Genomic DNA, 121258 nt, shown 5'->3' with positions numbered 1-121258 from the left:
TTAATTTTAAGATATAATATTTGATCCATTTGAAAATCTATTTTTAAGCATCTGGTTAAAAAGTAATGTAATTACATTGTGATAATCTAGAAACCATAGAAAGTTGGCCAATTCATCTTTCTTGGCATGCCACCTGATGTCTTTTGGCCTCAGTTTTCTTACCTGTAAAACAAGATGGGGTTAGATGTAGGAGAATAGCAATTTTCAAGTATTTGTATGCAAGGCAGAATTAAAAGTAATGTTCAAAAGCTGCAGAATTCTTTTTTAGTTATAAGTCGGATTGTAAACACACTATGGTATCCTTGCAATCTGAAATTCTGTGCTAATTAGGTAAACTCTGATCTTTTTGCTCTTGTGAAGTGGAGGAAAGATGATAAGGCTCTTGTATAGAAGTAATAACAGTGGAAATTAGAAAGCCAGATTCTTCTTGAAATCTTCCTATAAACCAGAGCTGACCAAAAGTAGAATTGGCTGCTTCGGGCTATTTTCAATGGAGGTTGATATTACATAATGTAAATGTTATACTCAACCATACTTAGGTATATATTGGAATAGATGCCTTCTGAAGGATGTCTGGAGTCATAGCTTAGTACTGATATGGCTAAAATTACAGTCACATAAATTAGACTTTAAGGATATCTTCTAACTTTGAGGCTCCATGATAATGGTAATAATTACATAGCTAATTATGTGCCAATATTAGTACTAGAATTTGGATTTCTTGAGTCTAGATCCAGATTTTCTTCCCCCTCTCTATTACATAATGTCTTTTATTAATAATAGAAGAAAATTTCCAAAATGACTATTTCCAGCATTTTTACTTTTACTCATTAATCAGATCATTAATAAGATTTTTGTGGAGAAAAAACTAAGATAATTTTTTTTTTTTTTTTTTTGGTGGACAAGTACCCTGTAAACTTTCTCAGGTTGGGAAAGTGAGGACAGATTTTGATCCACATCTTTGGAAGAAGTACACATCTCAATAAAGTCATAGATCTATAGTGCATAATTAGAACTTTTATTAAAAAAAAAACAACAAAAACTATTGTAAGAAAATTTAAAGAAACTGCCAATTTTAGATTATTATCCCTTTAAAATTTATCAACTTTTGTAAGAACTATTTTTTTTTCTAGTTCACTAGTCAAGAATAGTTATTTGTTTTATGTAAGGAGGGATTTGAGAAGATCACTTAAGTCATCTTACCCCAAAGTAAAGTAATAAAAATGCTACATCCTTGAAATTTTTAGCAAAGCCCTATTTTGACTGAATCAGTGGAGGTAACTATACAATTCTTAGTAGACTGACACATAACAGGAGTTAAATAAATGCTTTTTAAAAAAACTAATCACAAGGGTGAATAAGCCCTTAAATACCACTATTCAATTTAAAACTTTACATTAAGAGCAAAGTCTTTTGATAAAATGGAAAGCATAACTTTAGACAATGCTGAATTTGAAGAACAGTAACTAGTATGCCATTTAACAGCTTAGCAAAAATAAGTGGTTAAAATAGAAAGCTACCAAGTAACTGATTAGAATAAGCTTCCCCATGCACACATATGACTATGCAGATCAGCCAGGGTGTTTTCTCTCATCTCTTTACATGATCCACTGAAAAGATACTTTTCTTTTAGAGTGCTAACATTTGTCTGGCAACCTCCCACAAAATTAATTTAAATTTTCTTAACTTAAATGAGGCATTTGTTTTGTCATGTATTTCATATGTTTTACAAAGTTATTGTAAAAGGATGTGATGAGGATTGCAAATTTCATCTCAATAAAAATTTAATAAGTGCCTACCTTGTGCTAGGCTCTGAGCTGAATGCTGGGGCTACAAAAAGAGACAAAATTTGATCCCTGCCCTCGAGGAGCTTAAAACATGCAATCTCTATTGCTTCCCAACTAACTATGTGGTTTAGAGAAAAAAAAATCGGTTGCTTAGACCCAAATAATCTTAGCATTTAGATAAATACATTGCAGAAACATCTAGTTTGCTATATAGGTGTGTAATTGAATGCTTTTTATTTGGACGGCTATATTGCTTTCAGCCCAGGTTGCAAATGAAACGAACAGAAATTCTAGTTTGGAACCAGTACTTAATAAACATTGTGATAAGTATCAATTTGAAAAAGCTCAAACTACACCTGCACCTGGTCACAAACACAATTGTACTTGTTATTATTTAAAAACAAAACAAAAGCATCTATTTGCATAGAATTATGAAAAAATTATAGGATTATATATTAGAAATTACTAGTAGTATAGGATTGTAGAAATCCATCAAATGTTAAAAGTTCTATTTAATATCAAATGTCAAATGTTTAAAACTTCTAGGGATAAGCAAGTGGAGGAGTAAGGGAGAAGATAGGGAAGGAGTGAAAATTTGGTCCAAGTTGGGAGATCTCGAGGTGGGGGCCTGACCTGTATTGTGATAGTAAACTAAAATAGAGATTTGAAAGCTAGGCCTGGATGGGTTCTTCATCTTGAAAAAGGCAAGAGTGTATACATACATTAAAGGGCGGGTCGTGGAAGTCTAATAAGGCACTGGCTATTTGGAGATGAATCCCACCCTTCCTTGGATTGACTAATCCAAGTCGTTATACCTGTCCGAGGTACGAAACTTGCTCCATCCCAGCAATGCCTCCGCCCCGAAAGGAGCAGGACTACCAGGACTTCGTAGCTAAAATTCGACAGTCAGCGGAAGTCCACAACAACCTAAGACAGGCAACATAGCGAAGTCTCTTAGCAAAGATACATATAGAATGCTCTGATTGGCGTACCTGCGTCTTGCCACCCAATGGAAACTGGAAACGTGATAGCGTCATTGGTAGCGCCTTTGAACTAGCGTTGTCAGTTTCTAGAGGGAAAATTAAATAGCCAGCTGTAGGGAAGATAACACCCAGTACTGATCCCTTTATTTAACCCTGCGTTCGTGTAGGATCGCTGATGACAGGAACTGCGAGAATGGGGTTGAGGGCAGGAAAGATCTTATTGACAAGGTATTATAATCCTGGTTTATAGACCTTTTAATGAGCCTCGATTCCGTGGGGTCTCTCTCTTTGTTCCCTACGATTCCCTCCCCCAACCCGTTAGACTCTTTACTCCCAGTGCTTGGCTTTCTCCCCTAACTAGAAATAAACGAAACAGTCTCCTTGCGGGGCATAGGTGACTACTTACCAGTCATGATCTTTAAAGCAAGCATTTATTAAGCATCTACTTTGTGCAAGCCTAGGTTCTGGGAATAAGAATAATCCTTCAAAGGCTTTCCGTTCCTAGTCTAAAATCTATTCTTTTTTTTTTTTTCTTCTGGCAATGAATTATCTGAATTAAGCCGGACCCAGATCACGATCTCTAGAGAAGAGAACCTTTCTTTAAAATTAACAAAAAAAAAAAAAAAAAGCTTGCAAGCAGGGACAGAATTTGCCGGAGGTGGACCTTCTAGTTCTGATTTAAACTACTGCCTGGGCTTTCTCCAGGCCATCAAATTCAAGCTTTAAGAACATCCCCACAATTCTCCTGAGAGGACTCTAGAATTCTAAGTGCGTCCCCTGCCCTCCAGGACAAATTAGTGCCCAGCCCCTCCCTGAGGGATTAGCTTCCTTTTGGCACTCGGTCCACGTGCCACCCCCTAAAACCTTTCCCTTTCTAAAATCCTCGGTTCCCTCACACTTCCCAGACTCCCACCCTCTACCCTCCACTGCTCAGCCCTCCCCTCCAGCATTGGAAGTATAGCTCCGCCCAGTTCCAGACAGCCGCTTGCCAAAAGTCTAGGGCAAGAAGACTCCTCCCCAAGGCGTTCCAGTGTACACCCTTCCCCGCCCCATTCCGGCCCGCGCTGAAGCTAATCTGGGCCAAGAGAGACTCCTGCTCGCTCGGAACCACTGCTGCGCTGCTACCGTTAGGATCCCGAGTCCGTCGCGTGGTGCCGCTGCCGCAGCCTCTCAGTCTGAGTAAGTACTGAGCCTGTCCCCTTCCCTCCCCCAGCCTGAGGAAGAGAGAAACCAGAGGGGCATAGGCGAAGCCGCCCTCCCCTCCTAGACCCTCGCCAGATGGGGCTTCCTTCTTTCCCTTCCCTCGGTCGGCTTCCTTGCTCCACGCTGCTACTCCCTCGATTTCTTTTGGAAAGTCCCAGGCTGATGTGTTTTGCTAAAATTGTCCAAGCATTTGGTTCTGGATCTCACTTTTAGAACAGCAACGAAGTCAATCTACTCCGCGTTTGCCTTGAGCTCGAGTGTTTCTTTTAGCCCGACTCTTCTTTTCCTCCCCTCTGTCTGCCTGTATTTATTCTGTTTTCTACAAGAAACCGTTTCTGGTGTCACGCTCTCCCGCCAACCACATGTACATGACCAGGTAGTCCACTCCCACTCTTCACTGCTGATCAAACGAGGACCTAATTCTCTAGTGACTGCCAGCGAGAAGGCGTAGCTGCCGTTTTGGACTGGGGTTAGCACTAGTATGTGAAAGTAGGGTAGTCAACACCTGTTAATCGTGCATGTCCGGTCTCTTACACAGAAAAGATAAGGAGTTGGATTAGATTCGATTACAAGTCTGTGGATAAAAAGAAAAATGAATATCGAGTGAAACTTAGAATGAGCCTTCACGGAGAAGACCAAGCGTTAGACGGGCAGGAAAAAGTTGACAGGAGCCCTCCGAGTAGAATCGAAGCCTCTCTATTAAGACTGATTAACGACTCCTTTTTAATTGTAAAAGCCAGACATTTCTGCTTCTAAGTTAATCAGATGTGTTACCACAGCTGTACTGAATTGCTCTATATGCCTTCATATATGAGGCTTTAGCATCTCATTTGATTCTCAGTAGTTACTATGATGAAAATTGGATAGGCACTTTTATCTTTGGCTATATTACCTATCTCTTGTAATTATGTCACTTGAGTGTTGTTTTGATTCAATTTGTTGAGGTGATAGAATTTAAAAAGCTAAAAAAGCTCTCAATTTGTCTAGCCCTTCATTTTAAAGATAGGGAAACTGAAACTCAAAGAGGTGATAGACGGAATTCCAGGCTCTACTCACTCTACCTTGATACCTCACAAGTGAAAGGTCAATTATAAGGTCCCCTTGGACTTTAGCGTAGGAAAAAGGAATGAGTAAGCATATGATTTCATTGTCATAGAAAACTCCCACCCAGGCAAGTGGACATCTCAGCAGCTTGTTGTCTTAGTCATCTAGAGTAAGTGATAGGATCAAAGCACAATTATTCTGGTGCTATCTCCTATACCTATATTTTAAAATGCTCAAGTTCAAATTGTTGAATTTTTTTTCTCCAGGATTTTTACTTAACTACTTTCTTCAGGGAAATGTACTACTTGAGAGAAATGATTATCATACTTATTAAACACCTGCAAACATTTGTTACTGTACTCTAGAACGGAACTGTTGTAGATAATTGAATCAACAAAGTTCTCGCTAATGTTAAATGATCAGATTTTTCAGATAATGTTAAACTTACTCTTCAACCCACATACACACACTTTATTTTGCAATAATTTTTTTTTTTTTAGTTTTTAGTACATAACAAGGGAATGAGCCTGGGAACTGAGCACTACTTAACTGCCAGTTGTAACCACAAAGTTTGAGTATTATCTGTTTATATATATATAAAGAAATTTGGACAATCTAAGCCATTTGTGTTTGAGTTCACTGGTGATTAAAAAATCATTTGTCAATTATCTGATACAAGTAGGAATTCTCACTGAAAAGAGAAGCAAGTGTGCATGAACTGAGTTTTAAAGGCTATTTTTACTCATGGATTCTTCTATTCAGATCTATTTAAATTTAATTTGAAAAGGATATTTGTTCAAAATTTTTTCCCTGTCCTCAACTTCATTTAATCTTAGAATGTTCAATTACGTTTTGCTGTTCTCTGTTCACTGTTGCTGAATTGCAGAACTAGTACTCTCCCCCCCAAAAAAAAAAATACTTTTAACTATTGTCATCTCAAACACCTCAAATCATTTTCTTGTAGATCTGCTGCATAAATTATAGGTACCAATGATGACAGTGAAAAAGCTGGAATAGAAGCTATTGATGAAAACTTCATTGTATTTTAAAGTAGATAATGATTCTCTGTTGAATAAAATTTTAAGAATGTAAGTAGAAAACTTAGTATGGCCAACTATTTCTTGGAGATGGGGGATCCTTTAGATATATTAAATCTTATTGACTTGTAGGCTGCTTTTAAGTATGTTGGTAATATATAGAGTGCATCATCATAAAATACTTGATATTTTTGTCAATTGAAATGGCAGAAAACACTATGTGATTCTTGGCAAGGTGGAGTTAAGAAAAAAGCCGGATGTTCAGTGTACTTCAAAAGACCAAGAAGAGTTGAACATGGCTAAACAATGGCAACCACCATCTTCACACAGGACAAAATTTAAAATAGATTTTTAAAGCAAAGCACATGTCAATTTAGTGCAAATAGGAATTATTTCACTCTGTAATAATAATAGGTACTATTTGTAAGGTACTTCTAAGTTTGTAATTTATAAATATTGTCTCATTTGATCCTCATTAGAACCCCTGTGAGTTTGTTGCTATTATTATTCCAATTTTACTTGTGAGAAAACTGAGGTTGTTTAATGACTTGCCAAGAATCACATAGTGTCTGGTATTGTGTTTTGAATTCAAGTCTTCCTACCTCCAGGTCCAGGGCTCTATCCACTTCACCACTGATCCATGCTTATATCTCTAGCATTTGGCATATATTAAGTTCTTCATATTTGATTCATTTAAATTAGATTTTAAGAAGAATTATGGATAGTAGGTTATTGAATTACTAGAATGAATTATTGAATTTCCTTCTTTGAGGATTAAGTATGTGAGACTTCTATCTGATTTTGGCAGAGTGATGCAACAGATAAAATTTCAAACCTCTTCCTGTTTTAATCAGAATCAGTGAATTGATCTAAATCACTTTGGGTAGGTTTACTGGGTAAGAAACAAATTGGTTTGAGAGAGGGGAAAAAATATTTCTTTTAAAGAAAATTAAACTTATGTTTACTGCAGATAAGTAATAAATAGGAAAACTAAGAAACCTTGCTTCACTGGGCTATACCTTCTAGTGCTATCAAAAGGTGAAATTTTTGTTTTTAATTTTCACACTTGCACAATAATTACTGGATAATGTGCTAGTTAATGAAAAAAATGTTTCTTTTTTTCACCAAATTTCTCTGCTGTTTGGAGATTTATATTTCTCCAAAATGAAATCTTAGTGGTTAGAAGGAAAAAAACTTTTATACTAAAGCATATTCAAGTTGAAATGAATTTTGTCTTTTTTTTTTTTTTTTTTTTTTTTCTTTTTCTTCAGTGTGAGCTTTTGCCATAAACAAGAGAAAGTTAGTTTGTCCTTCATTATGGAAGAGAATTGTAACTTTAGGGAAGTGATGCCATGACTAGTGAATTGGATTAAATGAGGGAGGGTTGTACAAGGTTACCAGCCTTACTTTCTCCTCTAGAGCCATATGGGTCCTATGGTCAGATATAGATCAGAACAAGTGAAGATAGCCTTGGTTACATTTCGAGACCTTGGCCTTTTTAAGCTAAGTTATTTAACAGGTTTCTGAGCTACATGGATAAACTAATGATCAAAAAGCCCCCTGGGTTGAGAACCAAAGAAGCTCTTCCCAGGTTAGTGGTATGATAACCTGGGTCCCATCTGAAGAGGATAACATTTGTATTATATAATGCAGCATAAAGAAAGATCAGTAACCTCTGCCATATGTTCATTTAGCCTGGCTTTTATTTTTATTTAAATCAATAGAAGAAGCTCAATAAGGATGGAATAAGGTAGATAGAATGCAGTAGAGATGATTCCCAGCTGCAAAAGGATATGATTAAATAAGGAAAGCCTTATTTTCCAGATAATAATATATGAATTGTGCCAGCTTTTAATAAAAATAGCACTACATTTTGTAAGGGTCTTTTGTATATAGAATCATTAAAAAAAAAAAAAAAAAAGAACTATGGTATCCATTAAGTTATTCAACTAGGAAGGTTTTTAAAGAACCTGATATGATTATAGTTTAGATAGTTGTTTGCTCTTTTACCTTTGGGGAACATATGTTTTTAAAAGTTAAGGGATGAAAGGAGGTTATATGACATTATTGAATAGGCATCTTGGAAGAAAATGGAGAGTGACATAGTCTCTTTAGGATTGGATAAGAATATATGTTGTCCTGATTTTCAAAAAAAAAAAAAAAATGAAGAAGTATGGATTCTAAACTATTATCATGAACTAGATTTCAATTCTTGGAAAAATTCAAAGTTATATTATTAAAGGAATAGTTTATAAATATCTAAAATAAGGAAGCAATGATTACCAAGATCCAATTTTAGGCTTCACCCAAAATAAATAAAACCAAACTAATCTAATTTCCCTTTTTTAACAAAATTATTAGATTGATAGATTGGGGAAATACTGTAGGAATATTTTACTTTGAGTTGGTGTTTAAAAAACAATAGAGCTCTAATACTTTGCTTGTGAATAATATGGAAAGATACCTAGATCAAGGCTTCTTAAACTTTTTCCACTTGCAGCCCATTTTTGCTCAAGAAACATTTATACAACCCCAGGTATATAGGCATATAAAATAGGTATATAAAAATTAAACATTTACTGATAATCAATTATAATTTCATAACCTCCACATTCAGTTACATGACCTATAGTTTAAGAGGCTTCGATTTAGATTAGGGCTTAAAAATTTTTTTTTACCCAAGAAATTTTTGTGACCTACGTATATAGTTATATAAAATAAATATATAAATAAAGCATTTATTGATAATAAATCCTCATTTTGCCACACCCCACATTTAGACCGACAGTTTAAGAAGTTGGAGTTTAAATGACTAGCTAAGAGGAATTATTTCTGATTCAGTGACAATATAGGTGGCTAAAAAAACAAATCATTAATGGTTTGATATTATATTGAAGAGAGGCCTGTAGAGGAGCTACTCAGGGATCTGGCCCTAGCCATGTGTCAAGACATAAATGACTTAGGTGAAGGCATAGAAAGTAATCAGTGTCACAAGTATATAATAGAACTGTTGTTCAGTTTTCAGGCACATCTTGTGACCCTTTGGGAGTTTTCTTGGCAAAAATGCTGGAGTGTTTTGCTTTTTCCTTCTTCAGTTCATTTTAAAAATGAGGAAGCTGAGGTAAACAGTAAGTGACTTGCCCAGGGTCATAACAGCTAGTAAATATGTAGGAACAATTATAATTAAATTCCTATAGGATTATTCAAGACCATTTAGGAGACATTGCAATAATTGAGACATGAGTTGATGTGTATCTAAACTAATGAGATAACTTTGTGGGTAGAGTGAAATGGTCTTATGCAAGAGGTTATGAAGGTAAAAATAAGCTTTAACAACTAATTAGGCATGTCAGGTGATGAAGAGTGGGAAATTGGGGATAATGTTTATTACAAACCAGGGAAAATAGAAGGATGGTGGTACCTTCGAGAGAAATAGTAAAAAGAAAAGGATTTACTGAAAAGATAATAGGTTCTGTTTTGAGACATGGTCAGTTTAAAATGTCTTCAGGACATCAGCTTTGAATGTCTAAATAGACAATTAATTATTGATGTGAGACTGAACCTCAGTGAGAAACTGAGGGTGAATATAAAAATCTGAGCCTCATTTATATAGAGATAATAGTTTAAAAATTATGGGAAATGAAGAAATTTTGAGAATTTAGAGAAGTAAATCCAGTTTGGACATTGGTCAGTATTCACAGTTAGGAGGCAAAGGAAATGGAAGTTAACATCTTCTCATCCAGGTGAGTAAACAATGATGTCCTAAATATACATACATCTGGCCATTTTGTTTTATTTTTTAAAATGGCAATGAGTGACTGCCTTTCCTGGTAGAAATGAATGTAGTTCATACAAACAGGGAGTCTCCCAATTAAGTATGCATACCTGTGGAGCTTATCTCCTTTTTTATATAAAAGATTTTTTAAACAGGAAGGGAGAATATTCAGATTTAAGGAAGGTGCCTAATTTCATAGTTTAATATTAAGCCTGGTGTTGGTCTTAAGATATTTGCCTGAGCTTTCAGATATATCACCTCTGGTCTTACATGTTTTATTAGGACAGCATCACATTAGGAACTTTTCTGTTTAGTAGGGACTTGGCCTTTTTTACATCATGGAAACTATTTGGCAAACTGGTGCAGCCTATGGACTCCTTAGGGGAAAATATTCTTAAAAGCACAAAATAAAACTAAAGATTACAAAGGAAATTAATTACATATATAAAAGTTACCATTTTAAAAAAATGCATTCCCTTGGCTAAGAATTCCTACCTTGTAGGCTTAAAAAAAAATCTAGTTATGGTACTAGGCATGATGCTGAATGCTAGGATATAAAGGTAAAAATAACAACAAAAGTTGAGTGTAAATAAGCACAAGATCATATGGCAAGTAATAACAAGCCTAGATATGAACCCAACTTTTCCAAACTAAGTGTTCTAACATACTACCATTTGGACTTTTTTTGTGTGCTTTAACAATATATGTGTATTTGCATGTGTGTATATTTGCTGACTCTTAATTCACCAGGTAAATAGAGACCATGAGAAACATCTATTTTTAAAAACAATTTTTAAAGTGCTACTAATCTTGCCTTAGGCCTAAGTCTTCTATCTTTGTGACTAAAAAGTATTAAGTGGTCTGATTTGAGGCTTATCATTTCTTCCTCTCCACGTATCTGTGCTAGAGGGCAGAAACAAATCAGAACTTGTTTCCAGCTGAGTGTGGGGGGGGGGGGAATCTAGTCATTGAGGGGGATATACAGTGGTTCAGGAAGATAGTGATAGTGGGGCAAAAGAAAAGTAATGAGACTGTGAATCCTACATTTTCTGCACACAGGTGGCTTTTTTGTAACCTCCTTTTGAAGCTGCTCTTAATATTCCTTTTTTTTTTTTTTTTCTTTTTTTTTTTCTAATTTTACCTGATTGTACTGTTTGGAATAGTAAAAAAAAGAAATATATAATATAAATGTTGCTTCCTCCAGACTACATGGGAATGGCTTAGGTAGTGGATAAAAGAGCCCTCATTACTTCAGATATGACAATTTCTCCCACTGGCATTGGGAAATTGGACCTCGGGCCAAAGAAATCTTGGATAAATAAACCTGAAAACCATGTCAGTAATAAAGTAATAATATATTAGCAGTGGTTTTTTTTGTTTGTTTTTTTTTAGTGTAAATATGAGGCATTTCCTGTAAACAGAAACTCTTACATTTAGTAGGAATTCTGTAGTTGAATTCAGAATACTTTCTCATCAAGTATAGTGTTTTTGATACTTTGGAAACATGAAGTAATTTTTCAAGACACAATAATATTTAATAAAATTTATTTTTACTAAGAAAAGATATTCCTGCCTTAAAATTTGCAAAGCAAAACTTACCAAAAATTACGTTATCCTTCTATTACACTGTTTTACTACATATTTTAATATTGCTCTTTTGTACTGTAAATTCTTATTTCTTCATGATGCTACATTGTGTCATTGCCCTGGGGCTGAAGTAATATTCAAACTCCGTTTGGTAGGAACATCTGTTAACAACTCTGACATATAGACTAGTTTAGTTTTTCCCTAAAAGGCAATGAAAACTGTCTTGATGACTGCTTAGTTCTGGGGACTATGGATTGAACCATTCATGCTTCCTAATCACAATCACCTAAGTACAAAAGCCTATCTCAGAAGTCAAGGTCTTCTCAGATTTAGCACAAACTTCTGTCTAGGAATGCTATCACAAACAGGGTAGCTTTATCCAACTAAACCAATGCTTTATCTTTGCTGAATATCCTTTTCATGTTAATATTAAAAAAGCATTATTCAAATCCTGAGCCTGAGTCTGACTTCACTTAGAACATCCTAATTCTTCCAGTAACTATATATCTGGCCGTATCATTAAAGCTGTGGGCCTTGCTCATCCAAAAAAATAAAAGCTTTGAACTAGAATGATTCAAAAAAAAAAAATTTCAATTTCAAATTCTCTCTCTCCTTCATCCCTTACCCATTAAAAAGGCAAGAAATATAATACCCATCATACCTGTGAAGTCATGGAAAACATTTCCACATTAGCCATGTTGAGAGTAAAAGGCAAGAGAAAATTAAGAAAGGGAAAAAATTGCTTCACTCTGTACTCACAAAATACTACAAAATTCTGTACTACAAAATTCCATGACTTTTCATGATTTAATCTACATATTGGATACTCAAAGACTTGGATTTCTCTCCCCCCCCCCCGAAATATTCTTGACAATTCAAAATTAAAAACATTTAAACATGTGTCTTTGTACTAAGAAGGAAAAAAAAAAAAAAGATGACTTCAGTGGAGAGTTTCCAAGAGAAATGACAATTACAAGCCTACTTCACTATTAGAGTATGGGACTAAAACTACTGTTTTCTTCAGTGACACCATGTACACCAAGTATAACCTTGTAAGCACAAATTACATGATTTTCATGTCAGATAACCATAAATTTCACATGGAAAGGAATTTTGTCATCTTTCTACTTTATTTTTTCCTTGCTTGACTCAGGACCTTTCATATAGCAGGCAGGTACTTAGTATGTATTGTATGAATGAATATAAGATGTTAGCATTATTGACTTTAAACTCCATTATACAGTTACAATTCCCAATAGAATGCTGGATGGGTTGAGAATTCCTCTGTTTTATATAGCCTTCTGTTCAACTTTATTTTCCAGTATGCAAATTCAGTTTCATATTATTGAGTTCTTAATGTTTGGTACTCAGTATACCAGTATCCCAGATTGTATGTTAGATCCAACCTATAAACTGAGGTGTAAATTACACATACTTTACAGTCTAAGGTATTTTCTCCTTTCTTAATTTTAATTACTTAAGTAAGCTTCAGACACTTGGATTTTTGAGACTTTGCTGCCTTAGGCATGATCTTTGCTCTTAGACTACTTCTCATTTACCAGTAAATGACTAGTAATTAAATGTACATTTAATAATTGTCAAGAGAATCTCACTGGTTAATGAAGTAGGATGGGAAATAAAATCTTTCTGTTTAAAATGATTCTAGCTATTTGAAGCTACATTTAGGCAGAAGAGTATTTCTCTGCGTATCTTTGCTTAATTATTACAGTGACATTCTGATATTATCCATCTATCAGTATTACTGGAGACACATTAATCCTCTATTTGTGGTAGAGGCAAGTAAGAGTGCTGAGATTAGCATTAGGAAAATTTATATTCAAATCCCCATCCTGGCCTTTCCACATGATATATTTAATTGTGTGACTTTTGACAAGTTATTTAAAACATATTCCTCAAGCATCTTTATAAATCTACTGGGCAGCTCGATAGCACTGTGGATAGAACACCAGCCCTGAAGTCAGGAGGACCTGAGTTCAAATCTGGCCTCAGATATTTAATACTTCCTAGCTGTGTGACCCTGGGCAAGTCACTTAACCCTAATTACCTTGGGGATAAAGGGAGGGAATCTAATCTACTTAGCCATGAGAGGATCATTCCTATATAAAAATCTATCATTTAAAACAATACTATATAAATTTCAATCAAAGTTAAAGAGCAAGTAGCAGCTGAGTGTTTGTGGTCCCAGGGACAAAGAGAGGTTTTGGTTACATATTCTATCTAGTCCAGTCTATGGCCTGTAGTGGAAAAACCATGGCAAGAATCCCAAATCAAAAGAAGGCCTGCAATTTTGTTACTCTGGATTTTTCCAGCTTTCATCCATGATAGAATCTATTAGCATCCTACTGGAACTCCATTTGGGGCATCTTTACATACAGGTTAGCTGCTCAGTTCTATAATCAAACTAAGAACTTGCAGAGCTCAGACCAGAGGTACAGTGATCAAACTTTATCCTGATGTTTGACATTGATGTCTTTGAAGGTTTGCTACAAAACGATTAATTTGGAGCCTTACAAAGCTGCTTCCTTAATCGAGGCCTACTTAGGCTGAGTGAATGGGAAATTTTTCTTAACTGTTAAAGCTATCAGAAAATAAGGGGTTTCCCCTCATTAGAGGTTTTCACACACTAAAAAAAGATCTTTTGAGTTTTTCCCAATAGGGTGAAAGAGTTGTTTTTTAGGAAGGGGTTAAACTCGATGGTTTCTGTAGTATTTTAATTCTTACTGAAATTCTGTGGGTCAATGGTATGATCTTATCTCAAAATGTGGTTTCATCAGTTGCTGTGGCCACAAAAAATTAATAATAATAATAATAATAATAATAAATTACTTGTGGATCTTTCAATCTGAAAAATCTCTCTAAATTCAAGTTGATGATAGTCAGACAGCCACTATGCCTTTCCAATATGGGAGGACCTTCTAGAAGCTTATATTCTGCCAATATTACCTTTCAAAACCCAGGCACTCTACACTGTGTTCTGCATAGAACAGTATAATGTGTCCTATTAACAGGAAAAGCAGACCTCTATAGATCTCAGTCAAAGTAGAGAGAGTGAAAGGAGGTGAAACTCAGATTTATCATATGATAATTGTCAGGTGCACTAGTGATAATTTTTGTGGGAGGAGAAGTTAAATATAAGGTTTGTGGATTTCAACTATCAGTTATACAGCTTTGAAAGTATTAGTGTTTTGTAAGTCTATAGATAAACTGCTTAAAAACTAAGTATTGTTTTCATGTTTTTATGCTACTCATAATCCACAATTCTACAAGCATCTCCTTAGTTTCCAATTCTTGGGGCTGGGTAGATGGTGCAGTGGATAGAGCACAAGCCTTGAATTCAGGAGGCCTGGAGTTCAAATCTGTCTCAGACACTTAACACTTCCTAGCTGTGTGACCCTGGGCAAGCCACTTAACCCCAGCCCTCAAAAAAAAAAAAGTTTCCAATTCTTGGTCACCCTGTTCCCCCCACAAGCTGATAAGAATATCCTTTTTTTCTCTCTGATTGTTTTTGGGGAATAGGTTTAATAGTAGTATCACTGAGTAAGAGGGCATGCTCAGTACAATGAATTTAGGTGGCATATTTCTAAATTTCTTTCCAGAATGGCTTCAAATATCCACCAATAGGGGCAGCTAAGTGGCACAGTGGATAGAGCACCTGCCCTGAAGTCAGAACAACCTGAGTTCAAATCTAGTTTCAAGACACTTAATACTTCCTAGCTGTGTGACCCTGGGCAAGTCACTTGACCCCAACTGCCTCAGCAATATATATATATATATATATATATATATATATATATATATCCACCAATATATGATAAATATATATATCCACCAATATATGATAAACATAGTATATATACAGTTAGCCAAGTCATGATGAAAATATTAAATCATATGGGGCTAAATATAGACTCCATAGTATCTAAGTATTTCTTCTACTGATCTATGCAAGAAAAGTTTTTTATAAAATGACTTGATTGGCTTTTGTAATACCAATAGAACTGATATTGTGAAATTAAAAAATATTGTTTCCTAGTTAAGAATTTGGAGAAAGAATTTGTTGAAACAGAGGCCCTTTATAACTAAGAATACCAGAGAAGTGGGAAAGTGAATATTCTTATCAGTAGGTTTTAACATAAGTCCACCAGTAGCTATTTAATTCTCATAGTGAATTTAGTGTCATTCCTAAATTGAGACAAAAATATAGAGTCATAGATCATATCCCATGAGGTGATTTTAACATTTGGAGACAATTTAGACTAAATATCTGAATTTCTTTGAGGTCTCTGGGTATAACACCCCAGGAAACATGGAGACTTTAAAAACTAGACAGGACAGAATTATGTACAAAGGATTATACATTAGCTTTTGGAATCAATAATCTTAGGGTAAACAGATTAGATTTATAGTACTTTCATTCAGCTAAGTCTGTGATTTATTCTTTCTGCTGGATCAAGGAATGAAGAATACTGTTTCATTAACAGTTGTCTACTACCTATTACTAATATATTTTGCTGAATCTTTTATCATATTAAGTTCATAATGACTACATTTCTCTCTTGCCAGAAATGGCTATTTTAGTTTACATTTTCTTGTCATGGATACATTTTGACACAATAGGCCTTCTCAACAAACAAACAAACAAACAAACAACAACAACAAAAAATTGATCAAAGTACACATTCCCTGGAAATAAGGAAAACTTAATGAACTGATTGTGATTGATAATATGTATCACTTTTTACCTTTGCAGTGTAGTAATTTAACAAAATTAAAGTGTGTGTACTTTGTGTGTACTTTGGTATTATATCTATATTGTTGTATTTAGCCTGAATGTTTTTCTCTTTTAGTGTTGTATTTTTAATTACGTTGTTGCAATGATAGGCATTTTTCTTTTGGATTTTTTTTTTTATTCCAAATCACTTTCTACAAGTGCTCCAATGTTCCTCTTAATTCTTCATCTTAATTAAGGAAGAACTAATTTAAAATAAGCACTATGTGTTGTGTGCCATTTTATAAGTCCATAGAAATTAACTAAAATGATTACTCTCTAGGTGCCACAGTTTCTACTTTGACAGTATTTCTGTTGTTTATTTATTTATTTTGCAGGAGTAAGGTGAGCAGAGGGGAGAGAAAGTGACAGAGATATCTAGATTATTTCTGTAGCAAGGGTTAAAATAGAAATCTTTCCAAATGTTTGCCAATCAACAACAAAATATCATTTGCTTTGATCTAAGCCTATTTAAGCCACAAACTTTTGTTACCTGATAGCTACATAGAGTGCAAAAAACTCATAATTCTCATTGAAAATTAAAAATCAAATTCACACAAGAGGTAAATTTGTTTTTTGGGTTTTTTTGCTTTTTTTTTTTTTTGGTCTCCTACCTCATCAGAATGTTAGAGCTGATTGAAATCCCCAAAAATCCAATTTTTTGCAATAAAGAAAAAGAATCCAGCAAAGCTGTATCCTATCCAAAGTCTTACCTCTGCTTAACGGCAGAACTAGTATAAGTCATATTATTCCATTTCCAGTATATTTATTGATGTCTAAATGTTTAGGCTTGATAGTGTCAAGAAAATTAGAGCATCCTTTTAAAAAAAATTGGTTTTTATTTTTGCCTGATTTGACCTATAGTTATAAAAGTGAAATAACATAAAGATGATACCGTGATAAATAAACATTTTCAGAGTCATTTTCTTTTTTAGCTCTTTTTAGTGAAATGTATAACTTGAGTCAACAAATCAGTTCCAATTTAGCATAATTAAATAACTGAGAACTGAACTATGTTACCTATTTTGTTATCAGAAAATTAATTAAATAATTATTCCCTTTAAAATGTCTTGAATTTTCTAAAGGAATGATAGACTTCACTGTATATTGATGATTGGATAATCAGTTTTGGTTTATGAAAAGGACCATAAAATTGCATATTTGGAGATTTATATGTCTCTTTATTAGTGCTTTTAGACATTTTATATTGTTTTTGATACCTTGCATTTTTCTTTTGAGAATTGCCTACTTATATAAGACTTTTATAAGAAAAATTTGCTGCAAAGCAACTTTTTTTCAAATATAACTTCATTGATCTTACATATGCAAAAACCTTCCCTCTTCATTATGATGGTCCCTAGTGGAAATGTCTATTGTCTAGTTAAACTCAAGCATCTACTAATCATCTACTATGAGCCAAACACTGTAACGTGTTAGTTTAGATGATCTTTTTAAAGTTCTCTCAGCCCTAAAATTTTGTGATTCTATTTAAAAGATTTTTATATACAAGAAGAATCAAGATTGTTTTCCTTACTTGACTACTTAGGATAGGATTAGGTGAAATGTCATATTTTGAATAAGCATAAAGAAAAAAAAAACACTTCATAACAAAGTAATCAAAAGTGGAATTCAGTGCCATATCTCCTACTTCAAGAGATACTCTAGTAATTACTAAAGGACCACTTTTAAGGATTTTTTAACTAGATGACATCTGAAGTCACATTGTCTTTAAAATGACATATTTTTAAGAGTGTTTCCAATTTATAGACATCCCACAGGTGTGATCAGCCAAATAGCTTAATCCCACCTTGAATTGTCTTTGGAGTAATCAAGGAAAAACTTAGCACATTCCTTTAGAAATTGACAGACTTCAAGATCCTTGGAAAGTGTTTTAAAATCAGATGTAGAGGAGTTTATAATTTCTTATTGGTCAGGAATATCCATCTACATATCACTTTCTCTCCCTTCATCCAATCTTTTCTAGGAATCCCTTTATGTGTCCTACTTATGGGGAATTCCATTCCTAATTCTAGGTACAGATGTTTTGAAAGTGAAAGCTAGCTAACTCATGGACTTTTATGTTCCATAGATATTATTTCAAAAGAAAATGAGAAGTCCCTAGTGTTTTGGGTGCACTCCCCCTGGCAAACTTATGGGAGAGCATAGACAAGAGTTCACAAAGAATGAGCACAGAAGAATGTGTTGAAATCTGCATTGCTTCAGAGAGCACCTCAGTGAGATCACATTTAAATGTTTTTGTATGATACAGAAGAAGACATTTGGGTTTGAGTCAGAAGATCTTTGTTTGAATCTTAGTATGTGCTTTGTGACCTGAGGCAAATGATTTTATCTTTTTGGGACCTTCATTTTTCTCAGTTGTAAAATGAGATAATTAGTTTAGAACCATGGTGTCAAAGTCAAATAGAAATGAAGCCACTAAATTGTATATAAAAAGCCACATACTTAATTTAGAAAATCATATATTAATGTTATCTATGTTAAACATTTCCTACAGTATTTTAATTTGGTTCCTGTCCTGGGAATGTTGCCAGCCACAGTGCAGCCTTTCCCCCCCACCCCCCCTCTGTCTAGATTACCTTTGAAGACCAGTACAGCTTCCTTTTCTTTTGATTCCATAAACATAACCACTTCATAAATTGAGAACTATCTGTACATAAACATCCAATAAGTACCGTAGGAGTTTAGAGCATACAAAAATTACCTCTGGCTGAATTAACAAGAAGGCTTCTCAAAGGAAATCTCAATTTGACTCAAAATTAAATGTCTTCTTGGAATATCTGTATTTCAAATTGTGATATACATGTGTTGTATGTGTATATTAATATCTAATAATCTTTATTCTAATTTATGCATTTGTGTATTTGTGTAGTGATTTATTATATTCAGAATATTTTCATGTGATCTCTTTGACATTATCATTTTCGCATAATTACTATTTGATATTCATAATAATTCTCTGAGGCAGATAAAGAAGGGATTTTTATGTATATTGCATTTCACAGATGAGGGCATTGAGATTTAGAGACTTTCAGTGTTTTATCCAAAATCACTTAACTAGGAGCACATTCAAAACAGAATTAACATTAATACTTAACAGTATTAAATTTAAATAGCTCTGTAGATTTCTTTGATTTTTTTTTTTTTTTTTTTTTTTTTTTTTTTTTTTTAGGAAAGGCAGTAGTGGTATACTGGATTGGCTAGCATTAAAACCTTAAAGACCTGAGTCTGAGTCCTAACTCTGCCACAAAGTCTGTGTGACCACAGACAATTCATTTAATCTCTCAGTATCCTGGCTGTGCTCTAAGACTATAATTGGGAGAGAAGGTGTTGACTATTTATAGATATAGGGAGTTTTTTCACCAGAAATTTCCCTGTACCAATGAAATCATAGGTCTAGTTCCTATACCCAATTGGTTGTTTTTCCACAGCATTTTATTCTAAAGTTTCCTTTCTTATATGTATGGAACATATAATTTAATTTTCCCAAACAATGAATGAAATCTACCTCAGTATTTCTTTACCATAGTTAACATCCTACAATGATTTATTTCACAGGAAAAAATAGATGAAAAGTGAGATCCAAGATTATATAATCTTTTATCATGTGCTGTTAGGATTCTTATAAGGTGCTAAATCAGTTGTCTAATTTAACATGGTACTTAACAGTTCTCTAGTTCAGAATTCAGAACTTTCACACCTTTAAAAGAGCATATAAAAGGACAACTCCACTGGAAGCTCTAGGAGATTCAGAGTCAAGATTTGGTCCAACTTCCACCTTTGTGCTGGCTGGAGACATTCTGACAAAAGCTCTTGGGAACCAAGGAGAGAGGAAGGCCCCAGAAAACTAGTTGAGCCCCAAGTGAAGGAGATAAGATTTTGGAAGAGACAATAAAGGAGTTGGACTTTAACTCCTGGCTGCATTTGAGGTGATTATTGAAACTGGACTGAAGCCAAGGATGCCTCCAGAAGCTCCCCAAGAGACCTTCGCCTAGAGAACATTATAATTTAGAGAAGAGAATATTACAATGTGCCTGTTCTTTCTAATAGGTAAATAGAGAGACATTGTTACATAAAGTGTCCTCAAAGTCTTAAGAATATTTTAAAGGTGTTTGATAGCTTAAAACTGCACTAAGACTTTTGAGACCGCCAGTATAGCAAATAGACCACTTGTAAGACTTGATTGGACTTAGGCAAACTGGATTCAAATTCCTGATTTGATATTTTGTAGCTGTGTGGTTGATAATTGTTATTACTACATCTCTCAGATTTCCTACATATAAGATGAGGATTACAATATTTGTAATACCTACCGTATTTTGTACTACATAAATAAGAGTTGTCATAATTTCAACTAATTTAGACAGGGTTTAAAAATCTTACCTTTATTTAAGCAGTTACTTTTTCTACTTAAATTGTGCTTCCTCCTGAAGACTCAATAGAATATATGCATAAAAATTGTTTTAAAAAATACTGTGCACATGACAAAAGAGGATTAGCTGTCTGTTAATGATCAATCAGCTTTGCTGTTATCAATTTACCTGTGGGGATAAAAATCTTCCTACTTTTTCTTTGGCAGAATATGTCTGCTACATTAATGATATGCCTCTTTGACAACTCTTTAAAGACATACCTACCATATAGCAAAAGTAACTTTTTTTTAAAAAGTGAAAGAGATTTTATATAAACTAATTGATGTCTTAGGGTTTTTTTGGTAACATTTATTGTACAGTGAAAGATGTTACTTTATAGACTAAAAACCACCACTTCTAAAAGAAGAGTACCTGTATTTGCTCTTTTTGTTAGATCAAACAAGCAATGAAGAACCTGAACATTTTCATCTTGTATTTTCACAAAATACTTATTACTTATTTAGCCATCTTGTAATAATTAGACATGTTACTTCCAATAAGTCCCTCACCTGATAAAAAAAGGTGTGTAATTTCTTCTCCCATGATGTGGAGTAACAAGACTATTAATATACCTTATTTTAAATTAGTTACAGAATATTGCTACAAATGTCTCTAAGATACTGAAAATGAATTCTCTATCATCTGTGTCATCCCAGGTCTTTCACACCCCATTTGGTACATAATTATAGAATTTAAAACTGGAAAGGGACTTTACATCATTGGATCCATCTTCCTTTTTCTTTCTTTCCTTCCTTCCTTCCCTCTTTCCTTCCTTCCCTTCTTCCTTCCTTCTTTTTTCCCTCCTCCTTTCCTCCTTTTCTTTTTGACTGAGAAGAAAAACTGAGCCTCAAAGTAGTGAAATCTTTTTTCAAAGCCAAACAAATACAAATGTCAGAGCTGGGGATTGAATTTATCTTCTCTAATTCTAAATACAGTGCCCTTTTTCCTATAGCACAACAAAGTTAGCATTGTCTAGGTGCTTTATTTACTTTCCAGGTGTTTGTTTTATCTCTCCAAATGGAGTTGTTGGAGAACAGAAATGTTTCTTCTATTTGTATCCTCCTAAGGTACGTAGCATAGTAGGGAGCACATAAATTTGATTCTCAATAAATTTGATTGAGTGATTCAATAAAAGTAGCAAATCACATGCATGTTTTTGTCTGTGTTGCATAGTTTGCAGATGAATTTTTTAAGCTACTCCATTATATTTGAATTATGGAAATGAACAAAGCATTCCTGAAATTTGGAACAATGATTATATATTAGCAACAAATCCCAAAAGATTTTTTTTTTTCTGTTTTTAGCCATGAAGAGGAATACTTTTTAAAATTTAAATTAAATTTATTGAATAATGGCCAACTATAGTTTAAGGGCAGTATTAAACTTGCCTAATGAATAACACACTCCATTTACCACTATGAAACATTCATTAATTATGTCATGGTTCATGGGATGTCAGAGCTGGAAAAGGCCTTAAAGGTTGTGGAGGCCATCTTCAGTTTACAGTCTGATTGCCAATGACACTGTCTGACCATCATGTGCAACTAAATATACATAACACAGTGTTCCTCAACCTGACAGCAGGGAAATTAAGCATAGAATTCATGAAAATCTAATGTACTTTTGAAAACTTTTTCTGAAGTAGGACAGAGAAGGATACATTATTGCCATTTTGCAGACGTGGAAATAGAGTAAGGCATTAAAGGCCATGTAAGAGAGAGCTAGAAATAGATGATAATACTTGGTCCTATGTCATCCAGTACTGTTTCCCTTAAAAATTGGAATCATTTACTCAAGTTCAGTGCTTGTGTTGAATGGCATTCTTTCTCTATTTCAGCAGAGTCTTATTAGGCGTACTTCTCTTACTAAATATAAATCACAGATCCTTGACCCAAGTTTCTACTCTGCTGTTTGCAGGAAATGAAGATGAGATCTTGAATTGAATTATGCAGTATGATCCCAGAATTTTGCTATGTTTTAGTCATGTTTGATCTTCCAAAGTATGAATCCATCTTGACTTAGTTAGTGATACAATATTCTTAAAGGCTTCGCTTTCACAGTCCAAATTCTGGTAGATCTTACCCAGCTGAAAGAGTTTTTGGGCTATATCTGTTGTCCACAGATGACCTATAGCTAAATCTGGAAAGATTCACCACTAAACCTTTAATCAACAAGTAATTATTTTTTCAGACATAGCAATTCATTAAACAATGTAATAGGGAACAAAGAGGTTGCAATCAGCTTAAGTGGAGAGATCTTTCTTTAATGAAATCAATTAATGTATTAGAATAATTGTATTTCAATATAATTGGTTTCTCTTGTAATGCTTTGCATTTTATTTTATGCATTTAAAAAACTGGTCATTTATGCATTCTAGTATACTAATTTTGGATTAATGTGTTCAAAAGAACAGTCTCAGCAATATGAGATTTCTTGATTTATGAGTAGAGACTGAGTGTTGAAAACATGTGCATTTTAAATCATAATTTAAATTTATTTATTTTGGTTTTCTGCTGGAAATAAATTCCCCATAACCTTCTGCATTATTTCCTCTCCCAAAGAAAAGGACTTTTAGTATCCTGTTGTATCCTTGTGCCCAGCAAAATTCTAAGAATTCTGAGTAAGAAACCAGAGCCTGGATCTACCATGAATTTTTCAGGGAAATAGCTAGGCAGCCAGTATAAATACTGTCATTTGTTAGAGATAGGTTCTTTGTTTTCCATTACACAAAGCAGTGAGGTCATGTAGAATATATAACAAATCTACTGGCCATTAATGAGCATAACTTGTTCTGCTACTTACTGGCTGACTCAAATTTTATATGCTAAGAAAGCACCACTTAAGGACCCTTCCCCTTTGCCTAACCATACATTCCTACAATGTATTAAGTGTACATGGTGGCCTTGTTCCTTCATTTAAAATCTAATGTAGTCTAATGGAAAGGATTAGGAGATAGAGTCAGGAGACTTGGATTCTCTTCCATGCACAAAATCTGTGACCATGTATAAATCTTCTCTATATCTTCATGTGTGAGCTATGTGTAATCATATCCTCAGTACTAATTATAATGAAAGTATCTAGCATTTATAATATGCTTTGTGTTTACAAAGCACTTTTTTCATTAGACAGATAACATGGCATCATAGTAGCCTGTGTTAGAAAGAAGCTTGGATTGGGAGATGCACTATTAAGTAGCTGTGTGATATCAGGAAAGAAACTATTCTATTTTGAGCCTCAATTTCTTCATCTGTTAAATGAAGGGATTAGATAAGATGATCTCTAATGCTCCTAGCTGCTGTAATGTTCTGTAATTCTAATGGAAGGAGTACTAATCAAGACTTCAGAAGACATGGGTACAAATACCTGCTTTATCATTTAGTAGCTTTCTGACTTTGGACATGTTTTTGTTTGTTGTTTGTTTCATTTGATTTTAGAACATTTTATCTTAAATCCATGATTATTATTATTAAATCTCTGAACCTGCTTATTGCTCTAAAAATAAAGACCAGATGAAATATTGCGTACAATATAAGCTAGATGATGTTGGGACTTTTTATGTACTAGAAAAAAACAAACTATAAAATATAAGATCTCACATCAATGAATCTATCTGTACTTGTACCTATCCTAAAAGACCTCCTATATAATATTTTATTCATATTTTCCTAATGCCTTCTCTATTTTGTTTTGCTTTGGCAGAAGATATATAGATGACTAAGAGAAAGTTTTTCATGCTTTATTTATTAATCACAGAATTGGGCGCTATTCAGACATCAGAGCTAGTAGACCAATACTACTAGGATTAGAAAAGAAAACTAGTTGTTTGAACACAATGAAACATGAGTAAACTAAATGAACACTAATGAAGAGGAGCTGTTACAAGATTCAAAAGGAGAAAAGTGAAAGTAATGAGTGTCTATTCTGCTACATGCTATAGGTTTTGTTTTGTTTTTTTTAATGAGATAGCTATATTTTCAGAGCAATATACTAAGATGCTCTGTTTTAAGAAGTTCTTAGAAGCTAGATGATTCATTTGAGCTGACCCACATAGTTAAAGAAAAGTGTCACATTAGTGTTCTGGAACTTTGCAAAATGGTGGCTCATCATACTGTGTAAACTGTAAAGTCTTATTGTAATGTGAGTTACAGTTTAAACACCATAACTTGGGAAGGATCCAATTTATTTAAGCATGTTTTCCAAATACATTCAGTATTATTACTTTAAGTGCCCAAAATAGTTTTTCAATACCAACCATTCTTTGATGGTAATCTTTCTATAATATGCAGTGCAACTATCCTCTTAGATGAACCACACTGCCATTAAAAAAAGAGAGTTTATTATTTGTTTTCCTCACAAGAATAGCAGCAGTATTTTTATCTTAGGTGACAAAATTGCAGAGTTAGAACTAGCATCTGACCTGCCTGGGTGCCAGCTGTAAAATACTGCTGCTCTCATAATCAAGACACATAAAAGCTTCTCCCAAGTTCACCACTGACTTATGTAATCAACTAAGCACAATACTCAAGGCACTGACCTCAAGATTTTTATCAGAAAATTAGAATAATTATCCCTGTTCCCTTACTACCTGTTGACAATATTGTGAAACTATTGGCATTGTAATTAATTTCCTCAGATGAAAAGATGAAGAATTATGTTCATTAGAACTTTGTGTTCTTTTTAGATGGTAATTTATTTTAGATATGACTGGCAAATTTTCCCTAGTAATTGTAATTTCTAAAAGTAATAGGTAGTGCCATCTGGAGGAGGGGATGGGGGGAAGGAGAGGAAAAATTGGAACAAAAGGTTTTGCAATTGTCAATGCTAAAAAATTACCCATGCACCTTGTAAATAAAAAAGGTATAATAAAATTTTTTTAAAAATAAAAGTAATAGGTAAGGGATAAAAAAACTAAACATTTATTAAGCATTTACTATTTGTCAGATATATTATACATTTTACAAATGTTATCTCATTTGCTCCTCTTAAGTGATGTTGGTGAAATTCTTATCTTCATGTTTTTAGATGAGGAAACTGAGGGAGGCAAAGTTTACATGACTTGCTCAGTCAGGGCCATAGCTAATAAATATCTAGGGTTCCATGTGAACTCAACTCTTTATAACTCTAGGTACATTGCCTAGTTCCCTAGCTGCCTGTAGAGATTGTAGGTATTCATAGAAGGGAGTTTTTCTTTAATATGAGGAAACTTCTATTAAATACACATTGAGACCTCTGCAAATTATATTTAGGGCAGGGATATCTAGATCAAGAATCCCTAAGGTACTTCTGGGGAGAGATTTCATGGAGTCCATTAATTTAGATAGGAAAAAAAATTCCATTTTCATTTTCTTTAGCTTCTAGTTGAATTTACGAATTGCCTTCAATTCTAATTTTTTTTGGTTAAGAAAGAAAAGAAAAAGATAAGAAAAAAAAGAAAAGAAGAGAAAATCAATTCATATTCAAAGTAGGATCCACAGGTCTCACTAAACTGCCAAAGAGGTACCTGATGTAAAAAAGTTTACTTTTTTTTTTTTTTTTTTTTTTACACTTCACTGTGTGAAGCCCTGAGGAGTTAAGTGATTTAGCCAATGTTGCAATCATGTGAGTCAGAGGTTGGACCTTAACTCATGTCTTCCTAACTTCTAGGCTGGCTCTTATCTATTACATCATTCTGTCTCTGTCATCTTATAAGCAAATGATATTTAAGGAAAAATAGTACCATATCTAGATTTGCAGGGGGGACTTCAATGAAAAATCTTTGAAAATTTTTACTCCAAAGGTAGTATGGAAAGAAGCTTCTTCTCTGGTGCAATAAGCTTGGCAGGAAACAAGTTTCCTATTTGTATAGCCTGATTTACAAAGGAAAACACTTTATAGAAAATCTTGAACTTTTCTTGCATAAATAGTTGAGTTCTAGTTTTAAGGCCTTTTAATATCAAAACAATATTTTTCAATTCAATAAACATGTCCTAAGCACCTAGTATGCACCAGGCACTGTGCTAAGTGCTGGAGAAACAATTAATAAAAAGACAGTTCTTGTCCTCAGAGCTTACAACACAAAAGGCAGAGAATGGGACACTAGGGAGTACCCAATAAGAGAGCATATTCTTCTGTGAAATTGAAACCAGACAGCATCAGATGTAAAGTGGAAAAGATGAGAATCGAATTTCTATGGAAAAAAAGGCATTATGAGGAATTTTGTAGTCTACCCTCCAGCTTTCCTGGCAAAGGGGAAAGGGAGATAAGGGAAGTAGTCAAAGCAAGTCTTGACTAAGCAGCTTGGTGATGAGACTAGAAGTGATGAGCTTATTCTGGGAAGGGGCATCTTGTTTCTTGAAGTTGAAACCATGCAGAGCAGCAGATGCATTATCTCAATAAGCTAATTTTTAAAGGAAATATTTTCTACTTTGAAAGTCATTCTAGTTGTCTAGCTAAAATGGAATGTTCAAAGTTTTTGCTTTTGTAAGTTTTGTAGAATGCAATAGTTTCTATCCAGAAGTTCGTTTTGAAATTGATTAGACCTAGTCAAATTCTTTTTTTTTTCCCAATTTTACTAGAATTTTTATTATGAGAGGATCATTAAGTCATTTTCATTTAGAAAACTGTATTTGTCACTTTCTTCTAGAAAGCAAATGTTAAACTTGTCAATTTCGTTTCTGTTGATCTCAAAGCAGTCTTTTAAATGACTGTTTCTTTTACTCAATGGCCCAATATTTTTTGTTTAAATAATAGCTGTTTATTTTTCACAATACATGCATAGATAATTTTCGACCTTGTAAAACCTTGTGTTCCATATTTTTCTCCCTCCTGCCTACCTCCTTCCCTCACTGGACAGCAAGGAATCATGAGTTGGTCAAATTCCTAGTTGTTTTTGGTAACATTTGATGACTTTCCAATTCATTGTAAATGCACATATGACAATTTAAAACTTGTTGATGAGATTAGAATGAGAATCATTCCCAAGAAAGTACATCTTTGATTGACTTTTCTGGACATTTAAATGGTCTTAGAAATTAGCCAGAGATTTTAAAAAATAGAATGTGTTCTTTTATCACTAAAGTTCCCCTTAGGAGGTTTTCTGGAGTAGATGCCTCTATTTCCTTTCTTCTTAACTTTCCAATCTAGTTGCCCATGTCATCATTAAACTGAAATTGTCTTCAAAGTTATAAGTGATCTCTTAATTATAAAATCCAGTAGTCTTTTCTCAAGCCTTCTCCTTAATCTCTTCAGTGACTTTGACACAATCACCCTCTTCTTGATCTTCCCTTAGCTTTTTGTTTTCCTGGATGTGCTCTTTTCTAACTGCTCTTTCTCAGTATCCTCTGTTGCGCTTTCATCCAGGTCATGTCCACTAACTGTGGATGCCCTATTAGGGCTCTATCCTGGGTCCTCTTCTCATTTCTTAATAGTTGAATCTATGGGAGCTAATAAGATTGTTGCCTCTATGCTGATGATTCTCAAATCTACTTATTCGGCCTCGACCTTCAATCTCTCATCTCTATACATGTCCAAATCCATTATGTTTTTCCTCAAACATTCCCCTCTCTTACTTTTCCTTGTACTGTGGAGAATATTACCTTCCTGCCAGTCGCTTGATTGATAGCTTAGGTGTCGTCCTTGATTCCTCACCTCTCTAATCCACTGAGTGGAGGATGAACTGGAATAAGGAGAGACTTGAGGCAAGGAGACTAACCAAAAAAAGGGGATAGACCAGATGTGGAGTGGCCAGGATGATGTAGTCAGAGGGGAGAAGAGAGCACATATGAGAGATGAACATATTATAAAGGTAAAAATCAATAGGTTTTGGCAATGGATTATATATAAGAGGAGAAGGGGGAAAGAGAGAGAGAGAATGAGAGACAGAGAGAGAGAGAGAGCACACCTTGTTGTCATCATCATGGTGATCCTCCTAAAGTGCAAGTCTGACCTGACCATGTTAGTTCTTCCCCATCAAACACATATACACATTCTCAATGAACACCACTGGCTCCCTATCACCTCACTATTCATCTGGTGTTCAAAAGCCTTCCTCCAATTTCCAGTCTTTTTACACCTTGGACATTCCTGCCTTGCCCCTGTGTTCATCAACCCACTGTTGCTGGCTTCCTTGTTCTTCAATAAGACATTCCATTTTCGGACCCTCCATTTTGATTTGTGATCCCTCATGCATTAAATGCTCTCCTTTTTGTCTCTTGGCTTCTTGGAAAAACCTCACCTTCTATGGGAAGCCTTTCCTGATCCCCCTTAATTCTAGTATGCTTCCTTCTGTTAATTATTTCCAATTTAACCTGTATATATAGCTTCTTTTTTTTTTTTTTTCCATAGTGATTCACATGTTGTTTCCCAGATCATGAAAATTTCCTAAAATGAACATTGTAGAATACTCACAGCTGGTCTTTATATAACATTTTAAGGTTTATAAAAGAGTTTATAATTTTTTCACAACACCTCTGAGAGGTAGATGATATTTACAAATAAGGAAACCAAGACACAAAGAAGTGACTGACCACAGCGAGCACAGTCCTAAAAATCTGAGGCCAGTTTTGAGCTCATTTCTTCCTTATTCAAATGAATTAAATACCTTAGTCAGTGTACCACCTATCTGCCCATAGGTTAGAATACTAATACCAACTTCTCAGAACATTAAAAATTGTAAATGTCAGTAGTTATCACTTTCACAGCTAATAGAAAAATCTAGAAATTTTAATCCTTGAAAAACTGGTATTTAAGTTTCTCCAATATCCAGTATGCAATGTAAATACCCTTTCTCAGGGGTTAAGATTGACAAGTTTGTCCCTTCATATCTGTATGGACTTCTCTCTTGCATTTAAAATATGCAGTCCTATTTGTTTTCTTGTCTAGGTCACCTCCTCCCTGGCTTTTGCTACTTAGGAACTTTGTGTAGCATATTATCCACAATGTTGTGCCATACCTCATAGGCAACACATGTTGACTCTGGCTCTATGGCCTGTCTCTGTACCCATAAGGCACACTTACCTTGTTATTCCTTCCTACTGTAGGGGAAAGTGGTAGTGGGATTGTTCCTAATCATTTTAAAATTGTTCTTTTAAAGGGTGAAAATGATGTGTTAGTGTGAATGTAAACATTTCTAACAGCCTCATGTGTCACTGTCAATCAGTGGAGGAAGCAGTTACTTTTATACTCTGAATTTACTTTTTGTGTAACTACAGTAATCAAAAAGTTTTTTCTTAACTTCCTCCTACTTCTTAAACCTCAACTTCCTCCCTCTGTATTGCTGTATGCATAAAGTATAAGATGGTTTCTGGTCTGTCTTCTTACTCTATAAGACTAAATGGCAGATAATATCTTTTTCTGTCTCTCTGTCTCAGGGGCATGCTCTCTCAAAGCATAGACTATAGTGATATTTATTGTTGTGCAGTATCTGTGACCAAATGAAGTGCTCATTAAATAAGAGATGCTTCCAACTACTCAAGGTCCCCCACGACATAAGCCAATATGTTGACTAGTGGGACTGAATTGGATCCAAAAACTACAGCTACAAGTAGACCAACTGCTCCAAACTGTCCTTGAGGGTAAAAAGATGATGAGGTGGAAGGGAGCTTTTTAAGTCAGATCTTATTCAGTATCACTGTATCTGTTGAGAGGTGGACATAAATAATATAATCTGAAGAGTGTATAATGGTTTTTATTTAAAATGCTGTGTTCTTTTTTTTTTTTTTTTTAAGACAAAATTGAGGTGAATAGCAAAAGTCATTTGCTAAAAAAGCTTCATTATATGAGAGGAAATTCAATAGTAGAATAGAGGTAGAAGCTAACATGCTTAGAAAATGGGGATTTGTTTTTTAGTTTGTCATAATAGCAGCATATGTAAAAGAAATTCCATCTCTCTGACATCTTAAGTCCAAAAGGTTATAAGTATTCCTATCCATGATCTCATGTGCATTTTCATTTTTAAAAAAGAAAAAAAAAAGTAAAACATTTTTTCTTGGTTAAATTAACATTAGCAGCTGTATGAATGAAAAGCTTTAACTTAGTATAAGGGACTATCATTAGCATAAATAAGAGAAAAATAAAAATAAATTTGAATAATTTTCAACCTATTTGGCACGTATATTACATAGTACCATAGCATGGTAAAACAGAAAGACAGCATACTGTGATGAAAAGAAAGCATTTGTCAGGAGTGAAGAGACTAGGGTTCTACTAGATAAGTAAGTTATCAAAGGGTTTCATTGTGGGGAAAATCCTGGTATTTATGTTTTCTATATATTTGTCTAAGGCAAACTATATTTGAAACTGCATATAAATGTGGTCTCTAACATTCATGAAGATTTTAATTGTGTTAATCCAGATTTAAAAATTTTCATCTTTGTATCTTAACTTGAAAAGAGATCCTGGAAAATTCCCAGAAAGTTTCCTTATTTTGAGTTGTCTTTAAGAAGATTTAGTAAATCCACTTCAGACATTTTCTAGTTGTGTGATCCTGGGCAAGTCACTTAATCCTATTTGCCTAAGTTTCTTCATCTGCAAAAAATCTAGAGAAGAATCTTTGTCAAGAAAACCCCAAAATAAAGTCCTGAAGAGTTAGACATGATTTTTTAAACAAACAAAAAGATACTAGTTAAGTACCTGCATTTCTAGTCTGGTTCAAATAGGAACGCAGTCATAAGGAAATAAAAAATAAAAAAGAGATTTAGTTTCCTGATATGAACTTTAAGTAACATATATGTCCCATAATTTAAAATTAATTCATATTATATTCTTGGCCGAAACATTTAAATAGGAGCTATAGGATCTCAGAGTTGCAAGCTATCTGAGAAGACATCTAGTTAATTAATACAACTTATTTGATAAATAGTTGCACTTGATTTTACTGTTCTTAAAATAGTTAGTTGTGCTGGCACCTAAATAAGGAAAGACATCCATTCTTTGCCTGATGATTTTCAAGAAGGGGGTCCCTATTTTCTCCAAAGCAGCCCATTTTACCTTTCATCTGTTTAGAGGTTTTAAAAAAAAAAAATGTGGTTTAATTCTAAGTCAGTAATGATCGTTTGTGTCCCAGGACTGATGTACTAATAATATAAAGAAATCAGTGCATACATAGGGCATGTTCAGAACAAAGTGTTAGTGAAAGGCATTCTTCCCCCAGATGTTACACAGGCATTAAGTGTCTTAATACAGACTCCAGGAGATTCAGAATATCAAAGTGCCATTCTTAGATTGCCAAAGGAAAAAGTCTATCAAGCATGTAGGGAGAAAGGCCCCTGGTCATACCTCTGGTGTCCAGGAGGAGAACCACCTTGCCTTCTTTGAGTCATTGGGTTCTAATTCAGCCCTGTTCTCTAGATTTCCTTCCTTCCTTCCTTCCTTCTTTCCTTCTTCTTTCCCTCCTTTCTTTCCTTCTTCCTTCTCTCCTTTCTTTCCTCCCTCCCTCCAACCATGTACAACAGCTCATGCTTTTAAGAAGAAAATTGACTGACCTAGAAAAAATAACAACAAAATTCATATGGAAGAATAAAAGGTCGAGAATTGCAAGGGAACTAATGAAAAAAAAGTCAGAGGAAGGTGGTCTAAGTGTACCTGATCTAAAGCTATATTATATAGCAGCAGTCACCAAAACCATTTGGTATTGGCTAAGAAATAGAACGGTAGATCAGTGGAACAGATTAGATACAAAGGACAAAAAAGGGTACATCTATAGCAATCTAATCTTTGACAAACCCAAAGATACCAACATTAGGGACAAAAATTCATTATTTGGAAGAAACTGTTGGGAAAACTGGAAATTAGTATGGCAGAAATTAGATATGGACCCACACTTAACACCCTATACCAAGATAAGATCAAAATGGGTCCATGATTTAGGCATAAAGAATGAGATCATAAATAGATTAGAGGAACAGGGAATAGTCTACCTCTCAGACCTGTGGAGGAGGAAGGAATTTATGACCAGAGGAGAATTAGAGATCATTATTGATCACAAAATAGAAGATTTTGATTACATCAAACTAAAAAGTTTCTGTACAAACAATACTAATGCAAACAAGATTAGAAGGGAAGTAACAAATTGGGAAAATATTTTTAAAAGGAAAGGTTCTGACAAAGGTCTCATTTCCAAAATATATAGAGAACTGACCCTGATTTATAGGAAACCAAACCATTCTCCAATTGATAAATGGTCAAGGGATATGAACAGACAGTTCTCAGATGATGAAATTGAAACTATTTCCACTCATATGAAAGAGTGTTCCAAATCACTACTGATCAGAGAAATGCAAATTAAGACAACTCTGAGATACCACTACACACCTGTCAGATTAGCTAAGATGACAGGAACAAATAATGATGAATGTTGGAGGGGATGTGGGAAAACTGGGACACTGATACATTGCTGGTAGAGTTGTGAAAGAATCCAGCCATTCTGGAGAGCAATTTGGAACTATGCCCAAAAAGTTGTCAAACTGTGCATACCCTTTGACCCAGCATTGTTGTTATTGGGATTATATCCCAAAAAAATACTAAAGAGTGGAAAGGAACCTGTATGTGCCAAAATGTTTGTGGCAGCTCTTTTTGTTGTAGCTAGAAACTGGAAGTTGAATGGATGTCCTTCAATTGGAGAATAGTTGGGTAAATTGTGGTATATGAAGGTTATGGAATATTATTGCTCTGTAAGAAATGACCAGCAGGAGGAATACAGAGAGGCTTGGAGAGACTTAAATCAACTGTTGCTGAGTGAAATGAGCAGAACCAGAAGATCACTATACACTTCAACAACAATACTGTATGAGGATGTATTCTGATAGAAGTGGAAATCTTCAACATAAAGAAGATCCAACTCACTTCCAGTTGATCAATGATGGACAGAAATAACTATACCCAGAGAAGGAACACTGGGAAGCGAATGTAAATTGTTAGCACTACTGTCTATCTACCCAGATTACTTATACCTTCGGAAGCTAATAATTAATGTGCAACAAGAAAATGGTATTTATACACATATATTGTATCTAGGTTGTATGGTAACACATGTAAAATGTATGGGATTACCTGCCATCGGGGGGAGGGAGTGGAGGGAGAGAGGGGATAGTTTGGAAAAATGAATTAAAAAAAAAGAAGAAGAAGAAGAAAATTTCTTACATTTCTTACAGAGCAATACTATTCCATAACCTTCATATACCACAATTTACCCAACAGAAGAATAGAGGCCCGGATTTTGGCAGGAATCTGAAGCATTGTTATCAGCCATCGGCCACGGAGGCACTTGATGGAAAAAGTAAGTTCAGAATAACGTCATTGCCATGGGGAATTTTAAGCCCACCCAGGGAGGGACTTAGTTTCACTTATTTTATGAGTCCTGTGGATTTCTTCCCAACCCACACAGTTTTCAAATGAGATCAGCCTCTCTGAAAAGCCAGTCTAGTTGTCTTAGAGGAACTCATTGACTAGCTGGAACTCACTGATCTTTAATGTGAATCTGGTTGTTCCACCCTCTGAAGATTATAATAATGTTGTGTTGTTTCCCTTTTCCAGCTTTTGTTGTTGTTGTTACTAAGTTTTCCAGAACTGTGGTATTGTTCTGAGATTCAGCTTTAAGGTTCAGAAAAAGCCCCATTTGAAGGAACAGTTGATAATCTGAAGCATCTGGGAAATTTTTTGATTTAAAGAGAGTTTTTTGGCGATCACCCCGACAGTAATTCTTTTCTCATTTCCTTTGCATCTTTTTAAAGTTCCTCTAGGTTCCTCCATAGTTGGATTTGGAAAGTTAGTTTGCATGTGGAATGAATTGGAATTGGACAGTTAACATTGTCTTCCTTGTCTTTCAAAATTGCAGTATTTAGCATCAGCTGTTTCCCCAAAAAATCAAATTTAGGAAACATGAGAGATTTTTTTGTTTTATTTTTAATTAGTCTGTGTTGTTTGAGTAATCTTTAATAACTTGTAGAACTGAAATATTTAAGTGACACTGAAGGATTTACCTATTCCCATATGCTCCTTTTAAGATACCAAATAATACTGAAATTCTGAATTCAGCACTTTTTTGGATATGAAAATTGATTAAATGTATGTCTCTTTGATTCCACCACAAGAAGCAGATGCCAGCCACTGAGTTCTGTCAATAGAACTCGAATGAGTCAATTCTTATGGAACCTCTTCCCATCAGTGTTCTCAAGTAGTAAAGAGAATAGTGATTGGGTATCTGGATAATTACACATACTTAGTAATAATAAATATTTGTTGAATAAGTGAGTGGTTGCTTATTCCTGACTCCATCTAATATACTTCCAATTATCTAATGACAGTATTATACTGACCAGACCAGCTAATTAACATTGAATAGCCTAGTAAGACAGCCAAGTTAATAAAATTATTAAATTATTTAAATAATACAATTAAAAATTAAAGACTTCTAAATGTGTAGGATAAGCTAGGGATTCCAAGATAGAGAGGTGAAAAGAGAAGTATTTCAGGTATGAGGAACAACCTATGCAAAAACCCAGAGGCCAGAAGATGGGCAGTGTCACAAGTCTAGTCAGACTGACTAGAAGATAGTATGAATAATGTGAAATCAATCTGGAAAGACTGATTGTAGCCAGACTTTGAAGGGCTTTAAATGTCAAAGAGAACTACTGGTATTTTTTTTCCTAAAGGCAACAAGATCCATTTAAGCTTCTTGTGTTCATGGATAGACTTGGCATTTGAGGAGTATCCATTTAGCTTCTGTATAGAGAGTAAAAAGGAACCTGGATGCAAGGATTAAGATATTATTGCAATAGTCCAGACAAAAGATAATAGTCATATTCTGGCTAGGTTAAAATGGTCTTATGAACTTCAAAGATATATGCAAGAGGAATAATTTCATTTTTTGCAATTGTATCCTCAGTGTTTTGTGTTATTCCTGCTTAATAAACATTTGTTGATTAATTGATTGACCTGGACTCAGGAGTTATCAATAATATAAGAAGCTAGCTTTATATGTGTTGTTTTTTTTTTTAATTTATGGAAGAAAAAATCTTTCTATAATAGCATAACAAAAAAAAATGATTACACATGTAACTGCATATCTATAATGTATGATTTGCTTTTCCTTCCTGCTTTCCTTTAACAGCAAAGTTATCATGTAAATTTTTTTATTTCCATCCACAGATATGGCAACCATTAGACATAAATAAGTATATGTTCAAATGCACAAATATGTGTGTATATATACAAAATTATTCTATGCATATGTATAGAATACTATTTATATAATTATTTAGTATTAATTGCTTATTTATTATGATCACTTATGTAACATTTATCAGTTCTTTCTCTGGATGCAAATAGCATCTTTCTTAATGTGTCCTTTATAGTTAATTAGGATATTTATAATAGTCAAAATGACTTATTTCTTCAAAGTCATCCTTAAACAATTTTGCTGTATACAATGTTCTTTTGGTTCTGCTCATTTTGTTCTTCATTATTTCATGCACATCTTTCCATATTTTTCTAAGATCATTGAGTACACATGTCTTATAGCACAGTAATATTTCATCATGATCATGTACAACAACTTGTTCAACCATTTCCTAATTGCTGGCCATTCCTGCAACTCCCTGTTCTTTGCCACCACAAAGAGAGCTACTATACACATTTTAGAACAGAGATGTTCTTTTCCTTTTTTACCCACAGATCTTTGGAAATAAAACTAGTAGTGGTATTATTGAATCCAAGGAGAGTCTAATAATTCCTTGGGCATAATTCCAGATTGCTCCCTGAAATGATTTAATCAAGTCAATTCTTTATTACCAGTGTGACATCAGCAAATAAGTCATTCACTTCTTTTCACCTTACTTTACATATAAGGTGGACTAGGTAGTCTTGAAAGCTCCTTCACAGTCTTATTTTCTGAAAAAGAAAAGAAAATGAGGCAGGCTCAGAGAAAGGAGGGAATAAGTATTTATTAAGTGCCTACTGTGTGTCAGACAGGCACTGTGCTAAGCACTTCACAAATATTATCTCACTTAATTCTCAATGACCCTGCAAGGTAGGTGCTATTATCATCCCCATTTTATGGTTGAGTAAACTGAGGCCAAATTTGAGTCAGGAAGGAGTCAGCACCAGTACTCATCTACTTTGCCATATGGCTATCCCATATGGGGTTATGAATGCTAAAAGCTGCATTGTTGATCAAAGTATGGCAAAACTGTAGTGAGAAATGAATGATTCAAGAGAGGAGGGGAAAAGAGAACCTAAGGGGAAAAATGAAAAGGAAGCATTGGTTTCCATTTTTATTATTGTGAACAGTAGGGCAGGAAAAGGTATTGGGGTACAAAAAATTAGGGAAGTTGGGGTTTTTTTAAGACTTTCAAGTTTTATCTCTAAAATTGTGGAAATCAGGGGTTAAGCTACAACCAACCTCTTTGGGGAGATGGAAGGAGTTAGAATTCTTGTTGAAAGTCTGAGGTAAAGGGTACTACTTGCTGGGGCAAAGCAGAGGAAGCCTTGATTTTATAATGACCCCTAGCAATCTAGGCTAGATTAGAAATACCAGATAAAAGGACACCCACATTTAGCCATTATCATAAATGAAAGTCTGAGACTGCCTTTTTACCTAATGACACATGTGGGGATGGTAGGATATCAGATTGACCTGGTGTTTGGACTTAGTGCTGTATGTAACCCCAGGAGAGAACAACCCCAGTTGTTTTATTTACTCCCTTTCTCACTTCCCTTCCCCCTCACTGCCAGAAATTGAAAGCAGAGAAAATTATTAGGTTTTGGCCACTAAGCACTTTTTAGGGCTATCAGGTCAACACTGTTCTCTCATCCTTCTTTACTTTCTACCTTAAGGTAAAACAGATTCATTAGGTCTTTGGATACATATTCTTATTGTCCTCAAAGTTAGCCCATACTATGGCATCATGGTACAATTTGGTTTCCTCCATTTTCTTAGATAGACAAGTGACTTATTGTATTTAATATGGTCAATAAATATTTATTAAGATTTACCACGTCAGGCACTATGCTAAGTACTGGAGATAGAAAAAAAGGACCCCCCCCCAAAAATGATCCCTATCTTTGGAAAGCTTACATTCTGATGGCAGAGGCAATATGCAAATAATTATGTATATTCAAGACATGTATAATATAAATTGGAGGTAATCTCGCCAGTACTATGTGACTAAGGAGGGGGCAGCAATAAAAGGGAGGAAGACAACAACTAATTATGTCATTTGAACTTACAATTCTAGGAGATAGATGTTATTGATGCTCATTTTGTAGTCGAGGAAATTGAGATTTGTTTTTTTTCTTTTTAAATTAGATTTGTATTGGTAAACAAACTCTAATTCTCCTACTTCACCTAGAATTACATAGTAAGTGCTTGGACTTAGGTCTTGACTCCAGGCCCAACTCTTACTGATTACACCCTGCAAAAAGGTGTGATTTGAGCCAAGTCTTAAAGAAAGCCAAAGAATTTAAGAAGTAAAAACAAGAAGAGGGGACATTGTGAGGGTACAGCCATAAAGAGGCATTGTGAGATGTTTTGTAAGATGTTTGAGGAATAGCAATAAAGGGCAGTTGGGTGTTGCAATAGATAAGAGTGACAGCCTTGGAGTCAGAACTTGAATTCAAATTCAGCTTCAGACACTAGTCTGTGACTCTGGGCAAATCATTTAACTGTTTGCTTCAGATTCCTCCTCTATAAAATGAACTGGAAGAGGAAATGGCAAACTTCTCCAGTATATTTGCCAAGAGTGAGACATGATTGAAAAAAATCAACAACAATGAAGCTAGTATCATTGGATTGATTATACATTACGTATTACATGAAGAACAGTAAATATGAGAAAACCAGAAAAGGGAAAGAAGCCAGATTGTGATGGGTTTTAAGAGCATTTTGTATTTGATCGCTATGGTAATAGGGAGCCATTGGAGCTTACTGAATAGGATGTTAACATAGATCTATGTTTTGGAAAAAATATCACATAGCAGCTAAGTGGATGATTATTGGATAGGTAGAGTGAGTGTAAATGGGAAAATGACAATGAGGTTGTGAGCTTAGGTGACCAGGAATATGATGATGCCTTAGACAGTGGTAGGAAAATTGGGGAGAGCAAAGGTCTGAAAGGAGAGTTATTGAATCCTATTTTGACCATGATGAGTTTATGATGCCCATCAGGTGTCTTTTAAAATGTCCAAAAGGCAAGTGAAGATGCATGACTGAAGCTTAGGGAAAAGATTAGGAGCTATTGAGTAATACATGGCCAAAGAATACAAATAGACAATTTTCAGATAAGAAATTAAAACCATTTCTAGCCATATGGAAAAAATGCTCTAATCACTATTGATCAGAGAAATGCCAATTAAGACAGCTCTGAGGTACCACTACACAACTCTCAGATTGGCTAAGATGACAGGAAAAGATAATGATGAATGTGGGAAGGGATGTGAGAAAACTGGGACACTGATGCATTGTTGGTGGAGTTGTGAACTAATCCAACCATTCTGGAGAGCAAAATAGAACTATGCCCAAAGGGCTATCAAACTGTGCATATCCTTTGATCCAGCAGTGTTTCCACTGGGCCTGTATTACAAAGAGATCTTAAAGGAGGGAGGGAAAGGGACCCACATGTGCAAAAATATTTGTAGGAGCCATTTTATAGTAGCAAGGAATTAGAAATTGAGTGGATGACCATCAGATGGGGAATGGCAGAATAGATTATGGAATCTTTTAAACAATGAGGTAATTCAGGTCAATTCCAACAGACTTGTTGTGGAGAAGCCATCTGCACTCAAAAAGGACTGTGGGAACTGAATGTGTATCACCACATAATATTTTCAACTGTTGTTTGCTTGCTTTTTGTTTTCTCTTATTTTTTCTTTTTGATCTGATTTTTCTTGTGCAGCATGATAAATGTGGAAATATGTTTAGAAGATCTGCATATGCTTAACATATATTGGATTACTTACTCTCTAAGGGAGGGAATGGGGGAAAGGCGGGAGAAAAAATTTGGAACACATTTGGAAGGGTGAATGCTGAAAACTATGCATATATTTTAAAAGTAAAAAGCTAAATATACAGAGCTGGAAATCATTTGTCCGGAGATCATAATTAAACCCATGAGAGCTGAGGAAAACACTAATTGATACAGCAGTAAAGGGAGAAAAGAAGAGGACCTAGGGGGACATCCTTTGTTCTCTGTCTTTTCCAGATTTTGGCTCCTAAAACACATAGGCAAACAATTAAGCACTTGCTACATTGAGCTGCAAAAAAATAAAGTTGTGATAGTTTCTCACTGCTATTCTTTTAAAACTTCTCCCCAGAATTCCTTGAGAGCTTTTTTAGGAGTAAGAATTCATGGGGAAGCTAGTTGATATAGTGATAGAGCCCTGAAGTCAGGAGGACCTGAGTTCAAATTTGGCCTTAGACACTTAACACTTCCTTGGCTGTGTGACTCTGGGTAACCCCAATTGCCTCAGCAAAAAAAACCAAAACCAAAACAACAACAACAACAAAAAAGAATAAGAATTCATGTTTTAACTGTTCAGGAAGCAATGAGATAAGATGTTCAAGGGTTGTATGCTCCCGCTATACACAAAGAGAATTATGGTTGATGCCGCTCCCTTTCTATCTACTTTACACCACATTTCTAAGCTTTAATTTCATGTTAGTCATTTAAAAATATTTTATTTCATTTTTTTTTACTAAAAAAAATGTAATATGAATTTAATAGAATAGTATTGCTCTGTAAGAAATGATGAGAAACCTGGGAGAAACCTGAACTTATATAGAATAAAATTAACAAAACCAGAATATAATAGCTATTATATTTATTTTATTATTTATATATGTCATATACAGGTAAGTAATGGCTACAACATTGTAAAAATTTCAAAAACCTGTTAAATAATTGGGAACTATGATAAATGAACTATTAAGTCATTACTCCAGAAGACTGATGAATCATCTTTCTTCTGCCCTAGCTCCATTAGATAACTATTGTCTCTATCAATTCCACTGATTTAGTATCTTGTAAGAATCCTTTGTATCAAGTTCAGCGTTCAGGCCAATAACAAAAAATAAAAGTACAGAATGAGAAACATTTTCAAACACATCCAATGTGTAGATTTGTTTAGCTTGACTATATTTGCTTGTTGCAAAGGACAGGTTCTTGGGGGGAAGTATGAGGATAATGATTGATAATGATAGTAATAATGATATTGATACAGTAAAAGAAAAAGTAGAAAATAAAAATGTGAATCATCAGAAATTTCTAAATACATAAAGCTCTAGTTTACTGGTAGCTTGTGCAGGTAACAACCAGTCCACATTCATTATGTATTCAAGAGTCTCTTCAATTTTACAATTAAAGACTATATAATGCATGCCATGGCAGGTGACGAAACCAGGTTCCCAGAATAACAAGCAAAACAGCTTTTAGGCTTGTTGTTAGTGTATGCATACTTGCTAAGCTTGTAGTTGAGTCCAGTGCTACAATATGAGTTATTTGGGGAAAGAAAATGTGTAAACCTGAAAGAAATACAAATATTGGGGAACAAATCCCAGGAGGGTTGTTTGTATTCTTTCTTTGAACTTCTGTGATATTATTAAGACACCTCCTAATCTAGCTGTGGAAGTACCGCTCTGGTGTGGCTCTGGAGAAAATGCCGAGGTTAAGTAAGTTAAAAATAAAATCAAAGTCTGGCGAGATTTGGAGTAGTGTTGATGTAACTAAATAATATAGAGTTAATTTCGTGAAGAAAGAATCTGTGTTTATGGTTTGAAGTATAGTTTACTACATTTTCTCTTTGTTGCTGAGGAGGGTGGAGGTTTATGAAGCAGATGCAACTTAAGTTTTCACAAACATTTTCTTTTGTCAATGAAATATGAAATACTTTGAGAAATGGAACTTCAAGAAAAGACTGTTTCCTGTCCCCTATCTTTCTCAACATTGTCCATATATTTAATTATTCCAAGGCTTGTATACCACAGTGGTTTTATGATATATTTTAAGATAAGTAAAATTAAACTGCTTATTTCTTCTGCCATACAGAATTTTTATCAAATTATATTATTGCTTATAATTATGCTATATTAACCACAAGAGACTTTTACTCTTTTGTATCTAAAAGGTAGATTTAAGTTGTTTATTTCCTTTCTTTCACCATGTAGAATATTGTCAAAATGTGTTGCATATAGTCAGTTGTGTTACATTAGACATAAGAGATTTTACCTTTCTGTACTTGAGGTTTCTCTACTAGCTAACATTTCAGTTTAAGAAACATTAAATATTTGCTATGTATACATAGGACTGTGCACTGAAGATACAAAGATATATGATGGCACAGGCGTTGCTTTCAGTGAGCTTTCATACTAATGGAGGAACAGTTGTGTGTGTTACCCTCCCCACTATTTTTTTTTTTTTTTTTTTTTTTTTTTGCTGAGGAAGTGTTGAATGTCTGAGATCAGATTTGAACTCTGGTGCTCTATCTACTGACTAGCTGCTCCCACTATTCTTTTCATTACTGTCAACTCATAATTACAGATTAATTTTTAACTAAAATGACATCATAAAATCAGTACATCCCACACACACCATAAACTTGTGATGTACTTTTCCATTAATATACACAGAGAAAAGTAGGTACAAACTTAAGAGTACAATAGAATTGAGGTTTGCGTGTAGGAAATGCAAGTGGTCAAGGCTCATGACTGTGGTACTCTAGAGACTCTATTTCTCTTTGTAGAGTCCAAAGGCAGCTCTCCTGGGGGTACAGCATCTTTGACGGATAGGTTGCCTAATTGAGCTCCAAGGTTTGCTTCTTTCTGAAGTGTGACACTTGTCATTCCTTGAATTATACTATTAGTGCTAGAAAATAAACGCAATCTTACAGAGGAAATGTTAGGTAGTAATAACATTAATGTAATATTTATCCAGGGTTCACAGAATGTATGGCAAGCTAAGAGTCTAAGTCATTTTAACTCAATCCTAATCATACATAAAGCTCTTATTTTCCATTATGTAACTTGAAATATTATTTGTAAATCTTCCTAGAAAAGTGAAGGAATACTGTGACCATTCATGTAAGACCCTTTCATTTTTGTATTTCCTATAATGTATGTATTTATGTGTGTGATATGATTTTCTTCTAGTGTAGTAAGTAGTGAATAATGTATACCCTACTGTCTGTATTCCACTGTAGGTATTGGCATTCCTAGCAATGATGCAAATCACAACCTGTATGTAAACTTCCTACCCTATCTCCCCCCTACCCCCACCCCATGCAAATTGTCCCTGTTTTCTTTTCACTTAATCATAGTGTTTCCATAAACATGCTGCAAATCATATGCAACCCATAAGTGACTGGAATCATAGGATGGGAGGAATCTTAAAAAATGTTTAGCCCCTTCATTTCACAGATGAGGAATTTGATCCCCAAAAAGGTAAAATGATTTGCCTAAAGTTATGTAGCTAGTTAATGGCAGATTCATGACCGTAGAACCCAAATCTCTTGACCTAGTCCAGCTCTCTTATCATTCTAGCAATTAGCCACTGTAGATCAGCTAAGGACAACTCTCAATATTCTAAGTCAAGTCCCCAAGAGAAGAGAGGTGTCTGTGTAGTTCTGTGACTGCAGTGCTTCAAACCAACCATATGTGACAGTGTTATGAGTCCCTCAAGAGTAAATCTAATTAGTCCCCACAGCTGTTGTGAAAAAGGACTGACTTTGATGAAGTACAGAAATAATCTGCTCCAGCCAAAATCACTCTCCTCTGTGCATTGTAGATGGTAAACAGTAGGTCAATAATGATTTAGTTATTATACCTCAATATAGTGATGTGGAGAATGTTTAAATTGAAAGGTTTAGATCAGATATAATCATGCTTAGAATGCATGTAGTAAACACAAATACTCTCTTATTGTTTTATTCCTTTATTCATTCATATTTCTTCTGTGTCTAAAAGCTTTGAGGTCAAGTGATAATGATGTTGGTGGTTAGGATTCGGCACTTGGTTCCCAGTCAGGGAACCAAGATGATGAGGTTTAGAATTGGGGTACTTAAATGAAATTAGGTTTAATTGAGGTCTAGTGGCAGGTTTGGGGTACAGGGAGAGTCAAATGGAGCTCCCCTGCAATCTCTTTGGATTCGACGCAAGGATATCTAGTTAAATGAGGTCTAGTGATGGCGCAAAGTCCCCTGTAAAGGAATTTGCAGACCCAAAAACCTAGATTAATAAAAGTGGTTTATTTGGGGTTCCAGTGGGCAGGGATCCTTGGTGCCAGGCTTCCATGTTAGGAACCTCTGCAAAGAGAGAGCTACAGCTTGGTTCTTTTATAATGAGAGATTTAGATAAAGGAAACTGTGGGTGGTTTCCCAAGTTGGCTCAGATCTGGGTGGGATTTGACCTGTGCTTTTGACAGGATTTGGGAATCAAATTGATAATGCAAAAACTAGGAGGGGTTGGAAATAAGAAAGGAATAAATCAATCTGAAAGGATTAGTTTCTTAAAGGGAGCACAGCCCATATCATGCCCTGAAAGCATTAGTTTCTTAAAGGGAGCACAACCCACATCAATAACAGGTTCATCTATGGTAATCACTTTTTGTATTACTTGTCTTGTATACTTCTCACCAAATTGAACTGGACAAATATGATAGTGATATGCCAAATTCCCTGTATCTCAGTTTGGCTACAAAGTACAGAATTAAACATAGTTTTCTGATAAAGGTATGACACAATGTTCAAAACAGTATTAAATATGGGCAAAGAATGAGTTCATGCTTCCTGTATACCTTGTCTTCTGGCTTATGCATCCTAAGACTTATGTTTCTCTGCTCAACCCTTAACTACTACAGATCTTTAGACTGAGAATCAACCTAGATAAATTCAAAATTCATTCCCCAAAAGTTGGCCATGTGATACTTAAAAAAATTTTTTTGGTCATACCAACTCATACATACTGTTTGGTCATGTAGGCTAAGGAATGGTAAGAATGCAAGTGATGAAGACAAGTCTTTTAGAATAGAATAATGAAGGTTGGGGCAGCTAGTGGCACAGTGGATAGAGCACCAGCCCTGAAGTCAAAAGGACCTGAGTTCAAATCTGGCCTCAAACACTTAACACTTCCTATCTGTGTGACCCTGAGCAAGTCACTTAACCCCAATTGCCTCAGTGCCGCCCCCCCCCCCCATGTAGAATAATAAAAGTAAGTATTGGTGGTAGATGGGGTGTTGGACTTGATATTGGAAGGACCTGTTTTCAAATCCTACCTCAGACACTTAGTTGTGTGACTCATTTAAACCACTCTCAGTTTCAGTTTTCCTCATCTGTAAAATGGAAATAATAGTGATAACTATCCTCACAGGGTTTTTGTGAGGTTCAAGAGAACTTATTTTGCAAGCTTAAAAGTGTTATATAAATGATAGCCACAAACTCTGGCTTTCTTTCCAAATACAAACCTTTTGTATCATGGATCTCTTGGGCAATCTGGTGAAGCTTATGGGTCTTCTCAGAGTAATGTTTTTAAATGCTTAAAAAATATAAAAGATGACAAAAGTTGGGCAGTAGATTGAATGCTACATCTGGAATCAAGAAAACCTGTATTGAAATCTAGCCTCAGATAGTTATTAGTTGTGTGACTTTGGGCAAGTCACTTGATTTCAATTTGTGTTGGAGGCTGCTGGGAGGTTCAATGGATAGAGTGCTGGACCTAGAATCAAGAAGGCCTAAGTTCAAACTTGGCCTAAGAAACTTATTAGCTGTGAGACTCCAGCATCTTTGCCAAAAAAAAAAAACTCATGCATAGTATTGAATCAATAAACAACAACATTTATGGTGAAAGAGAGATAGAGATAGAAGGAAGATTTTTTTTTTTTTGCAGAGTTTTCTCTACATGTTTGCAAAAAAATTAATTGTTAGTTGTAACTATTTGTGGCAGGATAATGCAGATACAAATACAACAAGAAAACTCCCCGCCAAGGCTGAGTCAAAGTTAAGTTTGAGGCCCAGGCCAGATCATCACTAACACTTGTGTTAGTGTTGCAGGGAGAAGATTTGACATCTATTCCCTTGTCTGCTTGTTAAACCCTCTTATCAGGGTATTAGCATTCGGCAGCATCAGAGAGAGTTGATGAAAATCTCAACAAAACCCCACTTCTGAGATATAAATATGGGCAATCCGGTGATGGGGATAAAGAAAAATGGTGTAATTAGTTTCAAGACAAGGCTTTGCTAAGACGTTCTGAGTGGATGTAAAAATTTAAAGTTAAACCTAACCTTTTGTGATTTTCTTTTCTTTTTTCTTTTCTATTTTTTCCCCCAACCACTTGCTAACAAAGTTGCTATGGGGCTTAGTCTAAACAGTATGGTGTTTTTCTCCACAGGGGTATCAGCAGGTAACAAAAAAAGTACATGCTACCTTTTTATGGTGCTATGGTTGTGTTCTTGGGATATGATTTTCATGATAGTCTCAATGTATGAAGAAATAGAAGTCTTATTATATTCTCAGAATTTTAGAGCTAGAAGAAGCCTTACAGATAGCCTATTCTATCGCTTCACTTTTAATTTCTTTTTCTTCTGAATTCAATAAATACAAAAAAAGGAACATTTTGTTAATAATGATAACTAGCATTTATGTAGTGCTTTAAGGTTTGCAAAGTGTTTTACAAATATTATCTCATTTGATCCTTATACAATTTATGACACTGAAGACTGGTCAAGTGATTTGTCCACAGTCACAAAGATAATAGGTTTTTAAGATAGAATTTGAACTCAGATCTTCTGGTTCAAAATATAGTATTCTATTCACTATGTTTTGATGCTTCTCTATATGTTTTTGTTAGAAGATATGTGTTTGATTATTAACAATGATATTGATTGGGCATCTCAATGTCTCAATGGATAGAGTACTGTGCATAGAATTAGGAAGACAAGATCTTCCTGAGTTCCGATCATCAACTGTGTGACCTTGGGTAAGTCCTTTAACCCTGTTTACTCCAGTTTCCTCAACCACAAAATGAATTTGAGAAGGAAATGACAAAACACTCCTGTATCTTTGCCAAGACAACTCCGAATAAGGTCGTGAGTAGTCTGGCTGACTGAACAACAATCTGTCATTGATTAGCTAGGCAGCTCTGGGCAAGTCATTTATAATCTTTCTTCCATACCCTTCTTCCTTCCTTCATCCCGCCCCCCTCCTTCATGTATTAAATAGGAATATATTTACTTGTCCCATTTACTTTTTCAGGTGATTGTTTTTGAAATATGCTATATAAAGATAAATTTTCCATTTTAAAGAAGTAACTACCTACCTGTTTCACAATTCAGACCCTCCTTATAGCCAGATGTTAATTTGTAATAAGAAAACTAAAATGTCTAACAATAGGACAATTCCCTGAAATTAGAGAGAAATTCCAGCTGAGTAATGTACACAGTTTTTGAGTTGTGACTTTATTTGGCCACATTGATTTTGAGGGAAATAATTCATTTTGGACTATTTCAATTAGTATTAATCAATTTGATAGAATCAGATAAAGTTCTATATATAAGATGCCAGAATTGTGAGTTGCACATTCTAAGTTCATTTGCTTAACTATAGGAAGATAAACTACCCTTGTTTTATCTTTTGATGATGACCAAAGGTGACAACTACATGGAAAGTCCCCCAAAATATTTTTGTAGCTCTTGACCAACCTATTGTCCAAAAGGAGCAGAGGACCATCTTATGACTTCTTAGAGCCCTGACTGTGATGGATTGTACCATTTCTGTCTGACCAAGAGAATCCTGTCCATCTTATGTGGAGATATTCCTTGCTTCACCCAACTTGTGAAGTTGCTGACACATTATTTTGCTTATGCAATGGAAATATTTTGTATTTAGTACAGTTGTTATGGAATGACTGGCCATCTAGCGCTATTAAAAAAACAGGATCCTGGAAGGAGGAGGTATCTTAGATAATGAGGAAGATCTAACGTCCACTTTATTAGAGGGGAACATGACCTCTTGACTATTGCCTTAGACCTCTGCTTCCATATCTCTTGTTGTAGGTGGGATAATTTTAATCTCCACAATTTTGGACTGAGAAGAAATAAAAGTTTCTTCTCATTTAAGATTAGTTTGAAATTTATGAATGCTTTGTGTGAAAGCTAGCAGCCACAGGCATTGAAAGCTCTGCCTTGGAAGTTGCACATTGAAAAAAAAATGTATTTTTTCTTTCTTTCCCTAGACTGTTTTCTATGTTAGTTAAGATAAAGCTAAACCCAGAGGCTAGCTTCTGATTTTAAGAGTCATTCTATCATCCATCTTCCAGGTATCTACTATCTTGGTTATTCCTGCCCAGAGCAAAAAAAAAAACAAAAAAAAAAAAACAAAAAAAACCAAATAATTTATACTAAAATGCACTTACATTCTTTCTCTGCATCTATTTTGGGCTTAAGTTTCTTCTATATGTAAAAATGAGAGTGTTGGAATGAACCTTCAGCTTTAAATTGTTTTTTTCTTGATGAATTATGATCAAAAGAGGTTGAGAAATGAAATGCAGACTTTTACTTGAAATGTTGAATTGTTAATTTAGGGGACTACTTGCTATTCAATATTGTATTAGAAATTCTAGCCTCGGCAATAAGAGAAGAAAGTAATTTGTGACTAAAGAACTAGAAATCATTATTAATCATAAAATAGATAATTTTGATTATATTAAGTTAAAAAGTTTTTACAAAACAAATGCAGATTAGAAGGGAAGCAATAAACTGGGAAAACATTTTTACATCCGAAGGATCTGATAAAGGTCTCATTTCTAAAATATATAGAGAATTGACTCAAATTTATAATTGTCCTAGCCATTTTCCAATTGATAAATGGTCAAAGGATATGAACAGACAATTTTCAAATGAAGAAATTGAAACTATTTGTAGCCACATGAAAAGGTGCTCCAAATCATTATTGATCAGAAAAATGCAAATTAAGACAACTCTGAGATACCACTACACACCTGTTGGATTGGCTAAGATGAGAAGAAAGGATAATGACGAATGTTGGAAGGGATGTGGGAAAACTGGGACACTGATACATTGTTGGTGGAACTGTGAATGGATCCAACTATTCTGGAGAGCAATTTAGAACTATGCTCAAAAAGTTATCAAATTGTGCATACCCTTTGAGCCAGCAGTATTTCTACTGGGATTATATCCCAAAGAGATCTTAAAGAAGGGAAAGGGACTTGTATGTGCAAGAATGTTTGTAGCAGCCCTCTTTGTTGTGCCCATCAATTGGAGAATGGCTGAATAAATTATGGTATATGAATGCTATGGAATACGATTGTTTTGTAAGGAACGACCAGCAGGATGATTTCAGAGAAGCCTGGAGAGACTTACATGAACTGATATTAAGTGAAATGAGCAGAACCAGGAGATCATTATACACAGCAACAACAAGATCATACAATGATCACTTCTGATGGAGGTGGCTCTCTTCAATAACAGGATGATTGAAACCAGTTCCACTTGTGCAGTGATGAAGAGAGCCATCTATACCCAGAGAGAACCATGGGAACAGAGTGTTGGACACAACATAGCATTCTTACTCTTTATTTTTATTTGCTTTCATTTTGTTTTCTTTCTCAGTTTTTCTTTTTCTTCCTTCTTGATCTGATGTTTCTTATGCAAAAAGGTAATTTGTATTTCTTCATTTGAAAATTGTCTGTTCATCTCCTTTGGCCATTTATCAATTGGAAAATGGCTAGGAAAATTATAAATTTGAGTCAATTCTCTATATATTTTAGAAATGAGGCCTTTATCAGATCCTTCGGATGTAAAAATGTTTTCCCAATTTATTGCTTCCCTTCTAATCTGCATTCATTTTGTAAAAACTTTTAAACTTAATATAATCAAAATTATCTATTTTATGATTAATAATGATCTCTAGTTCTTCTTTAGCCACAAATTTCTTTCTTCTTTTATTGCCAAGGCTAGCATTTCTAATACAATATTGAATAGCAATGGTGATAGTGAGCAACCTTGTTTCACCCCTGATATAATTGGGAATGGTTGTAGTTTATCCCCATTACATATGATGCTTGCTGATGGTTTTAAATAGATGCTCCTGACTATTTTAAGGAAAAGTCCATTTATTCCTATACTCTCAAGTGTGTTTATTAGGAATGGATGTTGGATTTTATCAAATGCTTTTTCTGCACTATTGAGATGATCATATGGTTTTTGTTAATTTGGCTATTTGCATAGTCAATTATGCTAATAATTTTCCTAATGTTGAACCAGCCCTGCATTCCTGGTGTAAATCATTAGGGAGATTGGTCTATAATTTTCTTAATCTGTTTTTGTCCTACCTGCTATATATATATATATATATACATATATATATATATATATATATATGTATATATATATATATATCCAGGTTATATCCTTTCTCTCCACACAGTCACCATATTAATACTGCTTTAGGTATTAGTACTATGTCTGTGTCATAAAAGAAATTTGGTAAGAGTCCTTCATTCCCTATTTTTCCAAATAGTTTGCATAGTATTGGAGTTAGTTGTTCTTTAAATGTTTGGTAGAATTCACATGTAAATCCATCTGGTTTTGGGGGATTTTTCTTAGGGAGGTGATTAATAGCTTGTTCTATTTCTTTTTCTAAAATGAGCCTATTTAAGTAATTTATTTCTTCTTCTGTTAATCTGGGAAATCTATATTTTTGTAGGCATTCCTCCATTTCCCTTAGGTTGTCAAATTTATTAGCATAAAGTTGGGCAAAGTAACTCCTGATAATTGCTCTAGTTTCCTCTTCATTGGTGGATAGTTGTCCCTGTTCATTTTTGAGACCAATAATTTGATTTTCTTCTTTCCTCTTTCTAAGAAAATTAACCAAAGGTTTGTCTATTTTGTTGGTTTTTTCTCTTAAAACCAATTCTTAGCTTTATTTATTAATACAATAGTTTTTTTTTTTTTTTTTTTTTTTAGTTTCAATTTTATTGTTCTCTCCTTTTATTTTTAGAATTTCAAATTTGGTATTTGATTGGGGATTTTTAATTTGTTCTTTTCCTAGCTTTTTTCAGTTGCAAGCCCAATTTATTGATTTTCTCTTTCTCTATTTTATGCAAGTAAGCCTCTAGAAATATAATATTTTCCCTTATTAACACTTTGGCTGCATCCCACAAATTTTGGTATGATGTCTCATTATTATAAATCTGTTGAATGAAATTATTGTGTCTATGATCTGCTGTGTGAATGATTACCCATTTATTTTTTAATAGGAGATTATTTAGTTTCCAATTTCTTTTTGGTCTATTTTTTGCTGGCCCTGTATTGAATGTAATTTTTATTGCATTGTGATCTGAAAAAAACACATTTACTATTTATACCTTTCTACATTTGATTTTGAGGTCTTTATGCCCTAATATATGGTCAATTTTTGTATAGGTTCCATGAACTGCTGAGAAGAAAGTGTACTCCTTTCTGTCTCCATTCAATTTTTTCCAAAGGTCTATCATATCTAGTTTTTCTGATATTCTGTTTACCATTCTAACTTCTTTCTTATTTGTTTTGTGGTTTGATTTATCTAGTTCTGAGAGAGCAAGATTGAGATCTCCCACTATTATAGTTTTGCTATCTATTTCTTCTTCCAACTCTTTTAACTTCTCCTTTAGGAATTTAGATGCTACATCACTAGGTCCACATATGTTTAATATTGATATTGCTTCATTATCTTTGGTATCCTTTAGCAAGATAAAATTTCCTTATCTCTTTAAATTAGATCAATTTTTGCTTTTGCTTGATCTGAGATAAGGATGGCTACCCCTGCTTTTTTTAACTTCACCTGAAGCATAGTAGATTCTGCTCCAGCCTTTTAGCTTTACCCTATATGAAAATATAGTTGTTTTTTTTTTAACCTATATTTTTATATGTGTTTTAAATGTGTTTCTTACAAACAACATATTTTAGGATTCTGGCTTTTAATCCAGTCTGCTATCTAATTACATTTTATGGGAGAGTTCACCCCATTCACATTCACAGTTAAAACTACTAATTCTGTATTTCCTGCCATCTTATTAACCCCAAATTATACTTTTCTCTTTCCTTTTCCCCTTTCCCTTCTCCCCAGTATTTTACTTATGAGCACTACTTGCTTCAAGCAGTCCTTCCCCTTTAGAGACCCTCCCCCTTTCTTATACCTTTCTTTTACTATTTTTCTTTTCCTTTCTATTTAGCCTAGCCTTTCCCTTTTCCCCTTTTCTCTCCCACTTTTCTATAAGATGAGAGATGTTTCTTGGTGAAACCAAATATATCTAATATTCTTTCTTTGGGAAAAATCTGATGAGAGTAAGATTCACACAATATTAATTACCCTCCCTTCTTTCTGTCAATTATATGTTTTCTTTGCTTTTTCCTGAGATGTGATTTCTTTCATTTTACTTCCACTTTCCTTTTTTTTTTCCCTGTTACAATCCCCTTTCCATCTCTAGTTTCTTTTTTTATATCATAACAATAAAATCAGATTATACATGTACTTTCAGTGTATACCCATAACAGAAATACAGTTTTCAAGAGTTTTGTTTTGTTTTGTTTTGTTTTGTTTTTACCTTTTTATGCTTCTCTTAAGTTCTATATTTGGAGGTCAAATTTCTTGTTTAGCTTTGGTCTTTTCATCAAAAATAAATGGAATTCACCATTTTCATTGAATGTCCATCTTTTCCCCTGAAACAACATGCTCAGTTTAGCAGAGTAATTTATTCTTGGCTGCATTCTAAATTCCTTTGCCTTTTGGAATATTAGATTCCAGGCCCTTTGATCCTTTAAGGTGGATCCTGAGTAATCCTTATTGTGGCTCCTCAATATTTGAATTGTTTCTTTCTAGCTGCTTGTAATATTTTTTCCTTGGTTCGATAGTTCTCAAATTTAGCCACAGTATTCCTTGGGTTTTAATTTAGGGGTCTTATTCAGGAGGCATTAAGGTTTCCAATGTCCTCATCTTCATTCTCCTTGTTTTCCAGTTTGGAATCATTCCTGTACTCTTTGGTCTCTCTCTCATTCTCCTTATCTTCCTCTTCAGAGCCTTCAGTTTCTTGCTAACTCCAGAAAAGACTTTCCATAGTAAAAGAAGACTTCTCCACACTTATTAGCTATCTCTCCATACTTCTTACCCAAGAGACTAGCCACTTCCTTGAATGCATTAACAGCTTCTAAAATGTCTCCTATTACCAGATATTTCTGCCCCAAGCTCAGCAGCTTCTTAGACTTACTGTCCACATCCAGGCTATCAGCTCTGTCTGCAGATGTGGATGGAGGGTTTGGTGAATTCTTTAAATGGTCATTTTACCTTCTGTTTCTATGTCATATGGGCTGTTCTTATTATCATTAGATTTCCTAAAAATAGTATCTAGGCTCTTTTTTTTCATCATGTATTTCAGGGAGTCCAATAATCCTTAGATTTGTCTCTTCTAGATCTATTTTCCAGGTCAGTTTATTTCCCAATTAGGTATTTTACATTTTTTTCTATTTTTTCTTTTTTCTTTTTTTTTTTTTTTTTGGTTTTGCTTGACTGATTCCTGTAGTCTCATTGAGTCATTCATTTCCATTTGTTCAATTCTGAATTTCAGTGAGTTATTTTCTTCATTTACTTTTTTTACTTTTTTTTGTATTTGTCCATTTGAATTTTCAAATGAGTTGTTTTGTTCTATAGAATTTTTTTCCATTTCACAAATTCTTTTTTTTTTTTTAAAGGAGTTATTTTCTTTTTCCACTTCACAAATTCTGTTTTTAAGGAGTTATTTTCTTTTCTTTCACCAATTCTGTTTTTCTGAGAGTTGCTTTCTTTTTCCATTTTACCAAATTTATCTTTTAATGAGTTATATGCTTTTTCCATTTCATCAAGTCTATTTTGTAGTGAATTTTCTTTAGATAGTTTCTGTGTTGCCTTTTCCAAACCCTCTTGTAAAATTTTCATTTCCTTTCCCCATTTTTCTTCTAGATCTCTTAAGATCCTTTTTAAATTTCTTCTAGGAGAGTCTTGTGTGATGGGGACCAGGTTATATCAACCTTTGGGGCTTCATCTGGAGATAGTCTACTTTTAGTCTCCTCAGGGTTTGAAATCTTTGCTTCTCTTTCACCATAAAAGCTGTCAATTGTTAGAGTTCTCTTTTGTACTATTTTTTTTTTTAAGTTAAGTTAAGGTCTGCCTTTAGGGCAAGGTAGGTTTTCCAAGGAACAGCAGCTGCTGCACTGGGCAGTGCGGATTCACTCCCAGTACTGAGTGGATGTGGCCAGGTCCTGTGAGATTCTGGCTTTTGGGGTTCACTATTGATTTTGTTTGTGTTGGATGTTTTATAACTTCTCTGCTGATCTTCTGACTTGCAACCAGGGCACAGTGGCCAACCCTGCTGTAGATTCCTCCTTGTAAATTCTCTGCTGTGTAGAGGCTATGGAGTCTGCAATGCTGGTGGGGTCCACAATGCCCTGAGACTCTGCACAGTCTGTGCTGACGTTTGTGGTCAGCTGTTTGTGTTAGGTTGACTCCCTCCTGTTTCTGATTGAAACAGACTGTTTCTGGTCTATTTCATTCCATACATTCTCTGTGACACTGAGACTTCACTGCCCCAGCACTCTGCACTGTCTGTGCTGTTTGTACTCAGCTATTTGTGCTGGCTGCCTCTCTCCTGTTTCCAATTGAAAAAGATCTTTTCTGGTGATCTTCGAAATTATCTTCTGCTGATAATTTGTTGCACTCCCAATATTTGTGGGTTCTGCTGATACAGAGCTAATTCAGAGGCTGGATTTTGTAATTATTGTGAGGGCTGTTCTGCTATCTTGGATCCTCCCCCAGAAGTGCATTGTATAACCCTATTTTCATAAAAGTTTTCTTTCCACTTAGGCTGGAAGTTCTTTGAGGTCAGGGACTGCTTTCACTTTATATTTGGCACATAGTAGGCACTTCATAAATACGTATTGATTGATATGTTTAAATAAAAGATTCTATATTGATGTGATATGATGATTGTGTTTAATACTTTTAAGATTTGCAAAGCTCTTCACAAATGTTATTTAATTTTATTTCATAGCAATCCTGAGGCAGACAGGGGTTAAGTGACTTACCCAATGTGTCTAGTTGGTATTTAAGATCATGTTTAATCTTAGACCTTGTAGCCTTCAGCACTAGTGGTCTGTCCATTGCACCACTTAGCAGCCTTGTAAGCCATTTTCAGCCTTCTAAATACTCTGACATATTCCACTGAATAGTTTGGTTTACCTAAATTAATAGTTGTTTACTTTGAAATTAAGGTACAAACAAAAGAATATTTCATGAATATGCTAGTTGTTTTAACTGATCATCTAATATAAATACCTTTGTATTTATCATATAGGTCAAATCCCTACCTGCCCATTTGGAGTTAAGTTGAAAATGATGCTTGTATAATAAAAATTGCCTGAATGCACAATGGACTCTTAAAGCTAGTAGATAAATAAGTTTATGTTTCTTAAATTGAAATAATCTTGATTTCTTGGAGACTAAAACTGGAAAGAGGAAGAAAATAACTTACCTATTTGGTAATGAGAAACTGAGAAAATCTTTGCTTTCTGAAGGAAAGAGAATTAGTCTTTTTTCTCCATCTAAAAGTCCTTTAGATTGCACTATACAGGATTTGGGCCTGTTAAATATCATATTCTTGCTCTGCACTCTTTCATGTTGTCAAAGATTTCTTTGTTTATATAACAATTTTCATCATACTTGCAAATCAATAGAGGTAATTATCCACTTTTAGATCTAATTTGCCTAAGAAAATATGAATTTGTTTCCTTTTTTTGTGTAGCTTTTGTGTTTACATTAGTTGATTTACCTTCCCAATAAGTTTTCTCTCATGGCAGAGATATAAATAAGAAAGGGGGAAAGGGGAAACAGTTCAGCAAAGCCAGCTAACATTTTGTCCACAGCTGAGAATATGTGGAAATTCCACACACACTCATGGTCCCTTCCAGTTTGGGTTTTTATGAAAAAAGAAAGAAACTTTATTACTTCACTATTCTGTTCCACTGTTAATTCCAATTAGTTGCAATTTTAGTGACATTAAAAAAAAAAAAAAAAACACCTACAAAATGTATCCTGTCAAGATTATTAGGAGATAACCTGTTTTCCAGAGCTAAGATGCAGCAAGCAAGCAAAGCATATCCTTTCCCTGAGTTTTGTATTACAACAATCCTTTGAGGTCATGCTCTGGATGATGTCAACCCCAGCAAAATCTAGAATAAAAGCCCTACTGTGAAATAAACATATCACATTGTTTCTGTTATGTCTCATTGTCAGGACTATCACTCACTGCATAGCAAAAGTATGAAAATTGAGATCTGTCTAAACTAAAGTTAGGTCTCTCCAACTAGGGGAGGGGCCCTAACACATATGTTTTTGATTCAGGTTTTTTCCCTCACTTTGAAATTCAATTTCTGTTTGATTCTTTTTTTTATATAACATTATCCCTTGTAATCATTTTTCCAAATTATCTCCTCCCTCCGTCTACTCCCTCTCGTAGATGACAGGCAATCCCATACATTTTACATGTGTTACAGTATAACCTAGATATAATATATGTGTGTAAATCCAATTTTCTTGTTGCATGTTAAGTATTAGATTCCGAAGGTATAAATAACCTGGGTAGATAGACAGTAGTGCTAACAATTTACATTCATTTCCCAGTGTTCCTTCTCTGGGTGTAATAATTTCTGTTTGATTCTTGACTGTCCTGTCTCTAATCTTTTTTGTTCAGTTCTAGGCACCAACAGATCCTGGCTGGTTCCATCTGGTTGATAGTTTTTATTGTTTTTAATTATCTCTAATTATTTTTTAAAATATTATTTCTAATGCTAGATGCATTTGTACTACTACTTTGTACTAGTACAGAGAGTCTAAATCTTTCCCCCCTCCCCCCTGAGGCTGGGGTTAAGTGACTTGCCCAGGGTCACACAACTAGGAAGTGTTAAGTGTCTGAGACCAGATTTGAACTTGGGTCCTCCTGAATTCAAGGGTGGTGCTCTATCCACTGTGCCATCTAGCTGCCCCTGAAAGTCTAAATCTTAAATAAGATTTATAATTGTTTTAAATAAATGACTTTCAAGTAATAAGTTTCTTGAGGAAGAGTTATATACAATGAAAACTTTGTTAACCCTATAATAAATATAAGGCATCCTGTTGATGGAATTTGGCATCTTACATGAATCAGTCAGGTCCAGAAGTTGTTGTCTTTAAACTTTTCTTTCTGTTTATTGATTGTGACTATAGATCTGCCATGTTAATTAGGGATAAGAACATGATCCTAAAAAAAATTGTCTGAACACTTCTATAGTGTTTTCAACAAACCATCATCAATCAATGCTGAATCTATTGATCATTATTATTATATCTATTTTTATATAGTCAGTTATACTATAACATGAAATGTGGTCCTAAAAATCACTGACTGCCCTATACAAACCTGAAATAAAAAAAAAAAAAAAAACCCAACAGGACTTATGGGAGGAAATGACGTTATGGCACACTATTCAAAAATGTTATTAGTGACACATTAGAAAAAGCTATGAACCTATTAAAAATAGTAGCATGGTTTTATACATGTTAAATGGTTAAAAATGCATAGATTCTACAATAAGTACTGGCAGTATCTGTCACTATAGGCCTTAGCAGTCTGCAACTCCTGGAACTGGGAAGCATCCACTGCTTCTACTATTTTAGGAGATATATAATAAATATACCATTTTACTTTAATAAAAAGATCTGAAATTTGCTTGTAGAAGTTGGCAATGGAAGGGTTTCAGCTTATAGATTTTGGGGAAGCCATGCAGTTTACTGTGTTTTCACTGTTTCTTAAAGACGAATTGTGTATAAGAAATATATAATTCAGTTCTGCTCAAATTATTACTCAATACATCAATTGCTTTGGAACAAATTTCCAGACAAGTGTTATAGCAGAACTGACTGTGTTCTTATGGTCATTTGATCGTTTGAATTGTAAATGAATTCAGATGGTATTTTCTTTATTATAGTGGCACAGCAATAAGCACCGACACTCCAATCGCCTTTAAGCTTTATTATTTCTTTGAGGAGACACAGATAAAATATTTAAGCACTGTACATAAGCACTTTGGAGCAGTAAGATGTGCGAAGGATAGATGCCAGGCTTGGAAATAGAAAGGCTCCTCTTCCTGAATTCAAATTCAGCCTTGAATACTTACTAGCAGTGTAACTTGTGTTAAGTAACTCAACTCTGTTTGCCTTGGTTTTCTCATCTGTAAAATTAACCAGAGAAAGAAAAGGCAAACTACTCCAGTATCTTTGCCAAGAAAATCTCAAAAGGGGTCACAGATATAACTGAAAAATGACTGAACAAAAGCATATAAGCACTTTATGAAAAATGCTACAATATTAAACATAATATTGCACAGTGTATTTTCCAAGAAAGTCCTTGAAAATAAGCAAGCTTCTTTCTGGTTGATTGCTTATTTATCTATAGAGCTATTGGATAGGAAATAGATACAGTTTTCTGAGATAAACTGGTGTCTTAGAGTTCACATCTTTCTCTGTTGTGCTTCTGCGTAGATTTGCTTAAGTTCAAATGGTGTAGCACTGGATGTAAAAACAAACAAAACCAAAGCTGCTGTTGGTGTTTTACTGGCTGTAGTTTTCCACCATATGAAATAGTTATTTATTCAATCTGTATCATATGTTCTTAGAATGCTACTAGCAGGTACAGTACCTGTTTGGGGAGGGTTAGCTTTTCTCAACATGAACAAATATGGGTAGAATACACAATTTTAGATTATTTTGGGAAATGTTAAATATGTTCTATTCTCTCTGTTTTGGACAATATTAAAGGAAATGCTTTGTACTCATCTTGTAAAACAGAAGGTTTGCAGCTGGTGATATTATTTTCTCCTTGGCTCTTTTTCAGACTTTTTGTTTCCTTTTGGTAAATTTGATAGATTTATATATTTTTGAAGATTACTAGATACAGCACACTGTAGCTAAACTACCATGGGAAGGTAGGCTTTCTTTTTTTTCCTTTGAAGATGACAAAAGAACATAGTTTCACATCCACTTAAGTACTCATGTGGCTGTTTTGGAATGTACCATCTGAGGCAGAGTTAACATGAGCTCACTTCGACATACTGTCATAATCTGTTTTTTTGTTTTGTTTTAAACTACATTTTAGTCAGCAAGTAACTGCCTATCCACACAGCAGAGTTTGAGGGAAGACAACGAATGTAAAAGATCCAGCTATACCTCTAAGGAATTCCCAATTGAGGATATCAATATTCCCAATTATTGAGGATATCAAGTGAAGACACAAGTTTCCCATTAAGTAATCAAATCCCTTCAGGATGAAATGAAAGTTAGAAAGTTTGTAGGATAGAAAGAATTTGAATTGAGGTCTGAAGAATGATTAGACTGTATAAAAATGGAGGGAAGACTTAGCAGGCAGGTAAGATAGTAGAACATAATATATGTAGAGGTCAGTAAACTTCTTGATTGAAACAGGATGGGTTGAAGTATGGTAGAAAAGGAGGTTAGATAAAATGAGTGGGATCAAATTATGGAGGTCTCAGAAATCTGGACAAATTTGGATTTGATGCAATAGGAGCCATTGGAGCTTTCCGAACAGGGCAATGACATGATGCTAGTAGTATTTTACAAATCTTCTCTTGGCAGTAATGTACAAAAATGGATTAAAAATTAGAAGAGTATAAATCCAAGAAACTAACTTAGAATTTGCCACAATAATACAGTTATATAGTGATGAAAACCAGGAATAGTGGAGTGGAAAGGAAAAGCCAATTCAAAGAAAGAAATATCGTGAATTGGTAGAAAATTGGATTTGGGGAATAAAAGGAGAGGAGAGGTCAATGTTTTTCCTAAGAGGTCTAGTCACCCTAGCCTGACAGACTAAAAGAATAGTGTTACTAAGGGTAGAAGTATAGTAAAGAAATTCAGATTTGATGAGAATGGGAAGGATACCAACTTAGCATCCAGATTAATGTGATCAGTTGTCAACATGCTGAATCTGAAGTAATACCCAAGTGGACGTGTCCTGTCTGCATACAGAACAGGATGGAGACAAAGACTTTTATGTAAATATAACTCAATCTTGAACTGACTATGAACAACAGTGGCACATGAAAACTTGAACTGATGAGTGCCATAAAAAATACTTAAAACAAATTTGTTGAAATTTTTCTCCACATTGAGAAATTTAAGTAAAAGCTGAGCTTAAGAAAATTGATTGTTAACAAAAGTATGAACTATAGTATCAGTTTTCAGATAGATAGAATAAGCATCTAATCCATAATATTGAACAATAAGGAACATAGTCATTTTTTTGCTGCTTGCAATTTTATTAAGCATTTCCTTTTGTACTTTTATGAAGTATTCCTTAAGTGGTAGGAGTTGATATACTGACAACTTGTTATTTATAATATGGTTTATTTTAATGGAAAAGAATCTAATCTGGGCTTTTTGTATAATATAGCCTCTTTTTCCTGTCTGAAAGCCTCAGGTTCACATTTGGCTGAGTTCTGCCTTGGTTCACATTTTCACCACCCACTGAGTTTACCTCTTGAGCTCTGGCTTCTTTTTCATTTACCTGGCAAGTTTTCCCCTGCTTGATATGTCTGCCAGATAGAGCTTCCTTAGCCTCTATTCTTGAATAAAGACCAATTGAACTGCACTTTTCACTTATTTAGAGGTTCAACCCAACTCAAAAATTCTAGGTAATAACTTTTTATACCTCATTAAACACACATCCATGCACACACACACATCCACTCAGACTAGCATATGCCTGTCTTGGTTCCAAGTTAGACATTTCTTTTATTTACAGATTGTAAATGTTTCATTATTTATCTTTTTTATTTTCTGAAAAGTGAGCAATATGCTTATTATTTCTATATTCTATTCTATAATTCTATAATATTTATATGAAGTATATTATTTTCTCAAACTGGATAATCTTTATCCCTTTATTTTCTTTTTTTAAGAAGAAAAGAGGTTATTGTGGATTGGATCATAGTGCCCTTACTTGGAATCTTCACAATAATAGGTAACAGATGTGAGACCAAAATAGTGTCTTAAGTTAAATTCTGTATGTTTCAAGTACATGTAGCTTGCTAGTAAACATGAGCACTGGTTTCATTAAGTTGATGAAATTGGTCATGAGTGACATACATTTATTTCAAGAAAATTGTCTTTGCTGTAGGAAAAACCAAAGCAAGTCAGAATAAAATTAGTTCTACATTTATTTCCCTCAAATATATTCAAATACTGCTTGTTCCTTTGTATTGTCTGCTAGTAAGCAGTGGATCAACACTCGGAAGTGTGCTGATAAATGTTTGACCAATGGTTCTCTGAGGAAAAAAATTAACAACACACTTATTTGTTTTCTTTTAAATGTTATTCTGCTTTTCCAAATTATATGTAAAGACAATTTTTAATATTTAATATTTATTTTTATAAAATTTTGAATTCCAAATTTTGTCTGTCCCTTTCCCTCCCCATCCCAAGATATATATGTGCAGTCATGAAAAACATTTCCATATTAATCATGCTTACAACATACTTATATGTTGTAATATATATGTGTGTGTGTATATATATATGTATATACTTTGTATGTAATACATACTTTAAGCTTTATTAATATTTTCTTTATTACTTTATTGTCTAGATAGCACACCAGATAAATTAATCCTTGATTTGATACTGAAAATTAAAAATTGGCTTGCATGAACTGGTTTGAGCTGGCTCCAACACCTTCCTGCATATTGGATTAATTTGACATCATACAAATGTAGCACTGTTTCTTTTTCTTTTTTCCATCTTTTCTTTTTATTTCTAATGCTTTTGTCCTTTCATGCTTTTATTGGCTCATAATTAACCTGAGTCTGATTTTGAAATTTTTGAAAATTGTGTCACATTTCTCATATTTCATTTATTAGAATATAGAGAACAACAACAGTTAATAGAGAATTATAGTGGTATAGTGCCACTAAATAGATTCCAAATTTCACCAGTGGTACATGTAGAGAAATAAAGAATGAAGATAGAAAGTGTTAATAGAAAGTATTGATTCTCTCAGAGGAATGGTATAAGACCACCCAGCAACAACATTTCTTTTCTTGCTTATTTATAATTCTTCCTAATTTGCAAGTTGTTTTAAATTTAAAAGGATCAACATCTTTAGTTATCATTATCCCCATGAGAATGACACTCCAAAGATGAGAAAAACAACTGAAAATTAGATCAAGTGTACAAATAGGAGATACATGTTAGCAACTGAAAAACTATAAGATCATAGAATGATGGATTCTCAAGGTATCTGAAAGAAGGGATGATGCTAGAGGTATTTTTAAAAAAAACCTCCAACTTGAGATTACTAACCCAAAAAAAAGATGACCAAGAGAACATTAGTAATTCCTGACCTATGTGCCTAATTTTCCATCTATGTAAAAAAAAATTACAGGAATTATTAATATGTAGATTGGCATAATGGAAAAGTTAACCCAGATTTGTTGTGAGAGGATTGAGGATGGAATTCTAGTTCTGTTATTTACTACTTATGTGATGTTAGACAAAGCACCACTTATTTGTGACCAATTTTGTCATCTATAAAATGAGGAAGTTTGGCCTCTAAAATCCTTTCCAGTATAAAATATTTCAGATTGAACTGCACTCTTACTATTTGTAAAACTAAAGGAATACAGAATGCTATTATTCAGGGTCAGAAATCTAAGGCTCTGTAGATCCTTAATGATCTTCGAAATAAGGTCAAGAGGTGAAGTAACATGTCACAGATTCATTAAAATATGGCTGAGATGTTTAATTCATGTCTCATGCTTCCAAGTTCAGCTCTCTATCCATTCTACTAAGTTCTACTGATTGTTTGTTGAATATATTTTTTAAAAATGCTCCATAAAGCAACATATCTCCTTTAAAGCCCTCTTCTACCAAGGAGTTTTACCTTGTGGGATGACCTCATTAATATCATAAATCATAAAATGAAAACATTTGCATGGTAAAAGCATTTACAATTGGCATGATGGAAGTACAGCAAATAGTCAAAGTGGAAAAGGTATTCCTGGTTGTCTTTCAGATGCTTCTACTTACAAATGACATGTAAATTGCACCAAATTCTGTATTGTAGATCCTCCTGAAAGAGACCTATAACCACTTAAAAGAGTCACTCCATCAAAATTAAGTAAGTAAAGAATGCCTATTTTTTTGATCTAATATATATTTTGAAGGACAATCTGTAGAGCACATCTTTCTTAAGTCTATATTGGGCTAGTGAGTTTGGAAGAGAAATGCATATGAGGACCTGGGAAGGAATTGCCTTTGCGTAATTTTAAAGTTCCTCGAACATACCCAAACTTTGCCCTGGAAATAAGGCCACCTTTTTAATGTCAACATTATTCTGGGATTGTTCTACATTTGTGGAGTCTTAACTTCATATTTTCTGCAAATGTGTATAACCCAGAAGGAAATGGAAAAATCATTGGTAGATTTGAGTAGACAAAACAAATAAACAAACAAAAAACCAACCCATTACAAATGGGATGGAAAGTAGAGAGGGCTCCTGGCTAAGATGACAAAAGAAAAGGTAGTAGAAGCTAACCATAGTTGTTCATGCTTATAATCCCTGCTACCAGAGAGATAAAGGCTAGTGGGTCATTTGAGCTCAGGCATTCTGAGATGCAATAGGCTGAGCTGATTATATTTATTGAGCTGATTAGTAGATGGATTGAGTCTGTGAGTGGTCCACTGCACTTAAAAAAGAGACAAAAACAACAATAAATAGAAAGGTCTCTGGTCTTCCACACAGACCCCAGTAATTATCTAACAAAATCTCAGAAACGGGAATTATAAAGAAAATCCAAGTGAAACAGTTGTAAATTCTTCCTACTCTTCTAGAACTTTACAAAAAGATGTCCCAAAGTCATCAAAGGCCAACAGAAAGTATCACAAAGGAAGCTAGCATGAAGCTTAGGTAAATGAAGAAACTGAAAGAAGTGGGGAGAAGAGCCCTGCTAAGAAGTCTGCACAACTCTTCTCCCCACTCATTTAAAGGTCCTGAAAATAGAACTGATCTAAATGGGATGGGATAGAAAAATTCACGAGAGTGGTGTGACGAGTCAGCTTGAAGTCAAGTAATTGAGGACCTGATAATATATCAGACAGGAGGACTTATCCAGTCTGGCAGTTAACTACTATTTCTTAAGCATTTCCATGTGCTAGTCTGAAAAATTACTTTTACATAATTAGAAAAAAGAGGTATCAAGGAACCATTGACATGATCACATAAGAAAGAAGAAATTACTATAAAGAAGAGGAACACCTTGGAATATTATATTTTGAGTGATAGAATATAAGGACTTAGAACCAAGATACAACAAATATAAATGATTATTACCAGTAGCATTGAGTAAAATCCAACAATGGGAAAAATGGATTTTTAGTAGGATAAAGAACTTTCAAGCATTCCTGATTAAATGAATAGAAATTCTGAAATGCAAACATGGGAGTCAAGAAGAATCTAGAAAAGTATATACATTTGCTCAAGTAGAAAAGAGCTAAAAGATTATAAATTGCTTCCTTGTTCCTTTAAATTCCTACCAAAGATCACAGAAGAAATAAGACAAGCATAGATCTAGGTGTGGTTCTGTTGGTTTTAAGGGAGGAAAGAAATGAGAAAGGGGAGAATTTATTATTTCTCATAATCATAAATGGTATGCATATGAAGATTATATGAATAGTAAGGAAGGAATAGACATCTTGTGACCTAATTTTTATGTGCACTAGATAAAGAATTTTTCTCTCTATTTTGTGCTCTCACACACTCAGACACACACAAAGACAAATACAGAAACACATTGAGATATAACAGCAAAAGGGAAAGGGGAAAATGAGAATGTAAGAGAAAGCAGAATTGGGGAAGGAAAAGTTAACTTCAGCTTTGAAGTATTACCCATAAAAGGGGGATTAAAATATATTTAGAGTGTAAGAACCTAAGGTTGGATATGCTTGATGAAGCAAAGGACAAAAAAATTACAGATGACTTGGGCTTGACCAATTGTATGAAAGTATTTTTATTTTGATCTGGAAGCTCTGAATTTTGACTATGGCATTTTGAGTGTTTTCAGTTTAGAGTTTCATTGACTTTGCCTTTTGACTTTATGAATCTGGATAATTTTTATTTTATAATTAAAAAAAAATACGTGTGTGTGTGTGTGTGTGTGTGTGTGTGTGTGTGTGTGTGTGTGTGTGGTAGGAGGCTAGATTAAAAAATAGAATCCAACAATATTTTCTTACAAGAAACTTACTTGAAACAAAGATTCACACAGAGTTAAAAATCAACATTTGACTTAAATAAAAATTTATTACCCTATAAGCAAGTTTTTTTTTTAAAGAGGTATAGCATTCATATTCAGACAAGAAAATGGTTTAAAAAAATTAAACAAAAGATAAATGACAAGAAGGTACTTCATTATTTAAAGAGAAAGTATATATTTGAGCAAGTCTAGTTATTCTTCCCAACTTTATCTTCTTAAAATGCCATTAATTCTTGATTTTGTATATTTTTTAAAAACTCAGGTAATTTAAGTCCAAAGATAGTATTCCAGTATTATCAATGATGAAATTAAATTCCTGGAAAATTTGTTCTTTTTTTATATGTATTTATTTCCTTCACTTCCTTTCAGTTTCAACTGTAAACAATCTCAGAATAATCTGGTTTAGACAGTTGCACTCTGCTACAAAAGTTCATCTTTTTAACATGAGTAGTCCTCTAGTCATTCTATGTCAATGAATCATGGAATACCATAATCTGAGTTTAATCACAATTGCAGGTTACATAAAGAGCAATGGAAAGTGGGTGCCAGAATATTACCAAATGTAAGAAGTAGCCTAAAATATTTAAAGAGTATTGTAATCAGAGAAGGAGGTGAATCAGTGTGGTCATGAGTAAGATATCGACAACCAATGTTGCACTAGTATGTAGATATTTTTTAAAAGATGTTCACTATTATAATAATTCATCTTATTTAGGAAAGGACATAAAAGAGACTTGAATAAAATTTAAAGATGTGGATAGGTTAGCATCTATAGTTATGGCAAGAGTACCCACATCAATGAGATCATTGAACCATCAAAGTATCAATATGTAATAGATTTTGACGGGTACTTAAAGCATCCATTCAAGAATTTTTTTCAATAAGTTTGAGTAAAGTGAAAAAAAAATTGTAAACATCCCATTATTCTTATTTCTAATCTTATATTTTCAGATTTGGCCATATTTCTACAGAACAGAAAAAGAAACATTTGAGAAAGTGACTTCATTTATAATTTTTCACTCATTTGTAAGTCAAAAGTTAAATGTATATAAGTAATTTACAAATTTATTGCATGTTTTTATTTAAGTTTACTTAGAAAAAATTTAACTAGGAACTGAGAGGCAGCATGATTTAATGAATAGGATACTAGACTTGGAATAAAAAAGATATGGATTTAAATATTATTTTGGACTCTTACTATCTCTGAGATACTAGCTAGGCAAGCTATTCAATTTATCAGTTTCTGTTGACTAAGAAAACACTTTTGCACAGTTAGAGTGTGGAAAAAGGTACTAAGGAACCACTGACATGATTACGTAAAACAGAAGAAATTACCACAAAAAAAGAGAAAAATCTTGGAATATCATGTTACAAAATATAAAGACTTAGAACCAAGATAAAACAAAATATAAAGTTTTGTTACCTGTAAAATTGAGTAAAATTCAACAATGAAAAAATAGATTTTTAATAGGATAGAGATATACATCCATCTGTTAAATTTCTAATCATATAATCCATGAGTAGGTAGCACCATCTGAATAAAACCTTATTTTTAAGTTCATCTCATCCACATGAACATGAAAACTTAAAAGGTGGTAAACTCAGTATGATAGCAAAATTTGGATTTAAAAATATAACCAGCAACTTTGATAGTCACTGCTCTCAGGTGGAGGGCACCTGAATAGTTGGTAATCAGATATAATTCTTGGAGTTAAAAGGCAGAAGAATTTTTAAAATAATGTGTTTATTTTGATATTTATAATCTGACCTGACCCTTACAATGCTCCCTAACAAAAGCCAAAGAAAATTAAAATAAATATGTATCATAAATATGCATAATCTGGCAAAATTAATTTCCATATTGGCCATGTCCAGAATTATATTACTTTTAAGACTACTTTTAAGCTCACAGTCTCTGTGACAATAGGTGCATTTTCCCACTCTGGACTGGTAGTCTGTGATGGCATTCATCAGAATTCTTGTATAAATTAATCATTCTTCTGGTTTTCTCTTCATGATACATCAATTCTTAAAGTTTCCTCTGAAATTGTCTGTCTTGTCGATGAAATAGAAGTAAACTATTGTTGTTGTTTGTCCTTCTTATTGGAAGAAGACCATGAATCAGGGAGGTGTTGCCCTGTCATGAAAGTGAATTGATTTGAGTGAGGGAAGATTATGCAAGGTCACCTACCTCACTTTCCCTGAAGTTAAAGTGGATAGTTAATGTGACCAACTTGAATGATATTTGGATTATAAACTATCTTGATAATATCTTATACCTTTTAAAATCTTAAAATATATTTAATTCTATCTGGGTTTAGTCATCAAATATTTCTTAAGCACCTACTATGTGCAAGATACTATGTTTAGGAGAGAGAAATATTAGGCATAATTTTCAAGTAGCTTACAGTGAAGGAAAGGAGAAAAAAGTACACAAGAAGCAATCATATAAGCTTCTACATCCACTGGGTGGCACTGGCAAGCAATATGGACAGCTGCCCCGTATCACTTAGTGATCCTGGCTGATAATATCCAGGAACTTGGTAACCACTCCCTTTGCATGGATGGAACTTTTCTACCAACTACAGCCCCTCCCCTTCAAACTCTTTACTGAAGAATGGCTTTATTTCAAATAGAACACAGCAACCTGGTCACCCTACCGCATAAGCTCCTCCTACTATCAGCTTATTTCTAAGAAGGAGTCCTCTGTTTTAAGTTCTTTGGCAGATTTGTAACTTTATGACATTAACTCTGTTTCACTCCCCACAATGGTTATCAATGATGATTCTAAGCTTTCAGACAAATTCAATTAGACAAAATATCCCTTATTTCTGTATGAGAAGCTCTGATACAAGTAGTTATTAATCAATATAGGGTATGGTAAGAAGTACAGTGAGAAATAATGATGGAAAAATTGTTTGGGGAGAAATAATTCAGCATTTAAAATGCCATTCAAAGAATTTTATATTAGAGAAATTAAACTGTCTATAGTGTAGAATGTATTTATTGGAGAGGTTGAAGACAGCAGACAGGGAAGCCAATCAGTAGTCTAAGCAAGAGATAATGAAGTTTTAAACTAGAGTAGAAAGAATAGAAACAGATTCAAGAGATATATCAAGGGGAATCCTGTCCAAGGTAACCATTTCAATCAATCTAAGTATAAAATAGGTTTTCCCTTTATTTTTCTCAGATGGAGATGACTACCTGCATTTCTCTAAGCTGACAAAAGGACTTGAATTAAATTGTGAGGTTGACATAGGACTTTCCTCTATTCATTCAGTAATTGTTTCTTTTGAACAAACTGAGGGAGGTCTGATGGCCTCTCTTTGACCCTAAATCCAAGAGAGGTGCTTTAGAAGATGACACAGGTGGCATCTGTTTTGACTCCTTTCCTGTATCCTTGAAGTATACTATGTCTATTGAGACAATTAGGAGATGTTTTGTGATGATGGATTGTTTTCAGCAGAAGAGAATTGACATGAATTCTGTCTGAGACAGCATAAGTGTGATGGTATTTCAGCCATGGCATTTTACATAATCATTATACAGGTTTTGTGCAGTAGCCTTAATTATTGATCAGGACTAGATGTCTTTATAGAATAGTGCTTCTAGTAAGAAGGCTATGCCTAATAAAAATGATTAATGCCTTTGTGTGTTCTCTTTGGTGTGCTGTCTGGGGGAAGGGAAACTGGTGTTTGAATGATTCATTGGAAAAGGCCAGGAAAGGTCATTTTTGTCTGCTGCCTATAGTAAGTCCAAGGCATGTCTTGTCACGTCATCAATGTCTCTCATTTCAGTCTGGGGCAAAGGCTTACTGGATAAATCTGAGGTTATTGGATCTTTTGTAGGCTACTTGGTAGTTATTGGTTGAGGATGTTTACAAAAAAGAAATAGCTATTAAGGCATTATTAACATTTTCTAGACATTTCTTGACTAACACATCCACCTTTACTCTTCCTCTCCCCCCCTCCTTCATCACCTCCACTTTTCATCATTTTTTCCATTTGAATGAAATAAAAAGAAACTGAATATTACTCAACAGAAGGAAGCGGTTTCATATGTATTCCTTACTGTTATAACAGCCTGTGGTCTACTTATAGATGAGTTTAAAATAATAATGTTAATATCCTACTTGTTATTCAATCTCAGTAGCCCTCATTATTGAAATATATCATGTAACTACCATAGACTGAATATAAATTAAGGTAAACATTCAATCTAGAGTTTTCTTTAAAACTTTTGTTTGTTTTTAATAGTGCTTATTCTCTCCTTTCACAATTAATACTTAACAATCATGTAGCATTACCAGTGCTTCTAGCTTTCTAAATTTTCTGGCTGCTTGATTTTTCCAAATTTGATTTATATAGAGACCTTTCTGATAGTTATCAATAGACTTTCTATCTACTGATAATTTTTCATTATCTCCTCAAGACAGATGATAGGGGGAAATTATGATTTCCATTTCTCATCTGGGAAATTGAGGCTCTAACTCATTTAACCTTTCTGGGCATTATGTATAAAAGAGTAAATGACTACATTACTCTCAAACAGTTTGTCCATGGTTCCCTAGGAATTTTCATCCTGGGCTTGGGGATTCTTTTTTTCTTTTTTTTAAATTTAGAATTTTTTCCCACAGTATATATGCATGAGCAATGTTTTTTAAATAACATCCCTTGTATTCATTTTTCCTAATTATGCCCCCCCCCCCCGTCCACTCCCTCCCCTGGATGACAGGTAATCCCATACATTTTACATGTGTTACAATATAACCTAGACACAATATATGTGTGTAAATACCATTTTCTTGTTGTACATTAAGTATTAGATTCCGAAGGTATAAGTAACCTGGGTAGATAGACAGTAGTGCAAACAGTTTACATTCACTTCCCAGTGTTCCTTCTCTGGGTGTAGTTATTTCTGTCCATCATTGATCAACTGGAAGTGAGTTGGATCTTCTTTATGTTGAAGATATTTGGGGATTCTTCTTAATCCCAAATGTTCCTTTATTTCATGAATAGAAAAAGGGCTTATTATATTCCAGACACTAAACTTAGTGCTGAGGATACTAATACATTCAAGTAAGGCAATCCGCAGTCTTTTTTTTTTTTTTTTTTTAAATATAGCTTTTTATTTACCAGATAGATGCTGACAATTGCCAAGCCTTTGGTTACAATTTTTCCCTCCTTCCCCTCACCCCCCCCCCATGGCAGGTTGACCAATATATGTTACATATGTTAAAGTATAAATTAAATAAAATATATGTATACATGTCCAAGCAGTTATTTTGCTGTACAAAAAGAATCAGACTTTGAAATAGTGTACAATTAGCCTGTGAAGGAAATCTAAAATGCAGGTGGACAAAAAATAGGGGGATTGGCAATTCTATGTAGTGGTTCACAGTCATCTCCCAGAGTTCTTTTGCTGGGTGTAGCTGGTTCAGTTCATTACTGCTCTATTGGAACTGATTTGGTTCATCTCATTGTTGAAGATGGCCATGTCCATCAGAATTGATCATCATATAGTATTGTTGAAGTATATAAAATGATCTCCTGGTCCTGCTCATTTCATTCAGCATCAGTTCATGTAAGTCTCTCTAGGCCTTTCTGAAATCATCCTGCTAAGTCATTTCTTACAGAACAATAATATTCCATAATATTCATATACCTCAATTTATTCATCCATTCTCCAATTGATGGATATCCACTCAGTTTCCAGTTTCTGGCCACCACAAAGAGGGCTGCCACAAACACAGTCCACAGTCTAATTAGTTTACATTCTAATGAGGGAAAACAACACACAGAGAGCTCCTTGGGAAAAAAAATGGAGAGGTATGGTGGAATTTGTTGGAAATTGCACTCACAATAATAATTTTATAAGTTTGAGCCTCCAATCCATAAGTTCCTTATGGACCAACTAATATACTTATTATGAAAAAAAATTTCCTGCCAGTGTCATGGAGTATGCTGGAAAGATAAGAACTGGGATACCTAGGGATTAAACTCATGGGAGCATCGGTTTAAAATTAGAAGGGAATTTGAGTCCTTTGGTTTGAGCCCTTTTGTTGTTTTTTACAAATAAAAAAAGTTATATATCTAGAGAGGCCAAGTACTTACACAGGGTAATAAGCAGAAGAACCTGAATTTGAACCTGGGGCTCTTTCTCCAGGTCCAGTGGGTTTTTCTAATACATCATGCTACTGTGAGTTTTTCATCTCTTTATTCATCCTCTATTTAAATAAAAATAAATTAACTTCCTCATTAATATTTTTTAAATGATCCCATCATTTAGGAAAATCAACCTAAGGCATTACATGTTTTCCAGGTGTGCCAAAAATTTCTTAGTTTTTCACAAAATCAGTATGACTTAAAGATTAGCATTTGCAATATGTGATTTTGCCAGTGGACCTTAATAAATCTGTAACAAATGTGATGTGTAAAAAAAATGTACATTTTTCTTTCTCCTATACAAAGATAATTGATAAAGATGCTATTTTTAAAGTGTTTAAAGAGAAAAAAATGTTGCATATAACTATCCCTTATAACTAGGTTATGTATACCAAAAGAGCAGTATTAGGGAACCTTTTTTCTCCCAAGGACCATTTGGATATTTATAACATCATTCGTGTGCCATACAAAATTATCAGCTAATAGAACTGAAGCAGTGGGAAATTGTTGTACCTAACTTTCAGGTCATCATTGCCTATGGTTGCTTTAATAAATGATTTCATGGGTCAAACTTCCCCACACTTGTTATAAAAAGTAGCATTTTCATTATTGATTAAAGAAATGCATATTAAGACAACTCTGAATTACCATTACATACCTCTCAGATTGACTAAGATAACAGGAAAGGATATAATAAATGTGGGGATGTGGGAAAACTGGAACACTAATACATTGTTAGTGGAACTGTGAACTGATCCAACCATTCTGGAGAGCACTTTGGAACTATACCCTAAGGGCTATCAAACTGTATATACTTGGATCCAGCAGTGTCTCTACTGGGCCTCTATCTTAAAGAGATCTTAAAAGAGGGAAAGGGACCCACATGTGCAAAAATGTTTGTGGCAGCCCTCTTTGTAGTGTCAAGGAATTGGAAACTGAGTGGATGCCCATCAGCTGGGAAATGGCTGAACAAGTTATGATATATGAATATAATAGTATATTATTGCTCTATTAAAAAAATGACTAGCAGGATGATTTCAGAAAGGCCTGGAGAGACTTATGTGAACTGATGCTGAGTGAAATGAGTAGAACCAAGAGAACATTGTATATAGCAACAACAATATTATGCAATGATTAGTTCTGATGGATGTGTGGCTTTTTTTCAACAATGAGATGATTCAGGCCAATTCCAATAGACTTGTGATGGAGAGAACCATCTGCATCCAGAAAGTGTGAGTGACTGAATGTGGACCACAACGTAGTATTTTCACCTTTTTTTGTTGTTTGCTTGCTTCTTGTTTTCTCTATGATTTTTTTTTTCCTTTTTGATCTGATTTTTCTTGTACAGCGTGATAGTTGTGGAAATATGTATAGAAGAATTGAACATATTTAATATAAATTGAATTACTTGATATCTAAGGGAGAAAAAAATTTGGAACAAAAGGTTTTGCAAGGGTGAATGTTGAAAACTATGTGTGTGTGTGTGTGTGTGTGTGTGTGTGTTTTTTATTATAACTTTTTATTTCCCGTGCATGGGTAATAATTTTACAGCACTGGCAATTACCAAGCCTTTTGTTCCAATTTTTCCCCTCCTTTCCCCCACTCCCCTTTGAGCTAATCATTGAACTTTCAGAATTATCTAACCCCTACTTTGGGATCTACAGAGGCAGCTATGCAAATGCCATTGTGAAAATTACCCTTTCATCCCAATATATTCTTCCCCTTGACTCTTCTCTACTGTGTCTAATTTATCTCATAGAGCATGCAGGTCAACTCCTCACTCTTCCTTCACACATTCAATCAGTTGTCAAATATTAGCATTTTTCCTGCACAATAGCACTGACTGTTCTTCCCTTGTTTCTCCTCACAAAGCCATAACTGCAGTTCAGCCTCTCATCACCTCCCACCTGGAATGTGGCAATGACTTCCTAATTGGCCTCCTCCTTACCCCAAGTGTTTCCCCTCTCCAAAGCATCCTTCTCATAGTAGCCAAGCACTTTTCATAAAGTGCAGGTCTAAACATGTCACTCTTCTATTCAGTAAAGTCTAGACTTCCCCTGTTGACTTGAGGATCAAATATTATTTCATATTTTAATCTCATCCTTTTAAAAGTTTCTTTTCCCCCTGTAAGTTGTATAACGTACACACTTTATGTGAAGTTATGTGTATAAAATTTATAATTTAAAAATGTATTATGGATGCATGCTCAAAATTTTTTACTTATAGGAGTGTATAATAAAAAATTTAGGGAACACTGTAAAGGCAGGTAACTAATTTTGTTGAAAAATAAAACATTTTCTTTCACTGGTTCCTCATCACATGCTTTCTGAAACTTATTTTTATTTTTTTATTTTTATTTTTAAAGCTTTTTATTTTCAAAACAGATGCAAGAATAATTTTTCAACATTCACCTTGCATAAGCTTGTGCTGAAACTTATTTTTAATCAGATTAATTATGCCATAATCGTAAGCACTGATTTTACATATCTTTTTTCTGTTATTTCTTGATCCTTCTCTTTTTTTGTTACTTTTGTCTTCTCTTTTTCCTATCTTTTCCCCTTTCTCTTTCTCTCAGTCTATCTCTGACTGTCTGTCCCTCCCTCCTTTCCTCCCTTCTTCCCTCTTTCTCTCCCTCCCTCCCTCCTCCTCCTCCTCCTCCTTCTTCTTCCCCTCTCCCTCTCCCTTTTCTCTTTTTCCCTCCTCCCTCTCCCTCTCTTCTTTTCTCCCTTCCTCCTACCACTTTCTCCCTCTCTCCCTCCTCCTGCTCCTTCCTCTCTCTTTCTCTCTGTCTCTCTCTGTGTGTCTCTGTCTCTGTCTCTCTCTCCTTTCTAAAGTTCTGCCTCATATTTTGCCCCTTGTTTGCCCACAGAGCATGCTATAACAAGTAAAACTCCACCCTATGAAAGAACTGAAGACTTTGGGGGAAATCCAATGACTGAACTCTAACTTCTGATATGCAAGTCTCACAGCGCCTGTGTGCAAAGGTGCTACTTCCCCAGCAGTTGCTAGCTAGCATGCACTTTTGAAGGGGCGGAATCCTGTTCACATAGCTGAGATGTGATTCGTCAAATTTGCAGAACTTTCCCCTTAAAATCTCTACACGACTACCAGTCTTCCATCCCAGGGAGGTTTTTCTTTCCTTGGTTTCTTTCTTTCGTTCTTTCTTTTTATGTTAAGACATTGACTTGCAGCTTTTCAGAGTGCATGTCAGTTATAATCTAGTCTCCAGCAAGTTATCCTGACACCATGAACTCAGAAGCTGATGAATCAAAGGAAGGTATGGGTTTCTTTTCCTTTCCTTTTTCTTGTTAGGAGGGTGGGGATGAAGCGGAAAGTGTACGGGGATCAGTATTGGACAAGGTGATAGCAGGCTGAGTTTTTATATGAACTGAATATAGTTAATCTCTTTCCGAAATGCCCTTTTCCAGGCAGAATAGTAGGGAAGAGGATGGATTTTTTGTTTGTTTTTTAATTTGCAGCCATTTAGTGGAGCCTGAGACAGAGAGGAGGAGGGGAGGGGAGAGACCTGGCACAGACTTTAGAGGAAGGACTGCTCTTTAGATTTCTCTAGAAACCAAATAGCTCAAGTATTAACTCTAAGAACTAGAAACATGTTTGTGAAATGGCATCAACACAGTAAAGAACTGGTTCTCCCCTTTCTCTTCCCCCTCTCCCACCAGAAGAAAGCTCTAAGGATGGCAACTTATTAAGAAGAGATTTTGGAAGTAGGAAAGGTTGTGTCTCTTAAAGAGGAAACTATGAGAGAGAAGTGAAAGATCTTTATTTTAGGCATAAGCATTCATCTAACTTCCTCTCCCCAGTAGGTTATGTTTTTTGGGGTTGGGGCGGAGGAATGATGAAGAAAGAAATGTGAGGAGGATTTTCTATGTGTTTCACTGAGAGGATTGTGTTGATTTCCAACTTTACCAAAGCAGAGGGTTTCATGTGCTCCCAACCTGATTGAGTGACAGGACTGGAAATGCTCCAACAAAAACACAATTATATACCAGTGTTGGTTTGGGAGTTTATTTGTGTGTGGAGGGGTGTTTGTGTGCTTTATTTCCTGAAATTTTGTATACAAAAGGTTGCTTGTGAGTGGGGGGTAGAGAAAAAATCAGAGGGTAAAAAGTTAAATACTCTTCAAGCTTGTGGAACTTTTCTTTTAAAGCACTCCTAGGGAAACTGGCAAATTTCAAGCAAATCACAGTGGTGTTGGCAATCTACTTTGGCTGGGAAGGGACCAAATAGTCTCTATTTGGGTAGAGGTTAGCCAGAGAGAGAAAGCCTTTAAGAAACTTGATTTTCTTTTTCCCCTTTCTATTCCTCACTCCCTTCCCCCACTAAACGTTATGTGTTTTATAAAGTCATTACTGTGGACCTGAGTTTACCTTTTTATGCCAGTTGAGGGGAACAGGCAATAAAAAGAACGCTTGTTGGTCAGGAATACAGAGCTGGCTTTAAATCAAAATGTATGGCTATGAGCAAGGATTTGAAAATTTTTACTGAACCGAGTAGTGATGTGTGTGGGGGGAATGAATGTATAGTTGAGAGTACTAAAATCATTTAGGGGTGACTAGAATATGGATTGTATTTTCTTTTTTTCTCTTCACTGCTAATTGAAAAGTAAATAGAAATTCATTCAGGAGAAAAATATAGTAAGCTTGAGTGTGTGTGTCAATCTGTCAATCAACAAGCATTTATTATATATTTACAGTCTGTCAGGCCCTGTACTAGACATTGCAGATGCCAAAAAACAAACAAAACCTAAAATAATCTCTGCCCTCAAGAAGTTATACTCTTGGGGGGGGGGGAGGCATTAAAATATAGGTATCATTAAAAACACTTAGGGCTTACTTCTTTTTGCTTTTTTCAGAATGATGGAGGAGGAGGGGGACAAGTATTATGCATTCCTTTTAAAAACATTCGCTTTTCACCTAGCTAGAATAGATAGTGGTTTTCAAGTTGAAGCTTGAAAAAGTCCCCAAATAAACAGGAAGCTACTAATATTCTTGTTAAGTGGACCTCCTTAGCCCTGAAAAGTCTTTTTCATTTTGATCAGACCTTTAATAATTTACATTCCCCAAATTCTCCAGAAATAGCTTGGATACTTGTTATAAAAATTTCTGAAATTTAAAAAAAATAAATACTTGAAGGTTCCAGGGTTTTAGTTTGATGGAAGTTGAGAAAAGGGATATTTTTCAACGGTCTTATCAAATACTTTATCAACTATTCTGGCTCTTGCCTAGAAGCTTAAGTAATAGTGACTATGTATACATACATACATATATATACACTCACACACACATATGAGGGATGTTCTGGGTGCGAGAATTCACCTTAGCCCTTTCATAAGGGCAGAGTTTTCACTAAGTTACAAATTTGATTATCTGGGAATTTATATTCGATTATCACCAGTCACATCTCTGTGTGACTATGTCAACAACCTAGTTATCTAACTTCTCCACAAATGCAAATAACTTGGGCTTTCCCCTCCTTTACAGTTAGCTTTCCCCATTTAGTGTGAGATCATCACTGGCTAGCTGTACAGACTATTTTGCAGGAAAATGACTGGATGTCTTCTGCCTGATTTATTATAATAAGAGAGATTTAAAAGTTATTCTAAATTGTCAATGAGTGACTAGTGACTTATTTGGGGGTTGAATTTGAAGGAGGGTGGAAAAAGGCTTTATATTTTATATCAGGCCAACTTATTTGTATGCATGCATGCGTGGAAAGATCTCATGACTATTGGAAACAGCCACCTTACCTAAAAAATTCTTGCCATTGTAATACACCATTGCCCTTCCTTTCTTCCCTTACCCTTCTCTCTCATTTCAAAATTAGTAATAATAATAGCAAACACTATTGTTCCAAAAGGCTGAATGAATTTTAACACGTCTAGACTTAAAATAAACATGAAAAATGGGAGGTACAGTAAGAAGAAAGGGTGAAGGCAATTGAAAAGAACACATCAAGACTTTAGTTTCAGAGTATACCAAGAGTGCAGCTGTTGACTACATTCCTGCTGTACATTTGCTTCTTGTAGAATAAATGCCTTTCCTCATGAAATAATTGGGAGTAAGGGAAAAGTTAATAGCAGCAAAGGCCCTAAGGCTTTTGCTCTTGTTGAACACTTAAGGCTACAGGAAAATAGATTTAAGATAATTGGGAGTATCTTCCTCCTCCACTTGATGTTTTCTTCTGAATGAGACTTCTATTAGACAGGCCCATTATAAAGTTATGGGCTACATAAAGGAAAATAGATATTTACAAAGTAAGATGAGTCTGGGTCACTTAACTAATTACATACTATATAGGATTGGTCTTTTTTCAACTATCCTTTTTGAGTTATCAACAAGGATATTTTTTACACTGATTTATTTACACTATACTATGGTCCATCTATATGCTTGTTGCTATGGTAAGTATGTAGGTGACATGTGCATTTCCTTTAATACTTTCCTGTTATCTCCAGTATATCTTGTATATACTTTGTTGATATATATTTGTTTTCCATGTCTCCCCCATCAAATTATTATATGTTTCTTTGAGAGCAGGGACAGTCTTTTCTATTTCTTTATGTCCTCAGTGACCAGTACAAATCCTGATTCCTAATAGAAACTTTATAAATGCTTATTGATTGCCAACTGGTGCTTGTTCTAATTCTGAGTTCAAGATTTAGAATTAAAAATCTCTAAGACAGGGGTTCTTAATCTTTTCTTTATGTTACAAACCTCTTTGACAATCTAGTGAAGCCTACAGTCTCCTTCTAAGAGGAATTTTTTAAAAAAATGAAATTTATAGGATTATAAAAGAAATTCTTTTAAAAGAGAACAATTAAAAATTTTAAAACAAGTTCTCAAGTTAAGAACCTTTTTTTTCTGGACCAGCTTTTTCATTTTTACATAGGAAATGATGTATCTTCAGAGGGTAAAGTGGAAAAGGAACACTGAATTTTGAGCTAAATGACCTGAGTTCAAATCCCAACTGTACTATTTGCTATATATAAGATCTTGGTCTAGTCACCCAACTTCCCTGGGCTTCATTCAGTTCCTTCATTTGTAAAAGTATAGAATTAACTAAGTGACCTCTAATTTCCTTTCTAGCATTCTGTGAACCTATGAAGTGATTTATCCAAGATCATGCATACACAAAATATACACAAAGTAAGTTCAAACCTCAATTCTCAGGTTCCCACTGTAATTTGGTTTGCCCTATAAGCATATAACTAATTACAGTAGATAAGGGTTTCTTAAACTTTTTCTACTGATGATCCCTTTTCACCCAAAAATTTTTTATATGTCCCCAGGTACATATGTATACAAGACAAAGAATTATTGATAATAAATCACAATTTAAGTTAAAGGTTCTATATGGGATCATAACCATATAGTTAGGAAGCTGAGGTATAGATAATGACACATACATTCTAGTAAGGAAAAAGCACACTTTTCATTCTGAGGCTGGTTTAATTCTCCTTTCCTTGTCAGAAAATGTTTCATCAATTACGTAGAAAAGATACAAGAGCAGCAATTCAGAGAATGAATAATGACTGGATAAAGGAAGTGGGTTTGTCTGTATATCTGTTTAAAAATTGCATACATTTAGTTTAAACATAAATAGTTGCAAATGTGCCACCTAGCAAGAAGGACAACTTTAACTGGAGCAGAGACATTAGGTGGTAAGACACTATCTCTCACATTTTTCTCTTTGCTTTTTTTATCTTCTGTTTTCCCAATCACTAATTAATCAGCAGATATTTTTATTTGACTTCTATCAGGTGTTTAGAATTAAAAATATGATCCTCAGGTAACTGATCATCTAATTTTGGAGGTGACATTTAACATACATGAAACAATAGTAAGTGATGTAATAAAATTTTAATGAGTATTCACTTTAGTATAGGCTAAATAGGAATTCAAGAAAGAGAGGAGCTGGGGCTACATAGGAGTTGAAAGTTTCCTGGAGGAGATGCAACTTGGATTTGGATAAACCAAGGAGAGGGGGCAAAGCAATGGAGGCACAGTTCTAGTTCTATAAAGGCGTTTTCCGTTTTCCCAGGTGAGGCACTGGGCTTTTCATTGTAGCTGAGGCAACATTCTTAAGGCACTCTGATTTCCAATGGATCGTGTCACAGCTTATCAACTGAGAAATCAGAGACTTCCAAGACTAATTAGTTCTAAGGTACAGAGAAGAATCTGGCTCATATAGCCAAGAGTCAAAGATCAGTGATTAGAACAAGATTGCAATTTGAAAAATTTCTGGGATTCTCTCATCATACCACTCATTTTATAGTATTTAAGACGAGTCATCTAACAGTGGCACAGGCAAATTTTTTTGAGAGTAAATTATTTCAATCCCAAATGTGATAAGCTTGAAAACTAAAGCGAGATAGACTTTGAAAAGGCTGAAGCCTCCCTCCCACAGGAAGTATGAGGGACTAAAGTGATTGTAAGATAAATGATGGGCTTAGTTTTATATGGAAATAGAGCTTGAGTACATAGAGAGCTGAAGAAGCCCTTGGAAACTGATCTATAAGGACACAATTCAGTCAGATGCCTATAAATTGTAGGAACCAGGATACTTTGAAGCATCACCTCTCATATTTCAGTATGAGTTTTTTTATTCCACTATTCAAATTTCATAATACCTTAGTGTTTTCAATTTTGGATTATTCAGATGCTGATTATACAATTTATTGTTCTGTTAAATGTCATATCCTAATTTTGAGAGACAATCTGACATACTGGATAGAGTGATCTCCTTGTGTGACATTGGGTTTAACCTTAGTATATTCTGATAACACCCTGAGACTCACCTACTAAGTCAGACTAGCTAACATCTGCCCCAGAAGAGGAAGTACACGTACCTTTAGTATTCCCTATTGGGTCTCAAAATTGGGAGGCGGAGGAAGTTAGATTTGCATCCACCAATTCTCTATTGTAGTTTTTATTGGATCAAGGACCTTTCCATTGCCTTAAATCTAACCTCAAAACCTTCAGTTATTAGATAGTTACTTTGAAGCTTGTCTTCTTTCTCTCCCAGTCTTTCCCCATCCCTCAGATTTTATGTTTCATCATTTCAATTGTGTCTTATTCTTCATCACACTATTTGAGGTTTTTTGGCAAAAATAATGGAGTACTTTGGCATTTTCTTCTCCAGCACATTTGACAGATGAAGAAACTGAGGCAAAGAGGGTTAAATGATTTGCCCAGGGTCACACAGGTAGTAAAAATGTCTAAGACTGGAACCCCTTACATACCCAGCTAACTAAAGGATTACAGAGTCTGCTTTGGTCTGCCATGTTTCCCACAACCATCTCCCAATCCCCTGATAGAAGATTATTTTCAGATTAGCACTTTCTCCACCTCTATGAGAATTCAGTTATTAAGAGAAATATATAAAAAGTAGATCTCACAAAAAAGTTAAGGATCTTGTAATATATCGTATAGAAAATTAAAAGCAAACAATCCCTTGATGTTACTACTGCCCTGATAATAATTTAGCCATTTTCTTTTTCCATAATAAAGAGCATCATAACTCTGCTTAAGTGTTCACTAAACAAAACCTCTCTATTGATTATTTAAGCCACAATAACATTAGGGTCCTTCATGTGATTTAACAGTACTTTGTTCAGTGTGCATTACTAAGCATTTGTACCTTCTCTCCACCCCCCACTCTCTCCCTCCCCCAAAAAATCAAAAGAAGGAGGTGGAGTGTGAAGAAGCATGTCCTATATGAGATACTTGACACTTTTCTGTGGTTGAACTTTGGATCCTATATATACATATATATTAAGCTTGACATGCAGCAGATGCTTTTAAAAATAAAACTCTTTCAAGTCAAGCCATTATCTGATACCATTGACTAATGCTTTGTAGTCTAATATGTAAACAAGGAGTAAGCATAGAAAAATCCATTTAAAAATCTCTTGAGATGACTTCCTAGGTAGAGGAGGGAAAATATGTTCAGAAATGATAGTAGTATAAAAATAAAAATGGCAAGTTTTAATCCATTTAAACCCTTCATAGAATAATAAAGATCTTTCATAACTTGCCATTTCCTATGGCCTATTCAGTTCTCTCTTTATTGGTCCTTCTTTATCTGTATTGGAAATTGCATTAAATATATATACTAATAGCAATTTTTATTTAGCAAATTCATGATGCTGGCAAGTCAGAATAGCATGGATTGTTAAATCCTCTGCTCTCTAGGCTGGTAGAGGTCCTGATAAGACAGATGAAAGATAGACTACTGTAGGAAAAAATAAAGGGGGGATATACACACATGAACCCCCCCCCACACACACATATTCTCTTAAAGGCAAAAGAAAGATGCCAATTTTTAAATAGACAAATGGTGAAGAAAATTATTTAGGAAGTTGGATATGGAAAGGATCAGAGAAGAGAGGGAGGGACTAAGTAGAAAACTATAGGAGTAATCTAAGAAAAAGATGATGAATGACTAAATAAACTGGTAATAGCCACAGGAGTATAGATAAAGGCACAGATTTGGAATCAACAAGATCAAGGTATGAGGGGAGTAAAAATTCAAAGATGACTCGGATTATGGTAAATGTGAACACCCAAGTACCTTCGACGAGGAAATTTGGAGAATAGATGAGTCCAAGAGACATAATGATGCATTGTTTTAAACATATTGATTTTCAGCTATTGATTAATTGTGGGGGACTGAAGTCCCCCCCAAAAATAAATAAATAATTGAATCTCTGGGAGATCTTTAGTAGAGAGAGCACAAAGAAGACAGAGTCAATGGGACATACTTAATTAAGCTTAGGAAATGGTGGATGTTGATCCAGCAATGGAGATTGAGGAGGAGTCGCGTGCAAATATAGGAAGAAAAGCCAGTAATAAGCCAAGGAAGAGAGGATATCTAGGAAGGGGGTAGGAAGATGACCATCAAAAGCTGCAGAGAGATAAAATTGGATAAAGACTAAGAAAAAGTCATAGGACTTAGCAGCTGAGGTGTTGGTAACTTTCAAGAGAGCGATTTCAGTTAAGTAATAGTGTTGAAAGTCTCCTTACAAAGGGTTAAGAAATACTGACTTGGAGAAAGAAGAATTGAAGTTAGGCCTTGAACTGGACCAGGACAGGAAAAAATTATGTCAGAGTATTAGGTTGGTACAATGGAAAGAACACAGAATTCTCATTCACGAGAGCTGTGTTTGAATCCTAACTTAGCTTCTTGGTATCTGTGGAATTTGGGGTGAGTTATTTGACATCTCTGAACCTGGGCTGAGTGGGGAAGGAAGAATAGAGTGGGATGAACTTCATGATCTTTAAATGACCTAACAACTTGAGATCTGTGATCCCTGTGATCTTTTGTAACTTGGCAACTCTATATATCAATAAATTGCTTTATTTGACTCTCTTATTTCCATAGTAAAACACTTTACTTTTTCCTTGTTTTAGTAAAAGGGATAAAATCTAGAGAGGTGGGCAACTAGGTAACAGTATATAGAGCACCAGGTCTAGAGTCAGGAAGATCTGAGTTCAAATCCAGCTTTGTAATCTTGTTAGCTGTGTGATTTTGAGCAAGTCATTGAACATTATTTGCCTCAGTTTATTCATCTGCAAAATGAGTTGGAGAAGAAAATGACAAACCACTACAGTGTCTTTGCCAAGACAACATCAAAAGGGGTCAAAAAGATTGGACTGAAAATGACCAAGAACAGCATCCAGAGAGGAAAGGAGACTGACCAGTCATTATTCTTGAGGATTCAGAGTTAAGTTGGTGGCAGTGGAAAGAATAATTGAAGGAATTAAAAAAACTTCTGGGGAAGCAACTTATATATTCAATTGGGTAAATTGTTCTAGACTTTCTGGGATGTTTCTTGACAGAACATTGAAGAGGTGGTTATGTCAAAGGTTTTTAGGATGAGAGGTAGAATCCTGGGCATAGAAAAAACCATCAGGTCCTGTCAGAGTAGGGAGTCAAGTCATTAAAGAATTGATAGCCTAAGAGAATAGGAAGTGGTGGAGGGGTAACAGATTGAAATGATGGAAAGTTCATTGAGGAATGTGAGAGAGGTGTAAGTATCTGGTAAGAAAAGCATTATGTCAAAAGGGCGGAGCCTTTGCTTAATTTAAGTGAAATTTCTAGGGCTGATATTTTTTTTTTTTCCAACCATTCCCAATCTAGTAGCTTGAATGTGGAAATGAGGCATTATGGTAGGGAAAAAAATAAATAAATGGTCCTTGGGGCAGCTAGATGGAGCCCTGAAGTCAGGAGGACCTGAGTTCAAAAGAAAAGGAAAAGAAAAGAAAAGAAAAGAAAAAAAGCAAGGGGAAAAAAAAGAAAGTGATTTAAGCAAATTTAGCTCAGTTTTGAGAAGCATCTTCAAACAGGAAGATATCTAAGAAGTGAATTATCAAGTTTTTACTGCTTATAGAATATTATTTAAGCTACAGTGATTACAGTGATACAGGGCTATAATTTTGGAAGGAAAGACACTCTTCATGAGGGGAGTGGCTCAAGGGAAAAGGGAAAGTGAAATATGCCATCATAGGATTTTATAGACATTCCCAGGAGTTTTCCTCTCTGGAAAACTCATAAGTGACAGGGATACTTCCCAACTGTTAGACCATACATTTCTTTTCAGAAGGCAGTTATGCAATATCCTTAGAGCAGATAGCCATGCTTTTATGATGGACAAAAAAAAGGGGGGGGGGGCTTAGAGAAGTGTTAGTCTTTTTTTTTTTTTTTTTTTTCCCTGAGGCTGGGGTTAAGTGACTTGCCCAGGGTCACACAGCTAGGAAGTGTTAAGTGTCTGAGATCGCATTTGAACTCGGGTCCTCCTGAATTCAGGGCTGATGCTCTATTCACTGTGCCACTTAGCTGCCTCAAGAAGCATTAGTCTTAAAAAAAGGACCCAATTACTTCTTCTTAACATTAAAGTGTCACAAATTCATTAGTAAAGAGGAGAAAACATAGATGTACTTAGAAGTTAGCTCCAGTGGTCTGCAGAGAAAGACAAAAAAAGCTCATGTTTAATGGCATATTTTTAGTGAGCAAATAAATGATGTGGCTCTTATTTGTGCAATTATAATTTTTTCAATGTGTGAATTTCATTTCTATGTGCTATCTATATATTTAAATAGACTTTGCAGTGACAGGATTTTGTTTTTGAAAATAATTGTGAATGATGTTATTTTCTTTCTTGGGGAATGGAAAAGCAAAGAAGTTACTGAGCAATATGATTCACTTCTTGCAAACAATCCACACTCTAGGCCCAGGAAAGCCCTTGAACACCCATGACAAAAGTAGGACCTCTTGAAAATCAACAGAGATTATGAATTTATCAGGAGAATAGGATAGAGAAGAATAAGGAGAGAAAATCCTTAAAAGTGCTTTCCCAGTTTAACATGTCTATAGCCTGGCTACATTTTTTTAAATGGCTCCTGTTTTAAAAGTAATTATGCTGACCCCCATGTGATCAAAGCAGGAACTAGGAACACTTCCTAACAACCTCCTTCATGCTGCTGTTGTCATTAATACCTTATATGATATTTAAAAGCTTATAATAGCTTATATTCAGCCTCTTTTCTTTACCATTCTTCCTTTATCTTGGCTACTGTCATCAGCAAATATTCATCATGTGTCTACTTAGCTGCCTTTAAGGAATTTAGCTTAGTTGAAATGACAATATGTATTTATAAAACGGCAGTAAGTTCAATGTGTTAAGAAACAGAAAATGCTCTAGGAATTCAGAGAAGAACTATCACTAATCAGCAGATAACTAACTAAGGGCTTCCGACTTGCCAGGCACTGTGCTTGGCGCTGGAATACAAAGGTTCAAGGTTGCATGATATTCTATCCGAGAGAAAAACCCTGGATATATATAAATACATATGAAATAAGTAAATACAAAGTAATTTTAAGGGGATGGGGAGGTCCTAGAACCTGGAAGAGGAAAACCTTCACACAGGAGGCAATAATCCTTTCAAAAGCAAGGAAATGGAGATGGCGTACTGTGAGCAGCAGCAAGTAAGCTAGTTTGGTGAGCCATTGGCTACATAAAGGGGAGTAATAAGCCTGCAGGGGTCAGTTAAAATGACATGGAGGAGAGCCCTGGATGGTGGCCAGAGCTCATATTGGATTCTAGAAACAATATGGAATAGATATTAGGCGAAAGGTAGACCTTAGAAAGCTCCAGTATGTTTAGATTCAGTCTAATGTTTACAAATATGTATAGTCAATAATTAAAAAAAAAAATTCTACCTAGTTTTACTTCCACTTCCTCTTCCTCCCCAAATGGCAAGGGGGGGGGGGGGGCAGAAATCTTTCTGATTCCTTCACCTCTTAGGAGGTAGTCCTCTGGAAACGTTGGTCATTTTGCTGTTAAAAGTTTGACCCAACAATATCAGTTGATGTACTATTCATACCCCTCAATTTATGAGTACTTCCTTAGATTTCCACTCTTTGTCCCCTAAACGAACTGTAGATATTTTTGCACGTTCTTAGAGTTTGTTTTGCTTAGGACTCATCCTTCCCTTAATCTAATCTTCTTCTAGTTCTGTCTCCCCCTTTTCTACTATTTTCCTCTTGAGTTAAATGGGTCTTTGATAAAATTTGAAAATTGATTGAGTATGATTATAGAGGGGGAGGAAAGACTAATAATAAATTACTCTGAGATTACAAACCTAAGTGATTAAGAGGGTGGTGATACCCTTAGCAGATGTTGAGACTTAGAAAAAGATGGGGTTATAGAAGAAGACAATGAGTTATCCCTAGTATTTGAATATGAAATGACTGTGACATATCTCAGGAGTAATATCCAGTGATATCCAATTGATGATCTGTGATTGGAGTTCAGGAGAGAATTATGGTGAGATAAACAGATTTGGTGTCATCTTTATAGAGATGATACTTAAAACTTTATGAGATCAAAAAGTATGAGATCAGTGAGTGTAGAGAGAATAGGTTCTAGAATAGAAGCCCTAGAAAAGTCCAGCAAAATTTACTGAGAACCAAAAAACAAAAACAAAAACCAACCATACAGATAAGAGTGAAGGTTGTAGAAGATTAAGGAAGAGAGAGGTGTTCAGAAAAGAAGTATTTACCAGTATTTAAAATTGTAAAGAAGTTGAAGAATTGAGGAAAAAGCCAGAGGGTTTAGTAGTTAAGAGATCATTGATGTAAAGAATTATTCTCAGGAATTGGACACTGAAAAAGAGGAGAAATATACTTGTATATATGAAGATAATATAATAGTTAAAGAATCTAAGAGGGTTAATTAAAAAGGTTTTTGAAAATAGAGTAGAGCTGTGTGTATGTGTATATTCAGGAAATCTACTATTATCTTTCCAAGCTAGATGTATGTCCAGTACTTATTGATTAATTAATTGAAAAGGAAATCTTCATTTTTTTTTTTTTTTATTCATTTTTCCAAATTATCCCCTCCCTCCCTCCACTCCCTCCCCCTGATGGCAGGTAATCCCATACATTTTACATGTGTTACCATATAACCTAGATACAATATATGTGTGTAAATACCATTTTCTTGTTGCACATTAATTATTAGCTTTCGAAGGTATAAGTAATCTGGGTAGATAGACAGTAGTGCTAACAATTTACATTTGCTTCCCAGTGTTCCTTCTCTGGGTATAGTTATTTCTGTCCATCATTGATCAACTGGAAGTGAGTTGGATCTTCTTTATGTTGAAGATTTCCACTTCCATCAGAATACATCCTCATACAGTATTGTTGTTGAAGTGTATAGTGATCTTCTGGTTCTGCTCATTTCACTCAGCATCAGTTGATGTAAGTCTCTCCAAGCCTCTCTGTATTCCTCCTGCTGGTCATTTCTTACCGAGCAATAATATTCCATAACCTTCATATACCATAATTTACCCAACCATTCTCCAATTGATGGACATCCATTCAACTTCCAGTTTCTAGCTACAACAAAAAGAGCTGCCACAAACATTTTGGCACATACAGGTCCCTTTCCACTCTTTAGTATTTCTTTGGGATATAAGCCCAATAGCAGCAATGCTGGGTCAAAGGGTATGCACAGTTTGATAACTTTTTGGGCATAGTTCCAAATTGCTCTCCAGAATGGCTGGATTCTTTCACAACTCCACCAACAATGCATTAGTGTCCCAGTTTTCCCACATCCCCTCCAACATTCATCATTATTTGTTCCTGTCATCTTAGCCAATCTGACAGGTGTGTAGTGGTATCTCAGAGTTGTCTTAATTTGCATTTCTCTGATCAGTAGTGATTTGGAACACTCTTTCATATGAGTGGAAATAGTTTCAATTTCATCATCTGAGAACTGTCTGTTCATATCCCTTGACCATTTATCAATTGGAGAATGGTTTGGTTTCCTATAAATCAGGGTCAGTTCTCTATATATTTTGGAAATGAGACCTTTGTCAGAACCTTTACTTTTAAAAATATTTTCCCAATTTGTTACTTCCCTTCTAATCTTGTTTGCATTAGTATTGTTTGTACACAAACTTTTTAGTTTGATGTAATCAAAATCTTCTATTTTGTGATCAATAATGATCTCTAATTCTCCTCTGGTCATAAATTCCTTCCTCCTCCACAGGTCTGATAGGTAGACTATTCTCTGTTCCTCTAATCTATTTATGATCTCATTCTTTATGCCTAAATCATGGACCCATTTTGACCTTATCTTGGTATATGGTGTTAAGTGTGGATCCATATCTAATTTCTGCCATACTAAGGAAATCTTCATTTTTTGAAGCAGCCACTTTTAAGATTAGTTCAAAGTCACATAAACATTAAGCATTGTTGAAATATATATATATATGTATATATATATATATATATATATATATATATATATATATATGTTTGTGTATATACATGCACCTGAAGAAGTATGTTTTCCTTAGGAAATTTAATCTGTCCCTATTTTGTGAAGGGTTATGTCACTCCTGAGAATTCAGTCTTTTGATAGTAATAATAGAAAGCATTTAAATAGAGTTTTTAAGATTTTCAAATTACTTTTGATTATTTTACATTGTTTCATTTGAGCCTCGTAATAAATTAGTGAGAGAGATGTCATGTGGTGTTATGCCCACTTTATAGATGAGTAAACTCGTGCTTAGAGACATTAAGTGACTTGGCCAATGTCATACTGTCAATATGGGGAAAGGATTTGAGCCCAACTCTTCGTCACTCCAAATCCAACATTCTAGCCACAATGTTATTCATATCCCACTCTAGTTTGGAAATTACTATAATTCATTTTTGTACAGTATGTGTATTATATTCTATGTATACTCTATGCATGTATGATATGGATTATTCCATTCTTTTCTCCCCCTTTACTTCCCTGTCTCCTTCAATTTTTTTTTTTTTCATTCTATGATTGACTGATAATATTATGTCTTTGTCTTGGGAAGCCAATGCTTCTAAATTTGGCCTGGAGTTTATAATCTAGAACTCTTAATTTTAGGGCTTGATGGGACCTTAGACACTTGATGAAGTAAGAAGTCACTCTTCCTCATTTCACAGATGAGGAAACTGAAGCCACGTCCAGTGGGAAAACACTGGTTTGGCCAGAAAATTGAACTTCAATTCTTGTCTTTGCCATTACCTTAATTTCTTATTTTTTTGAATTCACCTCTTGGGTCTTCTGTGTCTTCTTGTGAAAATGAAAAACAACTCCTTTTTTAAAGGTCCTTAGAATTTGCAGTTTTAAAGGTATGATTCTTCAACTTGCCCAAAGTAGCAGAGATGAATAATGGCAAAGCCAGGACTACATTATTACTGTGCAAACATTACTTTGTTTCTAGATTTAGAGTTGCACTTGATCTTAAAGATCACCTTTTGCAAGCTCTCATTTTATAGATGAGGAAACTGAGTCTTTAAGAGTGTAATTGTCCAAGATCACAGAGATCATAAATAGCAGAACCAGGATTTGTATACCTCCAAATCTGATAACTCTTTCTTTTATAACATGTTTCCTCCTCCTTGGCTTTTTCTCCCTACTTACACTATTCTCTGAATCAGTCTTCCTGACTTATATTTATGGTGTTCTCCTAATTAGGCCCTTGAATATATCATTGAGCTAAGCAACCTTGGGTAATCTTGAATTTCTCATGAAGTGGTAAGTAGCTGTCACACCAGTTTAAAGTGGAATGATGACTTATCCCTTGTGAGAACTCATGAGGTAATGGGGGCAAGGGGAGTTGACAAGTATTGCTCTGAGTTCTTCACATAAAAGGTGCTACATAAATTTAAAATGTGTTATAATCACATGCACTCACAGAATTCTTTTAATTAAAAAGCCAATCTTATAGACTACTAAAAATCAGGAGATATTTCTCCTCTAAAGAGCTAACCTTTTAATATTTAATCTTAATAAACTATGAGACCACTGATGAAATGCTAATTATATAAGAAATGTAAAGACAAGTTCTGCCTTTAAGTTTTCAAACTACTATTGAGTAATTCTGTTGTGAAATACGTTACATGAAAACAACCATTTGAATGTTGGGTTAAGGCCTTTCGTGGAAGATAAGTAGAAATGTTTTGTAGAGAACTTTTAAGAAAGGATATATTCAGGGATAAATATTGCCTTTTTAGACAAGGAAGGGAAAAGAACTGTACTTTGAAAATAGTTTGAAAGACTTAGAGACAAGAGTGGGAAAAGGAAGTAGAGGGAGTGGCTTCTTGGCAGGTTTCAACGAACAAAGTGAAAGAGACTTGAGAATACAAGAGTAAAAGGAAGCCAGAGTTAAGGTGCTCATATTTTGGAATGATGCAGAGTACTGAAGGGAAAACACACGAACTTGATGCAAAAGGTAAGGAAAAGGGGAAGGAAGGTCTAAAAATAGAAATGTGAAAATATGGAACATGGAAGGAAAATGGTGATTTATATATAAAGGAACAGGATATTAGGCAGGCAGATATTTTACTAATTGAAACAAGATATTAAAGGCAGGATACCATTCATAATATTTTTAAGGTGAAAAGAACAGATTATTATAAGCTTAAAGTGAGTAGTATTTATTAGATTGTATCTGAAACATTATGGAAGCTTGGAAATTATAAAATAATAGAGAAAATGGCTCTTAGATGATCAAATGAGTTTGCCAATTCTCCCGTCAAGTTAATTTGTTGATAAATATCCAAAGATGGATATTCTTGATGTTTTTCCTGACTACAATGAAAATAGTAAAAGGAGAAGGTTTAATGGGCTCTGTTACCTTAAATTTCTAATAATAATCTTATTGTACTATAAAATTGGATTTCCCTATAAATATATTGAGCATTGACTGAGTCAGTTGTCAAAGAAATAATACCAGATTTGCAGAAATTAATTCAAAACTGGTAATGATACTTTTACCTATTATTTATTGAAATATTGGCTCTACTTTTGACACAATGGATAATGAAATAATATAATTTTCTAGATGTTGTAACTTCCTGTTTAGGGCTAACTATCAGTTTTAAGGGTATATGCAGGATAATAGAGGAAAGGTCTATATTCAGAAGGAACCCAGGTTTGAATCTTGCCTTTAACATTAACTAACTGTATGATTATAGGCATATTATTGTTGTTTCCCCTTCTGTAAAATGGTAATAGCATGTGCATTATTCTCTTTCCAGCAATATTTTTAAAAGATGAAAGGAGATAACATAAGTAAAATTTTGCAAGCCTTAAAGCACTATGTAAATGTTAATTATATTATTTATTTCACTTGACCCTAAATCACTGATAACAATCAAACTTAAAACAACAGAATTATATTTGAAACATGATAATTCTGACTCCGGTGAACTAAGAAAGTGTGGCTGTAGCCTATGGCCTATAAAGTTTTGTACATGGTAGTGGGTTCTCTTTGGTATGTTTGGGACAAGTTTTTACAGGTATAAGAATTAATGTAATTGCTACTTCTATGTAGGAGATCTTTTTGAGTCCTTCAGTACCAGCTTGAGAATTGATGAGGAAAGGGAATTAATTTACCTCATTTGTTTTATTTCTCTTGATTTCCTTTCCTTTTATGTAAGAGCACTTCCTTTTACATAAGACTATATTGAAAATACAGATTAGCAAGAAGTACTACCAATGCTAATTTTTTAACCCTTTCACTAAACAAATGCAGGGGCAAAGTCTGTAATGTTTCTTTTGTATTTTAATTTTAAAAATTAAGTGATCATTTTTAATAAGGTCAAATGCACACAAATAAAAAGAAAAAAAATTAATGTTTTCCTCCACTGCAATATTCCACTGTTCTTAGGAATTTTTATAATGAAGCATAGAATGGGCAGAACTTCATTTGTTTTTTAACTTGGAGGGAAAAGGATTGGCATTTGGGAACAGTTATATTTGATGGTTGTGTTAATACAAACAAAAACAGTTATATTTGATGGTTGTGTTAAAACAAATGCAAAACAAAATTTCTTTTAGGAAAGTTCATCTAGTCCAAACTAAATTATCAGATCAATTTTAAATGTTTCTCTGACGATTTAATTCAGGCAGAGACTTTGCCTACTTTCTACCATTTTGATTTTTTTGAAAAACTCTATGGGATTAACTGTGTGCCCCTCCCCTTCCCTACACTTGAGATTGGGGGGGTGGGGTGGGGAGGGAATGGGAAATAGCAGCAGCTTGTTGCCATTACTATGTGATTCTTTCACATGCTTTCAGTATGGATATGATGATTTCAGTGTGGATATGACTAATCAGTTTCCAGTCTCGAAAATAAAGTGGGGATTTTTTTTTTTTGTCAGATAAACCATATCTCTATTTTGTGATGTTATTTAACTTCTCTGAGCCTCAGTTTCTTCACTTATAAAATGACCAGTTTATATTAGTAGGCTAGTAGCCTTCAAGAGTTCTGTGACTGTTGTGATATTATTTTTATAAATTTGTTTCTTATATTGCTTCCTTTACTTTGTTTGTTTTTGTTGTCATTGTCCTGATAATGATCCTGTGGACCATACTGTCCATGGGGTTTCTTGGCAAAAATACTAGGATGGTTTGCCAATTTCCTTCTTTGATGAATTTAGGCAAGTAGGTTAAGTATTTTGCCTTGGGGGATATAGCTAGCAAGTAATTGAGACTAGATTTGAACTCAGGTCTTCCCTGCTCCAGGCCCAGCAGCTTATGTCTATTTATATTTTCATAAGATTTTATGAAATTGTTTAAGTCTTTTAAATTACTTCTTTGAGGAAAAAAATCTAAGTCTGTTGTATTGTCTTTTATTAATTTACACATGAGGGAAGTAATAGAGGGTGAGTATTTGTCTGTTAAACTACATAGTTAAGATGCAGTTGTCATGTGGGATGCAATGGATAATAAAGCACAAGGTTTGAGATGAATTCAGAACTCGAAATGTCACTTCTTGGATATTAGATTGCTTTGAAATAGTTTGAATCATATCTTTTCCTCTTAAGTTGGTTCCAATTAACTAGTTAGGTAATTTGCTTATTTCTCCTCGCTGATGTTTTGGTGCTCTTAATACAAGCAAATAGAGTGGGAAACAAAAATTAGATTTGGTTGGTTCTTGGATTAAAGCCAACTTTCTGTCAATTTTTTGAATTATTCATCTGTTTGGATCCACTGAGTCAATCAAGTTCTCATTTCCTTAATAGGATGCTGCAGAATTACACAGCTTGCTCCTTTTTCCTGTTTCATTTGTTTTAAAGTCTACGCTTTTATAGTTTTATATCATAAACAAATTAGACAAGAGTAGTTACCTTTCTCAATCATAAATAATAGAATTAACCAAAAAAGAGAGAGATTTCAGAAAAGAACTGACCATTCTGATTACATATTTTAAAAATTACTGCACAGAATTAGTGAAATTCAAATTAATAGGGAGATAATTTATGAAAAAAGATTTGTAGTAAAAATTTTCTTTATAACAAAGGACTGATATCTTTACCTCTTTACATATCATATATATGTGTGTGTGTGTGTGTGTATATATATATATATATATATGTATATATATATATATATATATATCTTTGTACATAATTGTTTGCAGCCTGTTTCCATATTAGAGGTTGAGTTCTTTTTAACAGCGGGAACTGTCTGTTACCTTTCTTAACATCAGCAGCACTTAGCACAGTGAGTGGCATTTAATAATTGACTAATTGACAAAAAAATGATATAAACAGGAAAATTTAAAAGAAAAAATATCAAGCTCAAAAATCATATTAAAATGCTTCTTTAATAATGAAAGAAACATACATTTAAATACTCTTGAGTTTCAACTTCAAGTCTATTGAAGTCTGATGAAGAAAACCAAAAAGTATAAAACTATTGGAGGTGCTATGAGAGGATAGGCACACCAATGCTTTATCAGTGAAACTATGACCCATTATGGAAAGTAATTTGAAATTGTACCAAAAGTTTACTAAACTATGCATATTCTGGAACCCAGTTATATCAGCACTAGGCATATATCCCAAAGAAATTAGTGACAGGGGAAGAAGACTCATGTGCTAAAATACTTATAGCAGAACTTTTTTAGTTTTTCCAAGAACAGAAAACAAAATGGGTATATATCAAAGCTTTTGAAGGTGAGATTTTGAGTCTTGAAGAAAGCCAGGATACTGAGATTAGTAGGTATATATTCTAGATAAGGAGAATGGACATCCAGTTTAAAAAAAAAGTCACTGTCAGAAGGTGGAAGGTTATTTGGGAGGAGTTCCAAATACAATTTGCTGGATTGTAGAAGAGTACTTGAAGAATACTGGAAAATGGAATAGATTAGGAAGGGTTTTAAAAACTAAACAGAGAATTTTATATTGATCCTGGTGGTAATAGGGAGGATCTGAGGTTCACTGAGTAAAAATGAGATATGACATTAGATATATAGTGACTTTATTTTCACAAAAAATGCTTCTATGTGTATTTTTGTATATATGGTTTAAGAAGATGACCTTAAGCAACTGAGTGGAGGATGGATTTGCATGAGAAGAGATTTCAAGTGGGGAGATCAAACAGAGGCTATTATCATAGATTGTTTATGAGGTGATAAGGGTATGCACTACTGTAGAGTCTATATAAATAGAGGAAGTAAATGACATATAATGAATATAGAAATGACAAAATTTGGAAACTAACCCTAACCCTAACCCTTTATAACCTTTGTCATATTGAATAAGTCACTTAACTTCTTACTTTGGCTTCACCTGTAAACAAAGGATAATATTTATACCATCCTTCTTATTATTGTGAGGACAGTACTTTGTAAACTATACAAATGTAAGCTGCATGTTACCACTGAGTAAGCCCACACAGAAAAAGAAAAGGTAAACAAAACCTTGGAAACAAACATAAATATAGCCAAAGTGAAGTCTTATGTTGCCCACATACAAAATAGTATGCAGAATCAGAATTCTGCATCACAAATCTCTCAGCTCTTTATGAGAAGCATAGCAGCCTTCATTTCCTGCTCCCTGAAATTGTTTAATCGTTTCATTAACAAGTCTTTCAATTTTTTTTTTTTTTAATCATTATTGTTTTCCTACTTCTAGTTTGATTTTCACATAAGGGGGAAAATATTTTCTCCAACTTAAAATGCTTCTATTGAATTTAAAATTTCCATATTTTAATGTTTCAATTTCTTATGCAAAGATTTTAGAGTCTGTTTTGTTAACTCATTTTCTGTTTTGTTATTTGACTGATTGGTTATTGATTGACTATGAAGATATTTTCCTCCATAAGTAGCATCACTGTCTATGGAATCAACTTCATCCATCCTATGTCACCCCTTGTTCTCATTCCCTAGTTGAACTGCTGCCAAGGAAGAATTAATGGGATTTTTCTGAAGTGCCCAGTGAAGTGCTCTTCCTCTCTATGGCCTTTTATAACCACATAGATGCCAAATTCCAACCACACTATGTTTAGGATCACTGTCTGTGACTTGTTTGTGGCTGATCACTGCTGAAGCCTACTCTTGTCCATACAAGAGCACTCTCTCTTCTGTGCATAGTTTAAGTTGGTCTGAATTTGGAATGAGAAGAGATGGGATATGTTCACACAGATCTCATTGAATGACCATGTGCATTGAAGAGTGTTGTCCCACAATTTCTAGATTTACTGCCAAAATACCAGACCACTTGAGTGGCTAAAAGTTAACCCTTTCCAGGTCATTGAAGAAGCATTCTATTATCCAAACGCTACAATTTTATTGTCAGCAATAGAAAAGGGAGTAAATTGATGAATTTCTACTTCAAAAATGATGCTTTTTGTCATGGGAAGTTCACTCACCAAAAGCAAAGTTTCTTGAGAAAGAATAGAGTGAATTAAAGGTAAGTAAGCTTGTTATGTATCACAATTTGGAAAGAACATAACATTAAGGGTTGGGTAAATGTATTCAAGTCAAATTAACAAACAAGCACCTGCTATGCTATGGAAAGGCAGAAATAATTTCTGAGTTCACAATATAATAGGGGAGAAAATATTTGAACAATACACACACATACATACAAACATACACTATAATGCAGAAGTAGTCTGAGAAAATTCTCACTAATAATTATAGCTTCCATGTGCACTGGAGATTTACAAAGTATTTCCCCACAATGATAAGGTAGATAATGTAACTATGATTATCTCTTAGATTATTTGAGCATTAGAAAAATTTAGTGACTCGTTTAAGATAATTGTAAATAGCCAAGCCAGGCCTCAGATTCATATCATATCATATTCATATCATATCTTCCACAGCTCCACATTGCATTTCAGCATTTGGTCACTTCACAGTGTAATTCCTAAAGCAGCACTTTACTCAAAGAAAGTACTTAAGGATTTTTTATTTCATCAGAAAAAACCTCTTAGTTTGGTGCCTATTTAAACAATGAATCACTTCTAGTAGACATTTAATAAATGTCTAATTAAATTGAAATCTATCAAGAATCTTCATGATTCAGTTGATATATCAGGATGCAAGTAAAAAATAAAAGAAACATTAACATACATAATTGGGAACTAGTTAATTTTTTTTAAAAATCCATCTTCTCTTTGTAATGCATTGTGCTCAAAAGACCAGCAACTGGAAAAAAATTACACTGAGGGGACTTCTTTATTGAAGACTTGTTGCCTTTGAGCTTTGCACTTTTCATCAGTTTGTTGATTATAATGCATGATTATGCTTGGCACTGTTTTACCTCCAATCAGGATTTTTAATTGTACTCTGAGGGAAAAAAAATAGGCAGCAGATATAGTCTTTATGCAGCACAGCTTCTCTGAGTAACTGTGTTCTGTGAAATCTTCCAGGTGACTTTCAAAGATGCAAAATAAAAACTTTAATATATACATTGAGTGTTTTTGGAGGGGAAAAAGGAAGCTCTTGTCAGGAAAGGAGAGCTGTCTTAACTTTGGTCTTTCGTGGTAAGAAGCACCATGTTGTAAGTGGAAAGGCTATGAAACTTATGATTGGAGGGCTGGGTGTCAAATCCTTGCTCTAAAGTCTGTACCTAGACTGTAGACTTAGACAAAGGATCACTTTCTATTTCTATTTTCTTGTGATGTAATCGTATGTATTTCACAAAGCAATCATCATTCAAGAATTATCTTAACTTTTATGTTTGTTCAGTCTTTCTAAAATTTATTCAAAACGTGATTTCCAAGTTGAATACAAAGTAATTTTTTGGTGTTTCTGGTAGTAAAGTAAAATTGTTTTAAAATATAAATTTAATAAAATGTATGACAAAGGAAAACAGTGATTAGTATGTAATGATGAGGATGGAGACAGGGCTTATGGTCTAGTCACTGGTCTAGTGAATTTTCAGATGAAGAAATTACCTCTACAAGCATATACAGCAAGTTTTCTGCAACATACAATCTTAGAGGGTTACCTAAGTGACTTACTTAGGGTTATGAAGCCAGAATGTGTCATGACTGACACATATCCTGTGAACCCAGGTTTTCTGCCTTTCAAATCTGTTTTTCCATTCTCCTAATCACACTACCTTTTACCAGAATTTGACACACAATTCCAGAAAATGTAGGCGTATTCTTTTATGTATTTCAGGAATAGAGAGATAGAGATCTAGACATACACATGTGTATATGCATATTAAATGTATAGTGTATATAAAATATCCATATTGCTATAACTGAAGACTAATATCTATGTAAGATTTGAGAACACTTAGCATAGGAATGTGGGTGGAATTCTGTTCATAGATTTGACTATTGCAGTGAAATATATGTATGGAGAAGCACCTGTTTGTTGCCTATATAAAGCCTAAAGTGTACAGCTGATAGCTTAAAAATATTGTATGAGAACCATGTTTCAAGTCTAATACTAACCATCTGTTTCTACATTCCAAGATTAGCAAATGGTAGTGAATGGGAAAATAGTAAAATAAACTTAAAAACAGCTGTGTTTTAGAAAAAAATCTATTAATCTGTTTAATTTAGGATATGACAAACTGACTAGAATAATTGAAGTAAAACTGATGTATGGGGGAAAGTGGCTTTGGGGCAATTTGGGGCAATATGATTTCCACAAAGTATCTTTAATTCAAACAACTGAGTACAAAAAAGTTACCACATACCCATGGTTGTAAAGTTCCTTGCCTTTTTTCCCTTTCCCAATCCTTTTGATCCATGATTTGTTCTCTTAGACCCCTAACTACCTATTGGGGGTTCTTATATTTTCCCTTGTCTTCAATATCTTTGTAGCTCCTCTCTTGCTCTCCCAAATTTAAATAAACCTGAATTCCGTTGGAATCTTGCAGCTTCATATAGAAGATTTTCTGCCCTGTAACTCACTTAGAAACTCTTTTTTCCTTCTACTTGTTATAGATTGATGGATGGATGAAAAAAGTCTTTAGTCATTGACGTCCAGATTATTGTAGCAGGTTTCTTCTGTAGATAGAAACAGAAAGATACAAGTAACTCTACTTGTTGATAACTGTTGGTATGTAGTCAAAACATTTACTATTTCATTAGAAAGCCATAGACTTTTACAAATAAGTTTATCTTTCTCTACTAGAGATATCAAACCAGAACTAAAATAGTATCTCCACTGTCTATATACTGTTGCTGTCTTTGTGAAAACTACTAAATAAATAGAATACCTAGATTTATGTAGCAATAGTCCTTTAAGACCTTTGAGAACCTTATTTTCTAAGTGGGGGGCTAAAATATGGTAAATAATTAGAATATGTATGAACATATAATAGTACAATAAGGTTCAGAAGAGGAAGAAGTCTCTTCCATCTGAGAAAGGAATCAGTAAAAAGATGAAAAAGGTGCCAATTGACTAGAACCTTGAAGGATATATAGTATTAAAAAATGAGATGACATTTGTGAAACTCTTCACACCATGCCTGGCATAAAATAGGTACTATATAAATACTTATTTCCATCTCTCTCTTTCCTCCTGTCTCCTCCCCAATTTCAATGACTGATAGAAATGAGAAATAGGGTAAGAGGGTTATAAATGTAAAGCTGGAAGGGATCTTAGAGGTCAAGGATTACAACATTAAGATTTATAGGGTTTTGTTTATGAAATATCAGTTTCACTGGTCTTATACATAACCAATAGAGCTCCAAAATGTTATAGAAAAGGTATCTAAGAACTACTTGTGACCTTAGGAAATTCATCAATTCTTTCTGTTAAACATACTCTATGAGAAAGAAAAAAATTGAGATTCCAGATATATTCCAGATCTAGTTTCCTGAAGTCTGCTGGAAAAAAAAAAAAAAAGGAATTGTCAAGGAAAAAATGCATTTAAAATCTACTATCCTGGGAAACTGGGTGAAGCATGCTTTGCATTTCAACTACTCTTCAGAATAGTAGAACTCACAAGCATCCCTACATTTCTTATGGCTAAGTGAAATTGAGGCTATCAAATTCCTAACTGTAACTATAATGATATGTAGTAGTAATTGGAAAGTTACTTTTTGAGTAGTTGAGTAACTGCTAAACATGTATGCAAAACCAGTCTAACTTTTTAATAAATACCACTTCCTGGGGCACACAGCCTCTCTTTCCTTTTCTCAAAGAGTTGAAAATTCAGACTTTCATCACTGATTGTTCTCATTTTTCCAATCATGATGTCCATCTGAGTAGAGTAGGGTATTTTTTTTCCCCTCCACGTTTGTGGCCTTAGGTTTCAAATTGGAAGTCTCTTATTTCACGCAATTATGGGAAGAATCTTAGGCTATTCCTCGATTTTAGAGCTCAAGTGACTTGTTCAAGATGATGATGGCAAGTGAGTAACAAGTATTCTACTTTAGCCTCAGTAGATCCTGACTCCAAATTCAGTGTTCTTCTCACTGTCCCATGGTTTGCTAGGAAGAGAACTTGCCTTTTTAAAAACAAAAATAGAACAAAAGGAATTATTTTCCTTGAAAATAATTCACCATAGCAGCATACTTGCTAAAGGTTGTGAACAAAGGGTTAGTCCTCTCCATGCAAGTAAAGGGCTTCAGATTTCAGAATCAGCTCTTTCCACTGTACCCTGCTTCCTTCTTGACACTAGAATGATTCTCATGCCTAACATAGCTTGAAATCAAGTAAAAATTCCATGAGGTGAATTAGGTTAATGTTGTTATGACTATTACACCACTAACAAAATTAAGACAAAATAAGGTTTAAAAAAAAAGTTTTGTTGTATGTCAAAATAGCACCATTCTGCTTTAGTTTATCAACTAAAAGAAATTGTATGCCTTGAGGTTAAAATGAAGAAGCTATGAATTGTCATTTGGAGACCTAATCTTTTCTGGGCTAGCTGTTCTCTCTATGTATCATGTCCAAAAAAGCATCTTTTACTTTGGCTTTACTGCCAGTGAGTAAGTAGAGTCCCCAAAACCAGTTCTCACTCTCTATCCCCTTGAAAGACACAGCAAGCCCCATTGAAGCCTTGGCTTTCTTTCTTTCTTTTTTTTTTTTTTTTCTTCTTTTTTTTTAATTGGCTGAAACCCTTGAGGCTATTTCCTGCACCAAACTTCTCCAGCCACTAACATGGTTATAAAATGCTTGACTAAACTTTAATATTTTAATATAGTTATTGGGCAGAGGTCATAAAAAGGATGTTGGAAAGTTTCACTAAGATGCATATTTGAGAGCTGCTAACAACAACAATAATAATGATTAGTATTTACATAGTGCTTTAAGATTGCAGAGTACTTTACTTATATTCTCTCATTTGTTCTTAAGCTTGGGGGCAAGGGGTTACTGATCCTAAAATACACCAATATGTTGAGGTTTTTCTTGGATACTGATACTTTCCCTTGGAAACCTTTGGAATTTGCTAGAGAAATGGAATAGTAAACATGTCCTACTTCTTACAAATGGGTTGTTGTGGGGGTTTAGGGAAAGCAGAAACAAGAAGAGAGAGGTATGTGGGGATAGGGAAGGAAATAAAATAACAAGTTATAGAAATTAATATCCTTGATTCCACAGACATTTATTAATCACCTTCCTTTTGCAGGAGGCTTTGCTAGGTACTGGAGTTGGGGTGGGTCTTATAGGAAGAAAAAATAGTTTAGTTCCTACCCTTGAGGAATTTGTAAGTTTATAAAGGGGAGTACCAATCAATAAGCATTCAGTCAGAATCTGCTACATGCCTATATTGTACTAAGCACAAAGACAAAAATGAAACTGACTCTTCCTGCAAGTAGCTTTTTCTGTTGAGGGAAACTACATACATATGTCTGTGTGGGCAGTACATAAATACTAATAATAAGAAGGCTTAAACAGCTGGGGGAGAGGCTAGGGAAAGGCTCCATATGTAAGGTAACCTCTGAACAGAATTTTTGTTTTGTTATACATGTACATTCATTATTTTTTTAAACATAGTTCCTTATGAATCATGTTAAAAGAGAAAAATCAGAACAAAAGAGAAAAAAAACACAAAAGAAAAAAAAACAAAGAAAAAAAGTGAACACAGCAAGTGTGATTTGTATTCAGTCTTCATAGTTCTCTCTATGGATATGGATGAAGTTTTCCAACCAAAATTTATTGGGATTTCTTTGGATCACTGAATCACTGAGAAGAACCAACTCTGTCATAGTTGATCCATTGCACAATCTTGTTGTTACATTCTGCTTTTTTCACTCAGCATTAGTTCTTTTTTTTTTTTTTTTAATTTTATTTTTTATTATAGCTTTTTATATACAAAACATATGCACGAGTAATTTCTCAACACTGACCCTTGTAAAAACTTCTGTTCCAAATTTTCCTCTCCTTCTCCCCGCCTCTTCCCCTAGATGGCAGGTAGTCCCATACAGGTTAAATAAAATATATGTGAAATACAATATGTGTATACATATGTATGCAGTTATCTTGTTGCCCAGGAAAGCTCGGATTTAGAAAGAAAAAAAACCTGAGAAGAATAAAACAAAAATGCAAGCAAACAGTAACAGAAAGAGTGGAAATGTTATGTTGTGGTCCATACTCATTTCCCAGTGTTCTTTCTCTGAGTATAGCTGGTTCATTACATATATAGTTCATTATAGTTCATTACAGACAGTTAGAACATTACATATATAGTTCATTATAGTTCATTACAGACAGAACTGATTTGGATCCTCTCATTGTTGAAGAGAGCCATGTCCATCAGAAATGATACTCATATAGTATTGTTGTTGAAGTATATAATGATGCTCATTTCACTCAGCATCAGTTGATGTAAGTCTATCCAAGCCTCTCTGTATTCATCCTGCTGGTCATTTCTTACAGAACAATAATATTCCATAACATTCATATACCACAATTTATTCAGCCATTTTCCATTTGATGGGCATCCATTCTTTTTCCAGTTTCTGGCCACTACAAAAAGAGCTGCCACAAACATTTTTGCACATATGGGCCCCTTTCCCTTCTTTAATAACTCTATTGAGATATAAGCCTAGTAATAACACTGCTGGATCAAAGGATACTCAGCATCAGTTCTTGTAATCTTTTCAGGCCTTTCTAAAATCAATTTGCTGAGCAAAATGTTAAAGTTCTTAAAGAAAGAACTAGTGAAATGTGGAAAGATATCTCGGGTACTAGAGCAGTCAGTGTATATTTAATCCTAAAGGTATTAAGGGCCCATAAATGTTTATTGATAGGAAAGCAACTATGGTCAGATTTGCACTATTTTAAAAAAATTATTTTGGCACCTATTTGGTAATTAGTCTGAAGAGGGAACAGATTTGAGGTAGAGAGCGACCAATAGGGAGTTTTTTTTTTTTTTTTTTTTTTTTTTTTTTTTTTTTACAATCCCATTGAAAAATGATGAAGAAATTGATAAATAGCCAAAGGATATGAACAGACAATTTTCAGGTGAAGAAATTGAAACCATCTCTAATCATATGAAAAGGTGCTCTAAATCATTATTGATCAGAGAAATGTAAATTAAGACAACTCTGAGATATCACTGCATACTTCGCAGATTGGCTAAAATTATAGGAAAAGATAATGACGAATGTTGGAGGGGATGTGGGAAAACTGGGAATTGTGGATGGAATCCAACCATTCTGGAGAGTAATTTGGAATTATAGCCAAAGAGTTAGTTATCAAACTGTACATACCCTGTGACCCAGTTGGCTTATATCCCAACGAGATCTTAAAGGAGGAAAAGGAATCCACATGTGTAAAAATGTTTGTGGCAGCCCTCTTTGTAGTGGCAAGAAACTGGAAGCTGAATAGATGCCCATCAGTTGCAGAATGGTTGAATAAGTTACAGTATATGAATGCTATGGAATATTATTGTTCTATAAGAAATGGTAATTTCAGAGAGACCTGGAGAGACTTATAGGACCTGATGCTAAGTGAAATGAGCAGAACCAAAAGATCATTTTATACAGCAACAGCAATATTATGATGTTATGGGCCAGAACTCTGAACTAGAAACAAAGGATTCTTACAAGGTACTAAGTCAATGGAATTGATAGACACAATAGTTTTCTAATTTAGCATGATTCAGTATGATTGATTTAATCCTACAAGAAGATGTTATGGGCCAGAACTTGAAACAAGATACTAAGTGGAATTGAAGAGACAATGGTTAAATCTAGTTTAGCATTGATTTAATCCTACAATAAATAATAGTTTCCTAGTGAAATAATGATTGGTGTATACTCAGTGGGTCTTAGGGCCAGAAAGACAAGCACATTAGAAGCTCTGGGAGCCTCAGCCAGGATTCCGTGGGAAAGATTCAGAAGCCAGAGAAGGCAGGCCGGAGCTCAAGCTCTCGGAACCAAGGCCAGACTGAAAGGCTCTCCAGAAAACTGTCCAGCCCCAAGAAGGATATAATAAAGGATCTGGGCTTTAAGAAAGCTAACTGGGCCACAGGAAAGAAGACAAGACTTGGAAAGAGACAGTAAAGGATTTGGACTTTAATCCCTGGCTGTACTTGTGGTGATTACTGAACTGAAAGGAAGGCTGCCTTCAAAGACCCCAAGAAAACCTCAACAGAGAATATTACATTTTAAAGAGAGCATTATATTATATGATGATCAATTCTGATGTATGTGGCTCTCATCAACAGTGAGATGATTCAGACCAGTTCTAATGGTCTTGTGGTCAAAAGAGCCATCTACCCAGAGAGAGGACTATGGCAACTGAAAGTAGTTCACTACATAGCATTCTCACTCTTTTTGTTGTTTACTTGTATTTTAGTTTCTTAATAATTTTCTTTTCTGGTTTTATTTGATTTTTCTTGTACAGCAAGATAATTGTATAAATATGTATGCATCTATTGGATTTAACATATTTCTACCATGTTTAACATATCTTGGACTTCTTGACATCTTGGGGGGAGGGGAACTGGAACACAAGGTTTTGCAAGGGCTAATATTGTGGGATTATCTATGCATATATTTTGAAAAATAAAAAAGCTTTAACAAAAATAATAAAGTCCAAAAAAGGTTTTTGGTTTTTTTTTGTTTGTTTGTTTGTTTTGGTTTGGTTTGGTTTTTTGGTTTTTTTGTTTTTTTGTTTTTTTTTTTTTTTTTTTTTTTTCAATAGAAAAATGATGGAGAGTTAGGGATATGAATATGGAATGATAGGGAGAAAAACTGATGATTAAAAGATGTTCTGGTGGTAGAAATGAAATGATTTAGACACTGGTTGGATAACTAGGATGATAGAAAGTGAAGAGTCAAGAATAACACCACTGTTGTAAATCACTGGTGCCCTCAATAGAAATAGGTAAGATCTTTTAGAGAGAAAAGATGAGGAGTCCTGTTTTGGATATGTTATAATTGAGATGCGTACAATACATCCATTTCAATCAGCATGATAAGTGATGCAGCAGGAGAGAGGTGAGGGCTGACTATATTGATTTGAAAATCATCTGCAGAGAATTTTATCAGAGAGAGGGGACTGAATCAAGTTTATTTCCTACTTTCATTAACCATGATTCCCTTTGAAGTTAGTGTGGTACATGGGGGTGATAGAAATTTGACTTAGTCAAGTCATTTTATGGGCTTTATTTTTCTTACCTATAAAATAAGGAGGTTATACCAGGTAATTTCTGAGGTCCCTTTTACTCCTAAATCTCTGATCCCATGTGCCTAAGGTGTTCTTTTCTTGTGTTTTAGGAATTGTGTCACTCCTGTTATAAGAATTGCTATTTTTGAACACAACAAATCATTGTCATTTGAACTTTTCAGAGCTAACATTTTCTGATGAATGTGATTTCGCAGTGACCAAGAAACATTGTGGCATTTAAAATAACAATTGTCCTTGGTCAGCACTGAACCTTGATTCCAGTTGCCCATGTGACACTGAGTGATCTGGTGATAACTAAAAGACTGTTCATTGAACCAATGACAAATATGTAGAAGCTCATTCACATACAGCCAGATGTTATGTTAGGAATACTAGAACTGGATTTATATCTAGCCTTCCAAACAGCATATGAATATGAATATTCATCAAGATCCAACATCTAGCAAGAATATATGCCTAGGAAAGGGAGAGTGGAAAAAAGTAGAAATTGTTTAGAGGATTTTTCTGAACATTCCCTACTGGAAAATTGGATCATATATGAATCAACACAGAGATTCATAGCCTCAAGAACGTGAATAAATAAAAACCTTCTTTAGAATTGTCCACTCTTGGAGGAAAAAAAAAAAACTAAAACTTTTTAGAATATATCATTAAATTTTTTAGTAAATTAATTTTTCATATGCCAATTTTATATGACTAAAATAGGATTCTTATTTAATTTTAGGCAAGTAAAAAAACAAAAAACTGTGCTAAAATCGATGTCTTTTAATCCAAATGTGTTAAAATTCTTCTTCCCAAAAGGAGTTAACTTTACATTGTTTTTCTTAGATATTTCTCTAATCACAAATGATTGTGAATTTTGGTCAATGTCAGTGCTTCACTGATAAAAATAGAAAAGTACCTTCACTGATGTGTTAGTAAATAGTTTCATGAGTTCATGAGTTCATAGGAATTAGAGATGGTCAGTCCTCTTGTCCAAGCTCCTTATTTTACAGATGAAGAAAAATGAGATATAAAGAGGTTGTGATATGTCCAGGGGCCCATTTAATTTGCAGAGACAGTGCTGGAACCTAGTTCCTCTAACTATATATCAAATTTTTAAGGAGTTTCAGTCATGGTAGAAAGCACAATTATTCACGCTTCCATAAGGTAATTTATTTACTTTAACATCCAAAATGGTATCTGCTTGTGGAAAGTGGATGCTCAGTACAATGCTTTAAGGTATTTTCCTCATATCTCTTACTTTAATAAAATTCAAGAAGAATATTTTAAAATTAGAGTACCTCATTAAGAACTCTCCTTTATTGTCCATCACTTGAATTATACTCCATAAGAATCATATTTCCTTGGTATTGGTACTCCCTTTGACAATACAGATCGAAGCCTCACTATGTCTTAGAAAGTGCATTGTTCTGGCCAACCTTGAGCTTCTCCTAAGCTTTAGCTAGTCTTCAGGTTATAGATACAGAGTTCATCACTGAGTGGGCTCAAACTCAGAACTTTTTTATCTTGCATTTCACTTGAAGTGACCTTTTGTGTTTTGTTTTGTTTGGCTGAAGCAATTGGGGTTAAGTGACTTGCCCAGGGTCACACAGCTGGGAAGTGCTAAGTGTCTGAAGCCAGATTTGAACTGTGCTACTTAGTTGCTCCTGCTATAACCTTTAAAGACACTTCATGTTGTCATAAGGCATCCATGTAGAACCTGAATGTGTAACTTTCACAGAGTATTTTGATTCTTCATACAGCAAACTCTATTGCTTGAAAATAATGATCATTTCCAAATATTTGACCCATTTCTGAATGATGGAAATCAAATTGAGGAGGAAATGAAATTATGAATATAACAGTCTGCCTCTTCCATAGCTAACGGGTATGTCCTAGGTGGAAAATGTTATTCAATGCCAATATTACACACCACTTTAAAAAAGAGAAATAATAGTTAATCATTCACCTAGCCATAAAATGTATTACTACCAGAACATTGGAAGGATAATTACTGGATACATATGCCTTTGGCAGTTGTTGTTGTTGTTGTTTGTCATTTGTCCTTCATTCCAAAGAGGACTATGACCTCAGGGAGGTGAGGCTGGAGTTGATAAAGCCATCTGGTCCAATCCACTCTAAGCCCCAGAAGGTCTCATGTTCAAGGTTACAGATCAAGAAAGTAACAGATCTGAAATTCAAACCAAGATCTTCCAAGTCTTTGAAAGGACCTTAAGTACAATGCTTTAAGAAGTAGAGCCATTCTAAAATAGTATTTGTCTTCTATCCAAGAGTCAATTTTTTTCCCCAACAGAGTGCATTCCCTAAATTAGAAATAGGAATTAGTGATAAAATTAGATTCCCATAATAGAAATTTGCTTTATGATAATCTTTGTTCCAAAAAAAATCTTGATACTTGTATTATCACTCCAAGTCTATTTCTGGGTGTGCAGAGGTTTGGACCCCCCAAAATATATTTGGGTTTCAAGTCAGTGTCACAAGGTATATGAAAAAAATTTGTAGGCTTATATCATCTCTAGATCAAGAGGTATAGATCTTATTATGCCATTAAGGCAGGCAAAGTCCTAGAGAACTTGTGGCCATTTCCTAATGAATCTGTAGGTTCTTTTGTGGGAGAAAGTCAACCTCAGGGGTTGACATCATAACTTGGCCTTCTATGGGATGTGATATCCTATCAGTGCAAGAAATTGGAAAAAGGAATTCAACCAGAATCCACCTAAAAATATAAAAGGCCTGCTAAAAAACAAAAAGCCCACTTAAGGATGCTTAAGATTCTTTCCTTTCTGCTTGCCCCACTAACTAGGCTTAGACAGTAAAATTTGGGTCCTTTCTTATTACTGCCTATTCCCTATGGCACACAAAGCTACCTAGGATCTTTTTGTTGGTCTTATTCACCACATCATTTCCATGAAATGGTATGGTATTATTTTATTTTATGTACATTACAATTTCAAACTTTTGAATTTTTTTTTCCCTTTTTCCTGGGGCTGGGGTTAAGTGACTTGCCCAGGGTCACACAGCTAGGAAATGTTAACTGTCTGAGACCAGATTTGAACTCAGGTCCTCCTGAATTCAAGGCTGGTGCTCTATCCACTGTGCCACCTAGCTGCCCCCTAATTTTTTATATATAAGCATTGACATGTTTTTGTTTCTTAATAATTTACTTGCATATAAAATTGCACTTCTTATTTTTATAAAACATTGACTTGAACTTTCTAGAATTTTGTCCTTTCATGGCCTCTGTACATACTCACCTTATTCCTTTCCTGGGAGCATAACTTTTATTTCGTAATATTGTTACTTAAGAAAATTGAGCAAGCAATAGAGCAGGACAGATGTGTTTTTCCTCTTCAATTGAAGAAGTTTTATTTCATCATACTTTCTCTAAAACATATGTATATATAGCCTTATCTTGTTAGAGTTGCACAATTTTAACAACTAATCATTTTCAAAAGCATACTAAAGCATCAGTAATGGGGACAAGATTAACTTGAGAAAAACCAGAGTATGAAATGTATATGAAGAAATGAGAAGTATTGATTCAAGTATCTAAATGGGAAAAAAAATTTGTTTTCCAAACCTGGTGGTAACATGCAAAGCTGTTTCCCTGGAGGAACATGCTTGTCTGTTTGCATATAGGAGAGCAGAAGTGACTATAATTGAGAGTGCACATATATAGCTGTGCTTGGGCTGTTGAACTTATTCAAAACACAATGCAAATGGAGGTTTTTATCCCCAGATAAATCAGTATTTGCACAAAGCAAAAGTACTGTGCCTTAAATATCATAATAGCCCTGGTCAGGCAACTCATAGGGATGATCCCTTATAAAGAGACCAAATAAGAGATAAGGTCTACACTGTAATCCTATCAGTAGTTTATTAGCAGCATCCTTTATATATAAAAAAGAAAACCCTGGGTATTCACACACAAAAATAAAGTGAAGATGAATAGCTATATAATATTTGAAATTCCCCTTACATTAAAGTTTAAAAAAAAAAAAAAAAGAACTTAAAAAAAAAGCAACTTCTCTTTCTCAATTGTTCAAATCATTTAAGTAACTGAATAACGTTAAGTAAGTGGTAACTGAGAAATGTTGCTTGGCCAGAAGTGTAGTTTCCTTGTAAGTTTTCTCTTCAAGGAAGTAAAACTGCTTCTCCATAGAATTGTGTAAAGCTCTGATAGCTAAAATGGAAAAATTAGGCCTGATAAGAAGAGTAGTAGGGGTGGGGGGGAAGGCTGTTTTTAAAGCCTACCCTTGGAAGAAAGAAGGGAGAAGGAATCTTAAGGAAAGATTTTTTCCTTATAATTTCATTTCCATCATAATTATTCCATAGAATCAATTTCCATCTATAAGACACTGTACTAAAATCTACAATGCCATATTTATAAGCTGGACTTCCTGATTTTCTGTTGTTTAAAAACAGAAATTACAAGAATTGGGCCTTGTGATAATCACATCCTAATGGGAAAGCAGGATTGCATAGCAGTTAGAGGCTTGAAATCAAGAAAACCTAGTTTCATATCCTGTACCAGACACTTAAAAGCTTTATAGTCATGAGCAGATTGTTTAACCTTGTTGAGCCTGCTAGCACATCGTAATATTGGGGACATTAATACATTTCATAGAATTGTGAAGATTAAAGAGATAATGTTTTTCTTGAGGGAGGGAAGATGTTAAGTAAAACTAGTCCCTGCTATGTACACATATATGTGTATAAAGACAAGAATAAATACCCTAGTTATTGTGTACCGCTCATCCAAAATGAGGCCATTTGGAGTAGGGAAAACTTTATAAACTATTTTCACATGGGTAGAACTCTTTGTTTCAAATGTTAATTTTGTGTCTTTGGTGCTTAAAAACTTACTTTCTCTTTCCCAGGCTATACAAATCTGAATTATATACTTTAAATCTATCAGTATTCCTTTCCATGTATAATCAAGCTATATTAGATTTTTTTCTCTAAAAAAATGGTTAGATGATATGTTAAAGGGTTGTTAACGGTTTTAAGTTACTGAATGAAGCAATCTAAGGATATATCTCTCTTCTAGGAGGGAAAATGTGTATTAGCTATTAAATATTTATATTGATAATAATGCAGTATAATAAAGATACCCTTTCTGCCCTCAAGTAGTTAAATTGTAATAGGATCGATGGCAGCATTCATTCATTTTTTAGCTATTTAGGAGGTTTGTGAAGGCATGTGTAGCTGCAAATGGAGGCAGGAAGTTTCATGCATTGATGAGATCACTGGTTCAAGAACTTCCCACTTCTTCCCACTTAAAGGCCATCTAATCCAGTCTTCTTGTTTTCTTTCTTGAGAAAACTGAAGGCCAAGAAAGAATTGGAAGGAAGCTTATGGATTGTCTCATTCTTCATATTGATTTTACAGATGAAGATATTAAGATATGAATAGAACCTGAATTAGAACCCAGATCCCAGTGGGATCTTGTGGGCAGTAAGACTCATCAAGGCCTTGATCCTTTTGAGTCAGCTTCCCAGAAATTGATCTTTCTAAAAGGAATAGAATCAATCCATGCCCCACTGCAGGTAATATTTCTCACTATGGCCAGCTTAGGATCCAGGACCCCTGCATTTGGACTCCAAGGTCAATCTGAGCTCTAAGGACACATACAGATAAGGAACCCTGAAAAACATTAAAGTAGTATTTAAATTGTTGTGGCAGCTTTCATGATGCAAGAAGGGAAAAGGGAGCAAATAGATTGTTGTTATTGTTGTTATAGAACAAGAAAGACCTTACATTCCAGTGAAGCAGCAAATGGTGGAGTGTGAATTAGATTCCTGATATTTCTGACCATGGCCAATTAACAAATTATCTACACAAATATTAAGAGCATTGGGACAATTAATTAAGTATTAAAGGCTATGACTAGCCTAAAAGTAGGGAGGGTTCAGTGAGATGTCTCAGGTGTCCAGATAGAGAAAAGTACTCTATTTGGGGAAGAATTTACACCCGATGTCAGAGTGTCCCACCTCTCCTCCACAATGCTTATACTCCTATCCTACTCTGAAGAATAGCATGGCAGTAAAAAGACTATTTTTCTTATCTCTTTCTTCAGGCTTGTTTAGTCCTACCATTCTTATTTTGAAAGCTGTATCCTGAAATAATGAACTAGTTGATCCAAACAATGAACACCTTGGAGTTGACTACCCATTATAATTACAATTATAGCCACTAAAATTACTTTTCTGAAGTGCAGGTCTGATCATGCTTCCTCCTCCTCAATAAACTCCATTTCTGCTTTCCATGCCTTTACATTGGCTATCTTGGCTGATATGTCTTCAGTTTCCTTTAAGAAATAGTTCAAACAAACTGGGACACCAATACATCATTGGTGGAATTGTGAATGGATCCTACCATTCTGGAGAGCACTTTGGAACTATGTTCAAAAAGTTATCAAACTGTGAATACCCTTTGACTCAGCAGTGTTTCTACTGGGCTTATATCCCAAAGAGATCTTAAAGGAGGGAAAGGGACCCACATATAATAAATGTTTGTGGCAGCCCTTTTTGTAGTGGTAAGAAACTGAGAAGTGAGTGGATTCCCATCAGTTGGAAAATGGCTGAATAAGTTATGGTATATGAATGTAATGGAATACTATTGTTTTATAAGAAATGATCAGCAGAATGATTTTAGACAGGTCTGGAGAGACTTAGATGAACCTTATGCTAAGTGAAATGAGCAGATTTTGTACATGGCAACTGCAAGATTATACGATGATCAACTCTGATGGACGTGGCTCTTTTCAACAGCAAGGTGATTCAGGCCAGTTCTAATGATCTTGTGATGAAGAGAGCCATCTATACTCAGAGAAAGGACTGTGGGAAATGAATATAGATCACAATATAGCATTTTCATTTCTTTTGTTGTTTGTTTGAATTTTTTATTTAGTTATTTAGTTTATTTATTTGGTTCTAATTTCCTCAGTTTTTTTTTTTTTAATTGCAGTTTACATTAATGAAATTTTGCAAAAAGTTTCTTGAAAACATTCAAGAAGATTAATTGATTTTTTTTTTAAATCATGAGCCTTTTGGAGATATTGTTAGATTAATCTCGACTAACCTTCAAACATTTGAATTTGGAACAAATCACATATCTTTATAGTATCATTGGATAATTTCTAGCCCTGATTATCTTTGGAAGCCCATTACAGGACTCTTAAGAGGGGCTTAAACTTTTTTCATTAATGACCCTTTTTTGGTCAAGAAATTTTTATATGACCCTGGGTATATAGATATATAAAATTAGCATACATATCAAACATTTACTGATGATAATCATAATTTTGTGATTCCATATTCAGTTATGTGACCTCAGATGGGGTTCCGACTCTCAGTTTGAGAAGCTTTGCTCTTAAGTAAAACCTAGGATGTATACTATTTGTAAAAGGATAAAAGGGGCCATGTAACTATTATGATAGAATCACAAGAGTTGGAAGATGCTTTTGAGCTAATTTGTTACAGACTATGCCTGAACAAGAAACATTTCTCATCACAAAATGAAAGTGTATATAAATTGTTTTGTTTTGTTTTTGTTAGTCCTACATTTTGTTTTGTTTTGAAAAGATTGGGAACTTTTCTCTATTTTCCTTGGTTTGTTGTTGTTGTTTCCATTTTAAAGGTGTAACATCAAACCATTTTTTGAATCAATGAAAAATGTCTTTAGAAAAAAAGAATTAGGAGGAAAACCATATCTTATTTTGATGGTACATAGTTTAGAATCAAAAGATCAAAAAATTGACAATTTAATATATTACAAAGAAGAACTTGACTTAGAATTGTAATTGGAATCTTTATTATACCTTTTCCTGTCTTCAGTGCTTTCATGTAGCAGTTTCCATAATTGAGACAGTTTGGTTTTAGTTTTTAGTTCTTAAGTAGCCCCAAATCCTGTGCTTTTTCACCTTCGTATCCTAGACACTTCCTCTTTTCATAGGGGCATTTTGAATGACACACTGATTTCAATAGAAGAACTTTTCAAAACCAACTTACCCTTGGTCATCTTAGACCTTCTGGCAAAATTTTTTTTTTCCAGAATCATAATGAAACTTTGAACCTATTAACTGTTGTCATAATTCTTCATTTTTTAATGTTAATTTTAAATTTCAATTTCTTCTTTGGCTATTTCATTTCATGAAAGGAGCTTGTTTTAACCATGTCCTAGAAGTGTTTTTTTAAGTCTTTGTGCAAATATTTGATATTCCTGAAGTACTTTCTAGTCATATGCTTTTAATATTAGATCTCTTATACATGGATGAAAAAAATGGGGTAACCAAGAGCAAAATGGTTAGGTCTGCAAAAAATTGCATCTTCCCATGTGTAGTTTCTCCTTTTTTTGTAGAGTTTCCCCTTCAAGACAGTCCCTCTTCCCCTCTTTGGAACACAGTATATTCCTATTACATAAGCAGCTACCATTTTCAAAGCACAAAAGAGCCTGCTAACTTCACTTACACTTTTTTTATTTTAATTTTTTTATTGACAAAACATATGCATGTGCAATTTTTCAACATTGACCCTTGCAATGTTCCAACTTTTCCTTTCCTTCTCCCCACCCCCTCCCCTAGATGGCAAATAGTTCAATACATGTTAAATATATTAAAGTATATGTTAAATATAATATATGTATACATATTTATACAGTTATCTTGCTGCACAAGAAAAATCAGAAATAAGGTAAAAATAACCTGAGAAGGAAAACAAAAGGCAAGCAGACAATAACGGAAAGAATGGAAATGCTATGTTGTAGTCCACACTCATTTCCCATAGTTCTTTCACTGGATGTAGCTGGTTCTCTTCATTACTCAACAATTGGAACTGGTTTGGATCCTCTCATTGTTGAAGAGAACCACATCCATTAGAATTGATCATCCTATAGTATTGTTGTTGAAGTGTATAATGATCTCCTGGTTGTGCTCATTTCACTTAGCATCAGTTCATATAAGCCTCTCCAGGCCTCTCTGAAATCATCCTGCTGATCATTTCTTATAGAACAATAATATTCCATAACATTCATATACCATAACCTATACAGCCATTCTCTAACTGGTGGGCATCTATTTAATTTCCAGTTTCTTGCCACTACAAAAAGGGCTGCCACAAATATTTTTGCACATGTGGGCCCCTTTCCCTTCTTTAAGATCTCTTTGGGATATAAGCCCAGTAGTAACATTGCTGGATCAAAGGGTATGCACAGTTTAAAACTTTTTGAGCATAGTTCCAAATTTCTCTCCAGAATGGTTGGAGTCATTTACAATTCCACCAATATTGTATCAGTGTCCCAGTTTTCCCACATCCTCTCCAACATTCACCTCATTTCACCAATCTGAGAGGTGTGTAGTAGTATCTCAGAGTTGTCTTAATTTGCATTTCACTGATCAAAAATTATTTGGAGCACCTTTTCATATGACCAGAAATAGTTTCAATTTCTTCATCTGGAAATTGCCTATTCGTTTCCTTTGACCATTTATTAATTGGAGAATGGATTAATTTCTTATAAATTAGAATCTGTTCTCTATATATTTTTGAGATGAAGCCTTTATCTGAACCTTTGACTGTAAAAATGTTTTCCCACTTTATTACTTCCCTTCTAATCTTGTCTGCATTAGTTTTGTTTGTATGAAAACTTCTTAATTTGCTACAATCAAAATTTTCTATTTTGTGATCAATAATGATCTCTAGTTCTTCTTTGGTCACAAATTCCTTCCTTCTCTACAGGTCTGAGATGTAAACTTTCTTATGTTCTTCTAATTTATTTATAATCTCATTCTTTGCTTAGATCATGAATCCATTTTGACCTTATCTTGGTGTACGGTGTTAAGTATGGGTCAATGCCTAGTTTCCGCCATACTAATTTCCAATTTTCTCAGCAGTTTTTGTCAAATAGTGAATTCTTATCCCAAATTTCACTTACACTTCTAAACTCTTTTTTTTTTAATGATAAGTTTTTAGTTAGTTCAAAGAAATCATGCAGAAAGATAGTAAGTATAAGGAGGAAACATGCACAGTAGAGATTGAAAAAATAATATTACATATTATTCATATGGATATTATTGATTTTCAAATTATAAATAGATATTCCTGCAATTAATAAAAACCAAATTCATTAAAAAGCATTACTAGATTCATAGTACCTTTTTGTAATATTTTTCCTTATCAATGAATAATAATAATAATATGGGGATAGTAAATTGAAATTTTTAAAAATTTATTTATTTTTAACATACATAGCTTTATTAATTGTATTAGGAGAGAAAAACCAGTGCAAAATGGAAAAAAAAAAAAACACTATGGAAGAGATTTTTTAAAAAAGGAAAAAAAGTGAAAATATAGCATGTGTTGATTTACATTCATTCTCCATAGTTCTTTTTCTGGATTCAGATGGCATTTTTGTCTCTTGGGATTGCTTTAGATCACTGAACAACTGAGAAGAACCAACTCTTTCATAATTGATCATCACACATTCTTGCTGTTATTGTGAACAATGTATTCCTGGTTCTGGTTGTTTCCCTTAATAGCATTTTGCAAATCTTTCTAGACTTTTCTAAAAGCAGCTTATTCATCATTTTTTATAGAACAATATTTATATTCCATCACCTTCAAATACCACAGCTTATTCAGCCATTCCCTTATTAATGGGTCCCTACTCATTTTCCAATTCTTTGCTACCACAAAAAGGGCTGCTACAAACGTTTTTGCACATGTGGGTCCTTTTTCCTGCTTTATGATTTCCTTGGGATATAGACCCAGTAATGGCTCTGCTGGGTTAAAAGGTATGCAGAGTTTTATAGCCCTTTAGGCATAGTTCCAAACTATTCTCCAGAATGGTTAGATCATTTCACAACTCCATCAACAATGCCTTAGTTACCCAGTTTTCCCACATTCCCTCCAAAATTTATCATTATCTTTTCCTTTCATCTTAAACAGTCTCAGAGGTATGCAGTGGTCACTTTGAAATTCTTGATGGCAATGGGTAACTCCATCTAGGTATTGACAGTATGACAGTAGGGTCATACATAGATCTGATCTTGTTTTCCCTTTATGTAGAGTCAGGATATAGAAGGGCTCTTATTGGCCATTCATTGGCCATGCCCTTTTAAAGAGACCTCTCTCTTTTTTTTTTTTTAATAGTTTTTATTTACCAGATATATGCATGGGTAATTTCACAACATTGACAATTGCCAAACCTTAAAGAGACCTCTTAACAAACCATGCCTTTCAGTTCCAAAGGGCCATCCTCAGAGGCATTTGAGGCCACCAAGAATATTTGTTTGGATTTGCTTCTACCCAAAGGCAGTGTAAGGTGAAGGGAATGTCCCTCTTCCTTTCCATACTCCATGACAATAAGCTGAGCTGCTCAACATTAGGAAACCCTACAGTATCCAGCAAGGAGCAATGATTTGACATTGAGAAAAGTAGAGATTCAAGGAAGGAAATAGCTTTTAAAAGTGTGATCCCTAGCAGCAGGGAAAAGAATAAATCATCTCTTCAAAGAATTAATCATGGCACTTGGGAGTTTGTAAGACACTGTAGCCTAGGCTTAGATGTGCAGTTCTTGCTATATATGCCATTATAGTAAATGTTGTTCCTTTGAGCTACCTTTTAAAGATGAGCAAACTGGTATGGACTTGTGATCTATAATTTTAAGAGTATACCCTTTAATCATGGGGTAGTATTCATCTCAACTAGGAAACTTGTGAGTGCCTAGTTGTAAGTAGCCCTAGGGTTATTGCTGGTAGTTTTATGGAGATTAGTCAGACTCATCAGTGGATAGAATTGGGTAACTGTCAGGCCCTTCCCTTTAACTTCTTTTATCCTTTGTCCTCAATTTCCATATTCCTGGGTACAAAAGCATATTTTCATTGCTTTCTTCCTGACATGAGAAATCTGCCAGCTTTCATCCTTCTCCATTTCTCCTTCATAGGAGATCATAGGAGATCATTCATCCTTCATGGAGATCATGCTTTCTCCTGGCAGGCAATTTACAGCTTAGAGCTTAACTGTCATATTAGCAACTAGTGTGTCTCAAGAACTGTGTGCAGCACCCCACGTGTGGTGAGGTGTATTGGAAGAGAACCTATGAGATAATGAGGAAGAAGAACATTATTGTTTATAAACTTCTTTCCTCAGTTTGACTGACTAAAGGAACAATCTTGTGACATAAATAATGCAGGTATTACCTCATTGTACAGATAAGCCAGTTCCTTTTAGTTACATGGTTCACTACTACTCAAACCCAATTCTAATACTTTCTTTGCCACCCATTGGTCTTTTTTTTTTTTTTTTTTTTTTTTTTTTTTTTTTTTTTTGAGGCTGGGGTTAAATGACTTGCCCAGGGTCACACAGCTAGGAAGTGTTAAGTGTCTGAGATCATATTTGAACTCGGGTCCTCTTGAATTCAAGGCTGGTGCTCTATCCACTGCGCCACCTAGCTGCCCCTACCCATTGTACTTAAAATATGGCAGTGGATAAAAGTCAAGGGAGTCAAAAAACCTATTAGTGAGAAGTTAAAACTGGGTATTCATGGTGATGATTTTGAGATATCAAAGACCTATAATGCAGACTGGAAAAAAAACAAACCAATCCAGAATAAAAAATGCTTTCTAAGTATGTGTCACATGAAATCAGAAGAGGTAATAATATGATATCTATAGCTTATCAATGGTGCCTGTATATTTGTTTACTTTATCATAAAGGGGATTAGCCATGATTTTTTTAGAAAGCTGAGAATCCTTAGAATTAAAAATGCAGGAAGGAAGGGAAGACTGTAGCCTTAAACTAGCAAATAATCACTATACAGCAAAAATAAAATGTTAGAAGTAGGATGAAGTATAGATAACATGTAAACTAGTTTATCTTTTTATAAAAGAGCAGATAGATCTAAAAGAAGACTTCATTCAACAATTATTTTTTAGTACCTAGTGTATGAGAAAAATAAACCAATGAATCAGATACATCCTCTCTTCAAGGAGCTGAAGATATAGTAGGAAAATTAAGACATGTTCATGAATAACTGTAATACAAAATTATAATGGTAAATATCATAGAAGGACAAAGAGAGCTTTGTGGGAATTTAGAGAAAAAAGAAATTCCTTCTTGTTGTTAAGATCATATTTAATTTTATGGAGGTAGTATTTGGCCTAGATCTTGAAAAAATTATACTATTTTGACATGAAGAGATGAGTAAAGAAAGGTATCCCATGTGGAAGGACTAATATCATAAAAGCAGATGGAAAAGAATTGGACACACCTGGGAAATGGTGAATAGCCCAATTTGGTTGGATTATTATCTGTTACTGATATCTGTTATATTATCATCAAGGGGGATAAAAGAGATTTTGAACCTTAGATTAGTAAATTTTAAAAAAATTCATCACTATATTTCAATAAAATTGGTTTCCTTTGTAATCTTATTTGTTTTATTCTATGCCTTCATTCTATGTACTTTTCTGATGAGGAGATTTATAAAACTACCAAAATCTAGTGGGAAAAAAAAGTTTAGGAATTACTGGCCTAACAAATTGTTAGAATTAAATGATAAAGATCCTTGAATGCTAGACTAAGGAGTTTTAACTGGTATATTTTACTTTACCTTGCTTTTTATTTATTTTTTTTTCTTTTTTTTTTTTCTGAGGCTGGGGTTAAGTGACTTGCCCAGGATCACACAGCTAGGAAGTGTTAAGTGTCTGAGACCAGATTTGAACTCGGGTCCTCCCAAATTCAGGGCTGGTCCTCTATCCACTGCACCACCTAGCTGCCCCTTTACCTTGCTTTTTAACAGATATTAATATCATTTGAAGGGAAGACAACCCCAGATAGCTAAGGCAAAAACACATAAAGAAGCCATTTTAAACATATATTTTGTTATGCATTTTCTGTCTTCATATTTACTAACTTCTTCCCCTCTTTTTTTTTTTTTTTTTTTTTTTTTTTTTTTTACAGTGGCTACAGATGTCTTTAATTCAAAAAACCTGGCCGTACAGGCCCAAAAGAAGATCCTTGGGAAAATGGTGTCCAAATCCATAGCGACAACCTTGATTGATGATACAAGCAGTGATGTTTTAGATGAACTCTATAGAGTGACAAAGGAATACACTCATAACAAGAAGGAGGCTGAGAAGATCATCAAAAACCTAATCAAAACTGTCATCAAGCTGGCCATCCTATACAGGAATAATCAATTTAACCAAGATGAGCTAGCATTAATGGAGAAGTTCAAGAAGAAAGTTCATCAGCTTGCAATGACTGTGGTCAGTTTCTATCAGGTTGATTATACCTTTGACCGGAATGTATTGTCCAGATTATTGAACGAATGTAGAGAGATGCTACATCAGATCATCCAGCGCCATCTAACTGCCAAATCCCATGGACGGGTTAACAATGTCTTTGACCACTTTTCAGATTGTGAATTCTTGGCTGCTTTGTACAATCCCTTTGGAACCTATAAGCCCCACTTACAAAAACTCTGTGAAGGCATTAACAAAATGCTGGATGAAGGGAATATATGAGCACCTGGATTACAGTTGGGACTGCTAACATTTCTTATAAATGGAGCACTGCTGATTTATGAAGGAAAAACAATTAAAACCAAGGGTTTGGAGGTTTTTTGAAGATTACAGATACTTCAAAAAGACTTTGCCAAATCAGTTCTTTGATCATGAGCCATCTTATTCCCAAACCACCAACAGTAAACATCATGTGAGAGATGTAGAACTTGATTTTTATTTGAAAAGGAGCATATTGCCAAAATATGTGGCTAAAAGCTATCAAACAGTTAACATATCATGAAAGTTATGTTAAATAATAAAAAATGTATTTATCGCCTCCTGCAAGAACTTTTTTAAGGGAGGTCTTCATGGTGATGGTACATCCTATTACATCTAATGTATATAAAGCTATATTTTTTTCACTAATTTTCCTTCTTGATGTGTGTTTGCTTAAGAGAAAACAAAACAAAAAATTTCCTTTTGATGCCAATTCTACTTTAGAAACAACTTGAATTTTCTAGTTCTATCCTCGATGCTTGTGCAAAGTTTTCATCTATGGTGTTAAAATCCAGTCCAAGCCAAATCTGTTACCGTGGGAGTTTTACTCTGATTTTCATGAGCTCAGAGGTAAAGTTTTACCCTTGGAGGAACAGGAAATTACATATTTAAAAGAATTCGTAGTATAATATGCTTAAAATATGAATTAGGTGTGGTTAAAATATATGCCTCTTGCATAGTCTTGCCCTTTTGTGTTAATGGTGACATCTAGGTTTACAAAATGTAATGGGGCAGTGTTCATCTTGAGTATTTGTTAGTGCAGTCATGGAGTATAACCTTAATGTTTCGATTGTGTGTTAAATGTGGGCATGACATAAATTTCAAAATTAAGAGAAAGAAGAATGACAATCTGGAATGTTATTAAAATGGGACTATCAAAAGTCAATGAACAATTTCTCTAATAAACAGAACTGATCTATGCAACAAAGTAGAAGCCAGCAGAAATGTATTGCTGGTTTAAAAAGGAAAAAAAAAAAAAGAACTTCCCATAGAGCAAATTGTTGTGAATATATAGGATATTACATTTTTATTTAATTACCAAAGTTGTTTATATTTTGTTTGATATTTTGATGAGTAAACCAAAGAACGATTACAATCAAAGTCATGTGTGCATGTCTTATTTTTGCATAATATATTTACTTGGAAGTAAAAGTTTCCATTCATTTTTGAACCAAGACCTTAGAGAGAGATTGACCTTATTCCCACCATCAGCAACTAGCATTCTGGGATGTTCTCCTGTGTGCATGAACACTAACTCTGTTGCCCTATATTCTGCCCACATTTTTTCAGTGTTGAAATCAAAACAGCACCATGAACAATAGTGTTGGAAGGTCCCTTAGACCAACAGGAGGCTAACTGTGTTCTCTTCTTCTTTTTCTTTAAATGAGGAAACTGGGTCCCAAAGTTAAGGGGTTTTTTAAGGTCACAGAGGGAGTAAGGGAATAGAAACAGGATTTGAACCCAAGTTTGCTGACTGCATCCTAATGTGTTGTTTCCGCAGAGAAGGCTAACAATTTCTAAAAGATTTAAATCTTTCTGTTTTCACTGTCCTTCACCTGCTCCAGCTAGCATCTGATAAGAGCATGTAGCAGTCATTACTTAGTTCTCCTTGTACTTGTTAGATCTAGGGGGCAAAGTAGGAGTTGAACGTTTATTTTCCTGAATATTTGAAGACAAATTCTGGGTTAATTAGTCTTCCAATTTTTTTCATAACTTATTTTGCAGTAATATAGCACCTATCACATGATGTAATTAACTCCCCCCCCCAAAAAAAAAAAAGAATATTCCTATTTTATAGATAAAAAAAAATAGGAAGATAAATTATGTTTTTTGAACTGGATTTAGAACTCTCATTTCCCAATTCCTCCAAGTGCTTTGTATCATGCTGGGTTGGTATACACTCCCCTGGGTCTTCAGGAGACAATTCTAGCAAGTGTTCTTAGAAAATCAGTTTGAAAATACCACACACCATTTCTGGTGACACATTGCACACAAGGTCCTCAAAAGTTTGATAAAGCTTTTAGACTAGGGAGTAAAAACAACCCCAGTGTTTGATTTTATTATCAGAAAGTCTTGATGGGACAAAACATCATTTCTTTACTGAGGCCAGCCCCAAGTGTTAGGTTGTCATATT

The 121258-nt window shown here is 34.4% G+C and overlaps 1 protein-coding gene across 6 annotated transcripts; it reads left to right on the top strand.

The window, feature by feature from the left end:
* The first annotated feature begins 3790 nt into the window (after positions 1-3790).
* TNFAIP8 (TNF alpha induced protein 8) lies at positions 3791-120225 on the top strand. 6 transcript variants are annotated; one of them, XM_074281537.1, is made up of 5 exons: positions 3807-3949; positions 33809-33887; positions 62791-62844; positions 65927-66001; positions 118523-120225. In XM_074281537.1, the coding sequence occupies exon 5, from the start codon at positions 118588-118590 to the stop codon at positions 119086-119088; it is 501 nt and encodes a 166-aa protein (XP_074137638.1). In that variant the 5' UTR covers positions 3807-3949; positions 33809-33887; positions 62791-62844; positions 65927-66001; positions 118523-118587; the 3' UTR covers positions 119089-120225. The 6 variants fall into 6 exon arrangements, with proteins under 6 accessions (XP_074137635.1, XP_074137638.1, XP_074137636.1 ...); XM_074281535.1 differs by lacking the exons at positions 62791-62844; positions 65927-66001; XM_074281534.1 differs by lacking the exons at positions 33809-33887; positions 62791-62844; positions 65927-66001 and having other exon boundaries at positions 3791-3949.
* Positions 120226-121258: the final 1033 nt, after the last annotated feature.

Source organism: Sminthopsis crassicaudata, chromosome 1, assembly GCF_048593235.1.
Source record: "Sminthopsis crassicaudata isolate SCR6 chromosome 1, ASM4859323v1, whole genome shotgun sequence".
NCBI lineage: Eukaryota > Metazoa > Chordata > Mammalia > Dasyuromorphia > Dasyuridae > Sminthopsis > Sminthopsis crassicaudata.
Note: the sequence above shows the minus strand (reverse complement) of the source record. Positions and strands in the feature narration are given on the sequence as shown.

Coding starts and splice junctions, on each gene's coding strand:
- TNFAIP8 (XM_074281532.1), top strand. CDS start 89,897: ATGATGCAGAGTACTGAAGGGAAAACACACGAACTTGATGCAAAAG. Junction 89,943..118,522: donor ACACGAACTTGATGCAAAAG/GTAAGGAAAAGG, acceptor TTTTTTTTACAG/TGGCTACAGATGTCTTTAAT.